The sequence below is a fragment of the Phoenix dactylifera genome, chromosome 7, assembly GCF_051530095.1.
Source record: "Phoenix dactylifera cultivar Ajwa chromosome 7, Ajwa_hap1_PhDact_Kaust_v1.1, whole genome shotgun sequence".
NCBI lineage: Eukaryota > Viridiplantae > Streptophyta > Magnoliopsida > Arecales > Arecaceae > Phoenix > Phoenix dactylifera.
Genome location: NC_143196.1, coordinates 24,645,233 through 24,789,411, shown reverse-complemented (window position 1 = coordinate 24,789,411; position 144,179 = coordinate 24,645,233). Strand labels below are relative to the sequence as shown.

At 38.9% G+C, this 144,179-nt stretch overlaps 6 protein-coding genes, 2 non-coding genes and 1 pseudogene across 19 annotated transcripts; 3 read left to right on the top strand and 6 right to left on the bottom strand.

Annotated features, from left to right (window-relative positions):
• Positions 1–13,835: 13,835 nt before the first annotated feature.
• On the bottom strand, positions 13,836–16,762 carry LOC103716179 (Pentatricopeptide repeat (PPR) superfamily protein). The gene has a single exon (XM_008804081.6). It carries the CDS (start codon positions 16,455–16,457, stop codon positions 14,925–14,927), a length of 1,533 nt encoding a protein of 510 aa, XP_008802303.4. The 5' UTR covers positions 16,458–16,762; the 3' UTR covers positions 13,836–14,924.
• A 32,652-nt stretch (positions 16,763–49,414) lies between these two features.
• On the bottom strand, positions 49,415–59,020 carry LOC103716175 (protein CURVATURE THYLAKOID 1D, chloroplastic-like). 2 transcript variants are annotated; one of them, XM_088701348.2, is made up of 6 exons: positions 58,710–59,020; positions 58,435–58,628; positions 54,582–54,653; positions 49,950–50,054; positions 49,770–49,841; positions 49,415–49,681 (listed from the first exon to the last, which is right to left on the bottom strand). In XM_088701348.2, exons 1-6 carry the CDS (start codon positions 58,852–58,854, stop codon positions 49,610–49,612), a joined length of 660 nt encoding a protein of 219 aa, XP_088557474.2. In that variant the 5' UTR covers positions 58,855–59,020; the 3' UTR covers positions 49,415–49,609. The 2 variants fall into 2 exon arrangements, with proteins under 2 accessions (XP_088557474.2, XP_008802300.2); XM_008804078.6 differs by lacking the exon at positions 54,582–54,653.
• A 4,960-nt stretch (positions 59,021–63,980) lies between these two features.
• LOC120111176 (uncharacterized) lies at positions 63,981–64,922 on the top strand. Its single transcript, XM_039127736.3, has one exon. The coding sequence runs from the start codon at positions 63,981–63,983 to the stop codon at positions 64,920–64,922; it is 942 nt and encodes a 313-aa protein (XP_038983664.3).
• On the bottom strand, positions 64,374–64,480 carry LOC120111237 (small nucleolar RNA R71). Its single transcript, XR_005512315.2, has one exon. It is a non-coding gene; the product is annotated as a small nucleolar RNA R71 (small nucleolar RNA).
• A 192-nt stretch (positions 64,923–65,114) lies between the features above and the next one.
• Positions 65,115–66,475, top strand: LOC120111175 (uncharacterized). Its single transcript, XM_089924064.1, has 2 exons — positions 65,115–65,498; positions 65,543–66,475. Exons 1-2 carry the CDS (start codon positions 65,115–65,117, stop codon positions 66,473–66,475), a joined length of 1,317 nt encoding a protein of 438 aa, XP_089780190.1.
• A 6,959-nt stretch (positions 66,476–73,434) lies between these two features.
• On the top strand, positions 73,435–103,216 carry LOC103716174 (uncharacterized). Of its 4 annotated transcripts, none has more exons than XM_039127363.3 (23): positions 73,435–73,701; positions 73,943–74,028; positions 74,131–74,892; positions 79,252–79,442; positions 79,532–79,612; positions 79,759–79,893; positions 83,720–83,838; positions 84,059–84,361; positions 84,435–84,522; positions 84,694–84,799; positions 84,882–84,995; positions 87,478–87,641; positions 88,135–88,255; positions 91,329–91,553; positions 91,640–91,830; positions 98,877–99,044; positions 99,138–99,243; positions 99,927–100,067; positions 100,184–100,348; positions 100,433–100,633; positions 102,138–102,332; positions 102,413–102,484; positions 102,604–103,216. In XM_039127363.3, the coding sequence occupies exons 2-23, from the start codon at positions 73,981–73,983 to the stop codon at positions 102,754–102,756; spliced, it is 3,849 nt and encodes a 1,282-aa protein (XP_038983291.3). In that variant the 5' UTR covers positions 73,435–73,701; positions 73,943–73,980; the 3' UTR covers positions 102,757–103,216. The 4 variants fall into 4 exon arrangements, with proteins under 4 accessions (XP_038983291.3, XP_008802299.4, XP_088557473.2 ...); XM_008804077.6 differs by having other exon boundaries at positions 73,479–73,701; positions 99,930–100,067; XM_088701347.2 differs by having other exon boundaries at positions 73,479–73,701; positions 99,930–100,067; positions 102,413–102,488.
• Positions 103,217–103,362: 146 nt separating this feature from the next.
• LOC149753193 (U6 spliceosomal RNA) lies at positions 103,363–103,461 on the bottom strand. The gene has a single exon (XR_016396072.1). It is a non-coding gene; the product is annotated as a U6 spliceosomal RNA (small nuclear RNA).
• Positions 103,462–107,282: 3,821 nt separating this feature from the next.
• Positions 107,283–114,952, bottom strand: LOC103716173 (uncharacterized). Of its 7 annotated transcripts, none has more exons than XR_605476.5 (6): positions 114,418–114,952; positions 112,551–112,641; positions 112,176–112,348; positions 109,187–109,248; positions 108,977–109,085; positions 107,283–107,750 (listed from the first exon to the last, which is right to left on the bottom strand). XR_605476.5 is itself a non-coding variant. In XM_008804074.6 (6 exons), the coding sequence occupies exons 1-6, from the start codon at positions 114,688–114,690 to the stop codon at positions 107,669–107,671; spliced, it is 756 nt and encodes a 251-aa protein (XP_008802296.2). In that variant the 5' UTR covers positions 114,691–114,952; the 3' UTR covers positions 107,283–107,668. The 7 variants fall into 7 exon arrangements, 6 of the variants coding, with proteins under 6 accessions (XP_008802296.2, XP_008802293.2, XP_008802294.2 ...); XM_008804074.6 differs by having other exon boundaries at positions 109,221–109,248; XM_008804071.6 differs by having other exon boundaries at positions 109,203–109,248; positions 114,418–114,915.
• Positions 114,953–126,635: 11,683 nt separating this feature from the next.
• On the bottom strand, positions 126,636–128,222 carry LOC103716172 (mitochondrial uncoupling protein 5 pseudogene; annotated as a pseudogene). The gene has a single exon (XR_015988445.2). The product of XR_015988445.2 is annotated as a mitochondrial uncoupling protein 5 pseudogene (transcript).
• Positions 128,223–144,179: the final 15,957 nt, after the last annotated feature.

The window sequence follows — 144,179 nt, the reverse complement described above, 5'->3', positions numbered from 1 at the left end:
ATGGACCACCCACAGCCTCTGGCTATGCTTTTAATGCACTACGTGCTTGCTTAGTCCAACGGGGAGAACAACGTTGACCACGGGCTCCCCAATCTGGCCAAACCATTCATCCTAACACTGAGGAACAAATAGAACAGAGCACGTATCAAAAATTACGTGATATTAGAATTATCCATGCAATCGCAGTACTCTGGCGGGGGAATTCGATGATGCAAGCAAAGCCAAATTGACTCCATCCATGTAACTGGAACCATCAGGTCATGTTCCAACTATTTAGGATCATTTTTATGAATTGTGATTCATCTTGATGCCGGCTTGTCAGATTTCACCGATGCAAACAATTGAAGAACTAAACAACCAGGCATTAATTTCTCTTCAAGGACCTTGCACTCAACTCTTCATGCACTCTTTTCCCATAAATATGCACTTACTTTTCTCCAATTTTTTGCAAGAAACAACATGGAAGGGATCTGGACATCTGCTAGGATGCTTGCAAGCATCTACTTTCAAGCTCTTTTATTGTTTATAGATATGCCCCCCAGTCTCTCTCTCACTGCTTCCCTTTTTTTTTTTTGGTGCAACACTGCTTCCCTTTGAAATGCTCCTTTTGTTATCATATTCACCTTTTTCTCTCCTCTCTTTAGGACCCAAATTCCCATTGGTCAGAGAGCAAAGGCTTTATCCTTGTCTTGAGCACATGCCCACAGATTTCCATGAGCGATCAATATATCTTCTCTCTCCGCTGTCCCGGCTTTTGGTATAAGAGTTGGTGAGCACGAGTGTGGACACACCTGGCCTCTCCTTCTGAAGACTGGATCTTTTTCTTCCGGTCTAAGGGGACTACTCTTTGCCTCGGTTTGAGATTCGAGCTCTCGGTACTGTCAAACACCATGGCTGTGCTTGGGCATCTATCTTTATAATATCCCATATGAATCTCTCTCTCTCTCGTGCATGTGTCAGTTCATGCCTCTACCAGGCCCCTCACCTCTCCTCCCTCGTGTGTGGGCGCACGCGTGCGTGCACCCGTGCGATACGCGCAACTATGCATCCAAGGCTGAAAATGAACAGCTTAAGCCAAACCACAGTGGTAGTCACTTCGAATGCTAACAATATTATGCCTGATATTGCTTTGAAAAATGTATTTATGCGGCTTTTAATGCACAAAAAAAAAAACATCTTTCTTTGAAAACAATGTGTTTGGTAATATTGTCTAAGAAGTATTTCTACAAGAAGAATGTCAGAAAAATACTTTTAGAATAAGCTGAAAAACCTAACTTCCTTCTCACAAAACAGAAGCAACATCAAACATGCCCTAAACAACTCTTTCCAAATGTAATCACAATATAGAGCATCAAGTATAATTTGAACGTTATATAAACACCCTCTCGATGTTTAATTAGATCTGGACCCAAATAAATCTAAGGCTCAACTAGGCATATTTGTCTCTATATGGGATTATAATGAAATCTCTAACTCACAATAATGAAAATATGCGATCATAATGAAAAAAAAACTAGAAATAAATACATAGAACATGTCATATGCACACACAGCCATATACATAAAAAGTCATATGCATATACATAAACACACGCATACATATATACATACACAGGCATGCATAAAACCTAGAATCACATATACCTTGTATGCGGTCCACCTGTACCATGTAGATCAATGCAACAAAATACATTACAACACATGAACACCTATGGGCCACTTTGCTTTTACTCCTAATAGGATCAAATAACAAACAAGAGCGAATAGTTTGCTAAGAAGGATAATGGACATAATGTTGTACACTCTTTTGTCTACAATGTGTTAATCATATTTTAGGTGTTCTTGGCTTACTACAGACCAAATGCTGTGTTTGTGTGTTGTACGAGTACTTTTTCTTTTTTTTTTTTGTGGTGGGTTTGGTGGGGGTGTGGTTGTTGGGGTTGCACACTAATCGCATTTTCCTTTAAAATCTGGTTCCAAAGTCTACCATACAGCATTAGCTCAAGCAAAAGTTTTGTGCAATGGATCTAAACGTCGTGATTGACACTCTGCATAAGCATGGAGCCATAAATGAAGCATGTAGCAAGGATTCCGATGAAATTCATGTATAATCCATGAACAAACATATTTATACGTGATCATCAAATAATCTCCAACTTCATGCATGTTACCTTTTACATATGTCCCTGTGTTGCCTTTATTCTTATATGATGCATGAATTGTTCCTCCTAATGCATGGATTCAAGTTGCACGAACCTCCTTATATCATCATGATATGAATTTTTTAGTTACTCAAGTTTCTACTACAAGGACTTTTGTGGAGATTTAGATGTGATTGCGATAACAATGTTGCGACATCGTTGAAAACACCATAAAGAATTTCTTTTTTATATGTAACATACTTTTTGAATTTTACACTGCAAATCATCAATCTCTTTTCTAAACTTTAAGCGAACAAACATTAATTATCAACACCAGCACATGCCCGATTGGAAGCATGCAGTTGAACTACGGTGACATAATCTAGTTCCGCTGTTTGTGATGTATATAACGAATTCCCTTCCTTTTGCTCATTTAGCAACTACTAATTTAGTAATTAGAGTGTGCATAAAGCATAACTCCTCTTTATCCCACATAGCATCCAGTGCTAAAGGAGCAAGTCCTAGCATGTTCAACGACTTCTTCCATTCCTAAACCCTTTTTTCCTCTCCAAGAAGACTACTCAATTCATATTTTTAACATTTAATTTTTCCTTTTGTACTTTCTAGGGATTGTCTTCAAATTGCAACTCAGCCAAGGCATGATTAATCTTTAAGTCAACCACCTCTCTCTTTCATATTTTTTTATGACCTACCCTGCCATCCACCATCGCTGATCTGTATCCTTAACTAGAGAAGGCTAAGAAACGACCAATAAATTATGGCTATCACCCTTATAAGTACGCATAGATAGATGGCTTAGGAAAATATTATGTTACTCTTTCCCAAATCTTAAATCCCAGTAGTCACCAGTCATCATATTGTTATAGATAGCTGCGTGGTCTTTGATTTATTTTTTTTAGGCACCCCATACACATGTGCAACGCCCCTCGATGCCATGGTCCGCCATGAATAAGCCTCCAGGACATCCGCCACAGCTTCTGTGTCTCCACAATCCTCGCTGAGCAACCTTGTCTCCACGGCTTAACCCACTTTTTAAAGAATTTCCAGGAACTCACTTAGACTGCATATATAATTAAACAATAGTCTTAAATATATATGCACCTATAGATTAAGCATAAACTAATGGATCTGGTCCTGTCCAAATCCTTATGGTTAATTAAGCTTGTCGGCCGCTGCCACTCATCCTCTAGCTTTGTCCTTGTCTAGCTTGGACCACCACCGAGATCGACCGGGCAAGAGCTTGAAATTGGCCAATTACTAGTAAAATGGAACACATTTAAAGGTGCTAGAACCGATACGGGTATGCATTTAGTTTCGCATCGAGCTTGTGTTGGAGAGGTCTTGATTAACATATCATGATATTTCTATGTTATATTTGCTCTGCCCCATTTAAGCATACAATGAAGTTGAAGTTAGGCTTGCTGCTATCCTAATAACCTATCGGTAATCAGGCTCACAATATCAGTGCCAAATCTTGTGCATGAAGTTCAAATGGAGCCGGATTTTGTGCCAACCAAAATCCTTGAGGCTACTCTTCGATCTCCACCTCAAGTTTCGAAACAATTTGCATGTCTCATGTATCACAATGGTCACCACCCTCTCATGATGGCAAATACAATGTCCTTGCATGCTCGTTGATAATTTGAGACGCCGGTAATCGATCAAGCCATATTTTTGCATCAAAGCTTCGACAGATTAGGACGGTATTTCACATGAGGTGGTGCTCAAAGCTCTAGTGAGGTCACTGGGTGGTCAGAATGGACACACTGGCGATCTCATTAAAGAATAGGACCCCGTGCAGAGCCCTCTTACCGTGCTCAGTGCTCTTTTATGTGCTCACAAGGAGGTGGAGGATTAGTTTACTGGTCGTATTTATCAAGAACTTTGAAGTGTTGCTTTCATCTTTTCCTATATTCCCTGAGAGCTCTCTGTATCCTTTGGTGGGTGCACGCAGTGCGCCAACTCTGGCCATTTGAATTTAAAGCAACCCGCCTTGTCTCACTGCATCTGCTCAAACTTTAAAGTTGCAGTAGAATTTTATCTTCTAGTCATGTGGGATCAAGTGATGCATCTGCAGCTGTAAGTTCCTGGAACGTACTCACTGCATTAGTAGTTAGTAAATGCAAGTGGGTGTATGAGTGAGTGCATGAGGTTGCAATGCTTTGAGGTCTAGTATAAACCTGATTTAACCTTCCCAAGATTTAGCCACATCAATAATTTGGACTCCTAGCTATCTTATTTTGTAAACTAGTTTGACTACGAAGAGAAGCTCGTATTAGAGTTATAATGGGTTAGAATCTTGCAATGTAATGACCATGTGGTACAGCTAAGCTTCATGAACATCTATTGAGCTATAAACTATCCCCATTCATGGTAATAGAATTATGCCATACTATATTGCGTCTATAACACCTCAGATCCAGAGCCTGATATGGCCGTTCTACCGAGAGGTACTACCCATGATAACACGAAGCAACATTACATTTAGCTACCAAATCTATCTCAAATATAATAAAATGAATAGGAATCCAATTTTATTATTCATTAAATAAAAATAAATATTGGTTCAGAGCGTCTAAATCCAAACTTAAATGCCAAAACCATAATCCTTACTATTCAGAAAATCACTAATTACAAATTCATAATCAACTGAAGAACTAAAGTTCTGCTGTGCTATATACATCGTCAAGCTTGCTAGCGCGAACTTCAAGCCTAGACCATCTTTCATTCCTATCAATCCTATTTGTTTGGAGAGAGAAAAAGAAAAATAGATATATATGAGCGATACAGCTCAGTAAGTAATTTTTTTACTATCTTACCAAATCAAGCATAAGTTTTTCCATCTCAATGCATCATTTAAGAAAAATAACAAAAATTTCAAAACAAGCATTTCATAGTACCGTATAATAAAATAAGTCATAAAGCAAATTATGCATGCATAAATCACTCATATTTCATAAACATAGCTCTAAGTTCATTTTACAAATATATACATAAATCATTCTTCTACCATTTAGCCATATTATAGTTCAACATATTGTTCACAAATATTCGTACTATGGTCACTTTATATCCGTGATAGGGTTTGTGTTCGTAATCGACATAGATTCATGTTTGTATGCCAATTGTATACCCATTGGCGAGGCTAGTGTTCATATGGATGTTAGCTCTAGGTGTCGATTTTTTCAATTCAAAAGATCATACATAGCTATCTGAGAGCTTTTAGAAAGCTCATATCTTTTTTGTAAAATATACATATAATAAAGTTATTTTCATCAAATCATTCATAAAACTATTTTTTATAATAAAACATAATTTTCATAACACATACGTTGATCCATAATTTTAAGAAAAGCATGATATTTCCACAAGCATGTTTTATGCACAGAAGAATGACCATTTAAAAGATAATAAAAAGTGCAAGATCTACTTACAAGTTTGAAAATTAGTAAGGAGTATAAGGCTTACTTATCTCTTTCATCTTAGATCATCAGACTTTACTAGGTGACTCCTCTAAACCTATTTAAAATATTAACAGCAAAATTAATAACTTTAATAAAATAGTATGAGAAGACTTGACCGGATGTAAGGTGATTTCGGGTAGGTACGCCCGAGCAATTCAATCAATAAATCATAGGGCATGAGTCGATTAGGTCCAAGGTTAATCAATCATGGTTCATCAATGAAAGTTATAAGGACATTCAATAGGGCCGGGATGATCAGTCCAGTAGGCAACCCAGGCCTTAGGTCGGGTTGGTCAAGTGGATCGAGCCCAGATCGGGCCTTCACATTCTTTCTGCTTAAAGAGTTTCATCCTTGAAATTTAACCCACCTTCATTCTTTAACAAATGGGGGTACTAAATCTTCTTCTAATACTCCACTGTGCTTCAGCTATACAGATCTAATCAAAACTAACTCTTCTATACTCGTCACATGCCTAACCATATGAATCATAAACCTAAGCTTAAGTTCTACCCATTACTAGACTTTTAAGCTTAACCCATGATCAAACCTATTACTCTGATACTATATTTGTCACGCCCCAGATCCGAAGCATGACATGGCCGTACTACCGAGCTGTACAACCCACAATAATATGAAGCCAATATTATACTTAGCTTTCAAATCCATCTCAAATATAATAGAATAAAATAGAAATTCTATTTCATTATCCATTAAATGCAACCAATAATAGTTCAGAGCGTCCAAATCCAAACATAAATACCAAACCCATAATCCTCAATATTTACAAAATCATTGACTATAAATTTACAATCAACTGAAAAACTAAAGTTCTGCTCTGCTATAGATCATCAAACTTGCTAATACGAACTCCAAGCCTGGACAATCCTTCATTCATACTAAAGCCATAATCTTTACTATTCAGAAAATCATTGACTATAAATTCATAATCAATTGAAAAACTAAAGTGCTACCCTGCTATATAAATCGTCAAGCTTGCTAACATGAACTCGAAGCCTACACCATCCTTCATTCCAATCGACTCTATTTGTCGGAAAAGAAAAAAAAATAGAGATATATAAACCTTTTGCATGTCAATGCATTATTTAAAAAAAATAACAGATATTACAAAATGAAGCATTTTATAGTACAATATATTAAAATAAGTTATAAAGCTAATCATGCATGCATAAATCATTCATATTTCATAAACATAGCTCCAAATTTATTTCACAAATGATTATGTAAATCATTCTTCACCATTTAGCCATATCATAGTTCAAAACATTGCTCACAAATATTCGTGCTATAGTCACTTTATACTCGTAATAGGGTTCGTGTTCATAATCAATATAGATTCATATTCATATGCCAACTTTATACCCATTGGTAGGCCCAGTGTTCATATTAATGCTAGCTTCGGATGTCGATTTTTCTAATTCTAGAGATCATACATAGCTATCTGAGAGCTTCTGAAAGCTTATATCTTTTTCGTAAAACATATATATTAAAAGATGAAAAGTACTAAATGGCATAATCAAATTCATATATCATAACAAAATTATTTTCATCAAAATATTCATTTAACTATTTTTCACAATAAAGTATGATTTTTTATATCATATGTGCTGATTCATAAATTTAAAAAAAAATATGATATTTCTACAAGCAAATTTTATGCATGGAAGACATGATCATTTAAAAGATAATAAGAAGTGCAAGATCTACATATAAGTTCAAAAACTAGTAAGGAGTGTAAGATTTACTTACAAGTTCAAAAATTAGTAGGGAGTATAAAATTTTCTTACCTCTTTTATCTTAGACTGCTAGACTTCACTAGACAATTCGGTTAAGACTATTAAAAATATTCAAAGTGAAATTAATTTTAGTTTGATGATTTTACTCAAATTAAAATAATAAGAAATAGGGATGATTAGCCGGATGATAGCGTTTGACGATTTGGGTGGGTCAGGCTTGAGTGATTCGGTCAATAAATCATAGGGCATTGACTCAATCAGGGCAAAGATTGTTTAATATAATTCATCATTAGTGGGTTCTATGGACACTTGATAAGACCGGATGATCGGTGCAGTAGGCGACTCAAACATTAGAACAAATCAAGACCCTTTATATAGTGTCAACTTGGATTTGTAGATCAAATCAACAAGACCCGATGTTAGGTTCCATAGATCATCTAGAGAGAGAAAGTAGAGAGAATAGAGAGAGAACAGAAAAAGTAGAGAGAGGAGATAGAAAATAAGAGAGAGAAATAAGAGAGGGATGGTTCTCTCTCTCTCTTTCCTCTTCTTCTTCTATTATTTCTTTCTTTCTTCTTTCTTTCTTCTTCTTTCTTTCTTCTTCTTTCTTGGAAGCAAGTGGGTGGTTCAAGGTGGCTACCGCGATCGAGGTCTAGCAGGTGGTAGCCAGAGGCGGTGGGGGTAGTGTTGGGTGGTCGGCGGCAGTGGCCGACCGGCAACAATCAACCCAAAAATAGGGCCGAACAGCAGGTCATGGCTCAATTAATCTCGAGTCCCTATCCACTCGTCGGCAGTTGGGAGGTCCAGCTCCGGCCTCATGGATAGCTCATGGGTCATGAGAGAACCCAAAAGCTCATCCAAGCTAAGCTTTGTAAGAACTGTTGCCTCTTGTATTGCGGTGACTTTTGGCTCCCAACTTTTTGGCAAAGACCTAAGAATTTTTCTCACCATTTCAATATTAGTATAAGATTTACCAAGAGATTTTAAAGTATTAGTAATATTGGTAAACCTAATAAACATGTCGAAAATAGATTCTTCGGCATTCATCTTAAAGACTTCATAACTATGTACAAGCATGCAAATTTTTGACTCTTTAACTTGATTAGTACCTTCATGAGTTACTGCTAATCTATTCCATATTGTTTTAGCCGTTTCACATGTAGAAATTCTATTGAACTTATTAGGATCTAATGCACAATACAACAAGTTCATGACTTTAGCATTTATTTGAAGATGTTTCACATCAATTTCATCCCATTCATTTTCGTACTTAGTAATGACTTTTCTCTCTACAACCTTAGTTGGTATTTTAGGCCCATTTATAATGACTTTCCATAGTTCATAATCTACACAGCTTGGACATATATTCTCATTCTAGCCTTCCAATAGTTATAGTTTAAACCACTAAACAAAGGTGGTCTCTTGGTCGATTGATCTTCGGTAAGAGAAGTTCCTACTGTGGTTGACATGATTTACTCTAACATGGTTAAGCCTATAAATAGAGCCCTTGCTCTGATACCAATTGTTGGCCCGGAGTGGCAAACCCAAGAAAGAAAGTAAATTGGGTTTTATAAAATTTTGCAGAAATAAAATCAAATCTTCTCAAGTTTTTAAATCTAATGAAATAAACTAGATACAACAAGTATAGTAAATAAAGAGTGAAGGGAAGAAAATTAATATGCAACGATTTATAGTGGTTCGGTCTTCTTATGAGCTTACGTCCACTCTCCAGAACCTCTTTTCGAGATTTAATCCGCTATGCTTATCCAAAGCTTTACAAACCGTTTGACTTACGGGTGCAAGCAACCTTTACACTTGGTGATATCTGAGCTAACCCTTGGTTGATCTACTTCCTCAAATACTTTTTTATTTATCTAGAATATGATTCTTCCAAGCAATCTTCTCTATCACTCAAGCTAACAAGAGCTCAACAACTCTCTTACAATACTTAATTAAAATAATAAGAATCAAGGCACTACACTCAATTTCTCAATAAGGAAGGCTTTTTACTTGTAAGTACAATACTATCTTGATTTCTCTTTAAACCCCATGAAACTCTCTTGCTGCAATATGAGGTATGAACCTCCTTTTATAGGCTTGAGAAGCTATTTTCCTGTTTGAAACAATTTGAAGCTTTGGAAACCCTTTTACAATACATTTAATGTAGGCAGATTCAGGTCAAATTTGATCTCTATTTTGCAGCACCTTTTTGATAAATTAAAATGCTGGATTTGACTAAGTGTCTAGAAACAAAGTTGTAACCCTTTAAGTTATATTTCCAACCTAGCAAGAATCATCTCAAAAGGACATTTGGTTGAAAGGTTACAGCTAAAAGAATAAACATATGTCAGCCTAAATTACAGCTATGGATAGATAGATTGTCAACCCTATTACTCATAGCTAACGTCCAAATTTGAAAATATATTGAATATAAAAGTATTAGATAAATAAGTCTTCTTTTCATATCAACAAAAATTACATTAATATTATATTCCAATAAAACGTTATCTAGAATGCCAGAAGGGATTGTGACTAATATGTTGTCAATTACTAATTGTTATATAGAATTAATAAACCAAATGATGATGGTATGGATGATCTTAAACATTTTTTTTCAAATTTCTTTATTAACCCCTGGAAAAATAAAGAATGAGATATTTATCTATTGGATTTATGAACTATAACTTAGTATATAATGGGACAAAGAAACTTCAAAGGTTATGCCTAAAAGTTTGAAGACTTGTGAACTTTTCTATCTAAGCAAGCTAGGTCTTAACTCGAGACAAGTCTGAAAAATTAAAAAAAAAGATTACAATGCTATGATCCATTTTAAAATAGGAAATATATAGTTGAGCTAAGCTATCCAAACAAGGATAGTACCTGGACATTCTAAGGTGATAATGAATAAGAAAATGTCTAGATAACTTTTCAACTAAAAGAAACTTATTTGAAATGAGGAGAAATATAACACTTTGGTGACATTCTACATGTTCGAGAGAAAAGATTAATGGAATTTGTCTTAGATTTTGATTTTGAAATAAAGTATATGGAATTTTTTCACCAAAAAAAAAAAAGTTGGATACTTTAATTCCAAGATTCTTTTCCTCAATTATTTATGAATGGAACATACTTGCTACTACTTTGAATGTGAATGGACATTTATGGCATGTAGATGAATAGGTGACCAGCCAAAGGAAAAATTATCATAATTATCACATATGATTGACTTATATATCCCAGCACGCGTAAAATATGAGAATACCCCACAAAAATCTAGCATTTTCCACAACCAACCTACCTATTTTGTACGTCCCAAGTATACCTTAATATCTATGGGTTGCAACACAAGGAGATTAATCAAGAAATTCCACAACTTCCTCTTTGCTTTTCGCTGTTATTTTCATGGTATCAGCGCCCAAGGCTCTCATCCCTAATTGAATGGTACTAGAGCCCTACTTATCTCACTAAAGAATATATCTAAGAAATGGTCAAACAAGCATTCTCTAGTATTGTTAATAATACTGCTGCAGCCTCCGCTCTACCTCCTCAGACAAGGTTATTTCAATCATTATATTTTACAAACATTAATTCATATCAATTTTTGTAACAACCTGCACTAAAAATATCAATCAAAAGATATTATTTAAATTTTTTGATCCTGTATAAATCTTCATGACCTATTCATTATATAGTCGATATGGCACTGAATATAGGTCCCCATGGTATATCTTGTTATACATGCGGCTTATGGTTCTACTATTTCAGTCAGCCATATTGGTTCTGTTAAGTCATCTGATGCCTTACCACTTCCTAATGTACTTTATGTCCAATTACGTTTAATGAACTTTAATTCTATTGGACAATAAATTCGACTTCATGTCAACTATTCTTCTTTGGGTTGTGTTGCCATGACGGGGGAGCAAACTGGGACAGGTGGTGGAGTTGGCCATCTATTTCTTTTTGGGTCCTAATTATTCTGAACTTAGAGCCTTTGGATCAACTTGCTTTGTTGTTCTTCCTAAAAGATAGTGTAATAAATTAACCAAGAAAATATTGTTTGTATTTCTGGGCTATGGAATCCAAGAAAAAGGATACTGATGCTATGATCCCATTGCTTGAAAATTAAAAATATTTTGTTATGTTACCTACTGGGAGAAGATAGGAGAAAACACCTTTCTAACCCCTTCCTCATACCTGTTTGTCATCCTCTGTGCCTGATCAACTTGTTGACACTATTCTAGTTCATAACTTACTGACCCTTTCATAGAACAGTCTTTACCTCATTCCAAGTCCAAAACTGCCATCCCTAGTGCAAGCAATGATCATGTAGATTGTCAATGGATTTTGATCATACCACAGCATATCCTAACTATAATTTCTTGGAGAATGATCAGCCAAAAGAAAGCCTCCTCCGAATGTTTGCAGATTATAATTGCTATATGACCTCCATTTTATCACTTCAGGAGCCCCAAGCCTGTCAAGAAGCCTCCTAAGATCCGCCCTAGCAGCAACCATATTGGAAGAACATCCAGGCATTAAGAAAATATCAATACGTGCGAACTTGTCAATCCACCTCTTGAAAACATAGGTTGTAAGAGGATTTATGGAATCAAGGCTAAGACCGATGGACCTATCAAAAGATATAATGCCCTTTTAGTTGCCAAAGGATTCACTTAAGAATATAGGCTTGACTTGAAGACTCATTCATTTCTATTACTTGAATGAACAGCATGCAATCTCTCAATGCTGTTACTTTTGCTTGAAAGTGTCGATGTTCACTAGATGAATGTTAAAAATGCCTTCTGAAATGGAGAGTTACAGGTAGTGGTTTAAGTAAAACCGCCACCAGGACTTTATTTTTTTGTGATGAAGAACAGACTTGGTTACGAAATTCTGCTTGGTTCTTACTAAGTAAGAGTTAAGGTTGTATCTTTTGCATGAAAGAATGATGCGCCTTCCTTCATGCGAATCCACCATTGAATCGTGCAATGGTTGCTTCGAGATCTATGTAAGTGGAAGAATAGGAAGGTTCGGAGTTCTTTAAGATCCATGTGGAGCATCGATGGATGATGTCGCCAAAGAAGATCACTCATTCTTTTGGGCAAAAGATATGATCCGAACATGAAAATTAGTGCTAGTCAAAGAAAACAAGACTCGCGTTCCTTCATAAAATTAGATATTACGTTTCGAAGATTACTCTCATAGAATTGGATCTTTTTGGACTCTCGTCTCTCATGCCTTGAAACGTAGGTAAGAGAGGATTGATGCACTCATAGATTTGTCGCCAAATATGATGGACTAGTTGATTGAATTATATAATAGGCACCCAAAATATTTTCCTACCATGACTAACCATGTTTTCTAGTGCAATCAATTTTTTATTTTTTATATAGTGAGCAATGTCATGGTAACTCAGAAAATTTGCTCAACAGTCTTCCACTATTTATGTTGCTTTGTGGCTCAATTGCAATGCAAATAAAGGGAGCAATGAGAATACAGTACACCAGCTAAGTAATTTTTTGAGTCACATTTCCTCTAAAAATAAAAAGAGTTGCATCTCCGAGTTACTAAAGCATGTTTGTCATGTAATATGATAAAAACATTCTCAACTTTGAGAGATGTCTTTTCCTATTTCTCTTGCTCAAAAGCAAAAAGTAAAAAACGGATGTATATCTAAGATCAGTCATCATAATAGTATGGAGTTGGGCAATCACATTTCAAAGTCTCATGGATAATCTGAAGATTAGGTTCAATATTAGATAGATGCCATGCATTGAAATAGTTTTCCTTTCTCCTTCGAGTTCGATGGTCTCAAAAAGGGGCATGCACAGAATCTATATGAGAAATTATATACTACACAGTATACACTACGTGGCCATGCACACCATCAATCATAGCTGCTCGTTTCTATAGTAATACACCAAAATGAGCGCTCGATAAATGAAGCCCACAGAAACAAGCGACTGTCATTGGCAGTATGCACGACCACATAGCGCATGCCAGGTAGGATAAAATTTTTCGAACCAATATAATCTTTGCCTATGTAGAGACTATGACAATATTTAGCTCGAAGGATTCTGTCACCAACCATGTTGGTGCCTCAATAATCCACACCAAAATTAGTGTTTTAAGGGCCACCTTACTAACAGCAGGGCCTTCTCACAATAGAATTATGAGCATAAAGCATACACAACAAAACTTTGGGACTGTTGGTCTTAGACATTAATTGCAGTTCTATCACATGTTGAGAGCTTGCCATACCCCAATTTTAGAAATTTTCTATAAGAGAAGCATTCTCACTGTGAATGTGCTATGCCATCATCATCTGTACTTGCGGGGAAAAAGAAAGTTTTTGTGCAACACATTGTGAACCAAATCATAAGAGAAGCTCATGAAAATGTTCTTGTGGTTGCAACTTCCAACCCATGATGTAGAAATCTCATTTGAGCCAGCCTAGAGGAAACAACTCAAGCCCTTCAATTATTAGTGAGAATTTTTACAGCTTTAAGTGCAATACTATCTGGTCGAACACAAACATTTCTGGCCTACGTAGAGAAATCCTTTCAAACTGAAACAGTTTCAAACCAAGTCATCATTCAGCTAGTTAGCATTCTTTTCTGCTGACAGAATTCCTTGACTATAACCTTTCTTGAGAAAGGAACTTAGAACTACAAATCCAGGGTTACTCAGAAATATTACACATTAAAGAGGATTCAGAGTTCCCCTTGCATCTAAATTAGGTGGGGACTGCAGTCCTGCGCTTTCCAAAGGGCTGTGAAAGCCCACAAAATAGCAATACATATCTGGAAGTGCCATCCTGGAGCCAGGCAACTGATTTTTTATTTTTGTAGGATTTGTATGATGCTTTTGTCAAACTCCAATTTCTTCGGTCAATTTTAGCAATGAGGTTAGATATAGCTCCATGCCACAAGGCATATAATCAAATTGATGCTCTCATACATTCTCTTTTTGATTCCACAAACCCACTAGTTAGCTACTTTTCAGACTCATCCAAATTTTGGCTACTAATATTTTCCACAGTCATCCAAATTTTAGTTTCATAGTAGCTTGAACTGAAGTTGTCCAATCTCTAGCCTCCCATGAAATCATATCGACAACAGAAGACAACAAACCCACAATAGAGCAACACAGAGAAAGGAGATCATGTCAAGTGGTAGCTGATCAGCATCATCTCCTATTCCACGGATCTCCATTGCATCTTTTCCATGCAAGCCATTTTCAGCAGTCAATTATCGCAGTTCAACCCATTAATTCAACTGAATATTCAGTTTTCATCAATTTGGTCATTGTCTTTGACCAATAACCCGATCATTCACGAGCTCATTCAGCATGTTAACCCATTTTTCTTCTTCTCCCAAACTTCATTCATCTTTTCTAACCCATTTTTTTCTTTTTTCCCCCGAAATTTATTCATTTTTTCTTCATTCAAGTTTGCATGGTTAACCATCACCAGATTCATGCACTCTTTAGTCCATCATTTCTCTACCCTGGAAAGAAATGATGGGAAAGCAAAGAAGACCTTTCAAAGATCATAAAATTTATCTCCTATGATTATTTCGCTGATCAATTCAAACACCTTCTTGAGTTTTCTCTCCCGGCACACCAACCGAACCAACCGAGCCCATGTTTCAATCTCTGGCCTAAATCCCATGTCCGCCAATGCATACAATGCAATAGTTGCATCCCCCATCCTTTCAGTTTCACACAATCCAACCAACAACTTGTTCGATGTCGCAAAGTGAGGCACAAACCCTCTACCAAGCATCAGACCCAACAACCCCACTGCCATCTCCATCTCCCCTCTATTACACAAGCAATTCAGAACGATCCTGTAGCTCGCCACATTCAACCGAACACCTCCATAAGGCAAGCTCTCAAGCAGGTCCATCGCCTCCACAAACCTCCCATACCTGCACAAGCCTTCAAGAACCACATTATATGTAACAACATCAGCTTTACACCCACTTTCCCTCATGTCTTTGACCAATTCAATTCCTTCATCAACTCTTCCCTCTTTACAAAGACAACCAATTAATGTTGTGTAGCTCACAGCATCAACTTCCAAGCCGATCCTCTTCATCTCCTCAAAAACCTCTTTTGCCTCCTCCACTTTCCCTTCCTTGCAGAACCCATTCATCAAAGTCGAGTAATTGAACATGTTCGGCTCGCAACCATTGTTTCTCATAAACGCCATTATCGCTCTCGCCTTCTCGACCTGCCCATGTCTGCAAAATCCATCAATCAGCACATTGTACGTCAGTGGATCAGGAACAATCCTTTCCTTCTCAATCATTTCCTCGAACAACTGGAACGCTTCCTTGAGCTTCCCCTCTTTGCATAATCCACCCATCAAGGTGGAGTAGGTGATCAAACTGGGAGGCGCCAACTTCGATGTCCTCATCATCTCGAGAACTCTGAACGCCGAATCGAGATCACCAGCTTTACAATGGCACTTCACGAGAATGTTATAGACGCAAGTGTTGGGTTCGATGCAAAATTTGATTTTGGCATCGGAGAGGAGCTTCTGGGCGAGATCGAAGCGGCCGGAGTCGACGAGGAGGTCGAGGCAGGTGGCGAGGGCTTTCGGCGAGGGCTTACCGCGGACGATGGGGGCAATGGAGTGGAAGAGGTCGAGGGTTTTCTCGGGGAGGGAGGCGCGGGAGAAGAGGGGCATGAGGCGGAGGAAGACGGCCTCGTGGAAGCGGCAGGGCTCGAGGGCCATGCGGCGGATGAGGGCGTCGATGGCGACGAACTTGCGGGCGCGGGCGAGGCGGAGGAGGATGGCGGAGTAGGTGGCGTGGTTGTGGGAGAAGCCGGGCTGGGTGGCTGCGGAGTTGAAGATGTCGAGGGCGCGCTGGGGGTCGGACTGGCGGTTGATGAGGCGGACGGCGTCGGGGTGAGAGATGAAGCGGGAAGGGCGCTTGGAGGGCTGGGGAGAGGGAGGGGGAGGGGAGGGTTTGGGAGGCGGTGGTTTGAGGTATTGGAGGGGAGAGATCCATGGGAGAGATGCAGAGGGGGAGGAGGAGGGCTTGGGAATGAGGTGCTGGGGTTTCATGGGGAGATCAGTGGGACGGGAGAGAGGATGGAAGTTTAAGAATGTCAGTGAACATATTGCACATGTTATGTGTTTGATGAAAAGCCAGATAGAAAAGTAAATCTATTAAGCGATGAACCTCCCGTTTGGGCCATGAGGAATTTATTTAGAGAAAAAATAATTACGACTCTCGGGCGAGTTTGGTACTTTGGTTGGACGGACACGGAACGGGGGCGGGTGGTTCTATATACACCCCCCCTATTGCTCAGGACACCCCCCAAAAATTAAAAAAAAATTAAATACTCTCTACACCCCCCCATTTGCTAAGGACACCCCTAAAAAATTAAAAATTCCTAAATTACCCCCCACCCTCCCCACCCCCTCACCTAAATTGCTCTCTACACCCCCCAAACCCCCCCCCCACCCCGCTCTTCCCCTCCAAAACACCTCGCCAACGCCCAAAACCCCCCGTTCCCCCTTCTCCCTCTCGTCGCCGGCATTCTCCCGATCTCCGACCACCTCGCCGGCTTCTCCCGGAACCACCTCGCCGGCTTCTCCCGAAATTTTTTTTTTTCACGGTTCGTGCTCCGTTCGGCACTGGATCGCCGAACAAAAGGCTTCTGTTCGGCTGAACAGTGCCGGACAGAAGCCTTCTGTTCGGCACTGTGCAGCCGAACAGATCTGTTCGGTTGAGGGTTGCCGAACAGAAGGCTTCTGTTCGGCACTGTTCAGCCGAACAGAAGCCTTTTGTTCGGCGATCCAGTGCCGAACGGAGCACGAACCGTGAAAAAAAAAAATTTCGGGAGAAGCCGGCGAGGTGGTTCCGGGAGAAGCCGGCGAGGTGGTCGGAGATCGGGAGAATGCCGGCGACGAGAGGGAGAAGGGGGAACGGGGGAGGAGGGGTTTAAGGGGGGTTTGAGGGGTGTTTTTTTTTTTTCTTTTCAAAACGAAACGGAGGAGGAGGAAGGGGGGTGTATGAGAAAATTTCAAGGGCAATATGGTAATTACACTAAAGGTTAGTTTGGGTTTTTTTTTTTGGTTTTTGGGGGGTGTCCTGAGCAATAGGGGGGGTGTATATAGAACTACCCAACGGGGGCCTAGGAGTTTTCAACGATAGCGGTATAATTGTACGAATTTATGCCCAAAAATAATAAATATCGAACAAAATTTCTCTCCCTAACTTAATTTGATATTTTTTGTCTTCAAAAATTAAAAATAACAAAATGCATCCTCCAAGAAGGGTACCTACTAGTCTCAAAATTGGAATCAATAATCCATACTATCGATCTTAATTATTACCAGTCAAAATAACTAAACACCATAAATCAAATATGTTGGGACAATCTCTAACTTATATATCAAGTAAGCACACACACAAAAAAAAGAGTCATTTCTATTATGCAATTATGCTAGAATATATAATAAAATATTTAAATTAAGAAACTAACTTATTTATCATATTTTACATAGGTTAAAGTGTATCTAAATTGAAAATCAATGAACTTTAATAATTATAACATAGTAAAATATAGTCTTACATATACACACATATATATGTATGTATATGTGTGTGCATCTGTGTGTACATACCTATATACATTGGTATATTTATACAAACACACTCACGCATACATATACATACACACACATACATATATATGCATATATATGTACACACTTATATACATATGTAGATATATACATATGGTGAATTGGGCTCAGGCTGGCTAGATTTGAGACTTGATCTAGCCACCTCCTAAGCCATATGATAAGGTGTAGATCTCAATACATTAATCCTACTATAAACCGACTGTCTCATATCACCGAGAGAAAAAAGAGTGAATGTAGTCACCTCAAATAGCACGTCTCTCTCCAACTCTACATTAACTCTCTCACTCTCCCTCTCCCCTTTGCCTTCCCTCCTCTAATTGCCCTCCTTCTTTTCCCTCTCTCTTTCTCATTTTTTTTGGTACACCAACTCCTCACACCAAACGTAGATGAGTATGGCTAAGAAAATCATAAAAAAGAAGTTGGTTAGGAGAGTAGGGAACATCCGCATGATTCATCCAAAGAAAATCCTACGAGTTCTACGCCGCATAAGAGGCCACCCAGTCAATAGCTGTGTTAGCCTCTCGATACGCATGCGTGGCCCTGAAGGAGCCACAGTCCCCTGCCATTCGTCGTATGTCACGAAGCAAGGACGGCCCATCCGACTCGAAAAGTCGTCCGTAGATCTCCTCGTTCACCATGGCCGAGTCACCTTTCATGTGGATGTACTCCATACCCAAAGTACTGTTGGAAATTGTATCCTAAATGTCAATCGTCAGCATATTGATGATTGAATTTTGTAAATAAATTGACAAATTAATAAAGTATTATTTGGCATTATTCATCATTTCATTTTCAAATGAACTCTTATATGATGAAGTCCTTAGGACTTATGTTATGATAAAGGAGGATTTATCTTTGAGTCCTTAAACTTGTTCGCGACCAAATAATATCTTGTTACTACGACGACAACATTATCGAGATTAGGTCGTTGTGTGACATATACGTTGATTGTCCTCTTAACCAAGGAGTGTGGAGACACTGGTATGCCATACAGGTGAAGTGTAGGAGTACATTTCACTGAACGTGACCAATTCCGGAACGCTCTACTGTCGAGAGATGTTCCGAGTGGATATGGGTATAAGTATCCCTCAGACCTGAGATCACCACAGTGACTAGCAAACAACTCACTGTACTTTGAAACCGGACTACCTGAATTTCTAATTTAGTGACGGAAGGTCACTAGGTGCAGTCAAGTACTTGCGTAGTCAGTTGTAAGTCAAGATGGAATTGACCCCTTCTGGAAACAGGAATAATGTCTTGTGATTAATTTAGCAAAACCTTGACCAGGGTAATCCCAGTGAGGAGTCACGGGATATCTAAAGTTAATCACATAATGGATGTACTAATTATAGGGTTGACAGTGAGCTCTAAGTCATCCTGGCATTAAGAGTCAAAGGGATTGAATTATACAGTAACCATAGTTTAGGGTTCCAAAATATTTGCTTCGCATATATTCGGCCTATTCGGACGTCGGATACCATTGCTAGATGGTCACATCGATTAGTGTAGGAAGTCGTTCCTATACTACCGGCTTAGGTTCGAACCTATGAGATCACACGCATAGAAGATTCCTGATTGATCAAGAAGGCTGATGAATGATTAAGAATCATTCGGGGGTAATTTGGTCAATTCGATTGGCAAATTATCTTATAAAATAATTAAAGTAATTATCGGAGGATTAATTAGTAATTAGATTGCTAATGAACTCAATTGGATTGAGTAATTAGACTAAGGATGAGCTAAATTGAACTAGATTCAATTCTGGGCTCAATCAGGGTTTTTGACCTGATTGGATTAGGTCTGAATCAAGAGGACTTAGGTTGACCAAATTAAATTAGATTAAATTTATGCTTAATTAGGGATTGACCTAATTGGATTAGGTTCAACCCATGGTAATTGGATCATTCTAATTGTTAGGATTTAATTAAATTAAATGGGTTTGATCTGAAACTGTTCGGATCTTGAAATCCACTTGTCACATATCCATACATGGCGCCATAAATTGATTTTTAATATGATTAAAAATTAATTTAATTTATTTAATGGTGCCATAGGACACTTGGCAACATCAGGGACCTCTTTCATCATTAGATGGGTCGAAATGGAGAGATAAATTCATGAAAAGAATTGGATAAGATCAAATTCTCTCTCTTCATGACATATGTCATCCTTATCTTTATCTCACTTCTAATTAAGGTTGAATTTCGAATTTAATCAACACAAAATCACCACGTGACCCTCTAATCTGTTTGGGGGCATGGAAATTTCGAAATTGAAAGAGGAAAGTGGCAACATGATGAATGGTTTAGATTAGATCAAGCTTCATCATGTAATGGCACATGAACTTGAATTTTGAATTCAAAATTCAAAACCCCACAAAATCCTCCACAAATATGGGATGGTTGGCATGAAGTTAGGTAGGAGAGCAACATTAAAAGGACCTCCATCATCTGGTGGTCGAATTCAAGGAAAAAAGAGAGAAAAAGAAGAAGAAAAAAGGGAAAAGAAAAGAGAGGAACCCTAGTTCATGCATGGAAAAATTCTGCATTCAATCTAGCTGACTTCTTCCTCCTCTAAGTCCATCGCGCCATTAGTGTTAGGGGTCCTGATAAGAGTCTTTAGATCAGATCTAAGTCCTCTTCAATCCCTTTAAACCTTTCCTCCAAGTTCTTCCAAGAAGGCGGATCAAAAGTTGATAGCGTTTGGAAGATCAAATTTCAGCCTCAAGAAATTCTGCGCAAACTAGCACTTCCGCAGGATTGGATCTCTTCAGGGACTTCGCGTGGACTTCTCATAGAGGCCATTCGTGTGCGTGGCTGCGAAGTCGAGGATCAGTCCACAAGTTTCATCCATCATAAAAGGTATTAATCCTACATTAATCTTTTATTATGGTGTCAAGATCTAGGTCTGATTCTCCGAGGTTTTACCCTCTTTTGGGGCTCCTCACGGAGATATCTCCAGAATCCATTCAATGGATATTCGGAGATTAATCAGAATAGAGTTCTTAAGTTTCAGATCTGATAGTTAATCATGCATGAAAGTTTTAACATAATTATTGTGGAGTGATTGATCATAACCCTATTTGATTTTGATGAGATCAAAGCATTTGAGTATATCTTATGCTTACTAATGAATTCAATCTAGTGTTTCAGTGAAAATCTTATAAATTTATGGTTAAGTGCGTCTAGACTTGGTTCAAGATATTTTGGATAAGTTAAGAAGTCAAGTTGAACCAGACTCTGAGACTCGAGTCGCCTCCGGGATATTACGAGTCGACTCCAAGCGTATCAGAAGCACTGGCACAGGCTCGAGTCGACTCCGGAACATTACGAGTCGACTCCGACTGAGAACAAACAGATGAACAGAAAGACTCAATTCAAAACCTGTCAACGAGTCGACTCCTGAAGAGCGCGAGTCGACTCCAAAGCTTGCCGAGTTAACTCTGGAGTAGTATGAGTCGACTCCAGGGAGTTACAGACAAAAAGTCAGAGAGCAATTTTCGACCCTGAGAGCCGAGTCGACTCCTGAGGAACGCGAGTCGACTCCGATGGTTGGCAGGTTGACTCCAAAGAAAGCTAGAGTCGACTCTCAGTGTTATACTAGGCAAAAGTCAGAGAGCAGTTTTCGGACACTGAGATCCGAGTCGACTCCCGCAATGCCCGAGTCGACTCCGAGACAGCGCGACCCCAAAAAGACAGAAGACGGAATTGTTGTCTCTGAGACGCGAGTCGACTCCAAGACAGCTCGAGTCGACTCCAAGGCAGCGCTACACCAAAAAGACAGAAGGCTGTGTTTCGAAAACTGAGAGCCGAGTCGACTCCGGAACAGCTCGAGTCGACTCTAAGACTGGACGAGCCAAAAGACAGAAGATCGGGAGTTCGGGCTCTGAGCGCCGAGTCGACTCCCCGTATTTTCGAGTCGACTCGAGTGGGCCAAGTTGAAGAATAGCTCTGTGGATTTCATGGGATGAGCCGACTCCAAAAATGCCAGGTCAGCTCCAGGTTTTGGCGAGTCGACTCCGGGTTAAGTCGAGTCGACTCCCAGTCGAGAAGCTCACTTTAATTCAAATCCGGAACAGTTGTCGAGCCGACTCCAGAAAAGCATGAGTCGACTCCCGCTACAGCCGAGTCGACTCCAGATCGCGCGAGTCGACTCCGACCCCAACGGACACATTGTCAGGATGTGCAGAGTGTGCAGAACGGCTAGTAAAGTGAGTCTAACGGCTAGTTTCCGTGGGGAATGGCTTAAATAGCCACAGAGGACTGTAGCAAAGTAGAGAAGCAACATTCCACTCAAAGAAAACAAGAATCCTTCATCTGCAAACGATTTTTCAATGGAAAAGAAGGAAGAGCACCATTAACTCCATTCAACCGACTCTTCTCAGCTTGTAAAACAACCGGCTGTAATCCGAGGGGTTATAGTGAATTCCCAAGTGAGGCTTGGGGAGTGGACGTAGGAGCAAGGATTAGCTCCGAACCACTATAAAATCCTTGTGTTTGTGATTGTTTGTGTATCTCTCTTACTTTCATTTCATTCACAGCACATAGCATCTAATTAATCAACTTGCAAAAAAGTATTAATTAGTATTTCACAAATCAAATAATTGTAATAATTATTTTAAAACCCAATTCACCCCCCCCCCCCTCTTGGGTTGTTTATCTGGGCAACAAGTGGTATCAGAGCAGGAACTCTTTTACCCAAAGAGTAAAAGATCAAAATGACAACCCCATTTGGATCTTCCCACATTGAGGGCCAATCCACCCAAAGACCCCCATTCTTTAATGGATCCGACTACTCATATTGGAAGGCTAGGATGAGAATATTTATCCAAGCCCAAGACTATGAGATATGGACCATTATATTAAATGGACCATACATCCCATCCATCTATGTAGAGGGTGTCACTGTACCCAAACTTGAAAAGGATTGGGATGACCATGACATGAGGAAGGCACAACTCAATGCCAAAGCAATGAATGTGCTTTACTGTGCATTAGATAGGAATGAATTCAATAGGGTCTCTACTTGCAATTCTGCAAAAGAGATTTGGGATAGACTTGAAGTGACCCATGAGGGCACGAATCAAGTCAAAGAATCCAAAATAAATATATTGGTTCATAAGTATGAACTATTTAAGATGGATTCTAATGACACAATCACTTGCATGTTCACTAGATTTACTGACATTGTCAATGGCCTAAAAAGCCTTGGCAAAAATTATACTAACAGTGAGCTTGTCAGGAAGATTCTTCGCTGTCTACCAAGGTCATGGGAAGCCAAGGTGACGGCAATCCAAGAAGCCAAGGACTTGAACAAGCTTCCACTTGAGGAGCTTCTTGGATCCCTAATGACGCATGAGCTCACAATGAAACAACACAGCGAAGAAGAGTCCACCCATAAGAAAAAGGTAATAGCTCTCAAATCTACATCTTCTAACAAGGACTTGTCCTGCAGTAGCAGCAGTGAAGAAGAAGATCATGAGGGAGATGATGATGAGGCACTTCTCGTGCGCAAGTTCAGAAAATTCATCAACCGAAAGAAGTCCTTTCATCAAAGGAGAGGCCCCTCAAGTTCCTATCACAAGGATAAGGGTAAGGAAAGGAAAAATGAGGGGATTGGATGTTATGAGTGCAAGAAGCCAGGGCACATCAGAGCTGAGTGTCCCTTGCTGAAGAAGGGGAGCAAGTACAAGAAAAAGAAAGCCCTTGTCTCCACCTTATCGGACTCCGACTCATCATCATCATCATCGGATGAGGAACAAGAAGAAAAGGCAAATTTCTACTTCATGGCAAATAAAAATGAGGTATCATCCGAAACGCATCTAGATTTTACCTTTGATGAATTGTATGATGCATTTAATGAATTAATGGTTGAATATAAGGCTATAAATCTTAAGAATAAAGAGCTAAAACTAGCCAATCAATCTCACCTCCACAAATATGATAAATTAGTTAAGGATAAGGACTCTATCACTAAAGAAAATGTAGAACTTAAAACAAGGAATCAAATGTTGATTCTAAAATCTAATACCTTAACTAAGGATAATGAAAAACTAGCCAAGGAAATCTCTGAACTTAAAAAGGATAAACTAACTATTGGAAGTAACTACACAAAAGACTTAGATGATCTAAAAACAGAAAAACAAAAATTGACACTAGAACTTGAAAAGTACAAGCCGTTTGTAGAAAAATTTACATATAGCTCAGAAAAATTAGAGATGATACTTAATAGTCAACGAGCTGTATTCAATAGAGCTGGTTTAGGGTATAAACCTAAAAATAAGCAAAAACTACTTAGTAATTTCTTTGTTAAAGCAGGGGAGAGTAAAATTAAGAAAATAACATGTCTTTGCTGTGGAACATTAGGACACAAAGCAAATGTATGTGATTATAGAAAAGGAAAAACTAAAAGAAAAATTAAAAGGGTTTGGGTTCCAAAAGGAACCAACATTACTAACCATGAAGGACCCAAGAAAACTTGGGTACCTAAAACTGTATAATTTGCTTGTGTAGGAGTGTCTTGCAGCCAAGGACAACAAAAATTGTTGGTACTTGGATAGTGGCTGCTCAAGACACATGACGGGTGACAAGGATCAATTCTTCACCCTTGAAGCTAAGAAGGAAGGTGCTGTGACGTTTGGAGACAATAACCAAGGTCACATCATTGGTATAGGTAAGGTACAAATTATCCCTTCAACCTTTATTGATAATGTTCGATATGTTGATGGTCTTAAGCATAATTTACTTAGCATTAGTCAATTGTGTGATAGAGGTTTTGATGTTTTGTTCAAACCATCACTATGCATCATAACCAACTCAAGTGACAATAGTTTAGTTTTTAAAGGAATAAGACGTGGGAATGTGTATGTTGTAGACCTTGAGGATCTTGCCAAACATAACCCATGTTTAGTTGTTAATGAAACTAAGGATAATGATGCTAGTTGGTTATGGCACCGTAAGTTAGGGCATGCAAGCATGGACACAATATCTAAACTAGTTAAAAGAGATTCCGTGATAGGTTTGCCAAAACTAAAGTTTGAAAAGAATAAAATATGTGAAGCTTGTCAATATGGCAAACAATCAAGGAACTCCTTTAAATCCATAAAGTGTGTCTCTACCTCTAGACCTCTAGAACTACTACACATGGATCTATTCGGGCCAACTAGAACCACAAGTCTAGGTGGAAATAAATTTGGTCTAGTTATTGTAGATGATTTTTCTAGATACACTTGGGTCATGTTCTTAGCTCATAAAGATCAAGCATTTTCAGTGTTTAAGAAATTTCATAAGGAAGTAACCAATGCTAGAGATACTTCAGTCATAGCTATTAGAAGTGACCATGGTACCGAATTTAAAAATCATTTATTTGATGAGTTTTGTAGTAAAAAGGGGATAACTCATAATTTTTCTGCACCTAGGACACCACAACAAAATGGAGTTGTGGAGAGAAAAAATAGAACTCTAGAGGAAATGGCTAGAACTATGTTGTGTGAAAGTAACCTCCCTAAGTACTTTTGGGGAGAAGCCATCAATACTTCATGTCATATATTAAATAGAGTTTTATTGAGACCCATTATAAAGAAAACACCTTATGAACTTTGAAAAAACAGAAAACCAAAGGTAAATTACTTTCATGTTTTTAGATGTAGGTGTTTTGTTCATAATAATGGGAAAGATATTCTAGAAAAATTTGACTCTAAATCTGATGAGGGTATATTCTTGGGGTACTCTACAACTAGTAAAGCCTATAGAGTCTTTAATAAAAGAACCCTAGTTATAGAAGAATCCATACATGTTGTTTTTGATGATTCTAGTGATACCTCATCTAGTAAGAGAGTTAATCTTGATGATGATGCTGAAATTCTTGAAGAAAAGATAGATGAGATGACGTTACAAAATGATAATCAAAAATTAATTGGAGGTGCATCATCAAGCCAAGAGGCTATTATGGTTCATGGGCTGACTAAGGCTTGGAGGTTTGCTCACGGGCATCCTAAGGAATTAATTCTAGATGATCTATCTCAATCTATTAGGACTAGAGCATCTCTTAGGAACTTAAACAATCATCTAGCTTTCGTCTCATATTTTGAGCCCAAACACATAGAAGAAGCTGAAAAAGATGTAAATTAGATAAATGCAATGCAAGAAGAATTAAATTAATTTACTAGAAACAAGGTATGGAATCTAGTTGAAAGACCTTCTGAATATTCAATCATAGGTACCAAATGGATATATAAAAACAAACTTGATGAAAATGGAATTGTAATAAGGAATAAGGCTAGACTAGTAGCAAAGGGGTATAATCAAGAAGAAGGTATAGATTTTGATGAAACCTTTGCACCTGTAGCTAGACTCGAGGCAATTAGATTATTATTAGCATTTGCATGCTCTAAGGATTTCAAATTATTTCAAATGGATGTAAAAAGTGCATTTTTAAATGGGTATATTAATGAGGAGGTGTATGTAGAACAACCTCCTGGTTTTGAAAATCATCAATACCCTAATCATGTGTATAAACTGAACAAAGCACTTTATGGTTTGAAACAAGCACCTAGAGCATGGTATGAGAGGCTTAGCAAATTCTTACTAGAACATGAGTTCTCTAGGAGAAATGTAGATACAACATTGTTTCTAAAGAAGAAAAACAAAGATATGTTATTAGTGCAGATTTATGTTGATGATATTATTTTCGGTGCTACTAACAATCGCCTCTGCGAAGAATTTGCTGACTTGATGCAGAGTGAGTTTGAGATGAGCATGATGGGAGAGCTGAACTATTTTCTCGGGCTTCAAATCAAACAATCTGAAGAAGGCATCTTCATCAATCAAGCCAAATACATCAAGGAGATGCTTAAGAAGTTTGATATGGAAGGAAACAAGTCAATCAGCACACCTATGAGCTCATCATGCAAATTAGATCAAGATGAATCAGGTAAATCTGTAGATCAAAAGTTATATAGAGGTATGATAGGATCTTTATTGTATCTCACTGCAAGTAGATCTAATATCATATTTAGTGTTTGCATGTGTGCTAGATATCAGTCTAATTCTAAGGAATCTCATCTAATTGCAGTCAAGAGAATCTTTAAATACCTAATAGGAACAAAAAATATAGGTCTATGGTATTCTAAAGAATCTAGTCTGAACTTAATAGGATATACAGATTCAGACTTTGCTGGATGTAAACTTGATAGAAAAAGCACCAGCGGGTCATGTCAATTCCTAGGAGAAAACTTAATCTCATGGTTTAGAAAGAAACAAAACTCGGTTGCATTATCTACTGCTGAAGCTGAATATGTTGCAGCCGGGAGTTGTTGTGCTCAAATCATGTGGATCAAACAACAATTGGAAGATTATGGCATTAAACAAGATAAAATTTCCATTAATTGTGATAATACAAGTGCCATTAATCTAACTAAAAATCTAATTCAGCATTCAAGAACTAAACATATTGAGATAAGACATCACTTCATAAGAGATCATGTAATGAATGGTGATGTGACACTTCAATTTGTTTGCACTAATGATCAATTAGCTGATATCTTCACAAAACCCTTGAGTGAAGAGAGATTTAGTGTGCTTAGGAGAGGATTAGGAGTGATTGATCCATCCTAGTGATATTCTCTTCTAGCTCATTGATTTTGATGATTAGATTGTGCAAAATATAGAGTTTCTTATCTATGATCATCAAATCAGATCATAACTTAGTGATTTTTCTTCATTCGGCACGAAAATAGCATGATTTTTAGGTACGTGCCAGAGTTCGAGATGACTCGAGTAAGTTTCAGAGTCGGCTCGTAAGGGGGAGTCGACTCGCACATATACGGGAGTCGACTCGAGATCAATGGCAGCATAAGGGAGTCGACTCGCATATAGTCGGAAGTCGACTCGAGGTCAATAGGCGCATAAGGGGAGTCGACTCGCGCATATTTTGGAGTCGACTCGAGGTCGAGTCGACTCGAGACTTACAGGAGTCGACTCGCGGTCGGGATCCGAGTTTTTAACCCTAATCCAAGCGTTTAATCAATACTTCTATTCACCGCCGCCACTGTTCACAAACCCTAGAGCCGACTCCGACAACGTCTCCGACCGTCCTTAGGGCTTTTTCGTCGACCTTCTTCCGTCCCTTAGGTGTTTTCCTCATCCCTAGGTCAACCATGCCCCGTAAGTCAGTTGTCCCGAGCCGGAAGAGGTCCCAACCCGCGACCGGTGCCGAGCGACGTTCCAAAGCTCGGAACGATCCCGTGAGGCCACAACCTCCGGCTCGTTCCCCGCCGAGGGCGGTTCCCTCGCGACCGTGCGCCGGGAAGGCGGTCTCCACCGGGAGATACGTCGACTTTGACTATCTCTCCCGGGAGGGCTTCACCATAGGGGAGAGGTTGAGGGCCCAGGGTTTAGAGTTCTTTTGTTCCTTAGATCTCCCCACATACCCAGGTCTAGTTAGGGAGTTTTATGGAACTGTGCGTAGGGGCAATGGTGGGATAGAGGGAACCGTAGCCGGTGTCCCATTATTTATTTCTGAGGATTTCATAGCTCAAATCCTCCACCTTCCCCAAGTAGGGGTATCTCCTACACACCTCGAGGATAGGACTGAGGCCCTTACGGCCATTTTAGGGAGTCCACCCCAGTCCCCCTTAGATGAGGTGTCCGCTAGCTCACTTTCTGTTGAGATGCGGCTCCTCCTGAGCATCATTTCTAGGTCATTGTTCCCTAAGACCGGCCGATTTGATTTTGTGTCTGAGAGGGACCTAGCCCTCATGTACTACATTCTCCAGGACACCCCTATCAACTTCCCCAAGATGATCTATAGATACTTATGTGAGCCACTAGATAGACCTAGGCTCACCCTCCCTTATGGGATGATGTACACACTTATTTTTAGGGAGTCCGAGATTCCTATTCCTGAGGGGGAACCCTCTCGCGCATTGCGATGGACAGATCGCATGCGTGAGGGAACCCTACACAGGATGGGGTTTCGTAAGGTAGAGGGAACTTGAGTCAGGAAACCATCTTCCTCCACACCTACTACCAGACATTCCCCCAGTCCAGATCCTGATTCAGACTTCCCTACCTTTCCCTCCACCTCAGCTCCCACCACCTCAGCCGGACCCTCCTCCTAAGCTCCACCTACTCAGCCCATGGAGGTTCGGATTTCTCCTGAGCAGCTCCGGGAGTTGCGGCAGGAGATTGTTAGAGATCTTTGGGACGACCTGCTGAGGGAGCTCCGAGGTCCAGCCCCTGCACCCTCCTCTGCGTTGGTTCCCTCCTTATCAGCCGTGACCGAGATGACGGCTCATCTGAGGGAGGAGATCTTCAACGTCAGGAGCCTGATACAAGCCCAGTTCTCCAACATGAGCGATGTCACGAGCAACACTCGGAAGATGCGCGATGACATCCGACATGATATGAGGACTACTAATCAGGGGGCCGAGTGCTTGGCGAATGTGCTGATCGCCAAGCTGGACACACTTCAGGAGACTCTGACCGAGCTCTCCACGACACATAGCAGGGCCACCTCGGCCATTATCTCCCAGCTAGGGAATGTTGTGGATGGGGTCAGTCTCCTCATGGAGCAAAACAGATTGAGAGGAGGAGCCACATCCTCGAGGAGACCCTAGCTGATTTTGTTTTATTTTGACATGTATTTTCTGCTTTACTTATTGTATTCACAAATGTACTTACATATACATCAATACAATGAGTAGACAAATTCTCTTCAATATTGTGCAAATTGATCTCTGCTTGCTTGTGTGTTCTACTCACTTCCTTTTTGATACGATGACAAAAAGGGGGAGAATATATTTAATAGATATGTAAAAGGAAAAAGAAAATCAATAAAAAGGAAAACTTTTAAAACACACAATAATTTGTTCTAAGTGGATTCAATACCTCGAGGCTCATTATCTCTCTGTTGGGGCTCCTAATGGAGTAATCTCCAGAATCTATTCAAGGGATATTCGGAGATTAGTTGAATCCTACTCAAGAACAAAGTGACAGATTTTCCCTCTAAAAACCAAAAATTTAAGTTCAAAAGCTTCAATGCATTAAAAAAAATTCAGAGAATCAAAACAAGTTGAATGCATATGTTGAGGGGAAGAATCTGAACTTTTAAGAAAGCAAAATCATTAAAGACATATAAGCCAAACAATTGATTGCATGACATGAAGGCTTATATAATTTCAAATGAAAGGGAGAGCTTTAACTCCAAAATTTATTGTTTCACACCTTTCAAGTTTGGATAAATTAAATAACCAGACACTTGAATTCATTTCAAAATTTTATCAATAAATTTCCTTGTGTATTGCGCAATTCACTGTACATATACTCAATATTTTGTCATCATCAAAAAGGGGGAGATTGTGGAGTGATTGATCATAACCCTATTTGATTTTGATGAGATCAAAGCATTTGAGTATATCTTATGCTTACTAATGAATTCAATCTAGTGTTTCAGTGAAAATCTTATAAATTTATGGTTAAGTGCGTCTAGACTTGGTTCAAGATATTTTGGATAAGTTAAGAAGTCAAGTTGAACCAAACTCTGAGACTCGAGTCGCCTTCGGGATATTACGAGTCGACTCCAAGCGTATCAGAAGCATTGGCACTGGCTCGAGTCGACTTCGGAACATTACGAGTCGACTCCGACTGAGAACAGACAGATGAACAGAAAGACTCAATTCAAAATCTGTCAACGAGTCGACTCCGAAGCTTGCCGAGTCGACTCTGGAGTAGTATGAGTCGACTCCAGGGAGTTACAGACAAAAAGTCAGAGAGCAATTTTCGACCCTGAGAGCCGAGTCGACTCCTGAGGAACGCGAGTCGACTCCGATGGTTGGCAGGTCGACTCCAAAGAAAGCTAGAGTCGACTCTCAGTGTTATACTAGGCAAAAGTCAGAGAGCAGTTTTCGGACACTGAGATCCGAGTCGACTCCCGCAATGCCCGAGTCGACTCCGAGACAGCGCGACCCCAAAAAGACAGAAGACGGAATTGTTGTCTCTGAGACGCGAGTCGACTCCAAGACAGCTCGAGTCGACTCCAAGGCAGCGCTACACCAAAAAGACAGAAGGCTGTGTTTCGGAAACTGAGAGCCGAGTCGACTCCGGAACAGCTCGAGTCGACTCCAAGACTGGACGAGCCAAAAGACAGAAGATCGGAAGTTCGGGCTCTGAGCGCCGAGTCGACTCTCAGTATTTTCGAGTCGACTCGAGTGGGCCAAGTTGAAGAATAGCTCTGTGGATTTCATGGGATGAGCCGACTCCAAAAATGCCAGGTCAGCTCCAAGTTTTGGCGAGTCGACTCCGGGTTAAGTCGAGTCGACTCCCAGTCGAGAAGCTCACTTTAATTCAAATCCGGAACAGTTGCCGAGCCGACTCCAGAAAAGCATGAGTCGACTCCCGCTACAGCCGAGTCGACTCCAGATCGCGCGAGTCGACTCCGACCCCAACGGACACATTGTCAGGATGTGCAGAGTGTGCAGAACGGCTAGTAAAGTGAGTCTAACGGCTAGTTTCCGTGGCGAATGGCTTAAATAGCCACAGAGGACTGTAGCAAAGTAGAGAAGCAACATTCCACTCAAAGAAAACAAGAATCCTTCATCTGCAAACGATTTTTCAATGGAAAAGAAGGAAGAGCACCATTAACTCCATTCAACCGACTCTTCCCAGCATTAAAGAAGTCTCCTCCAGCCTTCAAGTCTTCCAGACATTCAAGAGGAGACAGAAAGTTCAAGAAGCCCTTCTCTACTCCAACTCAAACGTGTTTGAGGGCTCTAAACTTCTCTCTTAGTTATATCGCTGTATATCTGCTTTTTAGAAGCTCTATTTTTCTGTTTGTCTTTGCTCTTTCCATTTGGTCTTTACTTGATTCAATCAGGGGATTGAATCAAGGGTGTATAGGTTTGTTGGTGAGCCTAGGTTGAAACCAACGGTGTAAGGGTTCGATTGTGATCCCGAAAAAACAATCGGGGTGGTTCTAGTCGGTGAGCCTGGGAAAACCGACCGAGTTCGTTGTGACCTCGTAAAACAACAAGTTTGGTTGTGAGCTTATAAAACAACCGGCTGTAATCCGAGGGGTTATAGTGAATTCCCAAGTGAGGCTTGGGGAGTGGACGTAGGAGCAAGGATTAGCTCCGAACCACTATAAAATCCTTGTGTTTGTGATTGTTTGTGTATCTCTCTTACTTTCATTTCATTCACAGCACATAGCATCTAATTAATCAACTTGCAAAAAAGTGTTAATTAGTATTTTGCAAATCAAATAATTGTAATAATTATTTTAAAACCCAATTCACCCCCCCCCCCCCTCTTGGGTTGTTTATCTGGGCAACAATTGTTTAAACGATTCCGGCATAATCCTATATGTTCTTAAGGTGCTGATTTCTAGATTTGATCTTGTAAGCATGCATGAATTAAATTGTTTGATTCGATTTTTTCGCTGCGTTTTAAAACTTAAAAAGAACTACGTATGGCTTGATCCCCCTTATGAAAGGGTACGTAGGCAACCTGATCAGGTTCAGCCATGGTTTTTTAAAAAAAAAATCAGCATGCTTAACACCGAAGAACCTAGGATTCACTTTCAGTGGTATCAGAGCCAGGTTCATGTTTAAACTTTTATGTTTTAATTCTTGTAATTAAATCTGAAATCATTAACATATTTAGATTAGATCTAAAGTATTGATTTAATTACTGATTATGCATGATTAAGTAGATCTGAAATTTTGGATGCATATGATGCATGTTTGTGTTAGGATTAGTAACATGAATAAATCTGAAATTATAATATTATTTAGATTAGATCTAAATAAAGTTTATGATTTATATGATCTCTGATTTTAATGAACAAATCAGATCTGAAAATAAAAGTGAAAAAATAAATACATAAGATGCATGTTGTTTGAATTAATTCATGTTGTTGTGTATATGTGATGCATGAACATAAAACATAATGACTTAAACATGAATTAAATCTGATTACATGTGATTAATTACAAAAACTCAGATCTGAAAATATGTTTTAAGAACTGAAAGATTGTAATTAATATGTAATTAAAAAGAAATATGCAATGATCAAAACTTTCATAAGTCTAAACTTAATTGAGAATTAAGTGTTATAAAATAGAATTGTAACTCAATTAATTGACATTGCATAATTATTTGGGCATATGGATTAGCTTGAATCAAGTTCCTAGAATTGGGTTAGACCTAAGGTTAGAATCATACATGGACAAATAGAATTAATTGATCAAATCTAATTAAGTAGTAACTAGATTAGGTCAAGAAAATTCTAGGTCAATTTACAATAGTTGTAGATGGATCAAGTCCGTGTCTTTGATTAGACCAAGATGAAACTTGATTTAGGCTCAGAGGTGTAGCCCGAGTCATTTGAGTAATCAAATCGAAATTGATTAACCAGTCGGTGTCTAAGGTAAGTTTGGCAGTTTTGACCGGTGGTTTTTAATTGGAAGCTACTCGCACTGATTCGTCTTTGCCGAGTTAATGGCATATCCCTTCCACCGATCTCACTTACCTGGCCGACATGGTCAATCACATTTTGATTAGATCACTTAATGATTCGAGTTAGCCCATGCCTATAAGGAAAATCAGTTTAACTGATTTAGGTGCCTCCTTAACCGGTTTGAGTCTAATCTGATTTGGTGAAGTCAGTGGGAGAAATTAGACTAACCGGATCTTCTTATCTATCCTAATTAAGAAATCCTCTAAAATTATTAGGTCCTTAAAATGAAATGGTTATGGGGATAACTAGGTCATAGCCTCCCATTAAGTTGGGTGATAATGGGTCCAATGCTTTGATAATTATTGGAGGCACGACACGCCTGGTACTTATCAAGCATTGGAATTGTCATTCAATATATGATGAGTTAAGTGTATCTTCAATAGGCAGTCAGGTGAGCCGAGCCACACTCAGGCTTGGTCGTCTATTAGTTGATTAGACTTAACCCTATCATTTAATGGTTGGACCTGACTAGGGTATTCGGTGGAGGCGCCACACGCCTGCCGAAGAACCTAGTGCCCACTAAAGAATTAGGAGTAATTTTTCGAATTGGAGGTAGAGGCTACCAATTTGTATAAAATAGTGGGAGTACCTTTAGACTAAAGTCCAAGTCTAATGTGTTTAGTCAATTCATATACTAATAGCCAAATTTTTTTTTTGCAGAAATGGCCACTAATTTGTCACTTCGCTCATAGTTGGACAATGACAAGTTGACTGGTCCAAATTTTAATAATTAGCATAGGAAACTGAAAATAGTGCTAGAGCATGAAAGGATTCTTTATGTGATAACGGATCCAGCACCTGAGCAACCCGCTGCTAATGCATCAAGATCGGCCAGAGACACTTATCAGAAGTGGCTTAGTGACCGGATCACTGTTCGATGCATCATGTTGGCAGCAATGAGTGATGAGTTTAGTAGGCATTTTGAAAATACGCAGCCGAAAGATATTATTCAAGTGTTGAAAGAATCATTCGGTGTTCCTGACGACGTTGAGAGGCACAAAACTAGTTGTGCCATCTTCAGCGCCCGAATGAAAGATGGAACCTCGGTAACTGATCATGTACTGTACATGATTGAGTTGATCGAGCGTCTAAGCTCTCTTGGTTTTCCCCTTCATGATCAATTGGGGAAGGATGCCATACTAAACTCATTGCCTGGATCATACCGTCCTTTTCTCACTCATTTTCGTATGACGAAATCTGTAGTAAATTATCACCAATTGTTGGGGTTACTACAGACGTTTGAGAATGATCACCAACTTCTTAAGAAGACGGTGAACTTTGTGGGAGGTTCATCCAAGGGTCGCCCCTTTAAGAAAGGAAAAAAGAAAAATAAAATCCAAAAGAAACAAGTGCACCATGCTCAGCCTAGTCAGAAAAAGAATAAAAAGGCTGATCAGAGCAAGGCGGAGTGCTTCTTCTGCAAGAAGCAAGGACATTGGAAGAGGAACTGTCCTCTTTACATTGCATCTCTCGATCCGAACCGGCTTAAGAAAAGTGGGCAATCAGTTGCCAATCAAGGTACTTATATGATAACACCTTGTAATTTTTCTATTTGTGATAATTCGACCTGGGTATTGGATACCGGTAGTCCTTTTAATATTTGCAATTCGTTGCAGGGGCTACAAGTCAGTGAGAGATTTGAAGAAGGAGAAAGGTTCCTGAATGTTGGAGATGGAAGATCAGTTCCAGTTCTAGCTTTAGGAATTCTTAAACTTGAATTTAGCTCTCATGTAAATGTCCTTAGTGATTGTCACTATTGTCCAAGTTTTTTATTGAATGTCATTTCTGTAGGCCTTTTGGCCAAAAATGGTTATGAAATATCAATAAAAAAGGATTATTGCAATATCATTTAGAATGGTGCTGCTGTAATGAATGGAACTCTGAGTAATGGCATTTACATTTTGTCACAGCCTGTTCATGTAATGTACAAGTCCAATAAGCGCCCTAAAATAGATAATGTCACGGATGTCTACCTTTGGCATCATAGGCTAGGACATATTAACAAGAACAGAATGAACAGGTTAAGTAAAGAGGGAATCCTCGATGTTAATGATTATGAATCATTGACAACCTGTGAATCATGCCTTCCTGGTAAAATGACCAAATCACCTTTTACCGAAAAAGGTGAACGAGCCAGTGACTTATTGACCCTTGTACATTCTGATGTATGTGGGCCAATAAGCACAAATGCTAGAGGTGGGTATTCATATTTTATTACGTTTACAGACGACCTTTCTAGGTATGGTTATGTCTATTTAATGAGACATAAATCTGAATTATTTGAAATATTCAAATTATATCGTAATAAAGTAGAAAAACAAACTGGAAAGAGTATTAAAACTCTTCGATCAGATCGAGGAGGTGAATACCTCACCAGTGAGTTTTTGACATATCTAGGAGAAAATGGGATTCTCTCTCAATGGACTCCTCCTGGTACACCACAGTATAACGGTGTATCAGAAAGGAAAAATCGAACTCTGTTAGACATGGTTCGATCCATGATGGGATTTGCTGATCTGCCCATATCCTTTTGGGAATATGCTCTTGAGTCAGCCTGCTACATTCCAAATAAGGTTCCAAGTAAGTCTGTAAATAAAACACCACATGAGATGTGGACTGGATGTAAGCCGATGCTCTCTCACCTTAGGATTTGGGGGTGTCCAGCGTACGTCAAACGTTTGAAGACAGACAAACTTGAACCCAAGTCTGACAAATGTTTCTTTGTTGGTTATCCTAAAGAAACTAAAGGATATTACTTCTACTTTGCTAAAGAACAAAAGTTATTCGTAAGCAATAGAGCTGTTTTCTTAGAGAAAGAATTCCTTAGTGAAGGAACTAAAAGCTCTAATGTTAAGCTTAGGAAAGTTCAACATGTAGAAGATCCGACACCATCTACTGAACTAGTTGAGTCAGATTTGATTAGATCAGATCCAGAACCCATCTTAGATGCACCATTAAGGCGATCAGGTAGAGTACCATGTCAGTCGGACAGATACTACAGTTTCTTGGTCCAGGACGGGGATCCTGTCGAACTTGATGAAAACGATGAGGATCCGATCACCTATATGGATGCTATGCAGAGGGATGACTCTGATGCATGGCTTGGAGCCATGCAATCCGAAATGGAATCCATGAAGGTCAATGATGTATGGACATTAGTTGTCCCACCCGAAGGGATTAAACCCATAGGGTGTAAGTGGATTTTCAAAAGAAAACGGGGCGCAGACGGAAAAGTAGAGACCTATAAAGCCCGTCTGGTTGCCAAGGAATATCGTCAACGTTATGGTATTGACTATGACGAGACGTTTTCTCCTGTGGCAATACTCAAATCCATTCGGATTATGCTTGCGATAGCAGCACACTTAGATTATGAGATCTGGCAGATGGATGTTAAAACCGCTTTTCTAAATAGAGATTTAGAAGAGGAGGTGTATATGATGCAACCTGAAGGTTTTATATCTGCAGATGAGTCTAAGATGTGCAAGCTTCAAAAATCCATTTATGGATTAAAGCAAGCTTCACGGAGTTGGAACATACGATTTGATAAGGTGATCAAATCGTATGGCTTCATTAAGAATGAAGAGGAACCTTGCATTTATAAATGGGCTAATGGTTCAGTTATTATATTTCTTGTTTTGTATGTGGATGACATTCTTTTAATCGGGAATGACATTCCTGCATTACAAGGAATAAAGGTTTGGCTATCATCTCAATTTGCCATGAAGGATTTGGGAGAAGCATCTTACATCCTAGGGATGAAGATCTATAGAGATAGATCTAGAAGATTGCTTGGATTATCCCAATCCACATACATTGATACTATACTGAAAAGGTTCAGTATGATTAATTCCAAGAAAGGCTATCTTCCAATGGGCCATGGAATTAACCTCTCTAAAAGAGATTGTCCGACAACCTCTCAAGTAAGAGAAAGTATGGATAGAATTCCATATGCTTCGGCAGTGGGATCTATAATGTATGCCATGACATATACTAGACCAGACGTGGCATACTCACTAGGAGTAGTGAGTAGATACCAGTCTGATCCAGGTAGCAACCACTGGAAGGTTGTAAAAACCATCCTTAAGTATTTGAGAAATACTAAAGATCAGTGGCTTGTCTACGGTGATTCTGACTTAAAACTTGAGGGATATACCGATTCAAGTTTTCAGTCAGATCAAGATGATAGCAAGAGCGTGTCGGGATATATCTTCACTCTTAAGGGTGGGGCCATCTACTGGAAGAGTTCCAAGCAGCATACAGTGGCAGATTCTACATGTGAAGCAGAATACATTGCAGCATCTGATGCAGCCAAGAAAGCCGTATGGTTGCGCAAGTTCATCACCGAGCTGGGAGTGGCACCTTCCATTGATGGTCCAGTTCCTATATTTTGTGATAACACTGGAGCCATAGCTCAGGCAAAGGAACCTAAAGCACATCAGCGGACCAAGCATATTCTGCGACGCTATCACCTGGTTCGAGAGATTATAGAACGAGGTGATATTGATCTTCAGAAGATTGACACAAAAGAAAATCTGGCTGACCCATTTACCAAAGTTCTCGGCATCAAAGAGTTCAACGAACACAAGTCGAAGATGGGTATTAGATACTGTGCCGATTGGCTTTAGGCTAAGTGGGAGTTGTTGGAAATTGTATCCTAAATGTCAATCGTCAGCATATTGATGATTGAATTTTGTAAATAAATTGACAAATTAATAAAGTATTATTTGGCATTATTCATCATTTCATCTTCAAATGAACTCTTATATGATGAAGTCCTTAGGACTTATGTTATGATAAAAGAGGATTTATCTTTGAGTCCTTAAACTTGTTCGCGACCAAATAATATGTTGTTACTAGGACGACAACATTATCGAGATTAGGTCGTTGTGTGACATATACGTTGATTGTCCTCTTAACCAAGGAGTGTGGAGACACTGGTATGCCATACAGGTGAAGTGTACGAGTACATTTTACTGAACGTGACCAATTCCGGAACGCTCTACTGTCGAGATGTTCCGAGTGGATATGGGTATAAGTTTGGCCCTCTGACCTGAGACCGCAACCTGTGACTAGCAAGCAACTCGCTGTACTTTGGTACCAGACTACCTGAATTTCTAATTCAGTGACGGAAGGTCACTGGGTGTAGTCAAGTACTTGCGTAGTCAGTTGTGAGTCAAGATGGAATTGACCCCTCCTGGAAACAGGAATAATGTTTTGTGATTAATTTAGCAAAACCTTGGCCAGGGTAATCCCAGTGAGAAGTCATGGGATATCTAAAGTTAATCACATAATGGATGTACTAATTATAGGATTGACAGTGAGCTCTAAGTCATCCTGGCATTAAGAGTCAAAGGGATTGAATTATACAGTAACCATAGTTCAGGGTTCCAGAATATTTGCTTCGTATATATTCGGCCTATTCGGACGTCGGGTACCATTGCTAGATGGTCACATCGATTAGTGTAGGAAGTCATTCCTATACTACCGGCTTAGGTTCGAACCTATGAGGTCACACGCATAGAAGATTCCTGATTGATCAAGAAGGCTGATGAATGATTAAGAATCATTCAGGGGTAATTTGGTCAATTCGATTGGCAAATTATCTTATAAAATAATTAAAGTAATTATCGAAGGATTAATTAGTAATTAGATTGCTAATGAACTCAATTGGATTGAGTAATTAGACTAAGGATGAGCCAAATTGAATTAGATTCAATTCTGGGCTCAATCAGGGTTTTTGACCTGATTGGATTAGGTCTGAATCAAGAGGACTTAGGTTGACCAAATTAAATTAGATTAAATTTGTGCTTAATTAGGGATTGACCTAATTGGATTAGGTTCAACCCATGGTAATTGGATCATTCTAATTGTTAGGATTTAATTAAATTAAATGGGTTTGATCTGAAACTGTTCGGATCTTGAAATCCACTTGTCACATATCCATACATGGCGCCATAAATTGATTTTTAATATGATTAAAAATTAATTTAATTTATTTAATGGTGCCATAGGACACTTGGCAACATCAGGGACCTCTTTCATCATTAGATGGGTCGAAATAGAGAGATAAATTCATGAAAAGAATTGGATAAGATCAAATTCTCTCTCTTCATGACATATGTCATCCTTATCTTTATCTCACTTCTAATTAAGGTTGATTTCGAATTTAATCATCACAAAATCACCACGTGACCCTCTAATCTGTTTGGGGGCATGAGAATTTCGAAATTGAAAGAGGAAAGTGGCAACATGATGAATGGTTTAGATTAGATCAAGCTTCATCATGTAATGGCACATGAACTTGAATTTTGAATTCAAAATTCAAAACCCCACAAAATCCTCCACAAATATGGGATGGTTGGCATGAAGTTAGGTAGGAGAGCAACATTAAAAGGACCTCCATCATCTGGTGGTCGAATTCAAGGAAAAAAGAGAGAAAAAGAAGAAGAAAAAAGGGAAAAGAAAAGAGAGGAACCCTAGTTCATGCATGGAAAAATTCTGCATTCAATCTAGCTGACTTCTTCCTCCTCTAAGTCCATCGCGCCATTAGTGTTAGGGGTCCTGATAAGAGTCTTTAGATCAGATCTAAGTCCTCTTCAATCCCTTTAAACCTTTCCTCCAAGTTCTTCCAAGAAGGCGGATCAAAAGTTGATAGCGTTTGGAAGATCAAATTTCAGCCTCAAGAAATTCTGCGCAAACTAGCACTTCCGCAGGATTGGATCTCTTCAGGGACTTCGCGTGGACTTCTCGTAGAGGCCATTCGTGTGCATGGCTGCAAAGTCGAGGATCAGTCCACAAGTTTCATCCATCATAAAAGGTATTAATCCTACATTAATCTTTTATTATGGTGTCAAGATCTAGGTCTGATTCCCCGAGGTTTTACCCTCTTTTGGGGCTCCTCACGGAGATATCTCCAGAATCCATTCAATGGATATTCGGAGATTAATCGGAATAGAGTTCTTAAGTTTCAGATCTGATAGTTAATCATACATGAAAGTTAGCATAATTGTTTAAACGATTCCGGCATAATCCTATGTGTTCTTAAGGTGTTGATTTCTAGATTTGATCTTGTAAGCATGCATGAATTAAATTGTTTGATTCGATTTTTCCGCTGCGTTTTAAAATTTAAAAAGAACTATGTATGGCTTGATCCTCCTTATGAAGGGGTACGTAGGCAACCTAATCAGGTTCAGCCATGGTTTTAAAAAAAAAAAAAAATCAGCATGCTTAACACCGAAGAACCTAGGATTTACTTTCAAGTACGCCATGCGAAGCAGAACCCCTCCCACGTCGCTCGTAGCTCCGCTCCAATGATAGAGGTGTCAAACATCTATCAACCGCCAGTCATCACAAACCTGAAGTGGTGAACTCTAATGATAAAGACCACACCCCAGCCTCTCGCCTCGCTTAACAACACTACTATCAAAATTCACCTTGAGAGAGCAAGGGGGTTGGGACTCCCAGGAAACATAGACAAACCTACTCGCTGACTCGGCTGAATGAGAGACCCGGATATCTCTAGCCGTCTCAGGAGAATAGGATGGTACATTGCTAATGAACTCCGACGCATAAAGCAAGGCTCTGGTCGCCGCCACCCTTGGATGTAGCCACCTGTCTTCGAAGACCCGGGCGTTCCTATCTAGTCAAGTATGGTAGGCCAAATAGGCACCCCGGACCCCCCCCCACTCCACCATGTCAGGCCTCCTCGCAGACGCCCGCAGTCACAAGAGAAAAACCTCCGTTGGGGACCTACCCTGCCCGACGTCAAGGACAAGCCCCATGCATTGCCAAACTTGGACCGCACACAGACAACAGAAGAGGGCATAGAAAATGGTCTCCTCCGTCGCTAGGCAAGCCTCACATGTGGAAAAAACCTTCATCCCTCTGCTCGCCAGCATATCCCCAATCGGTAGGCACCCCTAGGCCACCTTCTAAATATCATGGCAACCTGATCCTAGTTCTCTTTATATGCCGCATTGGGGCCCTCACCATCAGCCCTCGGAGGTCCAGGTGCTCACCCTCGGTCTACCGAAACTGCTCCAAACCTTCCTATCAGCCCTCTCCTCACAGGTAATCGGCATAGCCAGAACTCGCTCAGTTAGTACCTCCCTAAAAACCTTCGAAACAAGATCCACGTCCCACCTCCGCTCCCTTGGGACAAGAAGATCATTGACTCTGCGTCCTGCCAGCCGCACCAAATTGAGAAAACTAGGCCACCCACTCAGCGGCATCGTTGTTAGCCACCTATCCTCAAGGATCAACTACCTGCCCATCACTAACCTCCCACCTGATCGCCTCAAGAGCACCTGGGCTTCGAGTGCAGATCTCTCTTCAAATGGAGGAATTGTGGTGGTCCGCGTAGAAGATGGGAGTCCTTGCCGATTTTTTGTACTTAACCCTCAACAAAGAGCCCAACAAACTGTTCATCTCAAGGAGAAATCTGGCTGCATATCTGGTAGCAAGTACCTCATGCTGCTCAAGCAAGGAGTAGAACCCGAGGCCATCATCACTCATCGGTTGACAGATCACATCCCAAGAAAATAGGTGTGCACCTCTCCCTCCCCCTCGCTGACTCTAGAGGAAGCTCCAGATAAGGCGTTTCATCGCCCTCAGCGGAGCTATGGGTATGATGGTATTGGAGAGGAGATATATCGGAATAGAGCTGAAAATAGACCATACCAGAATAACCCTGCCCATTATGGAAAGAGAGATCGCCTGCCAACCCCTCCAGTCTGCATCTGATACTCTGCTCCCAAGACACACACTCCCCCTATATAGCCATCGCCTAGTGACCGACATCCCTAGGTACATCAAGGTACCCTCCCGCTTCCTAACACCCAAGATCTCTATAATGGAAGTCTTCACCTGCGGCTTGATCTTCGGGTTGAAACGAACGGCTGACTTCGTCAGGTTGACCTACTGCCCCGAGGCCTCACAATACTCTCCTAGGATCCTCTGAATCGCTTGTGTCGAGCGCCTCATCGCCCGGACCAATAGCAGACAGTCATCAGCAAAAAGTAAATGGGAGATTCGAGTCGCACCTGGTGTAGGGCAGTATGCCTCCAACTCCTAGATCTCTATGGCATGCCGGAGCGCTCTCGAGATAGCATCCACCGATGGTGAATAGCAGTGGCGACAACGGATACCCTTGTCATAGCCCCACCGAGGACTCGAAGAAGCGGGTGGGGGAGCCGTTCCCAGGATGGCAAAGGCCGGTGATTGGATGCAGGCCAAGATTCATCTGATCCATACCTGGTGGAAGCCGAATGACTCAAGAGAGTGCGTCACAAAACTCCACCTCATCCGGTCATATGCTCTCTCCATGTCCAACTTGATCCCATCAAACTCCTCCCTTCGGGAGCCCGCTGTAGGTCTGCCATGAACTCATTCTTTTTCCTCTCTCTTTTGCTATTATCTTCTGTGTACCATTCTCTATATCTCTCTTAAGGAATCCATGCCTCTCTCTTTCCTCTTCTCTCTCCTATTCTTTGCTCCACCTCCATTCTAGCGGGTAGCTATCTCCCCCCTCTCTCTCTCTTCTCTACTCCACTCCCCTCTCTCTTGTCTTCTATTTTTGCTCCATCTCCTATCTCTCCTCTCCTCCCTATGTATCATTCTTTGTATCTCTCTTTAGAGATCCATGACTCCCACTTTTTTCCTGGTCAAGATCCTCAAGCCCCCACTGACTACAATGGTAGGCCGGCCAACAATTATGATGGCAAGATTTTGAAAATTTTGAAGATACCAAAAGGAACCACGATCTTAAAGGTAAACTCCTTCCTTAAAACTTTTTCTTAATTTGTAGTCTTCTCAGAAAAAAAAGAAAAAAAAAGATTATTGAGAGAAAATTGGACTAATATTAATGTTAGATTTATTCTTTTTCCTATATATATTACGATTTACTCCTCATATTATTGTGTCCCTCGTTTCTTTCCTTTTCTTTTCTTCTCTCTATATATTTTTCTTGAAATTTCTTCTTCTTTGTTCTACAGTTGATTTCTTCTTACCTTATATTCAAGTCCTTGAAGGAAGCCCTAAACTAGTAGAAGAAAATTCTTCAAAAAAGTCTAGGATCATAACACCACTCACTTTCTATCATCACCACATCCCTCCATCGTGTTCGACAACAATGCCAAGGATATCAATATTTTTTATGAGTTCTCTTAGACCCAAATCCACCAACAGGTAAAAAAGCTCATTTACCAAGCAAATATCTTAACCTCAGATATTTACAAGCTCAAATGCTTAAACAACTAAGCTTGTCAAAACTAGAATTTGTTGTTCTATTTCTACAATTTAGAAGCTTGTTGTGCCTATTTTTTCCTCTTATTATTTTCCCATGAGTGACCATGGCTTGAAAATCCTTTGTGCACTGAGCTAGTTTGATTGGCAAGGTATTGTTATCATATTTCTCTAATTTCTTCTCTCCAATTGTTAACATGCTTTACTAGCATGTCAATTTAGATTTGTTTGAATTTCATGATCAATTATTTTCCTAAATCATTGGAAGCATAATGAATCTCTCTATGACTAAAAGATGACATACTCAATACAGGATAGCCCTGCATATTATGTTGGGTTTTGGATAGAAACTTTAACATTAGTAATTTTAACTTAGGAAATTTTATAGCATTTATCGATTGTGGTCTAGGGTTCATTTAATGGTAATTGAATATAATCTGCTCGTTTGTAGTCTTAATTATGCGCATTGTATTATTTGCTTCATTAACACTAATTAGACAGGACTATATTGTAGATGGAAGCAGAAAGTATGTACAAGGATAACATGATAGCTATCTTCAGAACACCAGACAATATTGTAGATAGAGAAAGCAATGCGGTCTATTATGCATCGTTCAACAACACACCTTTGTTTAATGATCAGGTAGGTTGGCCAACTAAACTAGAAAAAGGTATTGTTTTGCCTCCCAATGGAGGAAACCAACCATCTTTTGATTGTGGCACTAATCTCACACCAAGGCATGGCATGGTGTTCAATAGTTCCAAAGAAGCAATAGAAACATAAAATCAATATGCATATCATAAAGGGTTTGGCATCTAGAAGGGTTCATCTTATCGATCTTCCAAGGACAATGCAATCACAAGGAAAGAGCATACATGTTGTGAAAAAAAAGATGTACAAGCCAAAGATGAAGGGACATGTTAATGGAGAAGCTAGTACATAATCTGCAACTCCATGCAAGGAGGCAATAGCATTTGCACTGGATGCAAAGAAAGAATGCACATTAAGAAGAATGAAGTCGATAAGTGGGAGAACATAAAATTCATGATGATCACAGTCATGAACTTATTAGTAGCTCATCAAAATCTTGCTTCCTCCAATCCCACCAGATCAGTGTAGAAGAAAAGAAATTTATGGGGACTCTATATGAGTAAAATATTTTTACCCACCAGATCATGGGTGCCATCTCACAAATGCATGGAGGTCTATGCAAAATAAGCTTCGCTAGAAAGTAGCTAGGCAACCTTAGATATGACCTTTGTAAACAATTATTCATCCTTGATCCTCAATTATTATTAATTATTTTCGATCTTGGCAAGTTGAGAATCCAACTTTCTTTTATGCCATCCAATTAGACACCGACGATAATGTACAGAAAATTTTTTAGATCGATGGGAGATTCAAAATGACTTATTAGTACTTTAGTGATTAGATCATATTCCTCATCATATACATGACTAACAAGTACAGCATGCATTTTGTACCATTTGCCAGCATGGACCATCATTTGCAGTCCACCTTATTTGATTGTGCACCAATACGAGATGAGAGCATTTAATCATTGATTTGGGTCTTCGAGACTTTTCAAGAGGCAGCATATAGCAAGCACCCAAATTGTATCCTAACCAATCATGACCCAACTTAGGACAATCTGTTTGTCCTATTTAATACAAAGCATAGACTTAGGACAATCTTGACTTTGAATTAGTACTTGCATTTCTCTAGAGCAATTTGAGCTTAGGTGGGATGACTTAGTCAAAAAAGCACTCTTTAGAGACCAAAGGTTACCTCGACCACTTGTATAGTATACAATGACAATAGATGCCTACTTACTTTAGGCACATACTCTTTACTTCCATATCTACAACTCAACTAGGCACATATTCTTCACTTTTATGTCTACAACTCAAGCAGTGAAAGTATTTACTCATTATTCAAAGAGTTTGTTGACAGTTATATGAATGCTTACAAATTTGTTACCTAATGTAAGGTAGTCGATATGATAGGGAGGATTAGGAGGTCTTCTATACAATATATTGAATTGCTGACTCTATTGTCCAAGTATGTAATTGAGAAACATGCTCTAGAACTATACATTAGAAGAATATTTAAGGTGGTAGGGAAGCAACTCAAAATGACCAACTTGTATGTCAGGGAGAAAGTTGTGAAGAATGGCCGCTATCAATTAATAAGGATTGATTCTTCTGAAGAAAAATAGGAGAAAAGAGTGCCATGCGATATTAGATGTGTCCTCTCCGATAAAAAAATTCATGTAGCTATCTAATGTTTGAGTTCAGTGGTATTCTTCATGCTCATCTCTTAAGAGTCCTAATTAATTTAAAAAATCATTTCATTGACTCACATTATATATTAAAGCATTGAACCAAGAATACAAGGTGAGGAGGTATGGATGTAGCTATGAGGGTAACTCAATGTCAGGAGGACACATAGTCAAGAACCACACGCTTTAATGGGCTATGTAGAAAAATGTTAAAGACTTGCATCTGATGGCTACACCTTTCCAAAGACATATAATCTTGTTGTGAGCAATATAGAGCATACTTAAGAAAAATCTAATAAAGGAGAAAAGTATATGTGATAAGAACCTTACCAAGGTTATGCTGCCCATAAGCCAATATAGCCAAGCATATAAACCCGGAAAATCATAGCATTCTCAAAGATCCTCCATCTCAAATTACAAAGGTTGTAAGTAAGAAAACTAGCACATTAAACTTTTGGACTGGGAGTCCCATAACATGTGATATCAGAGACAAATCCATTGTGCGTCACAATCTTTATTAGTTATGTAGCTCCTTTATTGGGGATACTAAGATCAAAGAAGATCCAGTAGGGTCAAGTAGGATCCCGGCCATAGGTTGGCCCCCTTTCTCAAGTAGGAGCCAAACGTGATAAGAGTGTCTTGAGAATGAGTAGGAGAGATTGTCATAGTCCCGCATTAACTTATAAAAAAAGGTGTCATATGGGTTTATTAACTTGGGCCCATGCTCCTCGCAATAGTTAATGTGAAGACCAGTGCGGGCGTGTGTTTAATCCCACATCGATTATTCGCCAAAGAGATTTTGGGTACTTATATAGGACTAAGAAATCCAAAAAAATACTTTCTATCTAGCATTTTGGGTAAGGCCCTGGGTTGTGACAAATAGTATCAGAGCGAATCCGGTTCATAGCCTATGTGGACTAGGGGACACTGCAGCATAGATTAATAGAGGCTGATCACGGGCCTATCGTGGTTCTTGTGTTAGATTTGAATAAATTTGAACTCTTAGCCACACGAGAACATCAGAACTTAAATGGGAGGAGTATGTGAGGACCCGTGTAGGCATGTATTTAGTCCCACATCGGTTATTCGCCGAAGAGATCTGGAATACTTGACTAAGAAATCCAAAAAATACTTTCTGATTAACATTTTGAATGAGGTCCTAGGTTATTGCAATTAAAGCTTTTGGGCTATTCTAATAGAAAGTAAAGCTAAAAATATAATATTCAAACCTACAATGCAATAGTAAATCTATTCTCTATGCACCAAAATACTTCACATGGTTAGTCAACTTAATAAAAAAAATCAAATCTCATATTTCACTCATTATGCTTACATAAGTTGTTTGATGTCTTCTTGACCCTATCTAGAAATGTTTTGTTTATTGTTCATGTTAGTGAACTTGTTAAAATCATCAAAGTTCACTATGCGAGTTCTTGATGTAAACTCCTAGGTACAAGTGTTTTCGTAATTATTTATTCTAGTGAACTCGGTAAAGTCATCAAAATTCGTTGTTATGTATTTGCGTAGGTTGATGATTTTGGAGAACTATGCCAATAAGGACTCTTCTGATGAAGAACAATATGGTAATGAGGCTGAAGGATCACCATAGTACTCTTAGAAGTGCAAGTAGAAATGGCACGATAAATTCCACGTATTGGTCTTGTCATCTCGTGGTTGCTGAATATTTTTCGTACTCATACTCCAATTTTCAAAAACTTGGAAATTTTTAATAGTTACATGATGAAAAATGCATGTAAAACATTTATTTTTTGATTCCCATGACAGGCTATATTCTCAAGAAACAGCAATGTTCTTGTATTGAAAATTTTGATGTTGTCTGCATAGGTTCCTAGTCTATGTAATTCTACATTTTGTAAGGCTATCTTTTGAAAAGGGGAGCAATTCTTGAAAGTTGAAGCACGTTTTATAAAAGACATTAACCTCTAATATCTTTCAATATTTTCTTTTATATAATATTTTTTTGAATATTTAATTAAAATTATCTTTCTCTTGTGTATTTTTGTATCTCTTCGTTCTCTCCTGCCAAATCATACACATGGACACATGTCTGGATTTGATTCTTGCATCCATGTTCATGGAACAGTAATAGCAGCAGAGAGAGAACCCAGAACTGAAGGGAAACGTACGAGATATGGAGGGAGAGAATGGTGGATTTTTTGAGGGTGGATTTTTTGAGGTTAGATTAGTGGAATTTGTTGAATTATAAGGCATAGGCTATAAGGGGCTATTTAGTCCTCGGCAAAAACCTTGAAATGTACAAAAATTAGGTAACCTGCTCGATTAGTCATCGTCACCGAAGATATTATACAGGACTCGTTTGGTTTGTTAGAAAGCCTGAATATATAATACTTGAAAAAGTAATTGTTGTATGTTTGGTTGACGATAAAAATATAATATATTTTATAGTGACTTATATTTAGTTGAGCATCTATTTTTCTATAAAATTATGTAAAATATTTATTGTACTCTTAACAAAGAAAAAGACTTTATCCATTCTATTTAAAATCTTTATATTTGGAAGAAAAAAAAAATTATACAATTCCCAATGGGAATTAAACTTTTCCATATCCCACATATGTTTTTCTTTTCTATGAAATGTACGAATCTTATTTTTATAGAAAAATTATTTTTTCTTTAAGAACTCCCATCAAATATGACGCATTCGTCAATTTTTTTATTTGCTATACTTTGTCCCCTCATCTTCATGTGAACCAAATAAGTCTCTAGAGAGCGAAAGGCCAACTAAAGATGGAACTCCAAGCAACAATGATGTCCTTAAGGTCAATTAAGATGGCATGCCTATAAAAAATTTCACACATGTTAGGAAGATGGCATCATTTTCCTTTTAGCATACTGCTTTTCAATTGTTATTTTCTGCATTAATAGATTTTTTCTGAAATCAATTTTTTAATGCATACAAATTATTCTAGTGACTTTTGAGATGGTGTCTACAGGAGAAGATGTGATAGCCTTGCTTATAGCAGGTATGAACCCAGCAAAAAGTTTGGTGCTGGAGTCCATAAGCTATTGTTGATTTGCCAACCCTGTTTAATTATGATATCTTAGAAGATTTCAGTAAATCTATCACCAAATCTTATGATGCAGCCAATGTCACCAAGTTTTTGACAGAATACAAGCTGATCTATCATCAGAGACCAGTATCAGAAATTTGACTATGGCTAGTATTTATTCAACATTACCTAGTAGTTCAACTAAAACTATGATGTTAGAAGGAAATAAGGATAGATACTGCTGTATGAATTTTCAGAGCTCGCCGACCAGGGGTAAAATTTGATGGAAATATTCAACTGATGTAAGCCATAAGAAAAGCATGATTAATATTCTGAGAAGCATAATCCACTATTCAAGATGGGAAGGTACAATCACCATCAACATCTCACTAAATTCATTTGACTGAACTCGAGTAAACCAAGTTAATCTTGGATGCAACAATATACAAATATGCAAAAAAGAAAAAAAGGCCTGTACTTGGTCTTTAATGCATCAATCATCACTAGGCCCTAAAACCTGCTCCTTAAGATCATCAACTTTTGCAAACAACTCATCCCTGTTCTTCTGCAAATCACAAAAAACAGGATAATTTTACAAGACTGAACCTGAAAATAAAAGACATCAGCTCAACTACTGAAGTTCAATAGATCACCTTAAAGATCAAATACCGAGAGCTGAACCAGATCGTGAAGGCAAGACCAACAATCTCCATCACCTTTGGAAACTGTTTATAAAAGTTGTGAAAATTAGGGCACTTGTTTTGGACAGATACCCAGTATCTATTTCCTTAAACTTTGATCTTACTACCTAATCATGCAAGGGGAAAACATACCAAAGGAAGGGAATCGATTGCAGAAACAATGGCAGATGATATCCATAGAGCAACCACAGCACCAGCTCCATAAATAAAGATGGTGTATGTGTCTTCAGAGTCCAACTACAACCAAAGCAACGTATCAGTCAAACTGGTTCCTACATAATACAAAAGAACCGAAAAGAATAATCAAGCAACAACAATTAATGCATTAGTCTCATAACTAGAACTTGAAAAGCTTCTTTCTTTTCTTCTTTTTTGATTGTTCGGCTACTTCTAAACATCAGCAGTATTCAAGCATATTCTTTTTAATGTTCGCAAGCATACCACACTTAAAGATAGGACATCCCATTGTCAACCAAAATACAAGTCAACATTATAATGTCGATATTAAATTCAATAAGTCGAACCGATTTTTTTTTGTTCTTACTGTCTTATCTAAATCCAGGTTTCAGTAAGGTGGTGTAATCTTATCCTAAATATCAAAAACCATCAACTTTCAAGAGTCAACACAGGTGCAAATAACAAAAGGTCTGCTTGGTAATTTTTCTCTCTCCTAGATAAAGTAGTTACAAAAGAAAGGACTTTCAGGCAGTAGTCCTCCTTAGAAGTGTAATCCCTAAAACAAAATGGTGGTCTGCAGTAGTATGTGAACCCCATATCAGATCATGCCTGCTAACAAGAGAATGTGCCATCCTTAGCAAGTCTTCTCTTTATCCTGGGATCCAACACCTTGCTTAGTGCAGTACATGCAATTTTAGATATATAAAACTTGCTTTTCATACAATGTATACAGCACAACCTACAAAAGTTGCAACAAGGCTTGATGTCATAGCTAATATACAACAATCCATAAAAAATGAACTTAACGTGTCAGTGAGCTTATCTGACTCAAGCATGAGTATACTAAATTAGTCGTTGTATCAATAATGTCATGTTCCATCAGTAAGAAATATAAAGCATGAAATTTTAAGTTCGATTTTTCAGGTTTGAGATCTAAACCTGCTGAGGAGGTGTGCAGTATTTCTGATGAAAAATCTTGAAGAAAATATCTTTAAAAAATAAAAGAAAATTAAAAAAATCACCAAATTTATAGACAAGTATTTTAAAGCGAGAGCTGAGTTTGAACCCACAAATTAGTAGCACATATCCTTGTGACCTGAGCTACTGCAGAAGCCATTTCTAGTTCAAGAAAACCATTACCCAGTTATGGTCCCCACGGTCCGAGGTCCGAGGAGGGGTCGATTGGGTTCAAACCTAACATTTGGCATCCTTTACACAAAGTAGCTGCTCTCAAACTCGAACCCGCGTCATTGTGCTTATCAGCCCAAGCCTTTTAGCATTGCACCAAGCAATGAACCCAAATCCGTTTCTAGTTTATCACTTTTATTAATATACATGACTAATTATGATTTGACATACTCTTGTAAGCCTTCTTTCATTAAATAATAGATAAATAAAAGAAATAAAAGGTGTGGCATGAAAAAAAGAAACAAAAGATCTTGAAACTGTTGGCAAATGCAGATAACTGCAAAAAGAGAGCATATACATAACTACAGAATGTTAAACTTGAGCCTCCTTTCCTCCTCTACTGCTCCCAGCACTCTAGTCTCAAGGAACCATGATACGTTGCTGCTTTCTTGAAGAAACATAAAGAAGAATAGAACTACTAGAACTTACTTGAAAGTTGCATGACCAGTCAATGGAAATAAGATTACTAAATAAACCAGGCTTGTTGTTCTTAATCGAAATCACAAACATACACATTTCATTTATCCAACTAAAGTTCCCTTCTTGCTGTTTTCTCTCTAAAATACTGATCCAATATTACAAGTTACCTTCATAAGAACACAATTATCTGCTACAACTTTGATGAATCTGCCAGGTCCAATTTCACATCACTAGAAGCATGTGAAAGATCTGATTTAATCTATCATACACATAACTTTCAATTGCAGTCACAGAATGTGCTCAGGGCTTGTAATCTCACGTTTTATACATATTTGACACTTGACACCAAGTCTCCAGTAGATAGCAACATGACACTTCACCAATTTCTAGTTCCATTTTAAATCACATTAGAAGCTTCTAAGTTTTCTTCCTCATATACAGCTATAGCTTGTCTTCCACTTGATCTATAAAGATAAATCTCAAAAAGCTTCCCAACTGTTGCTGGTGTTCTACTTACAAATTTTATAGTTTCAATTATTTGAAAATTTGAAGCTTCTATAACTATTTACTCATTTTGGATATAGTCATTTGAAGCAATCAACACAAATGCAAGTTAATCAGACCATCTGCATATGCTGTAGAATAACATAAATCTGGTACTTGCTTCTGATAAACCCATGCTTGCTCATCAAGTGTCAAATATTTTGCACATTATATATGCAGTTACATAAACTTTAGATAGCAATTTTAAATTCAATTCTTTGGCAAACTTGAAGTTTCTATAACTATTTACTGATTTTGGATGGAGTCATTGAAGCAATCAAGGATAAAAGCAAGTTAGTCAGACCATCTGCATATGCTGTAAAATAGCGTAAATCTGTTTCTTGCTTCTGATGAACCCTTGCTTGCTCATGAATGTGTCAAATAGTTTGCACATTGTATATGCAGCTACATCAAATTTAGCGAGCAATTTTAATTTTTTTGGCAAGCTTACATAGATGTCCCCCAAATTACTCAGGTATGTACTATGTGTATATGTGTATGCATGTACAGCACCCTTCTTCAAGAACAATTAAGCATCATAGCAACTTCAGTCATAAACAATGTTCTGTAGACAGTGTGCATGACCAACTCAACTATTGCAAGATTTGAACTAACATGCGTCATCCTTATACTGCACAAAACAATTTGCATGTTGAGCTCAAGGTATGGTCCACTAGGTATCTGCCAGAATCACTTTGTATCATAGCATTTATCGCAATATTTCCTAATCACATACAGGTGTATCAAATAATTGTTACTAATGAGACCGAAACTTAATGAAATTATAGAATATAGTAGCTCTTAACTATCCTCTAATGTCCTTGCATGTTAGTTTGTGGTTAGCACACATTTTAAGGTGATATTTAGGAAAGACAGCAAAGAATCTGTGAAACGACTAATAGTATATGCCTTGGTTTTGAAAAAAAAAAAAAAAGAAGAATGTTTCCAGATGATTCAGATAATGTCCAAAATTTACTTAAGCTATCCAAAACAGTGGGTGTATATTCATCTAAATCTAACTTCTGTTTTCACATCATTCGTGTGTTCATTGATGAGGTTGAATCTCTATATGTCCAAACTTATCAGTATAGAAATACAGCACTTGAAACCCTGCCCTTACAAACCTCTTTTTCTTATGCATTTGTTTTAATTTCTTCAAAAGTCTGTTCTGTCTCATAAAACCATTTTGGCATAAGATGGAGTTGCTTCTTTCATCTTTCTCCCATAAATTACTTGGAGCTTTTAACTTTACCTAAGCTCACACTTTTACTCTGCACCTTTGCATTCGTAAATTTATCAAATGTTACAACCCAGCTGATAATTGCCCTCTTTAACTACGAGAGAGCATCCAAACACCTCTTAGCGCACAACCTGAATAGTTGAATAAGCACCACCTCTTGGCAGTTGGCACCTACTTGTTGTTGTTCACATTTTCCTACATTCCTACTCTTGTATCAACGCCCATCCTTACCTTCATGCAACTACAATCCTCAGGATCCTGTTATGTATCTTAATTTGAATATCCAAATTGCTAGGGTCCTTCACATCATGTTGTTTCTGTGAGGTTTCTAGGGGCATTAATGGACTTGTACATGAAAAAGAAAATTCCTGTTGGGACATGCACTATGAATATCTTTGATGTAAGACTGGGTGAAACATTTTTTTTTTTGAGATGAAGATTAGGTGAAACTTAAGATTTTAAAATTACTGAAAAGCTAGAATTTAAATTTGTGATATAGATTATTTTCCCTTTACCTGTTCCAGTCAAACTGAAGTCATGGATTTAAATGACAATTTCTTTCTATCCTTAATAAACGATTGCACACACATGCACTTGCAACTTGAGAGAAGAGTTGAATTTTTCTTAACTTGAATGGACAAAAGAATCAGCATGTGGAATTGAATTTTATGCTCCCAAGGAACAGAACTCCAAAGAAGAGCCAAAAATTTAAAGCACAAAGTCATAAGTTTCCTGCTAATGAGGATCTTAACAGATTCGCCATTAAGGCACTTGGACTCACTTTCTTGAAGAGAAGAAACTATAAACTTCATCGAATAATATCACAAACCTTAAAAAGGCATATAGGTTCTCCAAGAACAAAGATAAAGAAAGATTTAAGCAACTTATTAATGACTAGATATAACTCAATCGATACTTACCTCACTTGTAAAAGAAACATGGTACTATTCACTTTAAAATAAAACAAGACAAATCATCCATGATTGATTGGAACGATCTATAAGCCGGTCTAATCTCAAAAGAGGATCAGGCTCTTGACTGCCAGGTATTTGGATTGACTTATCACCTAGGACTACTAATTTCCAAGTGATAAGGAATGCTAACTGAAATCTAACTATAGCTAACTCGAAATAGAACAAGAAAATCTATCAAAATAAAAGATAACTGAAATTCAGATAGAAGAAAGAACATAACACCTTCATCACAATGTATAAACCAATTGTCCTCTGAAAGAGAAGTGATTCCAACAGAATTTGAGTCCAACACTTCTGGAAGCATGAAAAAGGTCACAGGAAAATTTAAACTGCAGTTTATGAAAAATAAGAAACAGGCTGCTTTTGAGCTGTGAGAAAGAGATGTTTCTTGGATTCCTCCACACCTTTAGATAATATCCTTCCACAGATTTTGCCACTACTTTCGCTCCTCTGTATTCAACATCACCATGTGTCACTAAACTTGAGAGCTTCTAGGTCAATTGTTGATCATGATGTCATTTCCATTAGCCCACTTGTTGAGTGCTACCATCAATTAGTGATCTGGTGAAAGTCAGTCCTCATTCTTTTATGCAAAGTATGCTATACCGTACCAAACCAGATAGTACGAGGTATACAGTATCGTTCCGATTCGACATCGGTATGCGGTACAGGGGATGTACCATCACTCGGTATGCCAAACATGCAGTCAAATCGGACATACCAACATAGTATCAAGGTGGCACTGATACAGGGTCTAGGATTGAGACGGCGTACCTCGCTTCCATGGATCAGTCATTTTTGGGTAGGGATGGCAATGCTTAATTGTTTAACCTGTTCACTTTGTTTCAACCTATTGTAAACCAGATTGGATTATCTATTTAATAAAATGGTCAGATTCAGAAATGAATTTTTGACCCCTTTAATTAATAGGTCGGGTTGGGTTGACAGATTTTTGATCTATCATGCATTCAACCCAACCCGACACGTATCTGGTCCGACCCAACCCGATTGCCACCCTTATTTTTGGGTGGCAACCCTCAATAATGCAGTCTGGTCTTATAAAGAAGCCTCTCAATACAAAGGCAACCCTTAGAAAGATGAGCATCAGCATTCAAAATTTGGAAAGATATATCTCATGCTCAACTTGAAGAATAGCCACGCAGGTTCCACAGATTCTCATCTCTTATGTACGAGCAATCACTACTTCATATTAACATCGACCCTAGCCACTAAGATACAAACTATATGGTAAACAACATAGACAACCTTGTTTCCAAAACCCGCACGGTGATCCAATTGAACAAGAAAATGTTGATTATGCTTGAGAGGCCAAATAAAACTCCATATGACTCGTGGAAAACCACCATGCCCATAACTTTTTTCTTAATAAGACAGCAAAGGGATTACATGCTTGGCTAGGGATCCCTCCCACACTGGTCTCATAAGATAGCTTAAGATTTCCTCAACATCAAATAGTAGTACTTTCCAATCCTCTTCTTAGTGGTTGGCTCAAAAACCAAATAGCTGCTTTTGAGCAAAGCAGCAACTAAATTTCACAAGATCCATATTAGACAAATTGAATTTATACTTGAATGTATAATAAAACATGGTTGATCCTAATACACCTCAGAGCTGACCTCAGCTAACGAGGCAAGCCGACCAATAAAAGTTCATCATCTAGCTACAGGCTGACCATTCAAAACTTACCGCATGGCCGACCTAGAAGGTGCACGAAAAGTTCTTTGTACTTCAAACTCTCCCCCCATTTAGCAATAGCTCTTTCGTGATCGCGAACTATTTTCAAACAAACGCAATACTCGAGCGATGCCCGCGGCCGAGAAGCGTGGGTGTGATTCATAGATGAGATACGTAGGTTGTTACCATAACTAGTAAAGTACGGTTGTAAGCTACTTGGCAACGGGCTCCCACCCTCGCCTATATATTGTGTTTCTAGGAACCCTCCAGTTAAGTTCTCTTTTGACTCTCTTATACTACCTCTGTGCCACTCTTAAACCTTCTCATATTTTCTGAGAACTGTGTTTGATTTAGGCATCGGCGAATCCTCACCGAACACACTTTGGTAGGTAGATTTTCTTGTCTTTGCTATTTCATGTTAGATGTAACATCGGAGCACCGATTAGAGTAGCACCTTTGTCATCCAACACCCATTTGGAGGCGCTCGGTGTCGGAAACATAGCCGATCAAGTGCAACAGCCACCGGATCAAAGCAAAGGCATGCATTGACCCCCATCTGATCTAGACAGCAAACAAGCCAAGATCTCCAGTGACCCTATCAACTCGGCGCCTTGGTCAAGCCAGCTCCCAACGGCAACATATCCATTGAATCTTTGTACCTCATGAATATCACAAGGATCAATGATGCAGGAAAAATGCAATGCTCCCAAATCTTAGGTATTTCATGGTTCTCCTCAATAAACCTAAACCATTCTCCTTAAACTACCATTAGGCATAAAGCTAGAAGAAAATAAGAGGATTGATTGATAAGAAAATTCTATTTTAGTAGTTAGGTTCCTGAAGAGATTTTAGGAATCTTGCAAGAGATATAAGCAAGATTCTGTTTCATAACTTTTTCCTTGCTTTGGAGGTCATGAATAGGTTGTACCAGAAAGCTTTTACAAGAGAGGCTCTTGAGGGTCTCAAAATACTGAATAATGCTACCTCAGACCCACAGACTTGGTCCAGACAAATAATCCAGATCAGTAAAATTTAGAGTTGGGACAAAACAAAGATAAAGAACATTGGGTTGGATCCACGACAATCAAAAACGAACCCCAACGAACCCAGACCCAAAATTTATCCAATATATAAAGATTCTATAATTTACATAATTTTATCCCTGGACCTTAATTTTTTCCTTATTAAGTACATATAAAGAAAAAACTTGAGTTTGCCTCCCATCATTGCCACTTTGCCGTTGCATCTCTTTCAACCTAAAGGCTCCATTACCCCATCCCACTTACGGCTATCATATATGATTACCATCTCCTTTTTTTTTCCTCGTTCCCTCCACTCTTTCGCATGGGAACCTGTTCAGCACTCAGATCTGGACACAAACTTATTGATGGATAAGGTTTGTGTTGGGGAAAAAATGGATTGCCCCGAAGCACGTGGATGCATCGCCGGCACGTGATGACGGGCGCTACGACAGCAACCCTCAAGGCGTTCGACCTCAAAAGCGCCTTACCTCAGGGCTCACAGCCTTACAGCTTTGATCGACCTTAAGTCCGAAGAAAACCTTGTCAAAAAATGAAGCAAATCTCTCCACTCCACCGGGAATCAAGCTCCTCTTCTCCTCTCCCGGGATCTAATCCCGCGATCTCTGCCTGAGCGACTGTCAACAATTAAATGCGCACGATCTCCATGGACCTCCAACTTACTCAAAATTTTAGATCATCCACGGCAAGTAGTGGACTCACTCAACTCCGTCCAGTCACCCACGGCAACTCATTAATTCACACGATCACGCACAATCATGACGGTAACTTATTAATTCGCCCAGTCACATCACAGGTAACCCTGCACCCTCCTATAAAAAGAAAACTTCTTCCTCTTTAAAGGGGGGGCTTTTAGACCTTGCATGCAATATCTCTCTCTTTCTCCACAAAAGCCTCCCTCTGATTTAAGCATCGGAGGGCCAGCGCCGGAAACTCCGACCACCGGCTTTTTGTAGGTCCTCCGGAGGATGCAGCCCGCTGACACACCACCCGCCGGAGCTCCTCCTTCTCAGCCGATGGTCACCCCCAGGTCCAATTTCCAGCAACAGTTTGGGTCAAAATTTAAACCAAGAAGGGTCATGATTCAGGAGGGGATGGCCAAAGTAAAGGGTAGGATGGTGCTTTCCATGCCCATGGTCATTCTTATTCTATTCAACAAAATCAAAAGCTTTTAGTAACAATTCTGAGTACTCAAAAACGCCTATACATCACCATTCAACAACAATTCATCTTTAACACTATGTGTATACAGCTAAGATCCTATGTAAGAAATTTGCAGCAACAATTAGGGATAATTCCGTGCTTCAGAATAGAAAAAACCCGAATTTTTCCAATATTACCTTAAGATTGAGCTTGCTTAAAAAATCCGTAACCTCGTTCTGCTCGCCTCCAGAGGAAAGAGCTTCTTCCTCCGGAGAACCCGCTTCAAAAGAAGCCGCTTCCACCTTCTTCGGCGCCTCCTCGTCCGACTCCGCCCCAAACTCCTTGGATACAACACTCGTCGAGGTCTCCTCCGAAGCCGTGGCCTTCCACCCTGAGAGCAACCAGAGAAACGAAATCTAGGGTTTCGGTCTACAACCCAGATGCGATCAAAGGACCAAGACCTCTATCCTACCTCGCGTCAAGCGGAAGGCGAGGGATCTCCTCAAAGAGAGAGCCGACGTCGGGCGAGGGGGAAGGAGGAGAAGAGAGAAACTGGGGGCGGAGGGGCGGCGGCTGGGAAGCGTCGGGAGACCACGGAGAGGGCCGCAGAGCTCCATTCCAAGCTGATACTGAGAGAAGGAAAGGAATCGACGAGCAGAGGCAGTGAGCGGTGGCCCTATGTCTATCGCACTGGCGCCTGTTAGCCGCTAATTTTCCTGGGAGGCTGGAAACCTAAGGCCTGTTTTTTTTTTTCTTTCTTTTTTTTTCTTTTTTTTTTTACCTGGTTGATCAACTTTCCCATCGAACAATATATATATATATATATATATATATATATATATATTCAGACTTTTCTAAAAAAATAAATTATTTTTTAATAAATAGTATTTATTTATAAAATAAGAAAAAAAATTTATCCATCTAAAAAATAGATAGATGATTCAACCGGTAAAATAATATTCTATTTTATTTCTAAAATACTCCGAACCCAAAATAATAAATAATATTATAATATTATAATATTATATAATAAAGGATATTATAAGAAATATGAATACATCTTTCCAACTTATTTCCAAAAAAAAATAGTAAGTGGTATATTGCGAAGTTATTTTTTAATACGCTATGAACTTATTTTTTTATTTAAATGTTGCATAGAAAATATTTATCTAGAAAAATACAGGCCCTAAAAGAGAGGAGTTTCTTGGCTTCAATTATTTTGTGCTCATTTGATGTATTATTGGACTCGAATGTTTCTTTGGAGTATATTTTTGCATTTTGCTTGGTGTGATTTAGAATTTATATAAATAGTGTTTCAACGTTCAACTTTCATGCACCAAATACATGCGGGGATGGGGATGCTCAACGGGGTTATGGGATATTTCTTTGGAAGCACTGCAAGCAGGACAAAAGTTTGGTTTTAGATGCAAGTTAGTGTACATGGGGGGAAAAAAAGGTCTTGAACATCAAAATGTGCTTTTTATGTATCTTGATATGTGATCATACTGCAATTGGACTATCTGATGGTTAACGAGCCATCGATAATGTGGAGTGAAGTCGTCTAATTAGATTATGAGCTTGTCCATATTACACAAGATATGGAGGTGCCTCTTAAAGTTTGAGAAAATATTTATATGATCATGTTCTCTTATGTTGGAAAAGTCGCATTAAGAATTATATTCACTTCATTTTTTTTAATGCATTTAGTAAAATGGTTTCATCTTATGGTAAACATGTAGTTACAGATATTAAATGGATAACAAAATTAGTGTTCATATTTGTTCTAGATGGAAATGGATATGAATTGAATATTAAGCATCTTCATATTCATTTTAAATAGATACATATATAAATATTATATTAATTATATCCATATTCTCTATTGAAAAATGTATTTAAGTTGGATATTATTCAGATATGAATTAAATGTTCAATGGAATTCAAAAATGAAAGCTAAATAAATAATATAATTGTAAATGATGGGAATGAAATTCATTATCAGACAATGCACCCTAATCAGATAATGCTTTAAGACATAGTTATTAAACTTGCATAGATACCAATTTGATTACGAATTTTGATTAATAGTCTAACCAAATTTATAATAAAAATATATTTAAAAGTTTATTTAGATAAAATATAACATAAAGTATTAAAATTTTTCTATATTAAATACTACTATTACTTTTATTTGCAGCATTAATAAAATGAATCATAAAATATCCCTTAAAGAACTTGTAGGAAAAGATATATAGGAATATATAGAAATTATTGATATTTTAAATATTTTGAATATTTTCTTAAAATATCATAAAGAATAGAATGAAGTTATTTATTTTTTATTTTATAGAAGGAAAGAGCATTGAACTTTTAGTGAAATAATTAATTATTAAAATATAAAATACCGAAAAATATATTTTAAATGGTCATATTTTATAAAGTGAACAAATTTTCTAAGTATTATAAATCACCATAATTATAGAGCGAAACTAAGTTCTATACCGGTGTAGTGCTCGGCAGCGACTTTATAGGTTCTGGGTTCGATCCCACACTGCAAGAATCATGTAAGCAAGAGCGAAATTTTGGCCCACCCAGACTACATCTTGTAAAGGCCCACTAAGGTCCCTACCTAAACCCCGGCCAGTGGACCTCTTGATAAGCAAGAACGAAAAAAAAAAACTAATGGAGGTCTCTCTCCTAAAACTAATCCTTTGTTTAAATATGATCCAAATAAGATGGAAAATATGGAAATTGATGTAATGAGAAGTGATGGAATGCCTTTTACTTTCAAATATTAAGAGTATGTTTTGATATTTCTACAAGAATCATGCCTGTTGGTCCCACCCAGACTACATCTTCTAAAGGCCCACTAAAGTCCCTACCTAAATCCCAGCCAGTGGACCTGTTAAATTGCAAGAAGGAAAAATAAAGAGGACTAATGGAGGTCTTTTTTCTATGCACAGTATTTGGTTTAAGGGGTGTTAGGTTGATGTGGGCCACATTCAAATGGGTTTCCTTATCCATGGATGTAGTATTAAATTCAGTCATATCCTGCTGGATTATCCAAATATGCCCTAATTAATTTACCAGCACAATCGATTAATAGGGATGGCAACAGATCAAACTCTGGTTTTTATCATTTTATTCCTCCACAAATTAGAGAGAGAATGCTAGGTAAAGAAAATTTCCTCTGAATTTTTGGGTGTTTTTCTTCAGTTATTGATCCTTACTTTGATGGGATGTTTTTTTGATATCATTGAGATAAGATAGGAATGGTGATAATTAATGAGATGGAAAGTTATGGGATGGTTTTTGTAAAATATTAAAAGCATGTTTGGATATTCCTGCAAAAATCGAGCCAATTAGCTGATGTGGAAAGTTATTTCATACAGTTTCTTAGTCTTAATTGTTTTATTTTAGAGTATTTTGTATATTCTTAGCTCATTTGTCTAGAATTTAGGTGTATTTTATATTTATTTAATTCTTGAAAATTCTTGATATTTTGCAGACGTTTAATTATTGAATTCGGTTGAAATTGGGCTGGTCTAGTCAACACAGAATACTGTTTGATTTTTGGATTCTAACTGGAGATACAGACCTCCGTTTCATATGTTGTTTAGCTTGCTGGAAAGATAAGACGTATACCTAAAACTTTTATGAAGATCACAACCACCTCTCCTCGAGATATGGTTCGAAACGAAAAAGTGCATCCCATGTCTTTCTTGGTCGGACCAACCCAACCGGCGATTTCCGACAAGTCTCTCTTTTTTTGGGGGGAGCAGACAAAGAATATTTCATGAACAATCCTTTGCGGGATTGGATTTTTTTGCTCGTGGAAATGCCATAAAGCGTGAACCAACATCCGTGATACGACCAAAGCAGCGTCTTTCCAGTGATTCTTCCCCCTTTCCTTTGCTTGGTCCATCACTCGTTCCCCCACCTACAATGCTCGAAAGTCAAAGTGAACCAAGAGAAGCTGAACAGACAGAGTGCAAGTGCATCCATGGATCAGAAAAGGAGTGTCTGTAAACGGTTCCAATAACCATTGAACATAGAATTAAGATGTAGAATATGTCCCTTACACTCTTTCAATCTCTTAAGATTTGGAATCTCAGCCATACTCCCCATCCTCCATTGAATTTGGTCTATCTTTTGATTCTGGTCATTGCTATCAAATCTCATTGTTGTTGGGCCAGCCTCTTTCTCGGGTTCCATACCTTGGGCCTTTATGTTCATAACGACGTCATGCTCGTTTTTGGTACTCCGGAAAAACAAATCTTGATCGAAACCAAGTTCTGCCATTTTGAAGTCCAAAACTTAGCCGAAATGGAAAAGTCCGAATATGTCCAGAATTTTACTGCGGCCCAGATCCTATTTCGGTTTTCAGCTTGTATCTGGAGTTATATAAGTCAGAATAATACAAACCCAGGTGCGTTGGAAAGTTGAGAATGAGATCTAAAACTTTCATGAGGGTCCAACTCTAAAGTATATCATTTTGGTACTCTAAATCCAGCTGGGAGTCGAGTCTAAAAATCAGCTGGCCTAGAATTCCGGATTTCAGCTAGCAGATAGGGAGGAAATCTGTTTTAAAATTCAAAAAAAAAAGGAAATTCCGAGAAGAGGAGGGGGGCCAGCAGATACGAGAGGAGGACAAGCAGATAAAAAAAAAATGCAAAGAATCTGAAATTCCGAGAGGAGGAAAAACTAAAAATTCTGAGAGGAAGAAAAAGCTAGAATTCTAGGAGAAAGAACGGAACGGAGGATTTTTGCAAATATAGAGTTCTTTTCCTTTCTCTTATATATATATATATTTTATTTTTTTTAATTTGCTGAATTGTTATTAAGAATGTTGAATGCGAATTTATATTTGAGAAATAATTGGATTGATTTATTAGTTATGATTTGCTAGTTTTCTTATCTTAGGGCTAGGACGTAGTCATTGAATTTTTGATATGAACTGAGTATGGTTGTATTGAATATCTTTTGTTAATTGCAATTTGATGATTTCGGTTTTCATTCTTGCAATTTACTGGCCATAAATTGCATGCTTAAGATGTTGAATGAAGTAACAAAAGTTGAAGTTCAATATTAGTTGGTGAATTTATCAAATATTAGTGGTGTAGTTTAGAAATAAATGCACACCTTTGTGACCTACAATCAAGAATTTTACAGATCATAATGAATTTATATTAATTTCTATGATCACGAAAGTAGACATAGGATTAATATAGGTATAGGTGTTATGCCTTGAAAGAGGATATCACATAAAAAAAAAGGATTCGGTCATTGTAATTAGCAAAATATTAACAATCAGATTTAAATTCATTGAAGGAATTCAATTAATGAAATCCAAGCCCTAGGAACCTTTCATATTTGATTTTTCAGGTCAAGAAATTGCCGTCAGTCTCATCAATTTGGCGTCGTCTAAATAATATAGGAAATTTATAAATTGGTACTTGAATCGTCTTCTTGTGGAAACGATACTCTCTTTGCCCTATTCCACTTGTCATAACCCATGCACTTGTGGTAGAGTCTAGGGCTATCAAGTTTTTAATATCAATACAAATAATTTTCTGCATTAATTTAGACTGTTTTGTTCTTTTTGTTAATTAATGTTTTCTATATTTAGTGTATGCCACAAAACTGTAAGCTAATTGAGCCTTTTGATCCAGAAATTGAGAGAACCCTACGAGCATTAAGGAAACAACAAAAATTAGAGCTAAAGCAAAAACAAGCAGTAGCCATGGCAGATAACCAAGATAACCAGAATAAAAGGTTGTTGAGTGACTATGCCATGCCGAATATCAATGGTACTCAACCCAGTATTGTGAGACCTATAGTCAATGCTAATAATTTTGAGATTAAGCCTGATCTCATCCAGATGGTGCAACAGGAGCAGTTTGGTGGAGAACCTGCTGAGGATCCACATGCACACCTTGATAATTTCTTGGAGATTTGTGATACAATCAAGATGAATGGAGTTAGTGATGATGCTATTCGACTCCGACTTTTTTCATTTTCTCTAAAGGATAAAGCAAAGGCCTGGTTGAATTCCAAAGCGCCTAACTCTTTCAGCACCTGGAATGCCTTGTCACGAGCTTTTCTGAGTAAGTATTTTTCCCTAGGTAAGATTACCAAACTTAGAAATGATATTACCAGTTTTGCTCAGTTTGATGGTGAATCTTTGTATGAAGCCTATGAGAGGTTTAAGGATTTGCAGAGGAAGTGTCCACATCATGGTCTTCCTGACTGGCTGATTGTACTGACTTTCTATAATGGATTAACACATTCAGTTAGAATTACCATAGATGCAGCTGCAGGAGGTACTTTAATGAGTAAGTCAACAGAAGAGGCATATGAGTTGTTAGAAGAAATGGTCTCTAACAATTATCAGTGGTCTAATGAAAGAGGTATGCCTAAGAAAGTTCCAGGTATGTATGATGTAGATGGCATAAACATGTTGAATGCCAAGGTTGATTCTCTAGTAAAAATGTTCGGTAAGCTGGGTAATGTGAATTCCATTTCTAGTCCTGTATTGAGTTGTGATTGCTGTGGAGGAGCTCACATGAGTTCTAATTGTATGCAGGTTCAATTTGTATCTAATTATAATAGGCAGCAACAACAGAACAACCCTTATTCCAATACATACAACCCAGGCTGGAAGAATCATCCCAACTTTTCATGAAAATATTAAGGTAACCAAGGTAGCAGTTCTAGACCTCTCCATCCTTCTGGTTTCCAACCAAGACCATCCTAACCAGAAAATAAGAAGTCTTGGGAGATAGCTATTGAGAAGTGAGCCAATGCCGGTTCAGAGAGATTTGAGAGACTGGAAGCAAAGGTTGACCAGTTGGCGAGTTCCAATAGAAATGTGGAGATGCAATTGGGGCAGTTAGCCAATTCCATCAATTCTCGTGGACAGGATAATTTGCCTAGTAAGATAGAGGTCAATCCGAAGGAGCATTGCAAGGCAGTCACCTTGAGAAGTGGTAAGCAACTTGGTCAGGTAAGTGGTGAGACTATAGTTGGTGATGAAGTAGACTATGAAGAGGTAAGCAAGAAGGTCAGTGAAGAAGTTGAGGACCTAGCCAAGACACCATCCCCACTATCACCAGTCGAACCTTATGTTCCTCCCATTCCTTTTCCTCAAAGGTTTAAGCAGAATAAAATTGATCAACAGTTTGAGAAATTTTTGAAAGTATTTAGGCAGCTTCACATTAATATTCCTTTTGCATACGCCTTAGCACAAATTTCTGCATATACAAAATTTTAAAGGAGATCATGTCTAAGAAGAGGAAATTGGAAGATTTCGAGACCATTGCCTTGACGGATGAATGCAGTGCCATTATCCAGAATAAGCTTCCACCAAAACTAAAAGATCCAAGGAGTTTTTCTATTCCTTATACTGTAGGTGATGTTGATTTTTCTAGAGCTTTGTGTGATTTAGGTACTAGTGTTTCACTAATGCCTTTATCTGTATCTAGGAAGCTTGGATTGAAGGAGTTGAAGCCTACTACCATCTCTTTGCAGCTAGCTGATCGATCGATCAAATATTCTTTGAGTGTTCTTGAGAATGTGCTGATCAAGGTAAAGAAGTTTATCATTTTAGTTGATTTTATTGTTTTGGAGATGGAAGAAGACACCGAGATCCCTATCATTTTAGGCCGGCCCTTTCTAGCCACAACTGGAGCTATCATAGATGTTAAGAATGGTAGGTTGACTTTGAAGGTTGGCGAAGAAGAGGTAGAGTTTAATTTATTTGAAGCTACTAAATATCCTTCTTTTACTGATCATGTTTTTCGAGTTGATGTTATAGATGAGTCAACTAGAGAGGTTTTTAGGGCTGAAAATACTAAAGAACCTCTTGAGACTTGTTTAGTGAGTGCAGGGACAAGTAAAGATGATAATCTAAAGGTTGCTAAAGTGACGTGTGCATTAGAGGCTACATGTCCTAAGCCAAAGAAGAGAGATATTTATTTTGAGGATATCAGCAAAGGTAAGCCACCCCCTCCCCCTTCTAATGTGCAAGCACCAGTTTTGGAGTTGAAGCCATTACCCTCACATCTCAGGTATGCATTTTTAGGTGAAAATAATACTTTGCCTATGATTGTGAGTGCTTTTTTGTCTGATGAGCAACTTGACAAATTGATACGTATTTTGAGATTGAGAAAAAATACATTGGCGATGGATTCTGGATCGAGCGGCCAGGACTTGGCGCACGATGCCTGGAGGCATTAGAGGCTTCTCTGCTCCTTAGTCTCATGATATCGACTCGGGCCCTTCCTCTAGCGCCAACTGTTGTGGTTCAAATCTAGCCCGAGGGTGACCACACCAGAGGAGTCGAGGGAGCTGCCGGTGAGTGGAAGAAAAGGACGAGCGTCACCTCCCGCGCGGCACGGACCTGCACAAAGCCTCATCAGTAGGGTTCCGGTAAGGGCCCTCCGACGCTCAAGTTAGAGTGGAGTTTAGTAGGCCCAGCCAAAAGTTCCTTTTACGTTACCTTACATGGCTATTTATAGTCCTTGTAGAGGTATCCAGGTGGCGGAGGTGTGGCCCGTTCCCATCATTAGTGAGGATGGCGTGCAGCCAGAGCTTGCTTGTGGCGCACGGTGCAATCTGTTCTTGGGAACGGTGAGGCGTTGATAGTCATAGCAGGGTATGGTCCTTAGTTGATATGTCGTGGCATGGCCGGCAAGCAAAGCATAATGTTGTGAAGCTGCTGCAGGGCATGGCTGCAGCATGTGGATGACGGGGTCGGCCTTCTGAGCTCGGTCTTCTGGGCTCGGCCTCCGAAGCTCTGAGCTCGATCTTCTGAGGTCGGCCTTTTGAGCTCAGCCTTCTGAGCTCATGCCTTCTGAGCTCGGCCTTCTGAGGTCAGTCTTCTGAGCTCATGCCTTCTAAGCTCGACCTTCTGAGGTCAGGCTTGCAGTCGAATTCGGATGCTTTAATTGTATTTGTGGGATGGTCCATTTTCCCCCCAACAGGTCAAATCCCTATTTTACAATTTTGCCCCTCCGCAACTTATGGCACGAAATAGGAGAGAGAATGCTAACTCAAGTTAGTTCCCTCATGGTATATTTGTTCGGTTTTTTTCTTTATTTGTTGACCCTAATTTTGAATTTTTTTTTAGAAAATTAAGATAAGATGGGAATTGATAGAATGTTTATTTCAATATTCTTATTTGGATATTCCTGGAGGAATGTCTTGCAAGAATCGGGCCTATGGGCCCACTCAGACCACATCTTCTAAAATGTCATTGGAGTTCCAGCCTAAATCCTAGCATGTAGAACTGTTGATCTGCCAAAAGAAAAAAAAATGACATGTGGATGTCTTATCTTCTTCCCATTGGATTTGGACCGGGGGTTGCTGAATTGACACAGGCGATGCACAAATAGGCTTCTAAGTCCATATAAACAGTAGAAAATTCAGCCCATATGCTGCCGGATTATCCAAGTAGACCTTAATTAAACATCCAACCCAACCGGTTAATAGGGATAGCAGCTGGTCATATCTATGTTTTCATCATTTTACCCCTCAAACTTGCGGTGGGAGATAGGAGAGAGAATGTTAGTTAAAGCCTATTCCCTCGTACGTGAATGAATTTTTGGATTTTTTTTTCCGGTTATTTACCCTAGTTTTGATTGGATGTTTTTTATTTCTAAATATTATCAAGATACCATAGAAATTAAGAAAATTGATAGATAGGATGTGATGGGATGTTTTTCTTTAACAAATATTACGAGTACTTTTGAATATCACTATAGAAATTAGGCTTGTTGACCTATCCAAACTCCATTTTCTAAAAACATGCTGAAGCCTCAACCTAAGTCTCAATCTGTGATCCTGTTGGCCTCTTGGGGTCCCTTTTTTTTTTTTTTTCTTTTTCCATGGGTCGAGCTGGAAGGTGTTGGTTGATTTGAACTATGCTCAAGTAGGCTTCCTAGTTCATGAATCCAGTAAGAAATTAATCTAATATTTTGCTGGATTACTCAAACAGATCTTAGTTATTTAACCAACAAAATGGGTAAACAGGGATGGCATTGGATGAAATCCTTGTTTTTACCATTTTACCTCTCAAACTTGTGGTGTGAAATAGGAGAGAGAATGCAGGGAAATATACTTTTAGGCATAGAATAAAAAGTGAAATAAAATTATTTGGAGATGCTTAAATCTACTGGACAAGTCCATCAGCGCTCAAAAAATGACACCTATCTCTCTCTCTCTCTCTCTTTTTGATGACGCCGCATGTCCGTTTTTGAAGGTGTTTAATGTGCTACGTAATAGTATGCAAAATTTCTAGCTCCAAGGATCTCCTCCATGGTGATTAGCTGAATTCGGAGAGCGGATAGATACAAAAATGGCCATCTGCTGATACGGGACATCCGCAGATTGGTGAGGCTTGACCTTCTGTCTGATAGTTTATGTGTATTGGAAGGCGAACAGCGCAACTGATTGAATTGCTTCTTATGTAGCTTGACACTCCAGAGAGGCTCTCTATACTAGTATAGATTGTATTCTACATATATTGTCTTGTTTATTTTTACTTAATCTGATTAATTGTATTCATATTAGAGTTATTTGAAATGAAAAATTATTTTTTGATAAAAAAAAAATCATTGGCACGCGGCCTGCTAGAAAATTTTGGCCAAAGAAAGGGATGGGGCGTCGCATCTTGTATATATTATTTTGCAAAAATAACTAATGTGATCCATTCTGGGACGTGCGCCCTTGAGTTTTTGTTTCTGCTCTCACAATGCTAACGCCCACAGGCATCTATTAGGCCAATTGGTTCATGTCACATCATGATAAAACGTCATAGCACCGGTCTTGACATGATCTTGCATGGTTATTGGACCCCACCTAAAAGACCACTTCAAAAATAAACCTCATAATAATAATAATAATAATATATATATATATATATATAATATCTTAGCTATTTCTGCATGTGAAACCGTATCCTAAAATATTAGAAAAAGAGCCTAGTAAACTATAATTAAATAATAATGCTCAACCATTTAATTCATTTAACTTATTTCAATAAATTGTAAAACAAGCTACATTATTTATTTAATAAAATAGTTAGATTTAAATTAAAATTTTTGATTTATTAAATAAATATATTAGATTTAAATTGATAAATTTTTAATCTATTATATATCAAATTCAATCTGCATCTTGCTTGATCTGATCCGATTACCATCCTTAACGAAGACGTCAAGCGAACTGGTAGTAGCTTAGATCTGGCTTCAACTGCTTTGAATACGGAGTACCATTCCTTGAAATCAATTGGCAAAGGGACAAAAATTGTTTGTATAAAAAACAAAAAGGGATAAAATTTTCAAAGAAGGTTTGAATAGAAGCCGACGGTCGGGAACACGTTACTTGTAGCTACCAAAAGGCGGGATGATAACGTGTGATATTGTCCGGGTCCAATGTAGGGTCACCAACTTGTCCTTGATTCAAAATAAAGCTGGATAAATGACAAAGACAGGCCGGCATCCAGCACTAGCTATTAGTATATTGTGTTAAATAACTCATTGCTGCGAATAGGGAAGAGTTTTGCAAAAGAGTTTCGTGGATGCTACGCAGTCAATCGCTCTCCCATTTGCTTACATGGGATCTTTTGCTTTCAAATATTCTACCGGCCTATCCGTGTGCTTTGGATGCCTTTAGGCACGCAATTGTCTCCAATCATTCATGCAATACTCCTAGTAAACTATCATAAAAGGACTATGGTGGACTCCCATGAGTCTTAGGTGGGTTGGAATCCTTTTGAAGTGCTTGGGGGGTTTTGAAGTAAATGTAGGTCTACTAAAAGGTGTTTGTGGTGTGTGTTGCGTGTTATGTTAGTTGGTATGGGTTCTAGCAAGGATGAAGATCTTAAGACCAGTTGTAACATTGTTTGCTACTAATTGCATTATGCTTGATCGTCTTCTTAAAAAGAAAGTAGATCCGTATTAAATATTGGCCTATACTGAGCGACAAGGAAGAAGATAAATAAGGGCTAGCACTGAGGAAGTCACGTGGAGCACTTGGTGATGAGTCAGACATTCTGACAATGGACCAAGAAATCATGAAGGCCGTCAAGGCATTATATAGAGTGCTTTAGATCATGGACAGTAAGAAGTTTTCTAGATGGGCTTCCTATATCATATGATAGAGACGACAAAGAATTAGATCAGAAAGACAGATCCGATGCTTTTCTAGCAGTTCATTAGCATCATTGAGTAGAGGTGGGATTATTAGATGGGTAAAAAGTTGCCTCTAGCAAGTAAGAATGTATATTGAAATACTTATTTATTGACTAATAAAACAACTACAAAGTGTATTGGCAGCTTACTATCTAAACCCGAAATCATCCCTAGAATCAAATATGGATGAGGAACTATCGATTGCCATATATAATATGATTTACAAGATAGAATCTTGACCTAGAAGTCGTGACCCTATGTCTTCAAGACGTATACATAAATTAAATTAATTTATGTCTTCAATCATTTAACATATTATAACATATATTTTTTTCAATGATAAAAATATTTAGGAAGGACACTAATAGCTTTGGTGACAAGAGAGCTGTGGCAAGCAAGAAAATTATGAATTCAGATAAATGAGATATCAACTACAACTAATATTTAATATTTTATAATTACTATTATCTTACATATATTTTTTTTAATGCTTTTGCACCTGAATAGTGGGTTCATTTTGATCTGTCAAGGAGAAACCTTAGATGGCTAATCATTTGAATCCTCTCCTAAATGGTCTTCTCGAGTGGCTATAAGTGCAACAGGTCCCCCTTCGCCCTCATCCATGGCAAGCAAAGAAACCGTCTAATGCAGAAATACATCAATAACCTTCTATATGTTTACTACAATATGAGGTTGAGGCTGAATTATCTTCAAAAGGCAGTGGAGCTAAAGAATATTGATCCGATCCAAAATGATTTCATTTAGGATGAGGATGATCCCATAATTGGGTGGCTTAAGCGCCAGCTACAGCAGTAATTGGAGCTCAATGAGCCAAAATCGCCTCCACGACCGACCAACTTCGTAGCTAGAAAGGTTAGGATGGATGCGGAGCAATGGGCAGAGTATAAAATTCAATGTTTGCATCCAGCTGATCAGTTAGAGAGGTCGGTGGGGATCATCACAAAGCTCCATGTTTGAGACATCCTCTTATAGACTTCAACAAGAGTTGTTCGAATGAGGCCACCATGCTGCCCAATTCACTCAGTCAGGAGGGCACTTCCATCCTCCTAGCATAGTTAAGTTGAGAGGAGCATGAAGGAAAGACGGCAACTGCTTAGCAAAGCTTGAAAGAAAAAGGAAGGCAATTACAGCTTCGTTGGAGAGACTGAAGGAGGAATTTGAGATTAGGTAGAGTAGAGATGACAATTCCAATGATCATGCATCTATGTGCTAAGGAGGGAGTCGAGGATATTAAACCATCATTAATGAAACAGCCCCACGGTGGTCTTCGATTTACCTAAGAGTTCAAGTTCACTCATGCTATGCAGGATTGGGACTATAGTGCACGATAGAGAGCTTGTAAGGATACCATTGTATATAGGAGATGGGTTTCTTAAGGTTGTTCAGGATACAATGCTATTATAAACGAGCTTGTATGTGGAGTAGAATCTTTGGATATATCAGGTTCGGAGTTGTACATCGGATTCTACTACCGACATACTAACCACGATCTATATGGATACAAATATGGTGCATCTGAGGCATTGTCTTCCAAGTGCTGCTACCTATGCAGCTTGGAACACCTTATGAGTAGGATTTTGTTGTTGGCATATTTAGATGATCGCCCCCACTACTGCAATATTAGATAGACAAGTCATCACATTGCCATAGCATCAATTAGAGTACCGAGACTAGTTACGATCTAGGGTGCACACCTTATGGGATGAGCTTACAAGACTATAATACCATATGATTGGAGGAATGGTGTGATATACCTCTTGATTATGTAAATGATCTGACATCTACGAGAGACATTGAAACTTCACCAGATTTTAGATGCAGCATGTATGGATCCCAGTAAATCGATATACCTTGGCATACCGTGTATTGATACGATATTGAATTGGTATCGTATCGAACTAGTAACATATCGAATCGGTAGTTGATCGGTATGGATTCCGGTACTGGTTTGACTTACCTTATAATATAGGTTCTTCTAACATTAGAAAAACTTATATTTATAAATTGCTAGTCACTCGTCAAAAGAACATAAACAACATATTAAATGCTATCGAAATCTATAAATCTGCAGTTTACTCATGTTTGGGAAGCAAGATGATAGACATGATGCCTGCTTAATTCTGATAGCTCACCATCAAACACAAGGACATAGCATACATTGTGTAACATAATCATTAGCCTTAATTTGAATAATAGTAGTGATTAGCACTTACATGTTCACTTGCCTCATGCAACCATGCTCATTTAGCTTCTAAGTACACATTACTTGATCTTTAGGAATCGTGCAACCAATGGATTTGTAATTTATTGCACCCCAAGGAAGATTCCTCTTGCCAAAAACTGTTCACAGTACACACCGCTCTTTCGCTTCCTTAGTCCGAAAGCAACAGTTTATAGTCCTACGACCATACGGATATCGTCCAGTGTGCGGGACTCACACACGAGCCTTTTCAGCGGGACCTACCCCGTGGGACGCGACGGCGGCAGTGGCACGCTCCTGCCGGGGCACTGTAATTCCTGAGAAATCCAAGGTCAATATAGTAGTGTCACCCACGCGTAAAACTACCCCGAATCTCTCCCTGAAAAAGTGGGCGAGTGGGGCGGGCCACACTACCACCTCCCCATGTGCACCACGTCGTCTCTTTCCAACTCCGCTCCAATCCTCCTACGAAAACATATCTTTAAATAGCTCGTGATGTCCGAGAAAAGTTAATCCAACGGTTACAAGTTTGACACGCGTCGATCATAGAGACCAACTGGACTGCGACGCGTGCAAAAATTAAAGGAGCGACGGATTGGAGAAAGACAGCAAAGGTAGAGCGGAGCGTTGAGCGTTCCCACCTCCTCTGTCCACCAGCAATTGACCGTTACGAAACAGACGGCACCGCCTGCCACGTCATCTTCGCTTTGGCCTCGGCCAAACGGCGTCGCCGGTTTTCTCTTTCCCCGCATAAAAAGAAAATTTTAAAAAGTAAAGAAATCGGCGGAGAATCGGCATAAATATCTAAATTTCCATTTTTAACTTCGAGTATATAAATTTACCAGGCCTCTTTCATCTCTTTTCCTCTTTTTCTCGCTTCAGACTTTTTTCCTTCTCTAAAATATCTTCGGTTTTTATGACTATAAATACAAGGAGAGAGAGGAGGAGCCGAGTGTAGGAAGAGTAGAAGAGGGGAATATATTCTTTTTTTTTTGAAATTTTATTTTATCACCAGAAGGGATCTTTCGACTTTCCTCACGTCTCTCCCGGTAAGCAGATTTTTTTTTCCTCTGGTTTTCTCCTTCTTTCTGTTATTTTTAGAGTTTTTGGTGCTGGTGGAGAAAGAAAGATTAGATCTTTGGTTTTTCTTTACTTTTTTGGTTTTTTGGAATTTTAAGTTGGGATATGCATGGAGCATTGACTTGCTTTGTTCGGACTAAACATTCATCTACTTTGTAGGTTTGATTTTTTTGTTTGAAAAGTTAATATTTTTGTTGGAAATCTTTGTAGGCAGAGGTTTATGATCGAAATCCACGCCCAAGGCGGGAATGTTCACTGAAGGACTCGATTCGCATGCCCTTCGATGGGTTCGGGAGGTCAGCATTGCCAATTTGCTTTCTTTTCCGTGTTTTTTTGCTCAATTTTGGCAGTTTTGCTCGTTTTAGATGTGCTTATACTAATTTGGAGGTGTTAAATAGGGTCATGCATCTTTCTCAAACCCTCAGCACAGGATGGATCCTCTTCGAGGTCCAAGTAATGGCGGCCGTGGGTTTGGCATTCCGCCTCCGGAGAAATTCCGGAGCGGGCACCTGCCGAGAGGGGCGATCCCCATGTCCCACACCATTCCTAGAGAAGATGAAAGTTATTCTGGCTCGGACATGGATGAGTCCTCCGATACCGAGGCTGAGATCTATGGAGGACGGTACTCTGTTGATTCTTCACCTCGGGATGATGTCTCAGGGCACAGGGCACCTAATGGAGCCTCCGCCGCAGCTGGCATTGGTCGTCGGTGCACAGTTCCGGTTTCCGGGCAGCATTACAACTCAAGTGATGGTTACTCGGACTTCAGTTTGCCAAGGGATACTGCCCAGCAGCAGCTGCAGCAGCCGAGGAAGCAAATACATGTGAATGGATACATGGAAGAAGAGGAGGAAGATGGGTTGTCTGATTCTGGCTGGAGCTCTGCTAGTCAGGTGGGAAGGAATAATGGTGGTTCTGGTGTGGCTTCGAGAGTGAGTAATGTTCCCTTCAGAGGAGATGCGAAGGTTAATGTGCAGAGGGTTGGTGTGAATTCCCAAGGGAGCTATCCTGCAGAGTGCTACTCTCATAAAGTTCCTTTCAGAAAGGATGCAAATGCTAGTGCTGATAAAGTTGGCATGAATTCACAAGGGGGCTATCATCCAGAGAGCTACTCTCACCGTGTTCCCTCTCGAGAAGATGTGCAAGCTACTGCTGAGATGGTTAGTCCTTTATTATGGCTTTTGTTTCTAGTTTCTAGTTCAAGTTTGAGACAGAGATAAGTTGTGAATGTTGAATCTGATTTCAAAATATGTAGTTCTAATACATATGTGGATTGAATTTGACAAGTTTGCGGAACATGTGCTATAACTCGTCGGAGATATGGTTAGATACTGAAAATCATTTCTTGAAGTTTAATAGAACTCCTTTTTGATAACTTGCTGGTTCATTTCCCTGCATCTAAACTTTTGGCCTATTGAGCAAGTTGTCCCTTGTTACTTGTATATCCATTAACGCTATTACTGTATTCCTTGATTGATAAATGACAACTTCCTGCTTGCAAATCTCTAACTACGTTTGCACAAGTGAAGTGAATTGCACTCCAACTAGTGTTTCTTACATATTGCATCTGGCAATCTTTGTCATTCTTGTCTAACTTGTTACTCTTGCTGGACAATCTATATTTTTATTTGACTCTTGTAGATTTGTAGTTAGTATATAGTATAATAGACTCTCCCTTCTTTCTTTTGGTTGTGACTATGATTTTATTAGATGACTCCTTTCATTCATTAAGTTGCTAATCATTCATGACTCTTCTTTTAGGTATGTGCTCTCTACAACTTATCATTTATTAAAGTTTATGTTTAAATGAAGTGTAAGATATGAACTGTTGCTGCCGAATTCTGGACCGAGGTCGGAGCACAGCTCGGTTGACTTTGAGGTTAGCGGAAACCGAGCTGAACCAGCTGGTCGAGGTCTGGAGAAGCTGGTCTCTTCCAGATTGGTCTGCAAGAAGTCCTCTTGTCAGAGAATTTCCGGTGTGAGACCCTTTGATGCCTAAGTCAAAATAGAGAGGCAACAGTATGGAAGGAAGAGATTTCAACAGAGTGTAGCTCTCTATGAATAGTATTGCACGATATTGCATTGCGTACTTGAGGTCCCCCAGATCGCCTCTTTATATAGAAAAGTCGATTTTGTCGTTACCTGGGTCGGCGTGGTGTGCACTAGTTGTTAGGTAGTAGCCAGTAGTACGGCTTCAACGTGGGCGACATACGGTACTGACCGCACACCGAATGTAGAGCTGCCACTATGGCTAGTCGCTGTCACAACGGCCAGTTGTTAGGATTGTCAGTCATTGTCGGCACGTATCGATTGGCTCCTTGGTCGGAGGCGAAGTTGCTCACCTCGGTCAGTTGGCTCTCCGGCTGGGGCCGAAGTTGCCTACCATGGTTTATATCGAGGTTGTCGAGGTCGGTTTGGTCTGAGGTTGACGTATCTAATATTTCCCCCATCATCAACTAACAGTACTTCAAGGTCCATTGAATACAAATTATTTATCCCTTTAAGAAATTGATACAACAAACTGCATGTAAACCCTGAAACTATAAAAAATCAGTTCCTAAACCCTTGAAAGGACTAAATTGCTCATGCCACATAATTTTCTTGCGTGGTATGTCAGTCCTTGCATTGAAGTTCTTCATATTGTTTTTCATGACCGTATTCAACTTTTTAATTATCCTATGCATGGTCTGATCAAGTGGATGTGATTTGCTCTCATGGAAAAAAGGGTTCACATTAGTTTGCTCCCTATATATCTCAAACATGTGTGTGTGGTTTCTTTCTTTCATGCCGAAGATGTATAGGGCTGTTAACGAGCCGAGCCGAGCCCGAGCCTAGGAGAGCTCGGCTCGGCTCGTTTCACAGAAGCTCGGGCTCGGGCTCGGTAACGAGCTCTGTATTGGGCTCGAGCTCGAGCTTGCTTGGTAAAGCAAAGGCTCGGGCTTGAGCTCGTAAAGCTCATTTCATTTACGAGCTCCAGAACGAGCCTGAGCTCGAGCTCGGGCTCGGACTCGTAATCGGGCTCGATAACATGCTATTTTTCTCTATGTGGTCCGATTTTTATGAATTATGGTGCTAAAATAAGATCTTTCAGCGGGAGACTAGAGCTCGTTTGGGCTCGTAAGCTGCTCGGGCTCGAGCTCGGGCTCGGGCTCGGGTGTAAACGAGCCTCATATTGGGCTCGGGCTCGGGCTCGTTTGACTAACGAGCCGAGCCCGAGCCGGGCTTTTACGGAGCCGAGACCGAGCCGAGCCCGAGCAGCTCGGCTCATTAACAGTCCTAAAGATGTATAACATCATTGACGGTACTTGGAACTGAAGTTATACATATTGTCTCTCATTGAATGTCTTTATACTTTATTATCTATGGTGAGCTAAAGAGGATGTGATACGCTCTCTTAATGGAAAAAAAGTAAAGACTACAAACTAGTTTGGTCCCTATATATCTCAGCAATAGGGATGCTTTTCTTCCTCCCCTCCCCCCACCCCAATATATATGTATATATATACATATATATATATACATATATATAAATATAGCATCCATTCTCTATGTTGGTTTTTCTTAAGGTTCATTTTCCTAACAAAGACGGTGTAGATAATTTTTATTATTGATTAATAGCCAGTGCGTGTATTTACCTGAACAAATTTCTCAATCATGAAAATTTTTTGCTTACAGACTGCACCTGGAAAATGTTTTTAGTTTTGGTTCAAAAACAACTACTTCACCTTCTATATCTTTGTCCTGATTGGTGTATAGCCATTTGCTGCATCTATTGTTGTCCTGTTCTTCCATATGACCCAATATAGCTTTTACAATACAGTAGATTTATTACTAACTAGTTGCTTTACTTTGCATGAGAGGTCTTGTTATAGATGACATTCCGTTGAAGAGGATTTCTTTGCTCGATGTTTTGCACTAATGAATCACTCTCATCATCCAAAGTTTCAAGTGATGAAAGATCATGTAATTATTGAGCTGACCTTGACCCTCTTTGTACTACCTTATTAGCAGCCAAGCACCTTTTCACTCTCATTGTCACCCACGTTTATGTACAAAGTACAAAGTTTTCATGTCATCATAGAAAATTTAATTACTTGATTTCAGTAATGAATCTTGAAAGTAAGAACAATAACAAAATATAGGATGGACTTTTCCTTAAAGTTGTCAAATTGTCTCCTTCAATGGAAGAACTTCCTGTTCACGCCATTATTTCTTGTAATATCATGAAGTGGTACTTGTGCCCCACTTTCAGTACTGATGCGCATCATCTGATCAAGGAAACCATCATTCATCTTAAGAGTCCATGATAAACTTAATCCTCTCTTCAAATGTAAAACATGCTTTATTACATCTTCCAAGATCTAACAATTTATAGATGCTTTGAATTAGGGGAGCATCTGTAATATCAGGAATCCTGAAGTACAAATCAGTTTTTTATGATTTCTGAATTATATATCGTCATGACAGCTTCCTTCATGTTAATGAATTGCTGCCTGCAGATATCCTTTTTCTAGCTATCTATCATCAATAAAATTTTCTGGATCTTGTGTACCGGAGTTGTTTGTCCTCTTTGTCCTGTTATGACAAGATTGAAATGTCTCTATGCTCATATAGAAAAGGTAGCTTCATGCTTTCCAGCTTTTAGAAACTCCAATGTTGTTTAGCATAAATTGAAAAGGGAGCATGTTGCTTTCCATGGTTCAGGAAATGAACAAGCTGGTGTTCCAGACTTTAGATATACTAATTGTTGAAGGTGACCTAGATGCTTGATTTGCTTCCAAATTTATTGAACTAGGAAGATTACATTTCCTTTTAAGACCTTTTATTTTTCCAAATTTTTCTTTCTGCTTTCTTGGGTGAAGCCTTTTCTGGAAGATTGTCCACTTTCCTTTGTCTTTTCCCCTTCGACCTCATGCATCCATCTTTGTTCAATTTAGTTATGGGCTTCTTACTTAAAGTGGCTTTGTGCTTGTTCCCCTTTGGTGGTCTTTACAACCTAAAGTATGGTCTGTAAAATTCGGTCTGCCATCATTAAGACATGGAGTCATAGTCTACTTAGCTAATGTTATGTCTTCATTACATTAAAGGAACTCCCAAGTTTGAAGGAATAATACTGTCTTGAAGAGTTTAAGACCACATTGCACTTCTTCGTCATATTTTCATGTTCTCATACTTTTGCCTTCCACAAAAATCTTTGCTCCTTACCACATCAATTTCACCTGACAATGCAACAATAGTCCTATTTGGGTTTGGATTTACAATTGGCATCCAACTTATAAATCCTAGTAATTTTCATGTTTGAATTTGAGTTTCCCCTTTAAGGTGCAAGTTTGGTAATATGCTGATAATGAGACACTTTCTGATGCTTACAATGCTATGACAATTTTATGTTCACAGTTATAATTACACATATGGGTGACACTTTGTTAAGTTCAGGTGTAATTTGATATTAGTGCCTTCTTATGCATCTTGCATGTATATATGATTGTTTTTGGTCATGTTGGTAAATATGCACGCAGGATGGTCCCTCTGATGCACCAAGTGCACCGCCAATTAATGGCTGTGTTCAGGAAATCAGCCATGCTTCTGAACCAATACCATCAGGGAGATTATACGATACTCGTGCAGCAAGTTCAAAGGGCCCAGCTATTAAACAGGAGGCACATTCGCATGTTAATGATGGAAGCAATATACTGGACCAGAATGCTAGGTCTTTAAAATGCTTGCAACTCCAACTCTGTTTGAATGAAAGCAAATAATTTGGCATCATGAGTTTAAACAAGTTGTTCTTATTCTCAGGAACACATCTAGATCTAGCGGTGCTGAAGTTGCCCCATCTTCTAGTTTGTTTCCAGCTCGAGTTCCCACCTTTCATGCAAGGCATGCAATTGAATTACTCCAGCTTATAGTTTATCAACATGCTAATATTGCAAATCACATGAAATGAATATAGTTGTGATGTTTGATTATCTTCCCTTCCACATATTTGTTAATGAGATATTTGTTTCCTTGGAAATTGATTTCAGTGCACAAGGGCCCTGGCATTCTGTGATTGCATATGATGCATGTGTTCGGCTATGCCTTCATTCATGGGCTAGAGGTTGTATGGAAGCTCCAGTTTTCTTGGAAAATGAGTGTGTGCTGTTGCGAAGTGCTTTTGGGTGAGTTTGATCTATCTAGTTTTTTGCTGAAGATATAGCTGTAGAAAATACTAAGTATGCTGAAAGAGTCATGAGTATAATTTGATACAAATTGTTATGCAACTTGAAAGCTCTTTGGTTCTTTTTGTCAGGTACGTCCAAAGTAGTTGTTTTAAATTACTAAATTCGAGTTCTAATCAAGAATTATGGGAGTATGATGCTCAATTATTTATTAGGTTTTTACATATCTTTATTATGCCTGGAACTTTGTTTGCATGTACAGATTTATCTGCATGTCAAAATAAATCTGATATGTAATTATGCTTTCTGGAAAGAGGGGCTTAACTCTGAGATAAATTTGAGATCGAATGCATAAGTAGTTCCATGTATGACTAGAAGGCAGATCAGTATTCCCAAATTTACGCAAAGTACCAAAGTAACTCTGGATCTGATATAACAAACGAGTAAAGTTCTCACGTCATTTCTTTTTAGTTAGTAATCTGCTAGTTGCTGTATGTCTTTTGTACATAAATTCCAGCCAAAGCAGTAAATCTGAATGTTCCAACTTGACTAGGATATTTGTTTCATTTACTTGATTCTTAGAGAAGTTTAGTTCACAGACTTAGTGACGCAAATTTACCAGTTAAGAAAAAAGAATAAATGGAAAAAGAAAATAATGAAATATTCTTTTGGAGATATATGGTGGTCAGTCATGTGAGTGGATCTCACCCCTACCAGCTGGCCAACATATTCTCCTAGAAATATTCCACTTCCTGCTTCGTAACTCAGGATCCCTTTTCTCTCTTTGGTATTGCCAGCCACTCACTTCTCTTGAGTTTAAAATCGGGCCAAGAAGGGGTGGGGATTACTTCTGGCCTAATGTCTTAAAAATAAAAAAAAATTGGTCTTGTAGTAAAAGGCTGTCCTTTGTAATCTAAAATATGGACCATTGTTGTTATTTCTTGTTCACTGGGTTTAAGGCCATCTATGATGCACCATTAAGTTCTTTTTTAAGTGCACTAATAACACCCAAATAATCTAAAGATTGATAAAAAGGATGGCTCCTTTATTAAACAAAATGCACCTAATATGGAAAAAGCTGATATGATGTTCCATCTGAAATTCTGATAATATCACCAGTCCAACTTTAGAGTTATGTGTTTAGGCCAGCTTACTTGTGAGGAAAATAGAATCTATTCATAGAAAATCAGGAAGTTCTTGCAATGCTGAAAGACACTGATTTGCTTAGTTGGTGATTAATGGTTCTCTAGAGAAGCTTTTTTCTTCCTCCTATTAAAGGGTAAGATTAATATTTTGATGCATAGGGAATTGCATCTACAATATTATATTGACCCTAAATCTAGAAGTTCCAGTAAGATAGATAAATAATGTGTTTATTATGTGAAGTCATAAGATACAGGTGGTGGCTTTTAGAGTTATCATAAGTTCATTCCTATTATTTTATATGTGGTATACTCAACTTTACTTTAGATGCGCCAGTAAGGAGGGTGTTATCGTCCTGAATCGCCTGGTTTCGGGGCGTACCAAACCGCATGGTTTGGGGCGGAACTGTTTGAAAAATCCAGCGATGGAGAGGGAGAAGGACAAGGAGGGAGAGGAAAAGTTAGAGGGAGGGAGGGAAAGGGAGAGCGAGGGTGAGAGAGAGGCCGAGAGAGAGGGCTCGAAAGCCCTCATCTCCTCCCAAGCTCCTCCACAGGCCCCAAGGCTCACCCCTATGGGGTTGCGGAGGATATGAGGGCTTTTGAGTCCTCTCCCTTTCTCTCCCTCCCTCTCTCTCTCTCCCCTTCTCCCTCCCTCTCTCTCTCTCTCCCCTTCTCCCTCACCCCTCCCTCTCCGGCTTTGGCTTTGTTAGATGGTGCTGAACAACATGGCACTGGAGCATATTGTACCGTACTGCCGAGCAACCACTATTGGTACAGCCAACCTTGCATCCTAGGGTGAGCCTATTACTTATATGAGTCTAATAAGTAGGGTTCGCAGTGTTAAGAGTTATCATAGGTTTGTTTCTTATATTTTACATGCGGTATATTGCTTTAGACACCCAATGGTGAGCTTGTTACTCTTATGAGTCTAATAAGTAGGATGCAAAGTCCATCTACCTTTTGCTTTCGACCCTTACGATTACCTTGACTCATACATCCTTCTTCTATCTAATGGTGAGTGATGCTCACCATCCAATTCGTCCAGATGACATGACTATCCAAATCTTGAAACCCTGCTCAAGATTTGATTAGCTGGATTCTATTTATTGGCAAACCCATCAGTGGGCCAAGCACTAACAATAGGGCCTCATGATTTCCACTTTAGGCTAACAGGTACCATGCTAAAACTTTTCTTAATTGTGCATTACACTTGCATGGCCATTAGTGTGCTTCACACACCTAAAATCACCTGATATATTTTTAGGAATCCTTTTGCAGCCTCTTAGAGCATAGGTTTTGCCTATTTGGACCCATCCCTTTCTTACAAAACAGAACCAACCAGAATTTTCAGGTCTTCCTTTAATTTCCCTTTTAATATACATTAGCCCATTAATGAGCCTGCACAGTGGCTGAGTGAAACTGTGTGGCAGCCTGGGCTGATGACTTTCTAAAAGAAAAAGGTTGCAAGGGTTGTATTACTTGTGCGAGATTCTTCCCTAGGATTTGCTTTTAATTTTGGCTGATAATAATTCCTGTACTGAGCAGTTAGTAAAGTAATTGTTCCAAATTAATCTTTTTTAGCTAAAGGGTTCAACTAAAAGGATATGCATTAGGTCCAAGAGATTACCATAACCATGATTAAGCCTTGTCCCATCTATTTAGGGTCCGCTGGACCACTATGAGACTACTCAATGGCATGCTAGCCTAGAACTTACAAGATTTCTTTTAGAAGATAATTCCCTAAATTTTTATGTAACTTTCATGCAAGAGTTGCTATGGATTCAATCAAGAAATGTTGTCCTGAGCTTGCGCCTCCAACATTTATGTTGCTCTAGGAACTGACTTGGGCCATGGATTGTGGATGGCTGTGAGTGTGCATGACATGAGTGGCTACTCAAAGTATGTTTTAGCCGATTATTATGGTTGTATGAACTTCGCCTTACTGGAAACAGGGGAAAAAAGAAACAAACTAAGGACATGAAGAATTATCTTCATATTTCCTTCTCCTGCATGTTTGCTACCCATATTTTTTGCTACCTGGCTCCTAAAAGAAACATTATCCTATTTGAACCTACTCCTTATAATAAATATAATTTGATTTTTTTGGAGCAAAGTTACACCTCTCCATTTCCCCACCTGAACATAGCACATCAAATATTGTAAACCCAATGTTAAGAACCAAATAACCCCCGCTATCTGAATATAACTAGTTGCTCTACATGTAGGTGATCATCCATGGTCCATCTTTGGTCTAAACAGCATAAATATTTTCACCAGCTCTTTTCGTGCTGTTACCTGAATTTTACATATTTATATGAGATACACTTTTATCTTTGATGCCTTTTAAACAATCCCTCATAAGTAACTCATTCCTTACTGTTCATGTCCAAGCTTCTCATCCTTGCCTTACATTCAAGCTCTAAACCATTGCTTACTCTCTTCACCAACAAGACATGCCACACATGTGATCCACTTTAGCCATCATGGGAAGTTTTAAATCTATGACCTAGCATTCCCTTGAAAGAGACCCTTGTCTTGTTCTTACCTATAGTCAGGCTATGAGGTCAAGGATTGCATCGTCTTTTTGTTATTCTTTGAATTTTCAGATTTTCCTGCTCGAGTGCAAAACATTAGATCTTAGCATTAGTAAAGCGACCAATCTCCTTTCCTATGTTATGTCGCAGTCTGCAGCATATCTTGTTACAGTCAGAGGAGGAACTGCTGGCAAAGCGCTCTTCAGAGCTTGTCAGTGAAGGAGCAGCGCCCAAGCCCAAAAAAACAATAGGCAAGATGAAAGTCCAAGGTATTTTTTTTTAAAATTTTTGCCGCTTTCTGAAGCATTAGTTACTTGTCATATCATTCTTTTCAAAAAAAAAAGCTGTCAAAATTCTTTTGGGATTTTCCTGTTTTCAGCTTACTTTCCTTCCTCAATTGGACATTGCCAATACATGTCTTTACCATACATATAACAGATTTGAATGGTTATGTCTACATTCTTATTTATTTTTCTGTTTGCTTGGCAGTTCGTAAGGTCAGAATGTCTCCGGATATGCCTTCTGGCTGCAGTTTTTCATCCATGAAAGCACCCATGGTAAAACTTGAATCACTTCGTTGTCGCATGTCCAATTTACGATCAACTCTTTCGTCAAGATGGGAATCAGTTCGGAAAGTTCGTGTTTTACCCAATCTGCCTGCGAATAGTTCATTTTCAAGGCACAGCTTAGCATATATGCATGCTAGTGCTCAGTATGTTAAGCAGGTCTCTGGCCTTCTAAAAATTGGGGTTACTACTCTTCGTAGCAGTTCATCATATGAAATTGTCCAAGGTACCTACAATGAATTCTGTGTTAGAAGGTAAAGTACTAGCGATCTTTTCTAATGAAATACTGGTTATTACAGAAACATATTCGTGTCAGTTGAGGCTGAAAAGTTCAACTGAAGAGGATTGTGTTCGGATGCAACCTGGATCTGGCGAAACACATGTGTTGTATGTAGCAATCTTTCATATTATTTCAAATTAATTTCTGTCCAAGTAAATGTATGAATATGTTTATTCATGTTCTTGGCTGAAGGTAGCTAATTACTTTTGAACCAAAAATGTGGATTAATTTGCCCTATGGTTGATGCGCATGTTAACTAATTTGTTTGGAAATTACAGCTTTCCTGATAGCTTAGGAGATGATTTAATTGTTGATGTCTATGATTCCAAAGGAAAGTCATGTGGCCGAGTTGTAGCTCAAGTGGCTAACATTGCAGAAGATCCTGTAAGCATTGCTAAGCCCATGACACTGACATTGATTTGAAGCTAGATTTTTCTGGTTGTCCTCAATATTTTTCTTCATGCAGAGTGACAAAGTTCGCTGGTGGTCCATTTATCACGAACCGGAGCATGAACTTGTTGGGCGAATACAACTTTATGTAAATTACACAACCAGTCCAGATGAAAACAGTGGTCTCAAGGTATGAAAATGGCAACATTTTTGTTTCTTGAGCAAGTTTTGATAATTTAATTCTTAGATGGAATAGATTCTTTCAATTCTCTCTGAATTCAGTGCTATCACTGACCAATTCATTAGCTCTTTCTGGCTGCTCAAAATGCATGCATGTGTGTGCATCCGTGTATTTCATGCATGTAGGTAGTGTTTTGGGGGTGGGTGTACACTTACACTAAAGAAGAGTGCCTTCTGCTCATTGTTGTATCAAAAAGTGTATAGTTGTTATTTTTATTTTTAAATAAACCCTCACTATTTTGAGCAACAGAAAGACAACTGGATTATATCTTTTTCTGCTGGGTTCTGGGAGTATAATTATTCTGTGTTTCTACTTTTTCTTCATCTCTTCTTTTGAACAGTCTAGAGTAATTAGTTCCTCTTGTGAATTTAGTCAAGATCTCTTTTGAGTTTTGTTTCAACTGAATGAAATTTGTGAGAACTTCTGCTTCAAAAGCTCTGTATTAAAATGGTATCAAGATTGAGGAATCGTATTACATACATGCCATGATGACTATGGTCAGAGATCTTGGTTGGTAAGGGTCTATAAAGAAGAAGGGCATGCTAAGGATATCCAAATGGATGTCAAATCTCATCCTTTCTGTGAAACCTAGCCAACTCCATGCTTTCTGTATATTTACCTAACTTCTCTGCAATTAATCAGATAGATATTCTAGATTTGAAATGCTAAACAGTCTTGGGAATGAGTTAAGCATTCAAATGCTGATGAATTGCTAGTTGCTTGAAGTTAGCTTTATATAAAGGCAAATTTGAGATGTGTACTGTTCCTGACCATTGTTCGTCTTGTTGTCATGATTAACCTGCAAATACATGTTCTATCTGATACCAAATGTGGAAATTGAAACTTATCTTATTGAGCAATTCCAACTTAATAATTTTATTTGAATTTTTGGTTCAATAACATTTAATCTTGTTACATTATCAGCCATTTTCTGTTCCCTCAGGGAAGTGTACAACTAAGATGGGCTGCATGGGTAGGAGCATATTTTTGTATTAGGGGACTGTAGATATAATAATGGAAGTAAAGGATAACAAAAGGGGTAGTTTCTTATATTATATAAGATTTGATATTGTATAGTCCTTAGGATGCCATATCGGTCAGTACCGCTGCATCCGACTATACCGTACTGTACATATACCGAATTGGTACATCATATGGAGGGTGTACTGAGTGTCGGTACGCCCAACCAACCCTTGTATGGAAGAAATGGAACTGACCTTGTTTATATAACAAGGTTCAGTCATGCATCCAGACCATTTTGGTATATAAGTTGTGGCAACTGAGAGATAGCTTACACATAATAATATCCTTGAGAGGTTACTGCTAAAAGTTTATCTTTTATGGTAAAATGTTGGAGCTTTCAATGCAAAAAATTATTACAGGATATCTTAAACTTTGCAAATGTTCACAGGAGTTTTTAGATTTTTCTGATTCCATTTTCTTTTCTTGGATAAGATTTGAATATTTTTGTATAGACATAAGAAGGCCTATTGCTGCAGTAGCCGGTTCCTAGCTAAGTTATTGAAGTCGGGAACATTATACTTGATGGATGGCTATGAACTCATCAAATGGTGAAATACTTATAATATCAGCTACTGTTATTTTGTCTTAATTGTTTTCCAAGTATGATGCATGTGACTGGTTCATGTGGAAGGAGTGTTTGTTGGAAGGCTGTGATCCTGTTACATGTCATGCATTGAAATGGTATGCTGTACCGGTCGGTACCGGGCATACCGTATCCGTACCGATGGGTACCAGTATCGGTGTGCCAATGTCGATACGCCTAGCATACCGCATACCATATCGTACCGACACTCGGTACACCTATACTAGTGCGGCACCGGTACGGGGTTCGGTACCGGTAGGGGGAACCCTGATTGAAATGGTATTTAATGGATGATTGCAATCCTATCAACTAATTAAATGTTTGTGTCTGGTATCTATCTATATTATTGCTGTAGAATTATCATAAAATGGAATGCTCATGACTGTTTCAGCATGGGTGTGATCCTAGATACCAATGTAGTTTTTGAGATATTTGATCAGTGTTTTTTTTTCCCAACATTTAGTTGGTTATAATATGATTTTTGGTGTCACTTTCCAAAATATTATCTTAAGATATAGAATCTGGAAGGGTTTGCTTACTAGAGAAGGGAGTATACTTTTTGGATTTACATCTTAAGGGTGAAAGGTATCTTCACACAAGGCTTTTGCTTAGATTAGATGCAGTAAAAATTTTTAACTCCTGATTTCTGGGATTAAAGGATGTCTTTTTCTTGATGTTGTCTACTTATTGGCTTACTTTTCCTTTGGATGCTATTAGTGTCTTGGCTGTGAATAATCATTGGCTATAATGAACTTTCACTTTCTCTTTTTTCGTATTATGTTGCTAAGATTCCAAACATTTTGGTGCTTTTGCTTTGTATTGCAGTACGGCTCTGTTGCAGAAACAGTGGCTTATGATATAGTCTTGGAAGTTGCAATGAAAGCTCAACATTTTCAACAAAGGAATCTGTTGCTGCATGGACAATGGAAATGGCTACTGACAGAATTTGCCTCCTACTATGGTGTTTCAGATGCATATACCAAACTAAGGTACTGATCAGATAATATTTTCTTTTTCCTGTGAAATAAGATTTTGATGGACCCACCCCTCTGCCCCCCTCTCAAAGGAAGAAAAAGGACAAAACAAGCATTCCCACCATCAAACTTTTTTTTACCTTAGCCAGCAAGTATTATTGAGTAGGTATGATTTGATTAAAGCTTAAGATCTTCATGACTGTCTCAAATTTACACTGACCTTTTAGGAATGGGTGCTCTGCTCTTGAACTGAGCACCTTCAGGAAAGAGAGGGGTCAGTGTGAACTTTAGAACGCCAGTTGGCAGTAGCATGGCCTTACTGGACATCTTTGTAAAAATCATACAATATGAAAGCAACAGCTTAAAGTTACATTAGAATTGGAAGGAGTCTAGAACTTTTCATCAAAGGTGGTTTAATGTTAAGAAATCAATAGAATTTTATGCCGATTCGTGGATTTATCTTTTAATATAATGTATGCTCATAAGGTTGTTATTTTATGATTACCAGATACCTTTCTTATGTCATGGATGTGGCAACCCCTACAGCAGACTGTCTCATGTTGGTTCATGATCTGCTACTGCCTGTGATTTTGAAGAGCCGTAGTAAGAATACATTGAGTCATCAAGAGGTATTTATTTTCTTTATTGGCAAATATGGAATTTTTTGTATATTATTCCACCCACAAAATATTATGTCTAGAATCAAATGCAAGATTTTAGAAGCTTTCTGTAAATTCCAGAAGTTTCCTATAAATTTTGGAGATGAGTATTGTGACGCCTCAAATTCAGGACATAACACAACCATGTTACCGAGGGGTACAACCCACGATAACACAAAGCCAACCATTATTTTTAGCTTCCAAATCCATCACAAAAAAATAATAATAATTAAAAGTTCAATTTCATCATCCATTAAATAAAACCAATATTGGTTCAGAGCATTTAAATCCAAATATAAATACCAAATCCATAATCCTCAATATTTAGAAAATCATTAGCTATATATTCATAATCAATTAAAATACTAAAATTCTTCAACAAAATTGCCAAGCTTGTTAGCGCAAACTCTAAGCCTGGACCATCCTTCATTTCTATTGACCCTATTCGTCTAGAGAGAGATAAAAATAAAAATAAAAATATGTGAGCGACACAGTTTGGTAAGTAAATTTTTCACTATCTCACCGGATCAAACATAAGTTTTTGCATGAATCGATGCATCATAAAGTAAAAATAACAATTATTGCAAGATACAATATTTTATAGTATCATATGATAAAGTAAGTCATAAAGTCAATAATGCATGCAATATCATCAATACGTCATAAACATGGTTCTAGGTGTATAGCATCAATAAAATCATAAATAATGTATATATCATTGATCCAATTATGACTCTCAGACTAAATGCTATGATTATTATTATACATGTGATAGGGTCGTAATTGATAAAATACCAACTACTATTACCCGCTGGCAGGGTCGTATGCCAACTACTATTATCCGCTGGCAGGATCGTATGCCAACTACTATTATCTGCTGGTAGGGTCGTATGGAACTGAATGTCGATCTACCCCACTTTCAGGGGCCATACATAGCTATCTAAGAGCCTTTTACCATAGTTCTTAAAACAAGTTTTTCTTAAGTCATATTTCTTTAATCATATTTTCTTGGATCATACATGAATAAGCATTAAATGGCTTTGTCGAGTCCATAGTCCATAAATAAGTGTTTAATAGTAGAATAATCATGAAATTATTTTTTTATAACAAAAATACTATTTTCATAAATGTTAAGTTCATAGTTCTTTAACCAGTTATTAATATTAAAATATTCGTGGAACCATTATTTACAATAAATCGTAAGTTTCATTATATCATATGCTTGATTTTTAATTTTAAGAAAATATGATATCATTAACATTTAATATTATAAGTATAAAAAATATGTGAAAATTTGAAAACTAATAAGGAGCGTCAGTTACTTTCCTCTTTTGCCTTAAACTTTCAAACTTCACTAGATGAACCCGCTAAACCTATTTGAAGTCATTAAGAGTAAGATTAATATTTATTCAATAATTTTAATAGTATTAAAATAACAAGAAAAATGGAACGGTTGGCTGGATGATGGTGTTCAGCTGCTCCCAAGCAGGTTAGGTTTGGGTGACTTGATCTATGAATCATATGGCATGAATTTGATCAAGGCCAAGATCATTTCAAGGGATTTGTCATTAATGAGTTTCAGGGATGCTCTATGAGACCGGAGGGATCGGTCCAATAAGCAGCTCGGGCGCTAGGGCAACAGATCAAGGCCCTTTGAGGGGGGCAACTCGAGTCCATAGGATAGGGAGTTTGGTTCATGGATCTATGGGTCTTCTTAGAGAGAGAGAATAGAGAAAATAAGGGAGAGAAAGAAGAGAGATGGGTTGTCCCTCATCTTCTCTTTCTTTCTTCTTTCTTGGGAAATGGGGGAAGGTAAAGGGTGGACCGGTGGCTGTCGTGGTCGTGGTCTGGTGAGGTGGTAGCTAGTGGGGGTGGCGGGTGGTGGGGAGTAACCGGTAGCGGCAGCCCGCCGGCCGGCCAAATTCAACCCAAAAACATGGCCGAGAAGGGGCTTTATTGGTTTGGTCATTCTCGGATCCCAGCCTGTGCGCCGGCGGCCGGGGGTGTGGCTTCGGCCCGAGGTTGATGCAAGGAAGGGCCTAAGGCCCTCGGCGACGGTGATCTCGATTTCTGGCAAAGCATGAGTGGCAAGCTTGGTCTGTGAAAACAGGGGAGCAGAAACTTAGAGAGAAAAAAGAACGGTTTTCGAGGGCGGCACTCGGCCGGGGTGGCACGTCGGCCACCGGAGGAGCACCAGGTGGAGGATTGGGTTGAGGGGAATCGGGGTTTTTATAACCCTCGGTGAGAGGGGATAAGCTTGGATGAATGGCAGCATTTGCTGGCCATTCACCGGTTGCACCTGCCCCAAACGGCCGCCAGCCGTTAGCACTGGCCGTGCCTCCCCCGGCTGCCCCTCAACGGTGGCCGTTTGGGATGATCGAGGAGGGGATCCCCTGCTTCAATCCTTCTGTTTTTTTCTATCCGATGGGAGCTTGGGCCTAGCTCGGGTCAGGCCAGTCTAGTGGACCATGTCTTGACCGGGCTATCACAAGTATAGGTTACTTTGGTTCTTTTTGTTTCTCATCAATATTATTGACTGCATATTCACGATTTTGGTTCTGTTTTTGTCATTAACTTACATGATAGATTCAGATGTAAAAGATAGAAGTATAGAACACTGTTTTAAATCCTTAAATATGAGCGTGACCTAGTTTGCTCTTCTGGAGACCTTTTGGTCTTTCCCTCTGTATATAAAATTCTAAAGATGATTCATAGTACACTGTGGTTCCTGCGCTGTTACTCTCATACAATAGATTTTTATTTGTTATTTAGAATTTTCCCAGGACATTTTGGCATTTTCTGAATTTTTTAGATGATTGTGAACTACTCTAATAATATATGTCTTTATCCATCCTTGTAGAAAGACTTTGAAAGTATTATTCCGCACATTAAATATAGAAATTACATCATTTCTGCTTCTTGATTCTTGATTCAATTTTTATATGAGTACATCTTTTTACTGGTTTTAGCTAGTTTTAAATAATGTCAGTCAATAACTATGTGGATTATGGAGTAACATGAACTATTGTTGGTGCTTCAATAGAACCGCATTCTTGGAGAAATCGAGGAGCAGATCGAGCAGATTCTAGCTATGGTTTTTGAAAATTACAAGTCCCTGGATGAGTCTTTACCATCAGGAATGGTGGAAGTTTTTAGGCCTGCTACTGGGACTCCAGCTCCAACATTGGTACCTGCTGTAAAGCTGTATACTCTTCTGCATGATATTCTAACTCCAGAGGCACAACTAAAGCTGTGCAGTTATTTCCAGGTTCTGGAATCAAACAATATTTTATGAAGCTTCCTATACTGGAAATTAAGAACACATGTTTTACTGAAATTCCATTATGTGCCCAGGCTGCTGCAAAGAAGAGGATGAGGCGGCACTTGGTTGAAACTGATGAGTATGTTGCAGGCAACTGTGAAGCCAACTTGATGGATGTTGTGACCATTTCTACTGCTTACCAGAAGATGAAATCACTCTGCTTAAATATCCGAAATGAAATTTTTACAGACATCGAAATCCATAATCAGCATGTGCTCCCCAGGTAGATCTTTTTCTCCTTTTCTCTGTTTCCAACCAGCCAATATTGTAAGCTGGAGTAGCCTTGTTGACAGGTAAGCGCATTCAATGTTCTTTTGTTCATTAATGTTGTTAACAAACCTGTAAAGGACATGTTTCTTATATGTTTCGTTGCATCTGGTCTTCTCTTACTGACCTTGTTTGTTACTGATATAGCAGTCCTGGCAAAACAATTTGTTTTTTCATATCTATTCCTACTGCATACTTAGTTTTATTTTTTATCTACTGGAACCTTGTTTATCTTTGTGTTTACTGGATACTATACGTCTGAATGAGTGATAATGGAATGTTATTCTCAATATTGTCACTTAATGCGGATGCTGTGATAAGGCTAAGAATTTGAGGAATAAAGTATTTTGCATGGTGCCTTCTACTGAGTCCTATTTTAGCAAGAAAAAGATGTAGGAATTTAATTTGTTGTTTTTTTAATTTGTGTTACCTAGACATTTAGGAGTTTGTAGATGCTCATGGTGCTGTATCTGCAAGCTGTAAGCCATGTGGTTCATGCCCCACATAAAAAGCAGATATTTTATACCACAAAAGGGCAAACTATAAGTGGTACTACTGTACTAGGGTTGGTGGAATTGTGCTGGCTTGTTCCAGTTTCATGCTTTACCATTTATCTTAGCTCTTCAAGGCTTTAAATACATTCTTTATGTAATAGAAGTTGGATGATAATCTTCCAGTGAATATATGTATGGACCTGGAGAGACCTCTCAAGCACAATTTAAGAATTTGTCAGACCTACATGTGCTAAAGGGGGTATTTTGAGCAATGGCTGTTCAATACCATATAAAAACATATTAAATTATGTTTTACATGAGTCTAAAATGGTGTCAAATGAATATCCTTCTAAGCGAGTGAATATTCTACAATTCAAAACTAGATCATCGCATACAAAAAAAAAAAAACCTATTTAGAATCTTAATGGACAACAAATTTTATTGTATCTTATGCCAAAATGCGGAATCTACTTACATGTTTCTTTAAGTTCATATCTATCTCTCATACCTAGCCTGGAACCTAGCTTAATGAAATTGACTTTGCCCGAGAACCTGTGTAAATGTTAGTCAATGCATCTTTGCGACTTGGTTTAACTTTCTATGGACTATATACCGGTTAATCTACTATGTTTATTTTCCCTTTTTATGATTTTTTGTGCAATTGCCATAATATCAAATGAATGAAAACATCATGAATCATATCCAATTTTTAAGAAAATTTTATGGCAATTAAAATTTTATTTTGACCATGTCAATGATCTCATTGTTGTGATTGCTTTCTGGCATTTTTATTAGATGGAAATCCTAGCGAAACACAATACGTTGTTGTGGATTGTCTCTGTGTAATTTTACTGGAATAGATTTTATTTTGATTTGTTCACTTGAAATAAAAGTATCAATTTGCAAGCGAAAAACCATGAACTTAAAAGGAAAATTCTGATATAAAAGAAATTGATAAACAAGTTGAAACCATGACTAAAGAGGCAGTTGGTTAACACAAAATCGTAGGCCTAAACAAACGAACAAAAGTAAAAGAACGTGAGAAAATATATTCTATCGTCCGCAATAACCATTCTTTGAGGAAATCTTTTGAAGATGCTAATGGCCGCAATAGCTATTAAGTTGCATGTTTTCCTCGTTTTATTGCCCATGGGTTAGGACCGAAATATTAGTGACCATGTCAACCCTTGGGAAAATGATGAGAAGACTCTTCTCAAAACAAAGGTGTCGAACTCTTCTATTTTGTAATGGTGCTTTCCATATTTCTCAACTTATGGAATTTTTGAATTGCTACCTTAATTCTTCAGCTCTTCTAACTTTCTGTTGAATAATGGGAAGCCAATGGCGAGCCGACTTTAAACTTAAACCATGATGACTTATTATTATATCCATCAAGCCAATGTCCTATAAAGGCAAAACAAGTAGGTCTTAATCCTATTACTTGCAAAATAGCTTACCATCTTATGAAGCTTTGGAAAATCTATCAATCAGTAACTTCACCAAGATTTTCTCCCTTTGTTTTTTTGTTTTGCTCTTTTCTTCGTCTATATTTCATTCATCTGGTTGGATCATGGTTGGGTTAAAGAATGGAGATACCCTTGGGGATCAATTTGGGCCTGCCCTAACTTGCGATGTCATATGTTGGGTTGGCTTAATATTTATTGGCTGAAGGTTTTAGTAAGGATTTTGGGAATAGAACCCCACTTGCAGCCCTTAGTATGCATCAAGGCAAGGATTAAGGATCTGGTCTATCTCACTGGTACCAAAATGGACAGGAGAGACTAGGTTCTGCGATGCATGAGACTCCAGGTCTCTCTAGACCAAGGCATCCCAATCTATCTTGGCAGCAATTGTTGTCAGTTGTGCCCCAGTGCTTCCGAAGGCTTGGTATTGGACAGATCGAAATGGTTATATCCTCACACTTGGATGGCTTAGCATCTTGGATGCTACTTTTTACTTTATTTTTATTGTTCTCTGTTCATTCATGTTATATTTCAGTCTAATCTCATACCATCTCATTATCATATCGACCCAACCCTAGATCAGGGCAGCCCCTGGTACCGGGATTTGAACCCTCACATTAAGTTTTGAAATCTTGTAGTAGGGCCATGTTTAAGTCACTTTTCGATACTATATGTGGAATGCATTCCTCAAGTATCTAGTATCTACATATGGTTTGCTGACATGGAATTCACCCTTGTTGATATGGATTGATATGGCCCATGACATTGGGTGGCATAGTTGACATTTCAAACATTAACGTAACTTAAGATTGTAATCCTGAGCATACTGTTGGGTTTTGGCAGTGGGTTGAATTGGGTCAAGTTGCATCTATATGAGATATACGTATTTTTGGGAAAACTTCTTATGCTAACCCACCAAGTTAACAAATAGCACTATTGCTCCAACTTGAACCCCACCTGTTTATTAAATTGTAAACTGATGCAACTTGTGACCTCTTTGATAAATTGGTTGGGTCGGGTTTTGTTGGAATGACGTGGCTAATCTGCTACCTTGATTCGACACCCTTAAATCCAATCTATATGATGAACCTGATAATAACTTGGTTAATCTATTAACCAATATTAATCCATTAATTTGACATCTAATTAACCTATTGCTCTTGAAGTTATTATTTCCATCTAAAGTTAGGTTAGTAATGGGTCACTTTAAGGTTCAGGTTGTAAGTGTGTTGATCTAGTCCAACTATTAAATGGAGGAATTTGGTTGAAGCCTCTGAATCCAGAGTAACCCATTTGATAAATGGTTCGGTTGTGTTTACATGTTATGAACTTAAGACACCCCAATTTCAAACCTGTTAACTTTGCATTGGGTTGGTGGGTTGGGCCAAGAAGTGTCACCTTTACCTGAACATGTATTTAAGTATTTTCTTTTACATATGTAACTTTTCTTGGTGGCTTTTACATATTTAGTATTGGAAAAAAGATTTAATGCTTTTTAGAAATCAACCTTTTGACATATTGGTTAATTTTTGCTTTAAACTTTTGGTTTTGGCATGTTTTATCCATTTGAAATTATCTCACAGTGCTAGAACATCTTATTTAGGGAAAGCCTTGAAAGCATTAGACAACTTCAAAATCTTTCAAGAGTTAACGATTTGCACATCAACATGTCTGCTGAAAAATGACAATCTTGATCCAAATAATGAAAGTTATTCGCCAACAATCAAAATCACAAAATATATAAAGTTACCTAACTGTTCTCTTTATAGTTGCTTTTGTGGAGTCATTGCATATCCATCTAACAATAACCAAATCAAGAAAATATTCCACTTCTTTTTGTTTATTCCTGTGGAAATGTTGTTTATGTTTGTAGTAATATGAGGAAAGTAATTGAGCTTGCGGAAACTAAATACCATCATGCCCAAAAATCAACATGACATACAAGCCAACTTAAGTGATGTTTGATATATCTATAGGTAAAAATATGGCCTGCCGATGTCAAGTGTCAGGCTCTTCATTGCAGTGTTAGGGTGTTTCCTTTTCTTTATGATTTTGTTTACTTAGTGCGATAACAAGAGTATTTGTAAATTCTCTTACTGGAATCAATCCTTAAATACTCAATAAATTGTAGGACAATGTCACTGTGTCGTGTACTTTATGGGATAACCAATGCTTAAAATTTATGCCATGTTTCTGTTTAACATTTAATTAACATTGAATTACTTTTTTACGGAATTTTGATGCATTTTTGTGAGAAAGGCCTTCTGACACATGATGAATTGCACCTTAAGCTTTTATATCCACAATTCTTACTTTGAATTTTTTTATCGTATATTATTCTTAAAAAGTATAACTGAATTTTGGTTCATTTTATCCACAAATAAATTGAAATGATTAATATCTGAGGGAGGCATATGCTTATCCAAATAAAAAGAAAAGAAAAGAAGAAGAATATGTTGTCTGGGAATCTTGCAGTATTGGCAATGTGTTGCTCAACAAATTAACCATTGGTTCTATGTAATAACTGAAATAAGAAAGTAAATAACATTTTCAAGTATTGCTCCGCTTGAGTTATTAACTACTAATTCTATGTGATAATTAGTTGTAAGTCAATTTAAATTAAACCTGGAAAAGTAACTCTTTTTGGGCAATGCCTTGCTTAACTTGTTAACTACAAGTTCTATGGTATTAGATATTACTCAATTTAAATTAAACTTGGAAAAGTAAATACTTGTGTCTTAGTTTTTTTTCTTCTAAACTTTCTACCTGACATGCAAGGTTCATTGTATTGGTACCGGATATTGCACAGGTACCTTACCAGTATAGTACGATCGATATAGTACGATACACTATATAGTATAACTTCCTTATTGAGATCAGGGTCGGCGGAACCGTCCCGAATCGGGCGGTTTCGGCCATTTTGAGCCATACCGGCGGCTCACTGGTACAGTTTCGGCAATGAAAATGAAATCCGTTACTGGAGTTGGAGGAGAAGGAAAGAGAGAGAGAGGGCGGAAGGCCGACGGAGAGTGGTGGATGCCGACGGAGGGCCGGCGGTGGCCGCAGGAGGAGAGGCCGCGGCCGGACCCCTGTTTTGTTCTGCCACCCTCCGTCAACGTCCCTCCCTCTCCCTCCTTCCCCTTCTCTCTCTCTCTTTTCCTCTCCCATAGTCTGTGTGCCCTCTCCTCCATCAGTACAGGCCCGACACGGTCCATACCGACTCGTGCTGCTGGGAAACCGGTATGGTGCCCGGTACCGGTTCTGCCGACCTTGATTGAGATAGGGTCAAGGGACTCTTTTCTCACGGTTGGAATTGCAATAGGGCCGAACTGCTCGGTTCCACCCAGTACAAGCCGGTTCATCCTCTAAACTGTATTGAACCTCGGTACCATACTGGTACATTAGTGGTATGGTATAGCACATCCGGTTTGGGGAGGTAAGGATAGTACTGCAAACCATGGCGACGCATAAAATCTATATGAAGTAACTCTATCCTTTCTTGGACACATTATTTGAAAGTTAGCCTAATGGGACTGATTTATTTAATCAATCTTACACAAGAAATTTCAATTGCTCTCAATATCTCCCTATGAATAGTACATTTAAAGTTCGAAATTCGCTGCTGTATGTGAAGATTTGTAATTATTTCATCTAGTTAAGAAGCTTTAGTATGGATTTGTTCTGATGCATGTGTGAATATGAAGTTGTGCATTACTCTGTCACTTGTTGCTTGTGCATAATGCGTGAATGAGAAAGATTATTATAATGCATTGCTGCTGCACAGGACCAAACTTCCCCATGAATCCCCCAAGGCCACCCTCCAATGTTTTACACATGCACCAATAGCTTATAAAAAGATTGAAGGGTGTCACAAGGTTGATAGACATAAAACTGTGCTCCATGATACGCGACTGCTTTGCAATCATGTATTTGTAGAATTTGAGAATGGGTTGCAGTTTGATAAGAACTTGGCTGCATGCTTGCACAATTGAAGTATTTCATGTTATCATGATTTTATGCATGAGTTTTTTGACATGTCTTATGAGATAATAATTTATTTAAGGGACAATTACGTGCACTCCCTCAATTTAGGGCTAGTTTCACTTAGTACCCCTCAAGTTTAAGAAGATTCAAAGTGATCCTTCAAGTTAGTTAAGTGGTTCAATGTAATCCCATCGTCTAACTTTGTTTACCTGGAGTCATAGGATTTCATCTTATAATGGTCACGTGAGATTTTTAGGACTGAAATATCTTTGTGAGGAGTGGCTTAGATGGAGAGGAGGGATAAGGAGGGATGAGGCGGTTTAGACAAGACGAGGTGGTGTTGGAAGAGGAGGTGATGGTGGGAGTGAGTGGGGCTTAGATGTGCTGGGGACTAGGTTAGATGGAGAGGAGGGATAAGGATAGCAGCGGAGTTTAGAGAGGACATGTTGGAAGAGGAGGTGGTGGGAGTAGGTGGGTCTCGAGTGGGCCTTGGGTTTAGGTTTGATGGAGAAGAGGGATGGGGATGGCGGCGTGTTTAGAGGGGGAGGAGGGTGTGTTGGAAGAGGAGGTGGTGGTGGGAGTGGGTGGGGCTTAGGATTAGATTATATGGAGAGGAGGGATGAGGATGACAACAGGATTTAGAGAGGAGGAGATGTTGGAAGAGGAGAAGGTAGTAGGAGTGAGGAGGGATGAGAAAAATGGAAGAGAAGGCATTTTTTTGATAAATAAGCCATTTTGGTGAGGGCAAAATTGTCTTTTATGATGGTATTTTAATGGCATTGGACTTTAGATAAGGCTCAAGACTATATTGAACCACTTAACTAACTTCAGGAATCACTTTGAAACTTTGTAAACTCGAGGGGTACTAAGTAAACCTGTCCCTAAGTTGAGAGAATGTTTAAGTATTTTTTCCTTAATTTAATTAACATGTTCATTGTAGATTGGCATCATTTTCTATGGTTGTGAATAGAACTATATTAGATACTTATTCTTTCAGCATAAGTGCTCTTATTTCTATTCAACTTTACTATTAATATGTTTGTATTTATTTCTTATTGCAGCTTCATAGACCTTCCGAATCTATCTGCGTCCATTTACAGCGTGGAACTCTGTGGTAGATTGCGTGCATTCCTTGTTGCATGCCCTCCTACTGGCCCCTCACCACCTGTTGCAGATCTTGTAATTGCAACAGCTGATTTCCAAAAGGATCTTGCTAGTTGGAACATTAGGTAAATATTGTTCTTACTTTTATTAATTTATTATGCTGCTTATTTGGTTTTCTCAATATACTTTCCTTTTAATATGTTCTATTATCTTCACAGTCCTATTAAAGGAGGCATTGATGCTAAGGAGTTATTCCACCTGTATATTATATTATGGATCCAAGATAAACGCCTTGGGTTGCTTGAGTCTTGTAAATTAGATAAGGTAAGATATTTACATTTTAAGACATTTTCATGTGTGTATACATTTATGTCTGTCTCTGTGCATTATTTTCTTCAAATTTTTATGGAAACTTGTGTTCTGTCAATAAAGGCTCGATAGTTCAATTTTAAAATGATTAGTAACTGTCACATCTCCCATCAAAGTAATATCAGGACTCTCTTTGGTTCTGCACTTGTTGAATTGGCTTGGTCAAATTAAAGAAGTTCCAGTTGTCCAGACAATGGCAAGTTAAGTGTATTCAACACTTTCTAGGTCTGTTATGGTGTAAAATGGTGAATCAAGTCAATCAACACATGCTATTAGTATCATTGTCACCTTTTCCTCTGATAAGTAGATGCTTAATAAGGGATTTGCTTGAATCATATGCCTCATGGAAGCCCTAATCTCTTTAACTCTTGCTTTTTTTTTTCTTTCTTGATCACCCGATGCCATGTTTCTTCTTTTTGCCCTCTTCCTTTCTTTGAGTTTTTTTTCTTATTATTTTCTTCTAGGTTGATTGAGCTTTCCACAATTAATGTTGTCTTTTTTGCCCTGGAAATGTCTTTCATCCTTTAATTAATGTTGCTATAAATGTCATTGAACTCTTCTTTCTAAGACAGTGCATTACAGAATTGGTTATTAATATTGCACTTATGGTTCTTTTAATTTGGCTGATCATTGAATAGCAGGTAAAATGGTCAGGAGTTCAAACACAGCATATGACAACGCCATTTGTTGATGACATGTATGACCGACTGAAAGATACTTTGAATGAATATGAGGTCATCATATGCCGCTGGCCAGAATACACCTTTGTTTTGGAGAATGTATGTTTATTTTCTTAGACCCTCTGATTGTTTATTTTTGCTTTTCCATGTCCTATCAAATTTGACAGATCAGCCATTTTACAGCAATTTGTTTTTGTTGCCTTTATAATTTAAAGGCCATTGCAGATATTGAGAAGGCAGTGGTTGAGGCTTTGGAGAAGCAATATGCAGATGTGTTGGCTCCATTGAAGGATAGTATGACACCAAAGAAATTTGGCCTCAAATACGTTCAGAAACTTGCTAAGCGCAACTCAATCTCTCCTTATAATGTGCCTGATGAAGTGAGCTGTTTCCCTGTGCATTTTTACGCACCTTCAACATTTTGACTTAACTGTGGTCTAAGAATATGGATATTTTGCTTTCAGCTGGGAATTCTCTTGAATACTATGAAAATAATGATTGATGTTCTGCGACCAAAAATAGAGATGCAGTTGAAATCTTGGGGTTCTTGTATACCTGATGGTGGGGGTGTAGCTGCCGAAGATCGCCTGGGCGAAGTAAGTGTAACATTGAAAGCGAAGTTCAGGAATTACCTGCAAGCGGTTGTAGAGAAACTTGCAGAGAATGTAAGTATACAAGCAAACTCCTACATCCTTTTGACATTATTTCTTGATATTAGGTTGCTTTGGAGGACAATTTTGAAAATGTAATGAATTTTATCACTCTAGGCCCAAGTTTCACTCAGTTGCATGAATGCTAGAAGTCAAAAAGACAATCCAACCTATAGTATAGCATGGAACATGTGAGATGTTCAAGAAAATTTCTTTGTGGCCTTAAATAACATGCATGAGTTGTCTTTTTTTTATGGATAACATGATTTCCCCACGATGTCAATTGATGAAGCTATGAACATGAACCTAATTCCGTAATTGCTTGTATACTCTGTTTTCCTTCAGTACGCAAAACCGGACCTTCGTCCAACAGTTAGTTCTAGCTGTGAGGAATTTGAATAAAAAGTGGTGCACACGGTTTTGAGCACTTTTGTTTGAAGCCAACGGGAGCTGAAAAATTTCATTGACATTGTAGTGGTGATAGTCTCACCTTAGGCTATATGCTTTCAACTGAACCAAAATAGGGCGCATCTCTCAACTAGCTTGTTCTAGCACAGCAAACACTGACTTTGCCTTGAGGAGAAATCTTGTTTCTGGGGTTGTTTAAGCTACTGGAGTGGTATCACTTCAACATCACCCGAGAGCTTGAAAGCCATGGAAGGCCTTAATGCTGCCTAATTGGCAGTACTCATAAGATTTGTTCCAGGCAAAGTTTAAATCTTGGTCTACTGTGCCGGTACCAAGCACCATACCGGTTGCTTGGCGGCACGAGTCGGTACGGCCCTACACTATGCCGTGTTGGGCCTGTACTGACACAGCAGAGGAGGTGGGGGAGAGGGCGACGAGAGAGAGGAAAAGAGAGAGAGAAGGGGGAGAGAGGGAGGGAGGCGGCGAAGGCCGACACTTGGGCAGTAGGCGGAGGCCTTGGTCGTTCTCCTATTTCGTTCGAACAGGGATTTAGCTGCTAAATTTTTTTATGATTTTTAAGTAAAGTCGGCAAGTTTTATTTAAAAATTGCGAAATATTTTAGCGGCCGAACCCCTGTTTCGAATGCAGGAGAATGGCAGGCCTCCGCCTGCTGCTTAGGCCTCCGCCGGCCCTCCGCCGGCCTCCCTCTCTCTCTCCCTCCCCCGCTCGCTCTCTCTCTTTTCCTCTCTTTCCTTCTTTTCCCCTTTCAGCGACGTCTTCTCGATTTCGTTGCCAGAATTGTCCCAGTCCGCCACTGGTATGGCTCGGGATGCCCTAAACTGGACGGTTCCGCCGATCCTGGTTTAAGTAGTTCAATGCACTATCTTATACTGAAAAACATGTAAAGATGATGGGGCGAAAATGATAAAAGGTGTCAGGAGACTTCTTATAGCACAATAGGGACATGTCAGGACAAGTAGTTTTTTCATACAAGAAATGATGTGCCAACAAGTCTTGGTCGTAGGCTAACGTGATATTTCCTTTCAGCTTACAATATTGGTTTGGAAATTTCTTATCATTTGTGATGCATTTATCATACTTGTATGTTCAGACTCGAGCACAGAGCACCACAAAGCTCAAGAAGATCATCCAAGACTCAAAGGATGCTATAGCAGAATCTGATATTAGAAGCAGAATGCAGCCCTTGAAGGATCACCTTATGCAGACAATTAATCACCTCCATACAGTCTTTGAGGTTCATGTGTTTGTAGCAGTATGTCGAGGCTTTTGGCACCGAATGGGGCAGGTATGCTATATGACATGCAATGCATCATTACCTGCTTATTGGTTATAGCAATACACATAATTAATTATCTCTGGTTACAGGATGTCCTTAGTTTCTTGGAGAATCGAAAAGAGAACAGAGCATGGTATAAAGGTGCACGAGTCACAGTGGCTGTAAGTAAGACTAGTTTTGTAAAGATATTCTACATAAACTAAGTTTTTCTAGGATGTTTATAGCCTGTCTGGGATTACTTCCCTTCATGCGTACGCATCTTTTTGACTGAATAATGCAGGTTTTGGATGACACATTTGCATCACAGATGCAGCAACTGCTTGGTAATGCACTGCAGGAGAAAGACCTGGAGCCACCCAGATCAATCATGGAAGTGCGTTCAGTGCTTTGCAAGGATGCATCTGTTCATAAGGATTCAAATTTCTACTATTAGATTGTGTAAGTATGCACGCGGGATTTTCGTATGCATCCATTTTAGACATTATATACTGAAGAGCTGAGAGCAGGGCTTCAATGCATGGTTAAATAGTTTGCCGATCTGCACATAAAAGGATCTCAAAGAAGCTGCCTTGCACAAGCACACGCCAATTTGTATAGGTCAAAGCATATGAGGAAGCACCTGTTATCCATGAGCTTCTTGTCAGTAGTGTAGGGACTAAAATTAATTTAACCAAGTTATAGCAAAAGCTTCATATATCAGTGTTCCCTGATTTGGAGGGATGGACTTATTTTCTTTTTCCCTTGTTTGTATGATACAAGCAAATATAATTCAACGGAGTCCAACAGATTGTCTGGGTTATTGGTGCGGTGACTGAGTTCTGGGGCTGAGATGTGTTATGAGACTTATGTAAAGAACATGATGCCATAATTATAAAATTATTTTTTCTTTCTCATCCATTTGCTTTCAAGGATTGCACTCCTGCCTTTGTGATGACGTTTTTAACTTTTTATGTATTCTGGACTTGCCTTGAAATGTAGTTTGTAAGCGGGTTTTCCTATCCTACAGATTATCTTCAGAAATCAATATCGGCAAAGTTTGAAGCATGTATTTCTGAATCTAAAAAGGATGCATATCCTTGGGCAGGGGCCATGCTAATCTTTGTACCATCCCAATTTTATCATATGTCTCCAATAAAATATAGGGAAAAAGTTCAGGCAAGTTATCCATATCTGGAATGTTTAAATCTTGTCCAATACTGCTTGCAATACCCCTTTTAAATATTTTCTGCGCGGAAAGTAAGATTGGATTCTGAAATTTTTTCCAATGTCTGCCCTGCTGGGGTGGATTGCCGTCTTAAAGACACTCTGATTCATTGGTGGTTTAAAGGTTGCATTCAGTCCTTTTTTTCAGGGTATGTGTGGATCATGACCCATGAAGTTCCGGACTGAAGTTGTAGGTCGGTCATAAACAGTAAGAAAACCAATCTTCATGCCAAAAATTATTGTACCAGTCTCTAGCTGCCCAAAAAATGGCCAACTGAGCAACTGGTGAAACGGAAAAAGGTCCTTTGCGAGAGCATCCGAGTCAAGATTGTCCTAGATGTAAGCTGATTGATGCTGCTAGGGTAAGACCAAAAAATAGCCATGGAATCTGGGGAGGAGTGGAGCTTTGTTTTGAAATTTCCATTGATTTTTTGAGGCAATTTCCATTGATTTTTCACCAACTTCATGGGATCCTTACCTGGCGTAATTGGAGATTGGAGCTTTGGGATGAGTTCTTAGGGTGTAATAGGCCGAAATTGATCAAGCTTAGGTCTGATCAAGTTTGGTTAATTGAGCAAAGCTTAGCTCTTTATTGTTTTATCATGCCTAATTCGGGTCTGATTTTGAAGTGAGCCAAGCTGGTCTCTATTTCAATCAGCTCAATACATTTGTCATGTTGAGATCAATTCAAGCTTTTCTTGAGCTTGGTTCAAACTTAATTCAAGCTTTAATCAAGCTTAGTTGAAATTTAGTTCAAACCCGCTTTAAACATGCTCTGATTATATTCCAACTAAACCAAAAGTCAGATATTTGACTAAATCTAATGGTCGATTACATACATATTATCATATACTTTATTAACTAAAAAGTTTTATCCAGCGATCGCTCTAGGTCGTTTGAAAGCTTGGTTCGATTTTCTTTTGAAGAAAACAAAACTTTGTTTAAAATTAATATCAAGCCTATGAACTAGGTTCAAGCTTGAACAAACAATGCTCAAACTGATCTTGAGCTCAAGCTCCTCAAATCATTTGACAGCCCTAACTTCAGGTATGGGTAGAATCTAGTTTAGGCCTAGTATGCTTTAATCTAGGTTTACCCAACTCACTGAAACCGTTATTCACACATCCATTAGAATCATGTTCATGTTTTTTCTTGCCCTTTTACTTCGAGACACTAGACACCACTCTAATAGAAAGCCTTGAATGTTTGTGATATTGATCCGTGGGTATAAGGAATATTGTTTTACTATGTTACACTTGGGATAGCATAACTTGCAGACTAGGGCTCACTGATGTGACACTAGCAGCAGTGTTAAGTTGCCATGGGAGCACTTGCTTATAATTTGCCACACCAGGCAAGTTGCCACTTGTTTTATGAACCTTTTCCTCTCTGCTTCAACAGACTTATTCCTCTTCTAGAGGTCAGATTTGCATGCTGCGACAAACAAATTTGAGACTTCATTTAGACAATATAAACTTGCCTTTTTCGGCAAGGCTCTTATTCTTTATACTGTGACATGCATGCATGTTTTTTAAGGAAACTAATATAATAGGGACCATTAAAAATACTCAGTCATGGTTCCGACAATCTGGATCATGGGAGAGGCAAATTGGGGAATAGGGCTGCAAATAGGTTGATCCGTGATCCAACTCGAACCAAACTGCTTAGACCCAATCTGGACCTAATTTAAGAACCTGTGGAGCTGGGTCGGATACCAAATTTAGATCCATTCTACATTCTAGGTTAGATTTGGGTTTATTAAATTTTGACCTGATCTCATTTGATCCGATTGTTATTTGGATTTAATTTAGGACTTCTGACGTACTATTTGACCCGAACCTAGAATACCTAGAAGAAAAAGTAATTTGAGCTTCTAACTTTGTTTGACAAAGAGGTATTTGATTCAATGGATGATGCTGTTAGCAAGGCATAGGAGACATACTCAGGCTCAGGGGATAGTGATTCAGCAGACCTTATTGGTAAAGCTGATGTTGAAATGGCTGATGGTGATGCTGATTTAGGTATGCTAATTATTTTTTTCTTAGTTAAACCTTACAATATATGAACATATGCTATTTACTTATTCATGGTGGTCACATATAAGATTTATCTTAAAATGATCCTCAAGATACATCATTGCATTACTTTCCAAGTTATTCACTAAAGAAATATTGAAGATGGAGGTGATACATGTAGTTCTTGATATAATTGAGTTCTGAGTACTTTTGCCTTTTGAGGTACATAGATTTTGGAAATCCATTTTATAGATTCCTCGGTATTTTTTCATAAAATATTTTCTAAAATTATATAACTCGAACAACATTCTAGTTGAACATGCTAGAATAGAAAATCCAAATAAATTTTGTGCAAACCTAATGTAAAAGTCCAATAATTTTAATATTTGGCAAGTTTTTGACCTTTCTTTCTATTACTATATGGATTTATTATTAAATCAAAAGCATAAATTAACTCATTGCCATATGAATGATCTGGATCCAATCTAAATCCAAATTTTTCGGATTGGAACTAAGTTTTACATGGACCTGACCCAATTTGATTGACCCATTAGGTAAAAAAAAATTTTGGTCATGACCTAACTTAATCTTTAATTGTGTTGGTTTTAGATCTAACATTAGGACTTGAACAAAAAACCAAGTTGGGTTGATGTTACTCATAAGCCAATCCGACTTGGCCCATTGGCACGCCTGGTGGGCACAAACATAACTTTTTGGAGTTTTTTTTTATGTTTTTCTTTTGTGCATAAAGTTGAAGTTTTTTTTTTTTTTTGCACAAAGTTGCTAGTTTAGGACTCGAACTTGTACCATTAAGTTTGTCAACCCAAACCTTTTTTACTATTACATGAAGCAATAGTCCTTAAAGAATCCAATACAACATATTGACAAATAATATTATAAATCCATCGATTTGTTGTGCATAAGTAGAGTAGGTCTAATCATTAAATATAGCTTTAGTGCAATGATAAGGTTACTCTATTGTAATCTAAATATTATGGATTCAAAATATGAAAATAACTTCTCCACACATGAGAGTAAGGTTGCATAAATCTAACCATCCCCAAATCCAGCAATGGTGGCAGACTTATGTATGGAAACACTTTTTTCAATCACCAAATCGAGGATATGGTTCATATACAAACGCATGCACTAAAACCCAAACAATAGTTGAGCTACTTTCTATGATGCCTCAACCCCCAATTAGGAGATAAGATGGGCCAATTGGATGCCGAGTGGGCTTTGTAGACTTTGAACAAGTTGCAGTAGTTTTTATTTGAATAGGAATAATGAATCTTTCAGTTGCTAGATGCTTTGTGATCCATTTCGACCACTCATCATAGTGTGTCATGCTCAAGTCTCCAGAGTGGAGACAACCTAATACTAAGTAACGACCCTAAAATGGGCATGAACGATTATAAGAACGCTAAAATTGGCACTACATACTATCATTTTAATTACCTTGAATATAATCATTCATAAAATCATAACATAAATTTAATTCAGCAGATATGATTAATGCACATATAAAAACTATTCACACAATCAGATTTCCTGAAGGGATGTTTTTATTAACTTGATCATGATTGTCCACTGAGTTTATGAATAATCCTGTACGTCATATCTGGTAATGGCATCTGTGCAGTTCATTGAATAATCCTGTATGTCATGCCCACTCAATTACCCATGATTATGATAGTTTTTTTAACTCTAGCATGTCCCTTCTCATAAAGTCATATAAACAGAAAGGCAAACTGAATTCAAGCCATATGATTCAGATAAAGAAGTATTAAGTATCCAAACAATGAAATATATACAGTTGATTTCACAAATATCACAACCAGGAGAGAGCGAGCGAGAGATAGAGAGAGAGAGAGAGAGATACAAGAGACTGTGGATGGACAATCAATCATCTATAAACACATGGGTGAACATTCTACATTTTTGAGACCTCCAGGAGCTCTATGAAAGCTTCGCGCATCAGAGTTATCCAAATCAATAACAAGTGTCAACTCTAGGAGCTCTATGAAGGTCCTTGAAACAGTCTCTCTTCTGGCACACTGAAGGTGCAAGACACTGGATGCCAAATCCCTCAGGCTTCCCATCTTCCCAAGTCATTACAGCAAAGTTTCACATCAACTTTGATATTATACGGCAGGATGACCAGAAGGCTGCAGAGGCTGCTTTAAGAATTGCTGGATTTTGGTATATGCTGAAAAAAAGGAGCAACAGGAGGGGTGATATAGATAATCTAAAATAGTTATTAGTTAATGCAACAAACAGGAGCTTTTCTGCATATGATGCAACACAAACAATAAATCTGTCCTAATACATTTGTTAAAAAAATGGATGTAGGAGTGGCTACAATATGTGTCACATTTCATATCTGAGTTCAAGTTATAACTTAAATTGCACTTCGAACGAGGGGACAGCAACAAAAAGGAACAAGAAAGGATTGGAGAGGACGTCCACGAATCCCAAAACTTTCAAGACAGCAGGAATCACTGTTAAAATGAAGTTGATTAAGACATTTTATGATCCAGTTGAAGATGTCAATTGTGACAGAAATTCTAAAGCAGTGTCCCCTTAAGCACACAATTCTAGTTGTCTCCACTAGCAGCATATGTGATATCCCTCCGGTATCATGGCCAACTACCATAGAATAGCAAATGAATATACTCTTAGGGGAATTCTACTAGTGACATGTCCAATGTATGTACTAACGCATCATTATGGGCAAGACCAATTATCCTAATATAGATGATCACTGAGGTTTCATGCTTCTTGTCTTTGGCAGCAGCTTCATACTGGGATTTTAGGATGGATTTTAATGACTTGTAATATACATGTTTTCAAAGTTATGAAATGAAGTAACACTATATCAAGAATATTTTTTTTAGGAACACGTGAAAACATCTATGCCTACAAAAATCACAATAGTAGAAAAAGACATTCTATAGAGGTTATATTTTATTTTCACTATTAAGGTTTGCCGTCTCGATACTGGACCCATACTGGTACCACACTAGCACTGTGTCGGTGTGGTACAGTATAGAGTCTTTTTAGCGTACCAAGTGTCGGTACGCCGCCCATATTGGATACCGATACTGAACTGGTATAGTATGGTACGATTCGTATTGTCCGGTTTGGGTCAGTATAACAAACCATGTTCACTACAGTATATAAACCAATATGTTTGGTTGATTATACCCGAAATAACACATGAATGGACATCTGGTGGATGATATGGTTCGAAGATTAAATTCTAACATGAGAACTTTCTTATAGTTGAGGCTATGAATTCAAGTCGAATGAAAATGAAGCACATGACTGTTCCATCTCTGGAACATAATGCATTATTTAAAGAAAACATTGATATGCCTTTATGCAATACAATGATTACAAATTTTATACAAAAGGATTATGCAGACAACTTACCCTATAGCAGTTGCACTCCAAGAAGCCACATTATAAATAACTTTGCTTCCATCCCATGCCTTTCGAAGTCTACTTTTCTTCTTTTTCACAGCAAATGTTTTGCTGAGGGCTGGATAAATGGAAATGAAATAGGCCAGTTTAATATCAGATACTTTTTCCAATAATTAATAATCATATTCGATGCAACAATGGCTAATAGCAACAATTTACATGTAAAATTTTATACTTAGGTAACAGAACTCGCCTTCTTGAAGTTCATTGGGAGTTAATTCCTGCAAAATGAAACTGCAAAGTATGAAACACCGCATATTTACATCACCGTAATATATCAAGATGAAAGGGGTGCAATCGTAGGCCAGATGCCCAAATAGCACAACTGGAGCAATATGAGCTAGCCAATATAAGGCATCATTAGTAGATCTAAATGCAATATGAACTTCAAAAGGAATATTGTTAGGATGTGCAAAGAATCTCCTACATTTTATCAGAACTAAAGCAATAAGTTGTAGCACTTCAATGGACCTAAGACTGCTAATTTAACAATCAAAATTTGCCATCCTAAACATTTAAGCATGCCGTACACTAAGCATTGTGAAAATATAACGTGGAACAAACTTGTCCACATACACAAGTTCCATGTCCCAGAATGCAGGGAATCATTCAAAAGAAAGAGATATGGTGGCATGTGTTTTGTAGAGTTCATAGCTTTCCTCCTCCAAAAGTGAATTTGAAAATTTGAATGGATAAATGAGAATGCATAAGCAAGAAGCACATACATCCAAGGCTTGGTAGTTTAAAAACTCTCTTCTTCGATAAGCCTATTAGGAAATCTGGAAAGTTGGTTATTGTTGAGGAAGGATGGTAACTTGTATGTAGTATTTTTATACAACCTAACTAAACTTAACCATTTTATACAAAAGATGATTTGAAGCTCCTAAAGATTAAACAAAATGATATGGCTAATTGGAAGTATGGGGTGTGGGGTGTAATAATTGTTATCAACATCACTTTCAACTTTTGCAGTAAAACAGGAAAAGAAAATAAGTTGGTAGAAAATACAGATGGTGATCATGGCGATCACGATAGTGACAGAAGGGGAGAGTCTGGGCAGGGCGGTACTTTCTTTTTTGGTAGAGGTAGGGATGCATTTTGGCTTGTTGTAATGCATTGGCGTAGAGAACTTGGAGATAAAAGAGAAAAGAAAAAGGAGATACATTTTTAAAGAAAAGTGGGAGTAAAAGTAAAATGACAACCGTGCTGGTCACTGGTCGGCACACAACATGTCAGAGCAGGTAAGCCACACACCATGTCAGAGCAGATAAGCCGGTTAGTGCCAATCACAGGCACCCTTGACAAGTACAATTCAGTGCCAGGCTGGCACAGCATTAGCGCATAGTATTGAAAACATCGAGAAAGGGCAACACACGATTTGGTCATGTAAGTGAAGGAAAATGAGCCATTTGTCATCAAGGAGACAACAGAATTTGAGTGCTTACTGTGAAAAGATACTAGGGAATGAGCATCGAAGGCAAAAGAAGACTGCTCAATTCTCAGCATACTTAGATGTACTTTATGCAATATGTTCAAGATTATGTGGTGCCTTAAAAAGAAGAAAAATAAAAAAAAACTACAGAACCTAATTGATATATTGTCATCAGAAACTATATGTAAATAACTCAATTAATAACAAACATACCTAAAGTGGATAGACTACGTTCTCATTCATCTCATGCAAGAAAATTCTAGGTTATATAAGAACATTATAAGAGCAAATGAGGACAAATGACATTTTCTTTTTTTTGAAAGGTGAAAATAAATTGACTCAATTTTAAGTAGAATGGATGCAAGAAATTGGGATTTTTCAGTATTTGCCTTAAAATTTGGATGCTTTGGTATCAAACTGATGAAATATGAGATGCAGAAACAAACATGGAATCAGTCTGAGCCTCTATTATCAAATTGAAATTTTTAACCAAAAGCAAAGAAGCAATCTGAATTCCCTTAATTACGTACATGCCTCTTAATAAACATATACACAAACATCAGACAGATATGGTGACAGCAAATCTAGACAGATATGATCAAGAAAAAGCTTTTAATAAATTCATAATTAAGAAATCCCAATAATTTTCCCAACAATCCTTTATCCCTTTTCTATTGGAAAAGTAAAAAGCAGATGATTTCAAGTAACAAGAGACTGATTTAAGGTACGAGAGTTGGATCAAGAAAATAAAGGATTTGGAAATAAGGAACAAAAAGATTGCATTGTTCCTACTGGATTTGTTTGCCAAAGACTGCATGTCATTTCATGAGGATTCTTCATGTTCCACACCACAAATTCAGCATGTCTAAACATGTGGTGACGATAACAGTTCTAAAATTTAATTCCATGTAAGAAGAGAAAGAATAAGAAAATATATGAGAAAAATAATAAAAGACATGGGATGATATAATCCATCCTCCACATGGTTTAGAGCCACCTTAAACCCAAAAAAAAGTAATGATTTTTAAACTACCCAAGATGACTCCTCAATGACCACTATGTTATGATTTTGACCACTTTATTTAACCATTCAAACACATTGACTATGATTTGTGGGCTATTGACACCTGCACAAGATGAACTTGTCGATGACTAAATGACTCAAAAACACTTAACAGATACACAAAGAACCATGCATCTAGTTACTTCCCATTTCCCATGTAATTTTGATAGCATCCTGCATGTGTGCTGCATGGGTGTGTGTCAGTGTTATTTGAATTTGTGTAATGTTCCAGTACATAATTTTTTATTTGCATTTGGTAACTCTGTTTTCTTCCTTTTTCCAGTTATCACTAGGTAATAATTACTCATCATCACTAACTTCCATGTAGCATGAAGAAGAATAGCTCATAATCATGGATGCAACTAAAGGCATAAATCAGCTAGCAGTTGCAAAAAAAACTGTCTCATCTACCACTTAGTGCTTGCATTGGTGATTATACTGGTGTAGTGAGTCTCACTTAGTGCTTGCATGGGTGATTGTACTGGTGAAATGTATTCTCACTTAACATTTAATCAAATAAGAAATCATATGATTAGCCTTTCTACAGTTCCTTCCAACATCCATGTGGTATATTGCTAGATTTTTCAGCAAAAGAGTACAGTAAATAGCAGCAAACTAAGCCAAGATGGCATAATAGGAAAAACATGACATACTTTAGTTTGTTTCAGTGATAATAGGTATGCAGCCATGAAGCTAGCAATCCCCTCCACTATGTCCTCTTGCCTGACAAGAACATAACCATCTGGATCTGATTCATCATCCACTTGCTTATCTTCCCACAGATCCATGGTGCTAACCATATCCCAAGATGCATTCTCATCTGCTACTACATTTAGACATTCCAGTCAGCAATTATCACTGATATTAGACTAGAAACAGAGAAGAAAAACAATATGCAACATGCAATAAAGTTCGCTGCTGCATCAGTCAGTATTCAAACTGCAGTAAATCTTGCATGACTAGATGAGACAAAGATCTGTTTAAGTTAGAAGAAGAAAAGGAATGAATTTATCAAACTTTAGGCATACCAGAAATACTGTGAAAAACTGACTTGTGGTTGCTCCCAAGCTTTTCAAGAAAGTCAGATGATTCAACTTTAGACTTGAGAAGATCACACAGCTGCATAACAAAAGGAGGTGCTTTAACTTTCAAATGATTCAACAATCAAAACAAAATCCTACCACTGAATGCATAACGATAGCAATGACCAATAGGTTCCCTAGTCCTTTCGCTAATACTTAACGGTGATCGCATGGTTTTATTTGATAGCCCCCAAGATAATATCTAGCCCCTTAAACTCTGATACCATCTATCTCCTTAGCAGGAAAAATTCATAAAATAACAATCAATTTTTGAAATAACAAAACTTTGACTTCCCCCTGAAACCCATGCAATGTCGGTAGGAAGCAACAAATCCATCTCAAATTGCCAACCATACAAAATAAAGAAACAGGACGAATCCAGAACAATAGAAAATTACAAAAATCATATTAATAAAAACATTATCTTCTTTATTAGATTTAAGATCCTATGTTCCTCTGCAAAGGTGATAAATTGACAATGAAAGTAACAAGTCAACTTTCGAAGAGTCAACAAAATATTGCTCAGATATTTTTTAGGAACACATTTCTCATCTTGTTTTTCCAAAAATAATCCTTAGCTTAAGTAGGTCATACAAGAATCTTATCATTTCATTTTAAGGTACAACATACATGCCCTTAGGTTCTTCCTATGATAACCATCACCTTCACAAGCAAATGAATCCACAACAATCAAGTTGCTTTAAGAAGTAGAACCACACCCACCATTTACCATCCATTTCAAATCTACTCACTTTGGTTACAGAATTTCAAATGAAGTTGCTTTAAGAAGTAGAACCACACCAAGAATTGCTTTACATAGGAGAAATATTCCAACTCCTATTTTATCAGATTAATTACAATCCCTTCCTTAGCTACAGAATTGCTAAGCAGATGTTGTAGTAGATTCAAGTGTACCAACAACAAAGAAGACCTAAAAAAATAAAATAAAAAAGGGCTGGCCTAAGAAGCAAGTGTGAAAGAGAGCTCCCAAAGATATTTTTATGCAGGTATGGCATTCTAGGCAGCTACTATCAAGGGATTCCCTTTTAAATTAGGGTATGATCATGGATCTTTTAGGATAACAGGGACTAAACTAATGAAATGAAGGAGTCTATTTTCATCAAATGATATTAACATATTTAATATCTCAAGTTTATCAGGCTCGCATTTAGAGGAATAGATAGTTGATCATCCTTTATCAGTATTCTTCATATATTTTTATATATTTTCTAACTGATCAGACAGAATAATGCACAAACAATGCCTTTGCAGGTTCCTGCATACTCTTGTCCCATCTGCCAGAAAGGAGATGAATAAGTAACTTCATTTGACAGTGAGGGGTTGCACGAAGAATACTCTTAAATCACCGAAATTGAAGGTTACCATATTATGCAATCAATTTTTTTTGGTCCCATATAATATTTGCCTACAGTAATACCTTAAACATTTGACAATTCTAAAAAAATTCAATCTCATTTTTTTCCACCCAAAAAGAATAACTAAATAATCAAATAATCACAGAAACTCAACTGCCTCCTAAATCCTTTGCACTGGTGAGAAAAGCCAAAACCAAATCCTTCTTCAATCAACCCCAAATGTACCCAACAAGGAGATAATAAAATTCACATAAACCGATCCCGCTAGCACAACATAATGAATTGGACGATTACGCCATGATTCAATCATAATTCAATGCTCCAACCAATTAACTGCTGACCAAAATTATGAAATCCAAAGCTAATAACATTAAAAAAAGCATTAGAAACTAATAAATCCCCAAACGTAATCTCAAGCAGAAGAATTCCCTCCTTACCTCATCGATCTCCTGATCGTCGGCAGAAGGCGAGCGCGGCGTGTAACCCTCCTCTTCCCCCTTCTCCTCCTCCTTCTCCTCCTCTTCCGCCGCCGCATCTCCAGCGGGATCTTGGTCGAGTTTGGCGTCCTGGAGCAGCTCGAGGGCTTGTCGGCACTGCTCCAGCACCGCCTCCAGGGTCCGCCGCCGCACCCGCACCTGCTCCTCCCCGTTGACAGGGCCAGCAGAGGGCCCCGATCCCGCTACCGCAGCCTCCGCCGCCGACGCCGCCATGATGCCCTAACCCTAAGGAAAGAAGAGCCTAAAGAATCAAAAGAAAGGAGGAAAAACTACTGAAAATTTGGTCGAAATTCTGCCCCGTGGCAGGATTAATCGTTTCTTCTCTCGTCTTCCCCTTTCTCCTCCGGTTCTTCTTCGATATGATCGATTTTTGTCGTCCTTTCTGTCCGTCCGACATTGCCATCTCCTTGCACGGCTGGCGCCGTTTAAACACGTCACGGCGTGCATAGGCTGACGTATGGGATCTTTAAACTGTATCTTAGATTCAAAACTATTATCTATTATATATAACTAAAATAATGACAGCTTGCGCTGAAATCTGAATAATATAATTTATTATTTTAAATAATAAGTAAAATTTTATTTTTTTTATTTTATTATCTATTTTATATATTTAAAAAGCTTATTCTTAACTCTATATTCACAGTATAAATGCCCGTATTAATAATATCATTGGTATAGTTTTCTAGTTTAGATAATAAATTAAGCTCTTATATCTACTATATTATTTATTTTTTATTTTAGAGATTTGAGTTGCACAAAAAATTTTATTCATCATGTGGATACGATTTTAATATCGAGTATTTATTGTTCTAATTGGCTTGAAATTTCATCATATCTTAAAAAATATAATAGCTAACATATGTGGCTTATATCATCAATACCTATATTGTTTTTAATGTAAAATGAGTAGGAATAGATATTAGGTTTTCTTAGGATTATGTAGAAAATGATTTTAGATCATGCATTAGCATAGAAATTTTTATGGGAGCTGAAAATGGGTGATCAAGTGAAGAGAATGATTTAAAACATCGACGTCATAGCGAAGCATTCAATGCCCCATGCATTAGTATAGAAATTTTATGAGAGCTGGAAAGGATGGTCAAATTAGAAGACAGACTTGAGCGTTTCAATTCTTTAGCAAAACAACAAATATATTGCAGAAGGATCGGGTCACAATAGAGCAATTTGAAGCTCACTTCAAGAGAATGTATACGAAACATCAGCTAACGGGCCTCCACTAATTTGTTCATCTAGATTAGATAAGGGATTAAGCATAGCACATTACATTCGTATGGGATGAGAATATCTTTTCTTTTATACTCAACAAGATGATTTGCACTACAAGGTTAAGAAAAACAGACCTCGTTGTTTGCACTACATCCATGCTCAAAATGAGGCGTGGCAAATACATGCTGAGTTAGCTACATGTACACTGAGAACAGGGTATATGGAGTTTCAAAAATATCCTATGAGTTGAGGCTGAATGAATCCTATGAGGGAGCTGACTTGTGAATCACGCTAAAGGCCTGATATGTCTTACAAGAAGGCCAACTTAGTGTTAACTTTTTTTTTGCTAAAGAACTTCGTGTTAACTTTCGGTCTAACAATGGTACAAGGTTGGAAGGACAACTAGCATCCACTACTAAAACTGTCAGAGGTGGAGGCTAGATGTGGGTAGTGATTATTTGAATGGGCAACTATTATACTTTAGTACAAATGGTAGATTTGTACTCTGTATGGATATCATTCGACAATCAATCCAATACATTTTATCTTATTTTAGTCTATCGTAGTTTCTACCTTAGGAGAAGCTATAATTAACTTTTACTACTATAGCTTAGTGTTATACCCCTACTATATCAGTGGTACAACCCTCTCCTATAGCCCAATGCTACACCGCTTATCCATATCCTTCAAATGGTAGTATTACGGAGGAAAAAGTTCTTAAAGGTTAAGGCACCTATATTTCTATTCTTTATCCTCCTTTCTAATACTTTATAGCTGATCCAATGTCGGTGGCATACACCTGCACGCATCTACCCATAGTGACTTGGAAAGACCACCAACAAATTTTCTGGCATGCCCAGTGGGATCTTATGTAGTCATCATTACCTTAGTGCTAGTGGGACATCATATAGTCATCGTCACCTTAGTGCTAGTGGGAATCACATAGTCATCGTTACCCTTGTGGCAGTGGGACACTATGTAGTCATTGTTGCGTTGATTGACAACTGCGTAATTACCATCATTTTACTATGGAAGAAAGTTAGAAAAGTAGAAGCAGCAAAAATGACTAATTGAGGCCACTTTTGGAGCGGTATGCATCATCTTTGGCTTCGCAACTAAAATATATTGGATAACTTATTTCTATAGTGGAAAATTGATATGCAACACCATAATACATTCCGATGAGTTCTATGGTGAAGATGGTCAAACCCATCTTTATGATGGATGAATTGGCTTATCAGTCAATGTATAGAAGCACTGTGGTCTATAAAGAACCCAGGTTTGAGGCTTCTGGTCATTTAGAGATAACTGATGGAGCCCTCTGAATTCATTGATCATTGGAGCATAGAAATCACACCAACAAGATTAAAATAGACTGAAATATTGATAAATACTTAGACCAATACCTGGCTGATATTTAAGATTGCCGGTTCTAGTAAACTACAAAAATCTTTGGTGAAGTCGGCAAATTGTGCTGACATTAATTTCTGATCCTTTCCCGAAGAATGAAGGAAAAAATTATAACGACTTTATACTACCTGATGTAAGCATCACAAGGACCACGGGGTAACCTTATCAAAGGGAGCTTGTAGAGATTTTCTATATGATACATATTCTATATGGCGGGAGGCAATGTGACAACTCGATTTGGTACTTGATGGTATATATAATTGTAGATTCACAAGTAGACTATGGATGATGTCATCTTCCATCAATTTTGGCATGCGCTTTGGCCAGAGCTTGCAGCTTCACTTCGCGCGCCTTCTTCTCTTCAATCAGGCTCACCTCCAACCCTGCCAGCCTCATATAAGCTTCTGCTAGTTAAGCTTCTAAAGAGGTAATCCACTACTCGATTGATACAACCTTAGCCTCTAGGTCGTCATAGGAGTTTTGTCATGGGATAACTTCATCTTCTAGCACTGCCACGTGAATCTCAAACTCTTCCTTTAGGATTATTGCATGTCCAACCTCTTGGGCTGCTGTAGCAATAGTATGATATATCTAGGAGAAGATGGAATATCAGCTTAAGTTGGTTAAATTTGTTAGGTCAGAATAGAAAAGCAACAGCATGAAAGGGAGAGAATTTTAGGGGAGAGTGGTTTTGGTATTACATACGCATGTGATTGCGCACTTGAGGTCTCTCGAGTTGCCACTTTATATTGGAGAACCGAATTTATCATTACTTGGGTCGGCATGATGCGCTCTAGGTGCCAGGCAGCAGCCAGTAGTACGACCTCGGCATGGGCGGCATATAGTACTAGTCGTGCTTTGAATATAGAACTATTGCAACGACCAGTCGCTGTCACAACGATCGATGGTCAGGACTGTCAGTGTTTGTCGGCATGTGTCAATTAGTTCATCATTTAGAGGTGAAACAGTTCACCTTGGTTGATCGGCTCTTCGGATGGGGTCAAAATCGTCTGAGGTCGGCCTATGACAAGGTCCTGGTGAGGCCAGTCCTGCCTGAGGTGGAGCGTGCATTATTTCCCCTTTCAAATACCATTGATTCAGTGATGGTATTCTCCTCTACCCGGAGAAACCCAAATGTTTTGCATTAATTAACAATATCGAGCAAGCCTAGAAGGTGCGAAGAACCAAAAACAGATTTCAAGGCAGAAAAACGGAAGCCAAGTAAGGTCCCAAAGGGTACGATTCGTAATGGCTGATCTTTATATATTCTTAAATGGTTGAGTTAAAGGAAGACCTGTGCAAAAAGTACTTCATACTCTCTACTCAACAACAACTTATGCTTGTCCTGAAGTATCTAATATTGAAATATAAGCTGCCTACGTGTTGCTATGATGAGCTAGAACTGAAATGGATGAAGTAGAAGGTGAATGAGAGATATCAGACGCAGCATTAGCCATGAAACCAGTACGTTCTGATACCATAACAAAAAATGATATTATGAACAGAGAAGAAGAAAAAAGATAGGAGGAAGACTAAGATCAGAGGATGGAAGAATTCGCAGATTTGATACAACTCAGCTCCAGCCCAGCTGATGAGCTCAACAAGTCTAGCTAATTAACTGAATCCAGTTATCAGTTGAATCCAGCTATCAGTTGAGCTTCCACTTCATCCATTTCAGTTCTAGCTCATCATAGCAACACGTAGGCAGCTTATATTTCAAGATCTAACCCATCAGTAGCCACAGTTTACTAATTTTCATTTTACTCGGTTCTTCTTTATCAACGTGTCAACGAAAACCACATGTTCTCAGCCTCGCCTTGTGCAAGTGATCATAGAATCTATCAATATGCCATTTGTTTCAGGAACTTCAGAGGTGGACTTTTCCCAGTTTTCCCACAATAAGCTGATTCATGATGCTTTAAGTCATTGTACGAGGGCTTTAATTTCTGCATGCAAAACATGCAAAAATTCTAACGATTACGTACGTGTATCAGCTGAAGGACGACTTGGATGGTTACGCTCAATTTAAACTCAAATGTGAGAACTTATCCATTGCCCATTTTCCTTTTCCCTGCTATATATCTGCAGTTGGTGAAACTGCTACAATGGAAAATGATATAGAATGGTTGCCATTCTGTTTGTGATTTGATTATCTATCAATCTCTGAAGCTCTGATTATGATTTGGGTTTACTGTTGGTTTGGATATCAAACATAAAACAAAGTGGGGTGTTTTTTTTTTTTTTGATTTTTCATATAATATATTACTTTCATACTTTGATGACTTACTCCTTTCTATAAACAAGTCATGAACTCATGATGGAGACACATGCAAGGGTTTTGATAAAATTTTTTGTGAAACAGCAATTTTACAACCATGCAGTGTCAAATGTCAATCAGAACATGGTGCTAATTTGTTAGAACTGCAAAAAAAATAAAGCATGATCTTGAGGTTCAGCATTTCTGGAGCATGTATTTTAATCTGCCAGTGGCAGCTCAGATGTGTTGGCAAGAACTTGTAATAAGATTTTAAGATAATGATACTGTTTTCTAAAATTGTACGAGAAATTGTTCTTGCACTTGAAAAGTAAAGAAAATTAATGCAAGCGCGCTGTATATTTCTCCACTTTGAGATGAAAATTCTCGATCCGAGTCATCTCTTGAAACTTTTCATATTGTAGCTGTGTTCTGAATTCTAGACTGCAAAAGTTTAAAGCTCTCTTCTTTGGAGACTCCAAGTTGGAGTTCTTATATTCGGACTTGGTGTGTGGCAATCTTCATGATTTTGAGGTTAGTAACGTTAGTTATAATGTGCTTTATGGCAATCTTCATGAGAGAATCTGTTGCGGGGATGGACGCTTTGGCCGAAGCCTCGCGCAACAGCATAGCCCACATTAACCTAGCAGAGAAAGAGGACCGCGTTCCTCCCGAGGTATTGTCCGTTTTGGGGGTCGAGCATACCCGGAGCCCTCCTCACGGTTTTGTCCCACAAAAGGGCCCTCAGGAGGAAAGGATTTCCATCCCCTATTTTAAGGCACGGAACCTTTCCGCTACTAGCCGATGTGGGACTAAATTCAAGGCTCCCTCCCCCCATAACATAGCCCCCAGCGGAAAGGTTCCGGCCAGGTTTTACCCCAACGGGCCCCCACAGTCCTGAAGGGTAGTCAATGGAGAGAGGAGGCGCCCCTTCCTGGCGTGCCATCTGTTGCGGGAACGGACGCTTTGGCCAGAGTCTCGCGCAACAGCATAGCCCACATTAAGCTAGCAGAGAAAGAGGACCGCGTTCCTTCCGAGGTATTGTCCGCTTTGGGGGTCGAGCGTACCCGGAGCCCTCCTCACGGTTTTGTCCCACAAAAGGGCCCTCAGGAGGAAAGGATTTCCACCCCCCGTTTTAAGGCACGGAACCTTTCCGCTACTAGCCGATGTGGGACTAAATTCAAGGCCCCCTCCCCCCCACAACAGAATCTATATGAAATGAGGGCATAGGCATAAGGCATTTCCCTTTACTTATTTTCACAAGCAAAAGAAGGAAAGCATGATGATCTGTTAAAAATGATTATTTTGCATGGAATGAAGTGCAAAACTTTGGCTCTGGAAGATGTACTACTGTATACAGTTCAAGCTTTTCCAAGATTTTGTAACACATGATACTAGAGCCAAGCATAGAATCTTTTAGATTATTTGTTCCAATATTTCTGCAAGGCACTGTGGTACAGACTACAGAGTGCTGCTGTGCCGGAATGTCGCTATTTAAGGCCGAGCATGATATCCATGTCTATATCACAAAAACCAAAATGAAAAGTCTGGATAGTGTTTGAAACTTATGCAAAACATGGGCTAGTTTTCGAAATTTATTCAACCAAATTAAACGATTTGTAAATATATTGTTTGTGTTAAATATTTTTGAACCGAAACTTTGAAATTGAAGATGAAACTATGGAAGCCTAAAGTTACTAGGGTAACTGGATTTGAAACTGAAATTGAGTTTTTGAACCTTGGGCTATATAAAATTGTACCTTGGAATTTGGTGGCTCCACTCCGACCTATATTGCATAACCATTAATGTTGTCAGCTTTTCCTTCTTTGTTTTGTTCTTTGGGGAAGGTGCGCATAACCATTAATTTTGTCATCTAATTTGAGTGCATCAATTTCTTGAAAATTTCCTACCTATGGAATGAGAAATGCCTTAAACCCTGCAAAATGAGAAGGAAAACTCGTTTAAAGAAATTTCTCTGCCATTTGCAAGTTTGTTCAATTCATGATTTGTTTGAATTTATTTATGCTTACTAGGTTTAGTTAGAAATGCCAGCTTTTGCAATAAGTTTTATCTTTACCATTTTTTGAATAGTTTGCATCCGGGGCATTCTAGAATTTCGACGGTTGCGTCTTCAGCCTCTTTTCCACCATTTTTAGAGTATTTTACACTTATTAAAAAAATTTATCATTTTTTTTTTTTAAAAATGCCTCTCTTAATGAGTTCGCCTTAGGCCCCCAAATGCATTGGGCCGTCCCTCATGGTTGGTGCCAGGTGATGAGGTCGGACAAGGTTCCACATTTCTTTTTTTTTTGGGGGGTGTGGGGGCGGGGGGCGTCATTATTGCTGTTTATATTTCTCGACAAATTAGTCTTGAAGATAGCATTTGCATAGTATTCCTTGCTTTTGTTTATTACTTTTATTTGCTTTATTTGAAAGCAAAATCCTTGCTACCAAAAGCTCCAAAAGTTTTACAATAATAATAATAATAGTAATAATAAAGGGTTTCATTGTACATGTTGCTCAGTCTTGTCATTTTTTCTTGGATTACAACATAAGCAATACCTCAAGGATTCTTAGATTTATTTCTAAGCTCAAACCCAGTTCATACTGTTCAGGCTTCTAGGTCTTCGGCCCAAGCTCGGTGCTGCGGTCTTTTATTGAGTCAAGGGGCCGCCATTTAGAGAAGTCTTCTGGTCTTTAAATAGACTCCTCTGTTTTGGATTTTGAGAGAAAAAAATTGAAGTACAGCAGGAAGATATATAAACATAGAGGAGCCATCTAGTGTTTTTTGGCTGTTAGTGACAAGATTTGATCTGGCTAGAATTTGATTACAAACTTATGTGACACCAAACAGGTCATGGTAATGACTTTAGACTTCATTTTGTAAGTTTGATCAAAATGACGTTTTGGATTCTAACCAAAACCTAGCGTTTATAAAGGCTGGCTGAGCCGATAGGATGAACAGGAGCAGCAATATAGGTGGCAATAATCTTATGATTAAATATTTTAAATTTTATATTTGAAGATAAATATACTTGTATTTTTGATGGTTGCACTCATCTAATTTCTTTTTTTAATTGAAAGCTAAGAAGAGTTAGGTAAGTTAGGTAAAGTGAGTGCATTTATTATACTGGTTGAACATCTAGTTTGTCAAAATGTGAACATTCCACTGGATTTTCCTTATAATTGTATAGATTTGCATGATTATGAAAAATCCTAAATAGGTTACCTTAGGTTAGGTTGAGTCAGGATAAAAGTAATACCACTTTACTCTCATAAGTTTCTTGTTTTGTAATGCCTGATAGTCATGAGACAATTCAGTTTTCGAATACAAGTTAATGTTTAATAGTATTTCATAAATTACATATGAAACATTTAGCTATATTTTAACATAAGCATTGTGTGTCAAGTGAGAAGCATGTCTGATTTGCTTGATTTAATAGATGGAGACAGACTTGTATCTTTCGAATTTATAATACTTTAGTGTAAACAACTTTAACTCCCCTATCTCTAGCGTTTGATCATCATCGTTGCATAACTAATAAAAATTTGCTCTATACCTCACTTACAGAAATTTCGTACAACTAATATTTTGTAACTAGGATTGTGAACAAGTAGATTCGGGTTAGATCCATACCGTATCCACATCCAAAGTCAGTTAGAACAATCAAGTTCGGATTCAGTTTCAAGCCCATCAAAATTAGTGAACTTCCAAACTTGCATCCAAGCTCGATTAATATTCAGATTCAAATTTGGACACGAGTCTTTTGAAGTATTTAGCACGCGATTTTGATAGGTCAACTAGCAAAGGATTAACAATAAGAGGATCTTATCACAATGGTTTATGATGATACAATATAAAAGGAGCATCATATGAAAGTGAAAGGTTGGTTTTGAAACAAATCCAATTACATTTGAAACATATTTACTTTCCTATTTATATTTAGTTTGATTTAGACATAATCAAAATCTATATAGTTTGAAACAAATCAAAATCTAAAATAGCAAATGGGAAGAGAGCATATAGGAAAAAAAATAAAAACACAAATATGAAGAAAAAAATTAACACAAACCGTGTAGCCTTTTTCTGATATTGCTATATTTACATATACTACATGTATATAGCTTATTTTTTTAGTATTTGGTTATGAAGTTTTCATATTTGAACATAGTTAAGTCTAAATTTGTAAATATAGAATTCAAAATTGATCAGGTAAGGTTGCCAAAAATTTATTTGAGTCCATACACCTATTTTAAAAAATTCAGGCTGGATGATCAAGTTTTTGGATATCATTTACATCCTATTTGTAGAGGATTGATTCCCTTTTTCTTTGGTAGTTGCATATTGAATCATAGCGAACTCCTCTCATCATCTCTCTGGATGTTCCTTTATACAAGGAGCAGTTATATAATAGCTCTAGTAACTGGTCTCAAAAAATAGTTGTAGTGACGAAAAGGTAGAAAATTAACCATCAACGATAAAGTTAGTTTGAAGACCGCCTGGCAAATAACATATGTTCTTGCAAGCAATCTCTTTTGAGTTTTTAATGCTAACTACTCATTGAATTTACCTAGATGGGGGATGATTGCAAACTTAGTGCTTCACTGTACTTGTATCAGCTTGATATTACCCATTTTAATTACTGTGTTGACTTGGCTGTTTTATAGTTATTTTTTTCAACATCAATGAGGTGAGAAACCACCTCCTCAATGCACATGACGCTGGCACCCGCAGACTATTTTGTTTGACCATCAACCCTAACTTTCGTTTTGAGTCTTCCTAAATGTGGGACTGATAATTATAGGATTGTACTTTGTCGTACATGTGCAAGGACCCATGCGGGTTATATTTAGTTCCACATCGACAATGTACTGAGTAGATTTTAGGTACTTATAAAGAGCCAAGAAATCCAAATAACATTTTTTGGCTAGTATTTTTGGAGTGAAATATTGGGTTATAACAAAATGGTATCAGAGCGGATTCGGCTCATGATCTATGCAGAGTTTTATGGAGATTGATCATGGGCTACAGAGCTAAAAAAATCTAAATAATATGTCTAGCATTTTACCGCACTAGTTTAATTCTTTTTGTAGGCTTGGCTAGTCTATGATTATTTTCTCAACATTATGCGGCCGGTCCCAAAAAATCGGAGATGAAGCCGACAGCCTCTAAATGAAGGTTTAGATATATAACTTGCTGTTTGGCAATGGGAATGGTCATCTTCGTTTTCTTCCATAGACATCTCAAAAGGCATTCAATATCTGCCCCAAGCAAGGAAATTATCTCTCGTTTCTTTGCCGGCACGGTGTCTGGTCATTGCTCCATATCCAAGGTCATTTCATTAGATGAACCCAGATGGCGAAAGGAGCTTTCTTGGCTGCCCCTTTTTATAAGATACTTTACAAGTTAGTTAAATTAGGGTTGCTAGCTGAGGACTGCTTCAAAGCCTTATCACCATTCATAAAGTCCATTGTCTTCCTTCTCTAAACATGCATTTGCACCTCCCCAATTATTGGAATGGGAGCGTGCATGCAAGCGACATACAAGATTCTCAGATCTACAAGTTTTATATAATTCTATCATGGCATATGCTCTTTGATAAATTCATTTGAACTTGTGAAAAAAGATATTATTTTTTTCTCCTTTTTTTTTGAGTAAAAGGTATTAAATTTTAAAACAACAAAAAGGACTATTTAGACATCATTATATTTCTAGTATTATTTGAAATGTTACCAATTCTCCAACCATTTAGGAGTTCCTCGTTGGTCATATAATTCTCTCAACTTCTTTGGCACAATTTATTAGTTATGCAGATTAGAGCGGATCCGAATCGGACCCGAATTTTTTGGATTTGAACCGAGTTATGCATGGATCCGACTCGACCTGAATGATCTATTGGGTCAAAAATTATAGCCGTAAATCCGACCTTATCCGACTCGATCTTTTAATGATTAGGTCTGGGTCCAAAATTAGGATCCGAATAAGGAACCAGATTGGATCGGGATTACTCATGATCTGGTCCGACCCGACCTATTGGTACTTCTAGAATTATCGTCGAAAAAATATTTATAAAATTTATGAATAATTGTCAATTCTTTACCTATTATTTAGTTCCTTTTGTTTGCATGCATTAGTACATGGAAATACAAGCAGGCACATGTGGGTGCATGTGCTATGGGATGGACATTCATGGCACTCATTTTATGGTAATGTAGAGAATTTTAAATATATTACTTTTTTAACGAAATCTCGTTTGCTGCTCTCTGAGAGGAGAAAAATATAGAATATTATGAAACCGAAGAGTAGGATAAGGTAGAGACTAATAAAAGCCAAATATTTTAATATTAGTAGAGCTATCTTAACATACTATTCTATATTTTTATTCTTAAACAATTTATAGTAATTTTTGCGCATTTCTTATTCAAAGAGATCAATTCCTATGAGCAAAATTGCAATTTAAATGTTTAAAGAGTCAGAACGCACAATCATTCCATAAGTTAGTTTTTAGATCTGCCTGCTTTTTCGTTAATAAGTTGTGAGGACTTAAGGAACAAAATCAAGAGATGCAGGTAGATTTGTATCCCTTCATCTTGTAACTTATGCTGGAGTTTGTAATATTGTTTTCTTGTATTTTTGTTTTTGACTTGAAAAAGTCCAACTTAGGTATTCTCATGTAGTATAATGGTTTTGCACCTCATAGGATTATACAGGCCTGCATAGCCTCTATGTCATCCATATGGAAGACGAACAACTTTCCTCCATCTCACAATACATTGTGCATCACATCGAAAATTACCTTTCTAATTTCTAAGATGGAGAGCCATATATTTTTAAAATGGATGACGTGGTGGCTATCTAGAGACGTATAATTCTATATTAGAATAACTTAAATCCTCACCAAGTACTAAAAATAAGATCATTGCATGTGTGGCTTAAGAAGGGTAAACAGTTGACTCATCTATTAAATTGTAACATATATATATTGTAAGGCAGCAATCCCAAACTTCAAAGATATATAATTTTTATTTTTATAATAACATACAAAACTCATTTATATTTAGACTGTCCGCCAAATTATATTAATATATGTATCGGATATCTTACCGAATAATCCGATGCAAATAAAAATAAATAAGATGAATTCGGATATCCAATTAATTTACTGTTTTCTGACACAATGGATTTATAATTTTTAGATAAATTTTCAATTAGGTTTAGAAATTTGGATAATAGAATTTTAAATGAATCTTGGTGCGAATAGATAAGCCATTCCTATACTTTCCGCAAGCCTTCCATCAACTATCCCATTTATGAAAAAAAAAAAAAACCCAACCATTTAGCCTCAATCCACAATGGGCTTTATTTTTTGAATAAAATATTCAAAGGGTACAAACATTATAAAAAAGTAAAGGACGTCTAAGCTCCCATTGTTTTATGTCTTCCCAGGATCACGGGAATCACGTTGATACAATGATGGACGATGATGATGGGGATTTTGAATAATATAAAAACTAAATTTATTTAGAAGCTACTTTTATCGTCATCGTCCAATCATCCACCGTCCGATCGAGATCTAACGGTGATCAGAAGTCCTTGAGGAGCTTGCGGACCTGCTCGAGAGTGACGAAGAGCACCACCGTGAACGGCCCCTGGCGGGACACGGTCGGAATAAACCCTTTGTAGAGCGCCATCGGCCCCTCCGTCCTCACCGTCTTCAACATGCAGTCGAGCGCTCCGGCGTACGGCGGCGGCGCCCCCTTCTCCACCTTCATGTTCATCACTCTCGTCTTCACCACATCCACCGGGTTCGACGCCATCGCCGCCACCACACCGGCGGTGAAGCTCGCCGTCACGTGCGCCCCTAGCCCGTCCACCATCAACCTCCGCGCCAGGATCGCCTCCTTCGCCTGGTCGTACGTCGCCAGCTGCGACGCCGTCACGATCATCGCCCGGTTCACCGTCAGCGCCGACCCCCGCCACAGGCTCCCCACACCCTCGCTCCTCACCATCCGCCCGATCGCGTCGACCACGCTCTTGTAGTTCCGCCGGTCCGCCGCCGGGAGCCGGCCGTCGGCCTGCATCCGGACCATCGCCACATCGGCGGGGTTCCCGACCGCAGCGCCGATCCCGCCGGCGACAAGGCCGGCGGCGATCTTGCGGTGGAGTGGAAGGGCGCTGCCGTCGCCGGCGGGGGACCACTTCTTCTTGAAGATGTCGTATAGGCCCATGCGTGTCGTGGAGTAGAGGGTCTGGCGGAGGACGGCAGCGGAGACGCCGGAGAAGAGCGCGGCAGGGCCTTCGGAGCGGAGGATCTGGGCGCCGACGGCGAGCGGGCCTGGGCGGGGATGCGGCCGGGGGAGAGCGACGGTGGCGGTGGCGTTGGTGTGGAAGCCGAGAGCGGGGCGGCGGGTGGAGACCGCGGGGCTTAGCGTCTCCCCGTGGAGCTGCATGCGGACTTTGATAAGGTCGAGCGGGTGCGTCGAGCAGCCGGCCACGATGGACGCGATCCCGCCTTCAACGAATCCTTTTAGACCCATCTCGAGATTGAAAAATTAAAGAACGATGAGAGAGTGCTTTGGTTTTAGACCTGGTGGAAGGAGAGAAGAAAAAAGGGATGTGAAGTGAGGGTTTGGTGGGAAATTGTTTTCTACTACCGTTGCAGGAGAGTCGGTGTTCATCTGACGAGAGACCAGGAGAGCGAAGGCTATTGAGGACGAGTGTGGGACGCTGGTTCTCTGAGACGTGAGGGATCCAATCATCCAATTTCATGCGTCCAAGGCCGAGTTCTGAGGGAGGAGATGATGAGGTATTGGACGATGGATTCCAAGGACACGCGGACACGAAAGAAAGGAAATAGGGTGAAGGGGAGTTGTACTTGTACCTAGTGACGGTAGGATATATTTTTGTTTTTTCCCGGCGCTTTCACTGCCCTGGCTTTTCCGCGCGAGCTTGTTAGGGTTCAAAACATTGCGGCCTTTGGGAACGAAGTCCGTTTTTGGCCGTTGGATTAGAGTCAGTCCCAGGATCGGATGATTATGAATGATCTTTGGATTCGCGGCCCCTCCTCGTGGCGTTGTGGCATTGGTGGCTCATGCTGCCTCGACCGTCGGTCCCGCTACTGGTGTGACCGCGCGTCGACCGTGATTAGTTCGATTGTGGATCTACCGTGTTGAGCGGCGGCTCAATAGTGAACGGGGTGGGGCTCTAGTATTATTCTCACCCTAATTAATTAGGAAGGGAAGGGGGACATATGTATTAAATCATAATAAAAAGAAAATATTAATAATCTAATAATCTATTGTATATTAAATAATAAATATAATGATGAAACTTTCATCATTAATATTTGCATATGCTCGCAAGAACCTCTATGCAGAAACTTCGGTTAATAGTACCATCATCAATAACACCAGCTCAACGCAATGAGCAGAATATGCTTTCCTCCTTTTCCTAAGTATTATAAAAATATAATATAATAATTTAAAAATTATAGTAAATAGAAGGCATTCATAGCCAAATTTTTATTGTATATTGTTCACCGTGGAGTTGCTCTTGCACCGCCTAAGGAGAGAGACGTGCTAGGAACTTGTTAAAATAAATCATATGGCAGGAGATATATGTGTGGGCGTGCTACCAATGTTAGAGCAGTCAAAAAAATAGTGATTGAAGAAAGGATATGAGAATAGTGTGAATCTGAATGTCCTGACCTTCAAGAACTTTTACTACGGTCACACTTTCATTCAAAGGAGATGGATCTAGATAAAGATAAAGGCGTGTAGTTTAGACTCCCAAGAAAGCTATTGATAAGATAAACTAAGATGCATTGATTTGGCTTATCGAAGAATTTTTATGGAGTATAATTTTTATTTATTTATACTAAACGATAATAACTGCTTATTCTGATGGTTGTCACCATGTCTGATCTCCACTCTTGGTAGTTTCAATAACTAATGCCGGTTGTCCTCCTAGTATTCATGCTTAATGGTATAGTAGCTTTGCACTAACTGTTAGACCTATAACCAGGTCTTTTTGACCTTAGCCTATTTAGACATCTTATGTTGGTCGTCCCTCTTTACTTCGACCTATGCCTGTATTTTGGAATGTCTTGGAGACCGATTTAGTAATCTTGGCCTACTCCTACTGGCCATCCGACTTTATATGCTTGCATGGTGATTGATCTGTCAGCTTGCTCATCAGCATCATAATCAAATTCTACCTTTTTAGCCTGTCCTATCGTAAGGACAATTTATTGTGGTTGGATACTATCCATCCCAATAAGGGTCACATGATTTCCACCTATGTTTACTTCATCTAACCTTGACCACGTGGTCTCATGGCCTCTAGTTAAGTTGTTGAGATGGATTGTAAATAATACCTCCCACATCTTATCGATTAAGAAAGAAGAGGTTGACGGGATGTTTGTCATCACCCTATTAGTATCTGTAGAGTAGAAATCCATAGTTAATCACGACCTGTTAACTTATTATTATTGCTCATTTATAGAAGTATCATTTCCACCCTTAGTAATCTGTTCATATCTTTTTCATTTTCTTTGACTCTTATGTTTTTACTATATCTCCTTTTATGAAAAATTTCTGTGTATCAAAATAGCCCGCACATTGCTTAAAGAATCTTCTACATCCATAGAGTTCTAGCTTTATCTTATGCATTAATAAGGATTCTAATTTATCTTCCAGTAAGACATAGTTTTCTTATATAAATAGACATTGTATCCTTCTTTTCAGTGTTCACCCCTATTCTTCCTCCTGACTATTTCATACCTTCTCCTAATCTCCTTTCACTTATTATGGTGAGTGAAATTGAGTATTGGATGGAGTAATTCGTTTATTCGGATCAACCAACTTCTAACTAGTTTGCCAAATCGAAATACCATCACAAAGTGAGCATCTTGAGATCAACCGACTTCGCAATGAGTTCCGTTTGACAATTACAACCGACTAGTTAGGAGCATCCAATGCCTTAGGAGCAAAGTGAGCATCTTGAGATCATTAGTCCAATCAATTTTGTATTCATACTTATGTAATTGTATTAGCCAAAAGTAACAATATAGCAAAACTTTTGAACTTTATATTTTCACAGATGCTTCTCACAATGTAAGATAATATTTCTTTAGATGCTTTCCATTAATAGCTCATCCATCAATATTCTTCAATGCTTGGTCTACCCCTTGGCAGATTGGGCTGATGATTTTTAATACAGGCTCACCAAAATTTCTGACATTCACCATTTATTGGCCAACCTTGGATGCATACACATTGGTCCAAGATAAACTACACACCCATAAGGACCAGGTCGAGTCCCTTGAAGCAGAATTGACCAACATCAGCCAAAAAGTACAATTCCTAGAGGAAGAACACGCAGAACTTGAATACAATAATAAGGAGAAAATTTTGGTCATGAATGTCATTCGAAAATAGCTAAAAACTTGGGAGTCTCAACTTCCATTCCTATTCAACATGATAGTTGCCAATGCTCCAAGCTCTCCAAAAGGAGTGGAAAAGTCTAAAGAGAGTTGTAAAAGACCTGCAGAAATAAAATTCATCATAGTAGAAAATTATTGTTTGTATCAGTCTCTTGGCCAAAACCTTAGTGGAATTCCTTCTTACTAGATAATATATAATACTATTTATCCCACTTTCAAACCGGATTTAGCACTTCTTCGATCTATCGATGGCTGTTTTGTGTAGCACTGAGATCCAAGCTACTAGACCATTCTTGCTTACCACCGGGTACTGGACCAGATCCATTCCTACGTTGTTATACTGCTCCCACCCCCAAGCATATGAATTTGGAGTGCATGTTACATAAACTTTGGAAGTGCTCTTTGAACAAGTTGCCTGCAAGCCCTCGTGACACTTATAGCTAATGCTGTAAAGCTGTTATAATTTTATCCTGCACTCCTGGGCAAAAGATCGAGAATTACTGGCAATATTAATTTGTCAACTTCATAATCAATCTTCTATAGTTCACCATGACCAAAGATCTCAAATCTTGGCCAGGTATTAACCAAAGTATCCTTCATTATTTCGGCCTATCAGAACCTTCCTGGTGTAATTATTGCACTACCTCGGCCGATGGATTCTTAGAGCTCTATTAAATAATCTTTGGCAGTTACCTCTTGATGAGCTGAAACCTCCAATTTAGATTCTTCATGAACCATAGTTCTTCCGTGTAAAACTAATTCATCCTCCACGAGGATGGGATTGGTTTTCTCTTCTGCAGAATATGCTAGAATATACTATAGCCGAACATATTGACTTTCGATTATAGAAACAGGTTTTTCAACCCGTTCTACTATTAAAGCTAAATATACTACAAATCACTCTAAAAGAGGCCTTAGCATAGGGGCTACTTTTTCTACAGCTGCTACCTTGATTTTCTTCTATAATGGGATGATGGCAACCATGCAGTGTCCAATTGGATGTGCCAAACTTATATATTGTGGAGTTACTCTTGTATCATCTAAAGAGAGGAATATGCAAGGAAACTTGTTAGCATAAGTCAGATGATAAGGGGTGAATACATGCTTGAGCATGCCACCTGCATTAGAGCATCCAACAAGATGGTGATCCAAAGCTTTGGGTTCCTTGACCTAGTTTAATGGTATAGCTACCCTGCACCAACTATCAAGCCGATAATCATATCTTTTTGATCTTAGCCTATTCAGACATTTATATTGGCCATCTCTCTTTACTCTAGCCTACTAATGCACTTTGAAAGTATCTTAGAGACTGATTCTGTCACCTCAATCTACTTCTATTGGCTATCTGACTTCATATGCCTTGTATGATGATTAATTTGTAAGCCTACTCATCAGCATTATAGTCAAATTCTACCTCTTTCGCTTATCCCACCATAGGTAAAAGGTATCGTGGTCGGACCTTATCTAGCCTAATAAAATCATGTGATTTGTACCTACCTTTACTTAATCTAACCTTGACCATGTGGTGCTCACAACCTTCAATTAAGTTATTGAGATGGGGTGATGTAGGACAGAAAAGAAGAAGCGGCGATTTGATCAATAAGCTTGCACTTCGAACATTAACACACAAATAGAAGTAAACTGAATTGGAAAACTCTTCATTTGGTGAAGAAAATTCTTTGGAAAAATATTATTAATATGTCAAAAGGCTATCTTTATAATGTATAGGACATGATCCCTTAAGCCTAATCCGTGCATTAAATCCAATACAAAATCATACTCGAAATAGGACCCAACAAACATGTGAGAATTATCCTATTGCAAATATGAAAGCCTAGCTAGAATTCAATAGCCCCTAGTGGAAATAAATAAAATATTTTCCTACTGCAGTTTTTGCTCGTGAATCAGTTGACTTCTTTGATGTTTGACATGGTTTAACTGATCATAACACATATTGGTTGCACTCTATGCCGCATCATCCTCTCCAGTTGGAAAGAATTTGTTCTCGAATTCAATTCTTCACCAAACATATCACCATGGTATGGCATGAGGTACTCGACACTAAAAGCATCATGGATATGAATATAACTAGTTAGCTACAAGCGATAGGCATCGTAATTGATCTTCTGTATAATCTCATAATGTCCAAACTTATGAAAAGCGAGTTTTTCTGCTCTCTAGCTGGTAAGCAATCCATAGTAATGATAGCCCATACGTAGTCACCAAACTCAAATATCACCCTGCACTTATGCTAATCCCTATGCTCCTTGTAACGCTTATTTGATTCTTCAATCTTCTCATGCACTTGAGCATGTATATCTTGAAGCGTTTGCATCAGATCTTCAGCTTGAATGCTAGTTCGATCGGATTGTGGGATTGACGCCAAGTCAAAGCATATCTTGGGTTCCCACCATATACAATCTGAAAAGGACTGAAACCTATTAATCTATTGAATGCAAACTCTGCTTGGGTAAGCATCTAATCTCGCTGTCTCAAATTCTTACCAACCAAACTTCATGGTATGTTACCCAAGCTCTTGTTCACTATCTCAATCTATCCATTAATCTGTGGGTGGTAAGCACTGCTAAATGAAAGTGTTATTCCCAGTCTTCGCCATAAGCTCCTTCAAAAATATGACACAAACTTGGGATCCCTATTTGAGGTGATTAAAATTAGAACTCCATGAAGTTGTGCCACTTCTCAAAAGAATAGTCTTGTAATGAAAGATGCATCCATTGTATTCCCATAAGCAATGAAATGGGCCATCTTGAAAAATGTTTCACCACCACAAAGACCAATTCAAAACCAGATTGTGTCTTTGGGAGCCCCAATAAAAAGTCCATGCTGATGTGGACCCATGGTGCATCCAACACTAGCAATGGCATGTAGACTCCTGCATTCATTGTTGCCCCTTTACACACTGACACAGATGTTATCTCTCAACATATCTCTCTGCATCCCTCCTTAGCTTGGGCCAATAATATTGCATGGATGAAAGATGATGTCTTGTTATGACCAAATTAAGCAATCCTCTCTACGCAGTTCTTATAGGATTTTATGCCTCAGTAAATAATCAGGAATATATAGGGAAGTCCTTTTAAACAAGAAACCAACTTGTAACTAAAAGTCATCATGTTGTTGAGCTTACATCTCATTAAGAACACTAGCAAAGTATGGATTAGTAGCCAACATATCTCTGAAATATCAAAACCTGCTATAGTAGCTTGAGTGGTGGTAAGCAACAAGCACTACAGGAAAAGCAAGACTTTCCGATGCTTTTTTTTTGATGCTAGGGAGAAGCATCGGAAAATTTTGGTTCAGCGCTAGACTTTACCGACGCTTCTAAAAAGCGTTGGTAAATCTTCAGAATCGACGACGTTTAAAAAGCGTCGTTTAAAGTCTGGACCTACGACGACGCTTATAAGCGTCGACAGAGGTCAAATCCCTTCACAACCACTCGCCCCCCTCTCATTGATGTGCCGACATCAATCCCTTAAAAATCTCTCCTCTCCTCTTCTCTCGTCTTCCTTATCTGAGGAGCTCTTCGACGTCAGTGTTCTTATTTTTTCTGTTCTTCTTCTTTCTTAATCGAGAGCAAACTTTTTGGAGGGGGGAATGCTTGGGGAGAGAGGGGGCGGGATACAGCGACGGGTGGGCTATGGTCCGACGAGATGAGCGGCCATGGATGCAGGCAGATGGAGGCCAAGTTTGTGAGGTAACACCACCGCCACCAGCCGACAGAGAACCAGTGCAGCTCCACTCTCTTCAAGCACATCAAGCCCCCCGTCCATCTCCTAAGTTTCATCTCTCCCTCACCTCTCCATCCACCCTTGCAGCCTCATCTCCCTCCAAGAACTCCTCCCCCTCTCACCCTCCCCTTTTTGTGTTTTTGATGGGGCTGATGGCCTCTGTTTCTATAAGCAATCAGTTATTGTTTGTAGAAATCTAGTTATAATGAGGTAGTAACTTTGAATAGCTCTCTCAGTTCGCTATAAAATTGATTCCTTTGAGTTCTTGATGACTTGTTTATATCAGTCAAATGGTAAGCTTCTATTTTGTTTGTAAATGTTCTTGGCTTTGAGACCATGATATGATTTTTCTTGGATTATACCAAGCTCCATAAGAAAATTCATTGGAGTACTTGAATCATTCTCACCGTGGCTGGCATCACATGAACATCAGTTCATTCTCACTGTGGCTGGCTTGTGGTAGAGGAGAAACTGGATCAGGCCGTGGCCCTCTTCCCTCTTCCCTCTTCCCTATTGCCCTAAATCATGGAAAATATATTTTTTTTTAAAAAAAAATAAGGCTAAAGCCGACGCTTATGCTTTTAGCGACGTTTTTAAGCGTTGCTAGAAAGAATCACTAAAAATCGACCTTTTACAATGCTTTTAAAAAGCGTCAGAAAAAACTTTTTCCACTCAGGTATTGCCGACGTTTCGACAACGCTTTGTGTAGTGTCAGGCGGATTTTTACCGATACTTTTTTGTAGTAAAGTACAACGGCGCAAAGCATCAGCCACCTAATTTGGTATACCTGATATATGATGAAGCATGAACATAAACCTGTAGATAACTTGACCACTTAGCATGATGTGAAGTGAACTTGTTCTTGTCATAGAGATATTTAAAGCCTCATGGTTAGAATATAGAACGAAATCTTGGTACAAAAGATAGCGTCGACAGTTTCTAAGTGTTTGCACCATGGCATAATACATTTATGCAAGCATAAGTATAAGGCTGATTGTAATACACTCAAAGAGCTCACTTCGCTCCTAACATAGTCTATTAAAGTCTTCGCTATCGTATGCCCACTAATATTTCAAAATGATCCGATGTTCTGCGCCCACCTTCCTCAATGATGGTAGTGGAGCTAAATGAGTACGGTGGGCTTTAGGCTTAGGATATGGGAATAGTTGATAAGAGTACATATGAGAGGTTCCCCCTAGCCAGCCCAAATATGGTGAAGATGTAGCATTAGTCGAGGGTTGGCTGAAAAGATATTGACTTTTCGATTGAAAGCCCTCAACTAAACAATAAGTCCGTTGTGATGGTATTCTAATTTGGCAACACAACCTATTTGTAGCGATGCCCGATTTATGATGGTATTTCCTTTGTAAACCTATATAGAATCAATGGATCAAAACAAACGGGTTCTACTAGCCAATACTTAGTCTTATCTAGTATGATAAATAAAAGGAGATCATGAGGAGGCATAAGGATAATTAGAAGGAAGAAGAGCGATTGGCACTAAAGAAAAAATGCAAGACCTATTTATGGAAAGAAGATGTGACTTATTAGGAAATTGACATTGAACAGAAGATAATGTCGAATCTCAACAGATATAAAGGCTCCTTCGAGTAGCACAAGGGTCATTTCAGTACCTAAAAGTGTTCCACATTAGGAGACATGGCAGGAGAGGGTTTAACAAAATCGAAGAGATGCAAGCAGATTGCCAGAGGGAGCAATGCTTATGTAAAGAGGAATACTCAATCAACAAATTGAAACCAAAACTTTCATTTGCCTCATAATCCTCGACCAACATGATGTTGGGGGTATTATTTATACCAAAACTTAACAATCTAGCTAGCGGCTAGAAACAAATGCCATATGGATTAAGTTTGATAGAATCAAAGTAATCATGTGACTATTGCTAAAATTGGTAAGAATTCAGCTATACAATCAAAATGAGGATAGAGATCCGTGCCAAATAGATAGAACTCAGCCATAATGTGAATATGTAGGCCAAAAAATCAAGCCTTGACCGTAAAAGATAGTCGGTAGAAGATCGAGACAATCAAACCAGTCTTAGATTTCCAAAAATAAAGGACTATATTGCATGCCGAAAAAAGAAAGACATCCAACAAGAGCTACATCAGGACAAGTTCAAGATTGATAAAGCATTATTATCGGTCCAGTAGTTGCAGAATGATCATGCTTAAGCATAGTGGAAGATAGTTGACCATAGTTACTAAAACTACTAAGAATGAAGATTAGACATGGGAAGCATCTATCGGACTGGACAATTATAGTATTTTTGACCAGTTGTTTATTAGTATAAATAAGTGGAAAGTACTCTATAAAGATGCTTCGACAATCAATCCAATCAATTTACCCTTATCTTTATCTTTACTTTAGTTTTTTATCTTAGAAGTAGAAGTAACATAGCTTATCTACCATATCTCAGTGTTATATTCCTTCTACCATAGTCTAGCACTACACATCTATATAGCTCTATCTCCTTCAAATAGTAGTATGGCGGTGGTAAAAATCTTTGAAGGTCAAAGCACCTTGATCCATATTACTATCTATCCTTTCTTTGATCTACATTTTTTTGGCTAACCCAACGTTGATGGTACGCTTGCGCAAGCATTCAGACCTTGCTTAGGCAAGCTTGGTGGTGTGCCCTCTGTGTCAATTAACAAGCTTCTTGGAGATCTCGAGTATTCTAGCTCACCTGAAACAAGATGGACGGCAACAACGACATACGATTTTTTCTCATTTTTCCAACTATTCTTGAAATGCAATATATCAATATAAGAAACTATAATAAATGAAGGCTTCAATAGTGAAATTTTTGTTGCACATCAAGAAACTCTAACAATAATCAAGCAAAAACTTCCATTACTAATACCAGCATCCACATGGTGAAGGGATACACAAGTGAAGTCTCTATGAAAAAAATTTTCGTCATGAACACCAGCATCATGAATATCAGTGATTGGGACATCAGAGCCCTTCATCCAGATGATCCTGAGCTTCCGGATTGAGTCAGACACGTTTATTTGCATATTTATTTTATTTTTATTTCTGGGCTTGTTTGCATTTTAGGGCTTATTTGTGTTATTTGTGAGCTTATTAGGAGTTATTTTTTTGTAAGGGGGTTTTATGCAAATTGTGTATTTGGGCCTTATATATAGGGAACTATTTTTATGATTAGGGTTTAATGAATGAATGAATGAATGATTCAGAACTTTCTTTTCCCCCACATCTTATTCTTCTTCCTCCTCCTCCTCATCCCCTTCTCTTCTTCCTGCGTCCCTAGAACCTCTTCTTCCTTCTCCCTCTCTTGTTCTTCCTTCTTCACCTCTTTTCCCGCACTTGTGCTGCATCAACTTGGTATCAGAGCTTTGGCGGATTTTGCCCCTGCTGCCAAAGCCCCGATCCAGATCATCAGGGCCTTAGTTTCCGTGGGCTGCCTTCAGGTGAAGACCATGTTGGGCACTTCCATCTCCCGGCTACTTCTTCCAAAACAAGATCCAACAGAGAAAAAAAAAAAAACAGAAGGAAGAGAAGAAATCCATCATCGGTTTTTCCCATTCCCGTCGCTGCACCCACACCCACTGCCGCTTCTGCCCCACAGTGCCTGTCTGGAGCCGCACGAGAAGGGAAGAACTGCAACCCGCCGCCGCTTCCCCTCTCTCTCTCGAACCCAGAAGGGTTCGGCTAATCGGCTCCCATACGACGACTCCCTCCACCGCACGTCGCACGCCGCACAGCCGTCGACTACACCCGAGCCGTCGCCGCAACCCCCAAAAGCTCCACCGTGCCTGATATTCAGAGGAGATCGCCGTCCGTGCCCGTGACCGGTTGTCGTCCGTGACCGTGACTGCCTGCCCGAGGTTGGCCGCCCCCCGTCGCTGCAGAGCCGCGGCCAGGATCTCCGCTCCACTCGCAAGCGCCGCCGCGAAGAGTGGCACGCCCTCTCGAATCCGTCAGGAGGTTGAAGAAAACTAGCTTAACGGGTAAGATCCAAACCTGTTAGCCCGCCCCACTAGCTCGGATCCGTTCCGGAGGGGGAAAAGAAAAAAAAGAAAGAAAGAAAACGCACGTGACCACACGTGCCGCCTAAAAAAAAGAAAAAAAAACCTTATCTCTGTCATCTTCTTCCCACTTTCCGTGGCCGCGCCGCCCGAGTCCGCCCGCCACGTCCGCCTGAGGCCCCGAGCCCGAGCCGCCTTCTGCCTCCCGTCGCCGCCGAGACCTCCGCTGCGTCCGCCGGTGCCGTCCCGCCCCGAGCTCCCCACCGAGCCGCACCGTCTGCTTCTCTGCAACCACCTTCACAGACGTCTCAGTCGATGCCGCCGCCCGCCGCGCTCCGCCTCGTCTTCTTCAGTGCCGGCCGCCGTTCCTCCTTCCGTCGAGCCACACCACCATGCCTCCACCCCTCAAACACCACCACCCTTTCTAACCTTCAGGCCCTGATCCGCACCACCATCTTCTTTCTCCTCACACTAAAGCACCGCTCTCCCGAGCCCCTTTTTCCCCTCCCATCGTTCTCACTGCCGACCGCCCCCACTCAATCCCTTTCCCCATTTCACCAAAGATCTTCACAGCTCGGTCTCAACCGTCCCCCCTGTTAGCTGTATGATTTGTCTTGTCCTATAGCTATATAGGAGTGTGACTTGTCTTGTCTTGTAGCTGTATAGTAGCTGTATCTTAGCTGTACCTTACTTGTACACAGCCACCCTCATCTATAAAAGAGAGGGCTATGACACTGTTCTGATATAGAGAAATATACAAGCATATGCTTTTCTTCCTTGTTTCTCTATCCTCTTCATCTATCTTTCAACATGGTATCAGAGCCTCACCTTCTCTAGCTCTACGAGAGCCTCTTTCCCTCTCCCCTCTTCTCCAGTCTTCTTCTCCCATCATTCTTCTTTTCGAGCTAATGGCCGGAGGTTAGCTGAGGTTCTTCCATTGTCCCGAGAGTCTCCTTCTCCCATCTCACTTCTCTTCGAGCTAGCGGCCGGCGGCAACGAGAGGTCCTTTCGGCAGCGGCTCTCTCTCGATCTCTTCCAAGAAGCTTGTCTCGGTCTCCGGCGGTGGTGTAGGAGACCGGAGAAGAGGATTGTCCTCTGACCGGAGAAGAGGATTGTCCTCTGTTTCTCCGCCGCTGTGACCCACATCCAACCTGCCGTGGATTTCTTCTCCGCTGCTGTCACCCACATCGAGCCTGCCCGCCGGAGCTCGGAGTGGACCTGAGAAGAAGGAGGAGCCCGGCTGTCCGTCCGCTGTCAGGTGCCGGCTTTGGGTTTCTCTTCTCGGCTTTGGGTTTCTCTTCTCCGCCTGTCCCCTCTTCTCCGGCTTTGGGTTCTTTTGTTGTCCCGCGCCGCGTTCCCGGCCAACTCCAGAACCTCGGCGGCGAGGTACTCGAGGACGGTGGCGAGGTACTCGAGGACGGCGGCGAGGTAGACGGGGGCGCCGGTGCCGACGCGCTGGGAGTAGCGGCCTTTCTTGAGGTAACGACCGATCCGGCCGACCGGGAACTGGAGGCCGGCCTTGACCGACCGTGATACCGGCTTCTTCTTTGGGCCTCCGCCCTTCCGGCCGCCTCCGCCCTTCCGGCTTCCTTTCCCTTCTCCGCTGTCAGGTAAAATACCCTATTCTCCGCTTTGGGTTTCTCTTCAACCTCCTCTCCGCCTTGGTTTCCTTCATCTCTGTGGCACAAAAGCAGAGGAGCTCTCTCTGAAGTGCTCTCTTTGAAGTCTGGTGTCAGAAGGGTTTCATTCTGGGCAGAAGTGTGACAAGGTTGAAAGTTGAAAGCGGCGTAAGGGTTTGGTCACCTGTCATCTGGGCAGCTAGCTAAAGCTACAGAGACGTGACAAAAAAAAAAAAAAAAAAGAAAAAAAAAAGAAAAAAAAAAAAGAGTAGATTTCATTCATGGCCTTGTCAACTGATGTTACACGCCCTATTGAGGTCATTCTGAATGGGACCAATTATAGCATTTGGTCCCAACAGATGTCTGTTTTTCTTATTGGGCGCAGATTATGGAGATTTGTCACCGGAGACAGGAAGGCTCCTACACAGGGTCTTACAGAGTCTGATGCTGATTTTGAAGAACGACGAGAGGAGTGGGAGAGTACACACTGTAAGATATTATCTTAGTTTATTAATACATCTGCGCCTTCTATTCAAACTCTTCTCCCAAAATTTCGAAATGCCAAGCTTGCATGGGAATTTCTGGCAAATCGTTACAATTGTTCAAGTGACTTGGCTCTTCAGTTCCAGCTGGAGTCTAGGATTCACCAGTTGCGTCAAGCATCTGGTCAATCCATTCTTGATTTCCATTCACAGATCAGCAGTCTCTGGGATCAACTTTCCCAGGCTGATCCTAATTTTACAGATGAGGACTCTGCTAAGAAATTTCAAGAATATAGAGATCGTCGGCAATTTATTCAGCTTATGATGGGCATTCGCGACGAATTTGAGACTACCAGGGCTTCCCTACTTCATCGATCTCCTCGACCGACTGTGGAGGTCGCCCTCACTGAACTCATTTCAGAGGAAACTCGTCAGACTACTCGTCGAGGCATCTCTACTGATATGGTTATGGCCACATCAGCTGGTATTTTACCTACCCCCCTTTTCTCCTCTGCTTCTGTTCCAGTTGCTGCAGCTATCTCTTCAAAGTCAGACAAAGGAAAAACTAGTAAATTTCAGAAACAGTGTTTCTATTGTGGCAAAATAGGCCATAAGATCTCAGAGTGCAGGAAGAAACAAGCTGAGGAGACGAAGACAGCTCAGAAAGCCCAGACGATCTCATCACACCGTTTTGCGGCCGTTGCTTCTACTGATTCGTCTGGTTCTGCATCCTCTTCTTCTATACCCACTTCATCCCTTACTACAGCTGATATTGAGGCAATAGTTCATCAGGTTCTATCTCGCACTGCCCTCTCTACCATCTCAGGTAAACCCTCCTCCTGGTTTATTGACTCCGCCTGCTGCAATCACATGACCTCTGATTCATCCCTAATTTCCTTGAGCACAAACCTAAACTCTGTTCCTGTTATTTACACTGCTAACGGCTCTCATATGGATGTAAGCCACGTAGGTTCTGTCTCTACTCCTATTCTGTCTTTACCTAATACATATCTTGTTCCGAAATTATCTTTCAACTTACTGTCTGTTGGTCAACTTGTGGAACATGGCCTTAAAGTAACTTTTACTGATAGAGGTTGTGATGTGCAGGATCAGAAGACGGGTCAGCTCGTTGGGACCGGGCGTAAAGTTGGCCGTTTGTTTGAGCTCATATCACTACATGTTCCTAACTCTAGTCTTATCCCATCAATCGCTGCTGTATCCTCTAGTCTCTGGCATTCTCGGTTAGGACATGCTTCTCCGTCTCGTGTTCAGTTTTTGGCTTCAAATGGTCATTTAGGAAAAGTTAATTTTGAATCTTTTGATTGCGTCTCTTGTCAATTAGGAAAACAAAATGCCTTACCTTTTAATAAAAGTATTTCTTTTTCTACTGCACCTTTTGACTTGATACACTCTGATGTTTGGGGACCTGCTCCTGTTACCACTAAGGGAGGATCAAAATATTTTGTGATATTTATTGATGACTACTCACGGTATACATGGCTCTATCTTTTACGTGATCGTTCTGAATTGCTTGATACTTTTCGTGATTTTCAGCAGATGGTTAAAACTCAGTTTGGTCGGCCCATAAAAATTCTTCGTAGCGACAATGCCATGGAATATACCTCTACCTCATTTATGGAAGCACTTAAACAAGATGGAACATTATCTCATCGTTCTTGCCCTTATACTTCTCAGCAAAATGGTCGTGCCGAACGAAAACATCGGCATATCTTAGATATTGTCAGGTCCTTTCTTCTTTCTGCGGCATTACCTGAATCTTTTTGGGGAGAGGCTGCTCTTACAGCAGCCTATACCATCAATCGGGTACCCTCTCCTATCATCTCAAACAAATCACCATATGAAGTTCTTTATAAAAAAATTCCTGATTACTCTTTCCTAAAAGTATTTGGTTGTGCTTGCTTCGTTCTACTTCCTTCACATGAACATACTAAACTTGGACCACGATCACGTCTTTGCTGTTTCCTTGGTTATGGCATCGAACATAAAGGTTATCGTTGTTATGACCCCATAGCCAAACGACTTCGTATATCTCGACATGTCCACTTTTGGGAACACAAAATGTTTACCAGCATATCTCCTCTTTTCACAGGTTCTCCTCAATATTCTCCAGTCTTCAACAATCCTCCTATTGATTTCTTTCCAGATTCCTCTTCTGTTGCAGGTGATGAGAGCTCATCAAGAGACCGTTTCATGCCCGACTCCACCGAAGCTGGATCGTCCACTGATCCCATCAGCACAACTGGATCATCCGAGTCCGAACCCCTCCCTAGTACTACCCTCCGTCGCTCTGGTCGGGTACGATCCACTCCATCTCATCTAAATGACTATCATTGCTTTTTTACTCTTGCTACCCTCTATGAGCCTCGTAACTATCGCGAGGCCAGCTCTAATCCTCTTTGGCAGAAGGCTATGTCCGATGAACTTCAAGCACTCCATGCCACTCATACATGGGATCTGACTGACCTACCTCCTGGAAAGACTACAGTGGGATGCAAGTGGGTATACAAGATCAAGACGCATGCTGATGGTTCAGTAGAACGCTACAAGGCTCGTTTGGTGGCTCGAGGATTCACTCAAGAGTATGGTATTGACTATGAAGAGACTTTTGCCCCGGTAGCACGTCTTACCACTTTTCGTTCTTTACTTGCAGTTGCAGCTGTCAAGCGGTGGAGGATGCATCAGATGGATGTTAAAAACGCCTTCCTCAATGGTGATTTAGCTGAGGAAGTTTATCTACAGCCTCCTCCAGGTCTTGCTCATCCTCCTGGAAAGGTTTGTCGCCTCCGAAAGGCACTTTATGGTCTCAAGCAGTCTCCTCGCGCTTGGTTCTCCAAGTTTAGTTCAGTCCTTACTCAGCAAGGTTTCACTCCTAGTGCATATGATTCTGCACTGTTTCTTCGCCGATCTGCGGCCGGTACTGTTCTTCTCTTGTTATATGTGGATGATATGGTTATTACCGGAGATGACATCTCAGGGATTCATGCACTTCAAAAATTTCTTGGACGACAGTTTGAGATGAAGGATTTAGGATCCCTTAGCTACTTTCTTGGTCTCGAGGTGACATCCAGCTCAGATGGCTACTACCTTTCCCAGGCTAAGTATGCTTCTGAGCTGATCTCTCGTGCTGGGTTGACAGATAGCAAGACTGTGGAAAGTCCTCTGGAAATGAATGTTAAGCTTCTTCCCACTGATGGCGAACCATTAACAGATGCGACTTTGTATCGACAGTTGGTTGGTAGTCTTATCTATCTGACTGTTACACGCCCAGATATCTCTTATGCAGTCACATTGGTCAGTCAGTTTATGCATGCACCGCGTTCTACACACTATGCAGCAGTCTTACGTATTCTCCGGTATGTTAAGGGTACATTGTTCCACGGTCTTTTATTCTCAGCCCACTCTACCTTGGATCTTCAAGCCTATTCTGATGCTGATTGGGCTGGAGACCCTACAGATCGTCGTTCTACCACCGGCTATTG

Coding starts and splice junctions, on each gene's coding strand:
- LOC120111175 (XM_089924064.1), top strand. CDS start 65,115: ATGCAATTGGGGCAGTTAGCCAATTCCATCAATTCTCGTGGACAGGAT. Junction 65,499..65,542: donor TAGCACAAATTTCTGCATAT/ACAAAATTTTAA, acceptor AGGAAATTGGAA/GATTTCGAGACCATTGCCTT.
- LOC103716179 (XM_008804081.6), bottom strand. CDS start 16,457: ATGAAACCCCAGCACCTCATTCCCAAGCCCTCCTCCTCCCCCTCTGCA.
- LOC103716175 (XM_088701348.2), bottom strand. CDS start 58,854: ATGGAGCTCTGCGGCCCTCTCCGTGGTCTCCCGACGCTTCCCAGCCGC. Junction 54,654..58,434: donor TAAGCAAGCTCAATCTTAAG/GTAATATTGGAA, acceptor TCATGCTTCCAG/AAGTGTTGGACTCAAATTCT. Junction 49,682..49,769: donor CTCGGTATTTGATCTTTAAG/GTGATCTATTGA, acceptor TGTGATTTGCAG/AAGAACAGGGATGAGTTGTT.
- LOC103716174 (XM_039127363.3), top strand. CDS start 73,981: ATGTTCACTGAAGGACTCGATTCGCATGCCCTTCGATGGGTTCGGGAG. Junction 74,029..74,130: donor CCCTTCGATGGGTTCGGGAG/GTCAGCATTGCC, acceptor GGTGTTAAATAG/GGTCATGCATCTTTCTCAAA. Junction 87,642..88,134: donor GATGCATATACCAAACTAAG/GTACTGATCAGA, acceptor TATGATTACCAG/ATACCTTTCTTATGTCATGG.
- LOC103716173 (XM_008804071.6), bottom strand. CDS start 114,690: ATGGCGGCGTCGGCGGCGGAGGCTGCGGTAGCGGGATCGGGGCCCTCT. Junction 109,086..109,202: donor AGGCGAGTTCTGTTACCTAA/GTATAAAATTTT, acceptor CCATTTATCCAG/CCCTCAGCAAAACATTTGCT. Junction 107,751..108,976: donor TGGAGTGCAACTGCTATAGG/GTAAGTTGTCTG, acceptor CCTTTTTTTCAG/CATATACCAAAATCCAGCAA.
- LOC120111176 (XM_039127736.3), top strand. CDS start 63,981: ATGGCAGATAACCAAGATAACCAGAATAAAAGGTTGTTGAGTGACTAT.